This window comes from Ochotona curzoniae, unplaced genomic scaffold, assembly GCF_017591425.1.
Source record: "Ochotona curzoniae isolate NIBS_2020 unplaced genomic scaffold, NIBS_Ocur_1.0 contig_2754, whole genome shotgun sequence".
NCBI lineage: Eukaryota > Metazoa > Chordata > Mammalia > Lagomorpha > Ochotonidae > Ochotona > Ochotona curzoniae.
In genome coordinates, this window is record NW_024465582.1 from 141338 (window position 1) to 279584 (window position 138247).

Below are 138247 nucleotides of genomic sequence, written 5' to 3' on the forward strand. Positions count from 1 at the left end.
AGAGCCAGCAGGAGGGACCAGAAAGCATGAGGACAGCCTGCTGGAGCTGGATGCCAGGGCGCCGGGTCCAAGGACCAGCAGACCAACTGCAAAGTTTGGGCAGGAAGTGGAGCTTGCTCCACCAGGGACTTGGTGTGCTACGACTAGCTGCCCCTCCACCACCATCACCACAGTCACTCAGCACAAAAGTCTCAGTAAGGAGCTGGCTTTCCTGAGTAAAGAGCAGAGTGACTCCAGAACTCTAGTGGTGAAGTGGGAGGCGGCCCCAGGCAAACCCTCCAGAAAGCAGTTGAGGACAGCGAGCTGCCAGTTCTCTGTTGCAGGTCATGCTGCTGAGAGCCCAGAGAGGGTGGGAAGCGGGCATGGGTCCGGTGGCACAGCTCAGAACACTGCCACCATCCCAACCCCTGCTCCAGCCTGGGTGCGTCAGAGTACAGTTTGTCTGCTGGGCTCATTCAAGCACAGAAGTGACATGGGCTCCGGGGATGGGAAGGGTGGGTGGTCAGCTTAGGATGTGCCAAAGCCTGTTTGGTGCAGAATCCCTCCCAACCCAGAGTTAGGGTCCTCGGTACCCATTGTGTCGGGAATTGCTCCCTGGACGCTCTCACAGAGGCGTCTCCTCCTGCTCTAGCGTCAGTGGCGGCGATGGGCTTAGCGGCGGCAGCGATGCGAGCTTGAGCAGCGCAGGGCGGCGACGCGCGCGGGGCCGCTGGAAAGAGCGCCGGCTGTGCACGCGGCGCGCCGCCGCCGACCGTGCGTGCGCACCGGGCAGCGCCCTGCGTTCCGGCCCCGGCTCGCGGGTGGATGGAGCGGGGTCACCGGGCCCGGGCAGAGTCGGGCTCGCGGCCAGAGGGCGCGGCAGCTGCGCGGGCAGAGGGGGCTTCTCGGCATTGGGCTGCCAGCGGCGCGGGGATGAGTGTCCCGTCAGCGGCGTGTCGGAACCCGTGTCACCTATGGGGTGGGACCGGACGTGAGGCGCGGACCCCACTCCAGTCGCGTCCCTGTCCTTCGGATATCCAAGGGGCCGGCGCGTGGCAGCGGAGTGAGGGGATCCCAAGGCTGGAAGGGCCATGTGGTCCCCCCACCTGAATTCCCCCTGTCTAGCAAGACCCCCTCCAGCAGCCCCACTGGCATCCTTGCCCACTCCCCTTTCTGCCTCCTGCTCTCTTCTTGGCCATGTGCACCCCCACCACAGGGTGTGACCCAGGAGACACCACTGTGGTGCTGTGCCATGTGGCTGGCCAGTCCCGCTCCACCTGTGAGGGTCAGGAACTCAGGCTCCTCTCCTGGACTCCACAGGTCCCTCCTGACATCCCTACTAGCCCTGAGTGGGGCTCCCACCACCTGTGAGTGGAGTCTCCTAGGAAGTGTGCTCCACCTGTTAAGATAGTTCTAGAAGGAGGGAAGGCTGCTGGGGAAACAACTTTGTAAGAGCCAGAGGCAGAGAAAGCAACACGGAGCCAGCATCAGAGGAGAGCGACCTGAGAGATCTGAGGAGAGAGACTTGGGAGAGAGATTGAGAGAGACCTGGGAGAGAGACTGAGGAGAGAGACCTGGGAGAGAGACTGAGGAGAGAAACCCGAGTAGATAGCGCATTCATTAAGTGCCTTACATGTGTGTTACATGTGTGTGGACTGGCCCTGGCTGTCGGCCAGCAAGAAGGAGTCCACAGACTTGTTGCTGAGCCGGAAGGGTGCCAGGCGGCGGAAGTTGCCTGGAGAGTGGGGGATCTGCACACGGGCCCTCTGGGAGGGCACCACAGCCTCCTCGGGAGTCAGCCAAGGCGGCATTCTGGCCAGGAGGCTATGGGCCAGGTCCTCGTCCGGGGAGAACACAGGGTTATCAATTCCTAGGAGAGAGACGGGGACAGATGGGCGTGCAGGAACCACAGGGTGCAGGAGGTGCCACTGGCTCCAGGCAAGGTTGTGGCCTTCCGGGCTGCAGGCCTGCCCCAGCTATCCCTGTCCTGGTATTAGTTAGCTCCAGGACACAAGCCTGGTGGGGCAGTCCTGCTGCTCGGTGCAGGGCCACCCGGAGAGGGGTGAAGCTAGACAGGCATCATAAACCCCCCAGTGCTCACCTGTGGGGGAGTCAGAGGTCGTGTCCTTGGTGACACTGGCCAGGAACTTGATGCCCCCACTTATCCCCTCAGCTTTGTAGTCGGGGGTGTCCTCGGGGTCTGAAATTTCCAGCTCTAGAGGGGAGGGCAGGTTAGGTCATCAGCCCCGCCCAGAGGGACTGTCACTGGGACCACCAGGCAGCCAGTCATGAGCAAGCCAATCCACAGAGCACTACCTGCCTGCCCCACCATCCCTGGTCTACTGAGGAGTGCTGTGAGAGATAAGGGGGCTGGGACCCTCATACTAGCAGGGAAAGGGAGGGCAGGGGCAAAGAGGAGGCAATAAGTGGGCAGAAGGTGAGCAAGGGCCCCTGGGGATGCCCTTCCCCTTACCTCTCTCCTTAAAGGTGAGGCCGTGTGGAGGGCTATCCAGGGGCAGCTTCCCGTTGGGAATGCTGCTGCTTCTCTGAGGAGCAAACATAGAGCCTTGTAGAGCCAGCACAGTGCCCTAGACATCCATTCACTGCCCACTGGACCCACAGCTGCCCCATATAGCCCCAGTCCCTGTGACTGGGTACTTCTTGCATGACACGTTTCCTGCCCTGTGCCACCCTTCCCCAGATATCATGCCGCTCCCCACTGGACCCACAGCCCATGCAGTACCACCCAGTCCCACCCTGGCCAACCACTGCCTGTTGGACCCACCACTGCCCCATGGTAGCATACCCGCTTCTGTGCCCGCTCCCTCTTGTGCAGCTTGGCTGCCTTTTTGCCAGGGACAAGGCCCAACTTGGCTGACTTGAAGGACTCTAGCCGCTTGCGCATGGTGCGCTGGAAGATCTCTTTGTCCTGCCGTGTGTCCTCACTGGGGCTCAGCACGTGCCGGCTATACAGGTGCTTGTGCTGGGGACAGGAGGACTTCAAGCTCTGCCCCAGATGACTTACCCACACCCGCACCTCTACCCAGCCCCTGAAGGCTTCCTCCCACACTGCCACCCCCGAGCGCCACCTGCTGCCGAGGCTTGTACAGGTACTGCTGCAGCGTGTGGTGCGTGACCACGTCCTCAGCGTCCCGTACACTCCGGCGCCGCTGCTCCAGTGATTGCATGTCCAAGCACACGGTGCTGGCACTCTCTCTCCTGTGCAGGGAGACACTGAGCCCATAGCACAGAACCCTTGCCCTGGTTTGCCTCCCTCTCCCATGGACCCCCCAGCTGTGAGACCCCTAGCGGAAGTCCTATGCTACCCACTGCACCTCTCCAGTTGCCCTGGGCCAGCAGGAGGCTTCAGGACATGGGTAGATGTCCTGGCGTCTGCAGCCCCTTCCCCTACCCTGTCCCTGCTTCATGTCCCTGCTTGGACCCTTGCTCTCTTGCTGAGCCAGCCTCTGGCCAGTTGCAGGCCTAGAGGAGGGCCCTAGAGGAGCACCCCCACCCATTGGGGAAACCTGTGGACACGCACAGAAGGTAGGAGACGGAGGCCTCCACGGTGGATGGGCGTGGTGTGCTGAAGTCCACGTTGACCATGTTGTCTGTGCTTGGGGAGCGGATGAAGGCCAGGGAGCCGCGGCGCTCCCCCTGTGGGGGACACAGCCTTCTCAGCCACACCACCCTTCCCCGCCACACCTGGGACCTGGAGCCAGGAGGGAGTGGGATACAGAAACTGGGGGCACTTTGGGGACACCTGTGGACTGAGGAAAGGACACCTGAAGGCCAAAGGGCATAGCTGGCCATGAGGGCTGGTGTGGCAGAAGTTGAGGCCCTGAGCCAGCCTATGGGGCTCTAGGTCAGCAAGGGGCCCTGGGGAGTGCCAACCCAGCTCATGCTGCCCTCCACAGTGGTGAGGAACAGATGTGAGCTTGCTCTGCCCCGGTGCTCTGCTGGTCACTGGGCTGGGCCCAAGGCTCCTCTCCCCAACCCAGTGGGAGCTGCTCAAGGGACAGGGTCAGAGGTCATGAGCCAAGAGCAGGAGGGTACCATTGTTACAGGCCACACGTGTCTAGCTGAGGTGATGTGTGGTCTCAGGTTCCTGTACATGTGTGCATATGCATGTTGTACAGGTGGCCTGGAGGCTACTTCAAACTGTTCATAGAAAATGAAACTAGAGATTTTATTCTGGTGCAGTTTGGGAAGCCATGGACAACTTCGGATACGCATTTCTATGAACTTTTTGAATACCTCTTGTATGTTTGTGTGTGTGTGTGTGTGTGTGTGTGCATGCACACCCCAGCTTCCTGTCCCCTGCCATCTCAAAGAGCTGGGAGGGATGGGCAATTAACAGGAAACAGAGACAGCCTGCCCATGTGAATTCCTGGGGCCCTGCCACAGGAAGGAGACCCTGGCACCTCAGTCACATAGCTGATGGCGTCCTTCAGGTTCAGCTCGTGGAACACGTTCAGAATCCGATCCCGAGACTTCTGGGCTGACCGTCTCATGAGCAGCTTGCTGAGGAACCTCCTGTCGAAGTTGGACCACCTGGGAATGGGAAAGACACACTGAGGGAACATCTGCAGGCTGTCCTCTACCCCCACCCCACAAAACCCTTCCTCCCCTGGGTGGGTGACTGTCAGGATCCTGGAAGCGTCAGAGGCCACTTGACATGGGAGCCCTGGGCCTGACAGGCTCCCTGCAGACAGCAGTATTGGCTCAGTATTGGGTCCCTGTCTCCCACACCAGAGACCCGGGCTGAGCTCTCTGGTCAAACCACAGCTGCCACACACATGTGGGGTGAGCTAGCTCTCTGTCTCTCAGGTGGCCGGCAGACCACAGGGCCCTGACCTTAGGGCAGGGCAGGGGGCGTAGGAACTTTTCCCTTTTCCCAGTAAGAACTTTCCCTTTTTCAGGGCCAGGCTGACAATCCAGCCAGAGTGGAGGACTCTTCCTAAAGGTTTGTGAGGTTTGGTGACACCTGTGGGTGGGGGCCACCCAACAAGACAGATGCCCAGGGTTGTCCTCAGGCCAGGCTAGCGAGGGACAGCTCCAGACACTTACTTGTCTCTGAGGTAGTTGTGCCCGATCTGCCCGGATATGTCTTCAATGGCCGAGAGGATGTGATCAAAGGCCTTTTGGGGGACAGAGGTTAGGGTCAGCGTGGGAACAGCCCGACCTATGGGGGCCCTGGGACCCCGGCCCTCACCCGGCTGTGCAGCTTCTCATTCAGCTTGGGTTCCCGGTGCTCACTCCGCTTCACCTTCAGCCACTGCACCAGCGGCTTGATGGTCAGGCCCTGGGGGACAAAGGGGCCTTGCTGAGGCCTCCCCTGCCCATGTCCTGCCCCACAGGAGCCCTCCGCCCTGTCCACAGCCCCTCCCATGAGCTGGAAGGACTGTCTTTGCACAAATGGGGCCGTGTCCCCTGCGGCCACGCAGAGGCCCATATAACATTCCTGTTGCTAAAATTATAAATCTCAATTAGGCCGCAGCCTGGGCCCCGCACCTGGAAGATGACAGTGAAGAAGACAACAATAATGGTGGTACTGACGAACAGGTTCTTCTCCTTGACCTTGTCCCCATCCAGCAGTGCGACCAGAGCAAAGGCCACAGCCCCACGCAGGCCGCCATAGGACATGACCACTTGGTCGATGAGCTCCAACTGTACCATGCGGTAGCGGTTCAGCAGCCACGTCTGCAGTACCACACCTAGGGGTGGGTGGTGCTCAGACCCTGTAGGTGACAGCCCCAATTCCAGGCTCCCCACCCCAGGCCACGCAGCAGGGGCTCACCCAAGGCCCGAAACACCGACACAAACAGCAGCGTGAGCAGCACGAAGGCCGTGTTCCAGGTCCAGATCAGTGGGTCCACAGCAGAGATGCCCAGGAACATGAAGATGATGGTCTCAGCTCCACTGGCCAGCATCTTCATAGTATAGCGCACAGTAGTGGCTGACTGCTCTGAGATGTTGGCCTTCACGTACTTCTGACAGCAGATGCCACAGAAGGTGATGCTGCGGGGGGCCGGGGGAGGGAGCACTTAGGACCGGTGGGCAGGGAAGGGGTCTGTGTCCAGGCATACTGCCCTGTTGAGCCGACTGGCACACCAGACTGGGCCAATACCTACAGCTGGCTTGGAGGTTGTTCACAGCCACACCAGTTTCCCTCCCCCAACCTGCTAGTCTCCAGGATTTCCGGAAGCCTCCTCTGGAGACCTTGACCAGAGCCCCCTAGGGAACCAAGTCTCTGGGACTCTCCCCCGGGGCCAGGGGCTGAAAGGTCAGGGGCAGAGACTTGTGGATGCCCCTTTGGGGCCCAGGGGTCACTCACGCCAGGATGGACGACAGAGACAGCATCTCAGACGTGAGGTAGCTCAGGTAAGAGATGATGAAGACAAAGCCGGGCTCAATGACCCGCACATGCTTGGTGAAACGCGTCACCAGAGACAGCAGGAAGGCAAACACGACACCCACCAGCGTGCCCCCGAGGCTCACCACAAAGAAGGACACTGGGGGGACACAACCAGCAGAATGGGTGAGTTGCCAGTGCCCTCCCCATGGTGGGCCCAGGACTTTATTCTCTGTCCTCGGGGCCCGCCCACCCTGGGGACCACCCTGTGGGGTTGGGTGGTAGCAAGGATGCTCCAGGGGGCCAAGCTGCACTGTCCTCTCATTGCCCAAAGGAAGGCCCTGTACCCGGGGTTCACAAGAAACCCCAGCAGTGACGGGGCCTGGTAACTGAGGGGGTAGGGAGGAGCCACAGAGCCTTCGGGAGCTTCCTGTACTCTGAGGGAAACAGGCTGAGGCAGGACATGCCCCTCACTGCCCCCCACATACCGATGCCCTTCACGCAGTCCACGCCAGTCACTTTGTCACCACCCAGTGTCACAAAAGACTGGAACACATTGTACAGCACCTGGTGGTGGAGGAGGGCATCTGGTTAGCCCAGGGGACAGCTGGACAGGCTGATACCCCACAGCCTGTGAACCTGTGACAAAGCCACATCTTCTCCAGGACATAGATCCTTATTTGAGTCCAGTGGTCCAGACACCTGTTGCCCCACGTCAGGGCTCTGGGCTGCAGACTCAGCTCCAGCCCCCTGCTCCTGTACACCCTGGAAGGCGGCAGTGGTGGTTGGAGTGGTCAGGTCCTCCTGTACGCCCTGGAAGGCGGCAGTGGTGGTTGGAGTGGTCAGGTCCTGGAGAAGATGCCTGCCCATCAGTGGTGACGCCACATCAGACAGTTCCTCACAGGTCTTTGTGTGGATGACAAACCTCAGATGAGAAAGAGACCACCTGGGCAGGATTAGGTTTAGGCCACAGATCATTGAGAATAGGCAGTGAGGGAGCAGCTAAGATCACGGAGTTTCCTTAGCTGACCCCCAGGCTCCCCAGCTCACCACAGTGACACCCTCAGGCCCTCCAGTTCACCACAGTGACACCCCAGACTACCAGCTCACCACAGTGACACCCTCAGGCCTCCCAGCTCAACACAGTGACACCCTAGTTCACCACTGTGGACCTTAGAGTCTAGCTCATCACGGTGACAGCCCTAGTTCACCATGGTGACACCCCAGGCTCCCAGCTCATCATGGTGACACCCCTAGTTCACCATGGTGACACCCCAGACCCCCGACTTACCACAATGACACCCCAGCTCACCACGGTGACTCTCCAGATCCCCAGCTCACCACGATGATACCCCCAGTTCACCACAGTGACCCCCTAAACTCCCAGCTCACCATGGTGACACTCATAGGTCACCATGGCAACACTCCAGACCCCCAGCTCACCACAGTGATACCCCTAGTTCACCATGGTGACATCCCAGAACACCAGCTCACCACAGTGACACCCCCAGTTCACCACAATGACACCCCAGATCCCAGCTCACTACGGTGACACCCTCAGGCCTCCAATTCACCACAGTGACACCCTAGACCCCCAGCTCATCATGGTGATATCCCCAGTTCACCATGGTTTCACTGCAGACCCCCAGCTCACCACAGTGACGGCATCATTGAGTAGTGACTCCCCAAAGACGATGATAAACAGGACTTCGTTGACATGCACCTCCTCAAACACGGCCAGGACCGCCACGGGGTCCACGGCAGCGATAAGGCTGCCAAACAGCAGGAAGTCAAGGAGGCCAATCTTCAAGTCACCTGCAAGAAGAGGGGACGTGGGGGCTTCAAGTGTCACAGCCTTCCCTCTGGGGCTCCCAGGCAGGTCTGCACCCTACACCTCCCACTCCTCCTCCCCTGGCTCTGCCCACAGCCCCTCTGATCACCTTGTTGGCTGTAGTGGAAGTGAGCCCTGTGCCTGCCTCACAGGCCCAAAGGTGGCTCAGCTGCTTGGGCTCCTGCACCAACATGGGAGACCTGACAGAGCTCCAGGCTTCAGTTTGACCAAGCCCCGGATGTTGTGGTCACTTGGAGAGTAAGCCAGAGGATGATGATCTCTCTCTCTCTCTCTCTCTCTCTGTCCTTTTCCCCAAAGCGGACCACACCTCTGCCACACCCCCAGTGCATGGATCCCGGCCACTTCCGAGTTAACTCACAGGCAGGGTGCGAGCAGGCTCAGGGTCCCCCTTGGGGTCTGCTCCCAGCCCCAGTCCTGGCCCGGTCAGTGCCCAGCAGCAGACTCACCCATGATGCCACTGAGGAAGACACCGTAAAGTGACAGCCCAGTGGTGGCGGCATTCCACACAGTGCCAACCACGGCATACAACAGGATGCTGCCCAGGTTGCTGAAGAATAGCCGGTTGGGCATAAAGTAGCCAGCATCCAGCACAATGGGCGGCAGCAGGTAGAAGAAGAAGACGGTGGGCGTGAGTGTGAAGGAGGCGATGTGGTCAGCTGCCCAGACAATGCCGCCCAGCACCAGGCCCAGGACGATGAGCAGTGCGCTCTCAGGGATGATGCTGGTGACCTTGTGGGACAAGTGGAAAACTGGGGGGAAGAAGGCAAGTTAGGGCCGGCCTGTCCTTCAGATGTTAACCCAGAGGCCAAGTCAGTGGCTCAGACACTTCCCCACTCTTGCACAGGAGAAGAGAAATGGGGCCAGGGCTAGGGGAGGCCATCCCCAAGTCCCATTGCCTATACCCATTCCTGGGCACCCACCCCACAGTGTTTACACTGGGGGCCCAGGATATATGGCCCTAGGTGTTGCAGACCCCCTGGACTCAGCTGACCTGGGCCAGCCAAGAGACCCCGGTGGAAACTCAGGAACAACAGGTGAGGGGAGTGGGGGTGACAGGTGAGGGGAGTGGGGTGACAGGTGAGGGGGTGGGGGGCAGGTGAAGGGAGTGGGGTGACAAGTGAAGGGAGTGGGGTGACAGGTGAGGAGAGTGGGGTTAACAGGCAAGGGGAGTGGGGTGACAGGCGAGGGGGGTGGGGTGACAGGTGAGGGGAGTGGGGTGACAGGTGAGAAGAGTGGGGTGACAGGTGAGGGGTGTGGGGTGACAGGTGAGGGGAGTGGGGTAACAGGTGAGGGGAGTGGGGTGACAAGTGAGGGGAGTGGGGTGACAGGTGTGAAGAGTGGGGTGACAGGTGAGGGGAGTGGGGTGACAGGTGTGAAGAGTGGGGTGACAGGTGAGGGGAGTGGGGTGACAGGTGTGAAGAGTGGGGTGACAGGTGAGGGGAGTGGGGTGACAGGTGAGGGGAGTGGGGTGACAGGTGAGGGGAGTGGGAGTGACAGGTGAGGGGAGTGGGGTGACAGGTGAGGGGAGTGGGGTGACAAGTGAGGGGAGTGGGGTGACAGGTGAGGGGAGTGGGAGTGACAGGTGAGGGGAGTGGGGTGACAAGTGAAGGGAGTGGGGTGACAGGTGAGGAGAGTGGGGTGACAGGTGAGAAGAGTGGGGTGACAGGTGAGGGGAGTGGGGTGACAGGTGAGGGGAGTGGGAGTGACAGGTGAGGGGTGTGGGGTAACAGGTGAGGGGAGTGGGGGTGACAGGTGAGGGGAGTGGGAGTGACAGGTGTGAAGAGTGGGGTGACAGGTGAGGGGAGTGGGGGTGACAGGTGAGGGGAGTGGGAGTGACAGGTGAGGGGAGTGGGGTGACAGGTGAGGGGAGTGGGAGTGACAGGTGTGAAGAGTGAGGCCAACAGGCAGGGGGAGTGTTGTTTTGTGGTTCTTACTGTGGCACTGACAGGGCAAGGTGTCCCTGCTGCAGCCTCAGGAAGGACTCCCTGTGATAAATGGAAGGAACCAGCCAGCCCTGCCCTTGGCCCAGCTCTGGCCTCCCTGCCCAGGCCCTTCCAGGTTCTCCCCAAACTGGCCTCTGGCCCTGTGGGACGCGTCCTCCAGGGTGCAGCAGCAGCCATGTGCAGTGCATTTGACCCAACAGCCACAGGCCCAGGTCCTGGACCTTCTGTAGACCCCAGAGGTGGCAGGTCTGGGCTGGCCCAGGAATCTGCATTGAGGTAAATTCCTTGTTCAACATCTAGGGCTGGGCCAGTGGCTGATAATCCTCCATACAATGGCCATGGAGCTGGGCCTGTGTCAAGGGTCCCTAACCAGGCCTGCCAACCACTCCTCTCTAAGCTTCGTCCACAGTTTGCATGGCCTGTTCAAGGTTCTGCCATGTGGTCCCAGTCCTCCCCTCCTGGGCAGAATTGCCAGCTCAGCTGCAGCCCAGCCAGCCAGGATGGGAGGAGTTTATGCAGCTCAGCCATGGCCCCTGGTGTGAGGGCCAGGGCCCGGCATGCTCCAAGAACAAGAGGCCAGCAGCGAGGACTGGGCCGACCAGCACCCAGATTTGTGGCCACAGCCCAGAGGGTCACAGCTAATTAAGCACCGAATGGTGTGGCTTCGCGGAGTGAATGTAGGCACCGTTTAGTCCTCATTACAATCTCTGCCCCAGACAAAGGTTGCTGGGAGCTGCCTGCTTCCAGGCAGGCCTGAGGAGGCCTCCGCGCCAGGCCGGCGCCCGCTGACCCACGTCTCAGCCCCGGGGCCACGGTCAGACCAAGGAGCCCTCAAGGTGACTGCTTTCGCTGAATCTGCACATGGGCAGTGTACAGCCCCTGGTTTTACTTTAACGTGGATGCGGCTGGGAGAAACCAACCCTGCTTCATGGCGCCCAGGCTGCGGCAGAGACTGGGGAGCAGCCGAAGTACAGCGGGGTAGGGCCTCACATGGACAAACCAGTGGGTGGCTGTGCAGAGTCACACAGTATACGAGCACACATGCACACGTAGAGACACACACAGATACACATGCACACACAGATACATCTGTGGGCACACACATGTTTAGACACACATGGATACATTCATGAGCACACACATGTAGACACAGATACATGCATACACAGACACATCCATGGGCACATATGCATACACAGACACATCTGTGGGCACACACATGCATGGAGACACACATAGATACACTCATGAGTACACACATGCACATGTGTAGACACACACTCATAGACACACAGAGATACACAGCCACACATAGCTATATCTGTGGGCACACACACATACAAGCGTGCACACAGATGGCACATTTAAGAACACACACATGAGAGGCAGCAGAGCCTGTGGCTCTAAGTAGCTGGTGCAAGAGGGGCTTGGCTGCATCAGCCCTGGGCTTGGGTTCAGGTTTAGCAGAGCCCTCCAGGCCAACAGGATAGCAGCTTAGGGTGGAACATGCACTGTGCCCACCAGGCCACATGGAGAGTCACTGCCTGCATGCTGTGTTCTACTGGTCCCTTGGTCAGGCCTCAGTGCCCATCACAAGGCACAGTGGGAGCAGGTGGCCTAGTGGCCTCACCACTCACCCCTGCAGCTCCTGCCCACACCTCCTTGAATGCCAAGGCCAGGGGCTGGGAATGCCATCCAGGCCTCCCACATTTATGGGAGGACTCGGGAACCTGCTTCATCATGGCTGCCTCTGGGGTGTGCATTAGCTGAATCCAGGGCTGAAGGGGACACAGGCCCAGGGCACGTGTGTGTTAGCCAGAAGCTGGGTAGATGGGGACGAGGCTCCAGTCCATGCTAGGTCCAGTCCTAAGTGGGAACAGGTGCAGGAGCTACAAAGTTCCCACAGTTTTGAAGCCCCAAGGTTCTGGAGCATGGAGGAGCCAGGCTGGGTGTGCAGCTGACTCTCCCCTGACAGGAGTCTACTGATACCAGGCACTGACCCAGGGCCCAGCACAGGCTGTGAGTCCAGCCTACAAAGGTCCCCGCCATAGGCCACATGGGCCAAGGACTCCCCAAACAGCTCCAGAGTGCAAGGCCCAAGGACCCAGGTTCTCACCCAGCCCTGCTGAGGCCAGAGCAGGGGCCAACTTCCCTGAGGGTTGGGACAGGCCCAGACCCTGGTGACATCACTACCATTGAAAACTGGGGCCCAAGCTGTCAGTCAGAACAGCCAGTGCCAGGGGCTGGGCCTGCCTAGGGGTGGGGTGTCCAAGGGGTAGGCAAGCAGCCCAAGGACCAGGATGGTCCAGAGGGGGCAGGCAGTGCTGGTTTAGGCCTGAGGCCATGGGGACTCCTCAGGCTCTGTAGGGGGCAGGCCCAGCTGGGCTGTGAGAAAATTCCAGGGGAACATGGGCAGCATCCCAAGACTGCTCACAAGGCCATGGTCCCGTGAGCCCCACTGACCGAGCGAGTCACGAGCTGCTGCCCAGACGAGGAGTTCCGACGTCTACCGCCAGCCAAGGGCGCTGGAGGCAAAGGAGTCCCCACAGGGGAGGGTGGAGATGCCGGGAAAGGAGCCGGAGGCTCAGGACACCTCCCTGTGGGGCCACCCCCCGTGGCGCACAGTCACAAGTCCACGGTCCTCTTGTCCCCTCCAGTCTGTGTCCAGGGCCTGGCTTATCTTGGGCACACCTGGTTTCCAGGGTCCAAGATGAAAGTCACTGCCCCAGGCTTCTGAGATGCCAATCAGACCTGAGGCGCCAGTTCCCGGGAGGCGAGAGCAGCAGCAGGTGCAGGCACCTCCATCCCCTCCTGTGGTTACCCACACAGCCCTGATGGTCTCTGGTAGGAAGCCAGTGACCCAGTCACCAGGAGCAGCTCCACAGGGTTGACCTCAGAGGCCAAACACACATTAGAAGTAAGGGTCCCATGGCTCAGTGCAGGCCAAGAAGTATCCTCTGGAAAGAGACCCCAGTCATAGCCGACTGCTTGATAGGAGTGACAGCACAAGCATGTGGGGCATGAGCAGGCTCTCTCGCGCTCCTGTATGCACCCCTCCCACAAAAGTGAGGCCTTGGTCAAAAAAACCTATGTACCCAATGCATGTAAGCAAGACTGTGAACTACAGGAGATTCCTTGGACAATTGGAGCTGTGTGTCTCCCAGTGGCCAAGGCCAGGCTACAGGATGCCAGACGACTGCACCAGTGGCACCCTCTGCAGTATGGAGGCAGCAGCACACAGCATCTGATACTACATATACACAGATGGCACATGGACAGCACACAGATGGCACATGGACAGGACACAGCACACAGATGGTACATACATGGCCCATGGACAACACACAGATGGCTCACAGCACACGAATGACACACAATCACACATACAGCCACTTCCTTTAGCACAAACTATAAAAGAGATGGACACTAAGCCCTCAACATCCAGATATGTGCAGGAGCTACAACAGAATAGCAACACCTAATGACAGCAACGTCAGGGAAATGCACATCTCCTGGGCCCCAGCAACCTCTGCGACGTTGACAGCAGGAGTAGGCTGAATCCTGAGACACCACAGCACACAGGAGAGGGACGGAGCCCTGTCAATCCCATTCCCCTTGTGTCAGAGGAGTCACCTGGCACTCAGGCCCGGCCCGTGGCAGCTGCAGATGCCGCATTCCACTACATGCCCTGATGCTCCAGCAAACCCGCCTGCCAGGACCCACTGGGGAGCCAAGGCTATGGCTTTCTGGGGGAGGATTTAGCCCCTTCATGTGTCCTCTTCATGGTCTGTGGCATAGACCGGCAGTGCAGATCCCAAAAGTCCTCAGTTATAGATGGGAAAGTGACTTGGGAAAATTGGGACACAGTGAGGACACCAGGGTCCCAATGTTGGGCTCCCTCAGAACAGAATCCAAGGCAGATGTTTGTTCATGAGGTACTTGTCAGGAAACACATAAATGGCTCACTATGCACCACCACTGCAAGACCATGGAAAAACCCAAGTTTCTCACCAAAGAAGAGCATGCAGGCAGCACAGCCAGAAAGAAATGTCTGGGGAAGAGTACAAATCCAAATGCACCACGGTCTGGAGGACCAGCAGGAAAAAAAGCAAACCAGGACAGGGACAGACAGATGTCAGAAACACGGGTTGCAAGAGTGCTGGAGCCCAGCGGGTAGGTCCACCCTAGACCCGGCAAGGATGCCACTCCTGAGATACCACTCATCCCAAACAGGGGCAGACAGTGGGCATTTGGTGAATGAATACCAAACTCTAAGAGCTCTCCTTGGCCAGTCAAGCCACAGAGACCTGGGGGCCATGACCCCTCCTCCGGCCCATGAAGCAACAGGAGCTTAAGTGGGAAGGGAGCCCAGCTGAAAGGGCTTCAGGAGCTGGCCATGCACCCTTGGTGTGTGGAGGACGCAGGGAAAACCAGGTTGGAGTCGGCCACACCTAGTCCTCCAGCATCCATCCATCCTGTCACCTGTCCACACAGGTCCACAGGGGCTTAATTGAGGCCCACACAGTGTCCACATGGATCCATATAGGTCCACATGGGATCTACTCAGGTCCACATGGGGTCTACACAGAGTCAACACAGGGTTCACACGGGGCCCACATGAGATCCATATAGAACCACATGGGATCCACACAGGGTCCACTGGGGCCCCATGAATCCACTCATGAATCTACTTTAGTCCATATGGGCCCACACAGGGTCCAGACAAGTTCACACAGGGCCCACACAGGTTCACATGGAGCCCATGCATGTTCACATTGTGTTCACACAAGCTCATATGGGCCCACACAGAGTCCAGACAAGTCCACACGGGACCCAAACAGGGTTCACATTGGATCCACACAGGTCCATATGGGCATACAAGGACCCACATAGGTCTCCATGGATCCACATAGGGCCCACATGAATCAACACAGGTCCATACAAGTCCCACATGGGTCTACACAGGGCTCACATGAATCTGCACAAGTCTACAGGGCCCACATGGTGTCCACACAGGTATACACAAGGCCAACATGATGTCCACACAGGTCAACGTGAGTCCACACAGGGTCCACAGGGGCCCACACAGGATCCACATGGACCCATATGGGGTCATCATAGCCATAGGCCTATAGGGCCTCAAGGGCGGGAGAAGGATGACACCCAGCCCCTTGCCACATGGACCTGGCTGAGCTGGAAGAACCGGGTGTTGGGATGAGGGAGGGGCAGGAGAGATGCTGGGTGCTGGGTGTGGGCAGGGTGGGGGCTGCTGTGCATTGCCCCCTTTCCCTGCCCACTCCCATAGCCCTTAGGTCAGACGGGGTCCAATCCCTGAGTCACCTAACATGTGCCCACCCCCTACAGCTGGGATTCTAAGTGAGAAGTCAGCAGGAAGGGAAAGAGGAGGAAGTGGGGCTGGGCAGTTAACCAGGAGCTGAGAGGTCAGAGGTTCTGGGGACACTGACTGGTAGCTACCTGGGACAATAGACCAAGGGGCTTCCTGCTACCTCAGTGTGTCCCTAAGACCCAGCAGTCCGAGACTGTCACCCCAGAGTTGATGCTGACAGGGGTTGCTGGCAGTAGGCCATGGGTACATGGGTCACAGAGCAGGCCCATTCTCATGCCCAGGTGTGATAGAGCTGGGCACTGGGGGCCGCAGGCTCTCCCCAGCCATGCAGAGACCATGGGCTTGAGTTTAGCCCTAGAAAGCCAGCATTGCACCCTGATTCCAAGAGAGCCTGTGGCAAAGGCACAGGCAGCCTGGGTGCCCAGCAAGGCCAGCAGGAGCAGAGATGCACCCTGCCTAGGCCGTGTCCTCAGGTTCTCCTGGGCGAGGCTGATCATGGGCACTGAGGGTTGCTCTACAGACCAGTCCAGCCTCCCAGGAATTCTCTCGCCATGTTTCTACCCCACCCTGCTGCCACTGACCAACCCCACCCCCACCCTCCTGGGGGGAAGCAGCAGGAAGGGAGGGGTGGGGAGAGGAGCCCAGCAACCTAGGGGAAGGTGGGGCCCGGGTCCCCAAGGCAAACCTGGAGCACCTGGAAGCACCAGCCTCAGTCAGAGGCAAGCCAGCGCAGGGCTTGGCTGGGGTCACTCTTTCATCCCCACCCTCTTGCCTTGGTGGTAGCCCGTGTGTCAGCCCCTGCAGGAGCCCCATGGCCACCTCAGCCAGCAAGATGCAGTTGCTCTGGGCTGCAGGTACAACTGTGTACAGCTATGCCCAATCTGGGTGGGAGACCCTCACCACACCACTCTGTCCATTCTTTGCCCTCGGCCTGGACAGCCTCTGGGAGCCTAGAGCTAACTAAGTCCCGCCCTCCCAACAGCCCCAAGTAGGGGTCAAAGTCCTCCGAGGACTGTGGAGACCTGGCGCAGCTCAACCTGCCCCTGCCCTGGCCTCAACCTCCCCCAGCCCCAACCTCCCCCGGCCTAGCCTCCCTGGCCCAGTGCACATGGCAGGAAGCTCCCACCAAGCCTCCCATGTACCTCTCAGGCTCCTGGGCAGGTGAAGCAGGTAACTCCGGCCCTATGGCCTCTATCCCCAGCAGCCCAAAGCACAGAGAGCCGGAGCCAGACTGGGCTGCTAACAGCTCCTGAGCACTGGCTTATGTGTGTCAGTCAGGCCAGGAATAGGTACCAGTGTCTTGCAGCAGCCAGTAGAGCCACACAGCCTGTACTGCTGGCATCTCACATGAGCACCAGGTCAAGTCCCGGCTGCTCCATGTCCTGTCTAGCTCTGTTTATGGCCTGGGAGGGCAGGAGGGGATGATCCAAATCCTTGGACCCTTACGTCCACGTAGGAAACTAGAGGTCACTCCGTGCTCAGCATGGCTCAGGCCCAGCCTCTGCAGCCAGCTGAGGAGTGAACCAGCAAATGGATGGTCTTCTCTCTCTCCCTCCTCCTCTCTCTGACAGCGCTCTGACCTAGGGATACATCGAGGAGCTCCAGAGTCCAAGCCTTCCCTGGGTCCGGCTGTGCTGGGCAAGAGTGCTGGAGACCCTCTGGCTTCAGCAAGGAGTCCCCATGGGGCTGCAAGGAGCTGGATGGGCATGGGTTTTCTGGGAAAGCTGGTGGAGGGGCGGGGTGTGTGGGAGAGTAGTGGGTGTGGCTTGTTCTGTGCAGAGAGGAGGGTGGAAGCCACCTTAATGTGTGCAAGACGCCTCCTGGGCAGTGGTACCCCTGGATGACTGGGAGGACACACAGCCAGGTGGGGAGGGCAGACACAAATCAGAGAGGGAGGAACTGAGCCACAGAGAGTGAGGGTCCACCAACAGGGGCAGCCAGGGGCAGGGTCCTGGTTTACTCATTAGGGTGGCACAGACTTAGCCACAAGCCCCACTGCTTCATGAGGAGCACCAGACCGGGATCAGGGATGGACCTGAAGGACAGCGAGAGGATTGGGAACAAGCAGAGAAGCGGCAGGGGCTGCCAGACTCCACCTGGACTGCCCCGCCCGTCAGCTCCAAATCCAGGTGGGATCCTCCCAGGAGGCCAAGCTGGGGCCTCTCCGGCTCCACCCAGCGCAGCCGCCCAGCCCCAGTGCCTCCAGGAAGACCCTCCCCGCAAACTTTGATCTCAGGCCCTGAAGAAGACTGACCTTGCCGTCACCTTGCCCGGGGTCCCAGATCCCCAAGCCACTGAGGAGGGACGGTGTGTGTACAGGAATAAGAAGGAATGTGGGGACTCGCCTGTACGGGAGCCCAGCCTCTCAGTTCTGTCTGGAAACGCAAATTCACACTGGCCACACAGAGAGCCCCTAACGTTCCAGACCCTGTCGGAAACCCGGCGACAACAGCCCCGCGTGCCAGCGGGCAGATCTGACAGAGACGTACTCGGAGCCGGCTAACCCAGACTCTGGGACCCGCCGCTGCCCTCGCACCGGCCGCGGGCGCCTCTGGCGCTAACCCGGACGCTTCCCAACTGGGCACCACGGACCCGGCGGCAGCAGGCTTCGGCAGAGACCCTAGGGCGGGATCCAGAACCCGCTTACCGATCTTGGCCAGGCTGGCCACGAGGACCCAGAGCGCGATGATGTACGGGTCCTGGACGTGATGCCACTTGAAGGTGACCACTTGGAAGCCCTCAGTCTCGCCGTGCGCTTCGTGCTCCGCGCCCCACGCCCATGGCAGCGCGGTCATCACCATCGCCAGTGCCAGCAGGGGCCCCCAGCCGGGGCCAGAGCCCCCGCGCTCCTGCATCCCTGAAGTCGCTCAGCTCCGGGTCGCGATGCTCAGGTCGCGGGGATCCCTCCGTGCCCGGCCGGCGGGGCGCGCGTTCCACCGCGCTGAGCCCTGTGCGCTTCGGCGAGACCGCAATCCGGTCCGGGTGGCCTTTAATCCGGAGGCCCAGGGCGGGGCCTTCCACCCCCGCCGCGCACACGTGAGCACAGACACCACCGCCCGGCCCCGCGCGCGGGCCGCCCCTCCCAGCTTCGCGCGCTCTCCGACCCCGCCTTCTCCTGAGCCCAAGACCCGGACGCGAGGTCCCCGAGGTCGTGCGGCCAAGGGCGAGCGGGGGCCCGGGCCGACCGCCTCATTTGGGGGCGGAGTGCGACCCGGTGGACTCGCTGACTCCGTCACCCCCGCGTGGCCCCGGTGCTGCTTCTTGTACCCCGCCGGGCACAGGACCTAAATTCGTAGCGCGCCCGCCCCTGTGTCCCGCACCGCGGACCCGCCTCTCTCCGCTCCCTCGTGCGCCTCCACCTGCGTGCGGAAGGCGACGCCGCCAGGTCTGCTTTTGCTCACACAGTTTTCAGTCACCCAAAAACCCCGCTTCACCCTCAGCGCACACACACACAGAAGCCGCATTGGAGGCTCAGAACCTGCTGCTGTCCGGATGGATCTCTGCTGTCCCCGTGGGCTTGGCCTGTCGCCTTCTGTCCCGCCCCACGGGACACCTCCGTGAGCCAAGCTTTGGCCGCGGGGCCCAGGGTGCCTGGACGCTAGCTGGCTGGGTAGGTAGGTGCGGGGCTTGGTGGATGGAGGTGGGAACGAGGTCTGATCCCTAAAGCTAGGGCACCTAAGGGGCATCCGGGCCGGGATCTGCTTCGTGCACGTCTCTGAGCATAACACGTCAGGGACCTGGTGCCCCGGTGTTCCAGCCTGCAGGACTCCAGATCCTTACAGAGCCTGGCTGTGTTCTTCCTCGCCCCACCCAGTCCTTAGTGTGGGGTCGGCCACGCCGGCCGTAGGCTTCCCCACCTGTCTCAGGTGGCCCGAGCTCTGTGAACCCATAGGAGGAAGGAGAGGACCCTGGCAGAAGGTCCCGCACCACCACAAACGCACAACCCTGGGAGAGGTTTCTGATCATATATAATTCAGTGTAATCTGTCTTGGGCAGTCAGCACCAGCCATATCAGTTTGTCCCGCATCTGGCTGTGGTCCCTGTGGGTGAGCCCGGCCTGGCCTTGGGGACTTCACAAAGGCCCCAGAGGTGGAGAATCGGCCTCACCGCTCTCTGCTGCCCTGACTGCCCTTTCTGCCTTTCTCTAGCCCAGTCTCTCTGCTTCCTGAGCCTGGAGCTATAGGGACTCTGTGGGGCGTCCTTGGGCTCATCCACCGCCTGTGCCCCTCCCCTTTTCTGTGTGGTTGAAATTGGAGGTCTGTCTTTCCTTGTGCCTCCAGCCAACTGCACCTACAACTTTGACCTCTGATGGGTCCTTTCTCACCCACAATGCCCAGGTGAGCTGCCCAGGGCCCCCTCACTGACAGCGCAGGTGCTATCTGCCTGTCCATCTGGCTTGCTGAGACCCCAGACACAGCTACTGTTGGTCCCATTGCTTACTCAGAGAATGACTTGGGGCTTAGAGGCCTCACCCCAGGTGACCCCCAGCTCTTTCTGTCTCTCTGCTCCCTTCAAAAGACATCTGTTTGGATGGGGCTGGAATCTGCATATGGCACACACCTGCCCCCTGACCCCTGATCATCCCTGATCATCCCTGATGGGAAGGGGATCCCCCAGGTGTAACCACCTTCAGAGGAGACACTGCTGCAGCAGCAGCCTGCACAACCATGTTTCAAGTCCTTGTTGGCATGCAGTACAGTGACTGGCACTGTCCCCAAGTTTCTCATTACTGAGTACCACTGGGCCTTATCCTGGGCTTCCCCTCAAACTCCCTACCCACCCCCAAAGACTCCAGCCAGCATCCCTGGGCTTGTAAGCCTGGCTGCCCACAGTGAGGATAGGGTCACTGCCGTTTCCTCCCCCATGACCCTTGACCCCAGGCCCACCCTCTGTAAGGACCCATAGCAGCCACCTGCTCTGCACAGGGTGAGGTGGCCTGCAGTCCCCTGCCAGAGATGAGGTGGCCGTGGCACACAGTGCCAGCCTCTCTCCTGCACCTCAGACCTGCTGGCAACATCCAGGACTATTGGGCAGCAGCCAGGCCCCCTGGGCTGGACAGCGCCCCATCTCTGTAGCCAGGAGCCACGCCTCACCTTCACAGAAGATCAACGGGCTCAGAGGAGGGAGGACAATGGGTCCAGGAGGAGGGACAAAGGGGCCAGCAGGGGGTGGCAGCCTCTGGACTTTGTCTAAGGGCCTGGGAGATACAGTAGCTGGGAAGCAGCCTACACAAGGCTCCCAGGAGCCCAGCTTCTCCCCAGCCTGCAAGGACTCCCAGGACCCCAGCCCCATCCCTGAGTCCGCACAGGGCTCCTGGGACTCCAGCCCCTGGTTTGGGTAGGGCCTGGGGGTTGGTAGAGACCCTGTTCTTATTAGCAAAGTCACTCCAGTGACATTTCTTCCAAAGAAATCCAGAAAGATTTCCTGGAAGAATGGCAGTTCTGTTCTCATGGACAAGTTAGAACTCCTACCAGTGGGCTGTGGGAATTGACCACCGACCCCCGCAGGTCACTCCACACCCATTCCCGGTAGGCAGCACTGACCCCACCCCACAGGTCACTCCATACCCATTCCCGAGGAAGGGAGGGCTATTCCTGCCATTAAGCTGGGGCCAGGCTGGGCCTGCAGCTGTGGGCTGGGAGGGGGCCAGGCCACATACTCTCATTAACTTGTATGCCTCACTTGGGATTTGTGGGACCCCCCAATAACACTCACCCAGGAAGTCCAGAGCTGACATGGAGCTGGCTAGCTCATCCTTGGTGCTTCGGGGCATGGGAAGGCTACCCCCCCTGAGGGACAATGCAAACGCCCGTCGTAAGGGTTTCATATGGGGGCTGGGGCCCCTCACCTGCCCTGCGAGGTCAGCCGACAAGGAAGGAAGGCGTCATCCACACTAGACGGTGCTGGACCCTCGGTGTCCTGATGGTGGGAAATTTCCATGGAGAGGAATGCCTGGGCCTTGTGCACGGCTTGGGAATTCCCAGAAGGGACTGTACACGCTCGTTTGCACACATTAGCCTTTCAGATCAGAATGTCACTCATGCCAGACCAGGTCGGCACAGGACGGCTCTCGGGCAGGACTCAGTGTCCCAGCTCAGAGCCAAGGCCCTGGCCCAGGAGGGGCCTGTACCCTCCACCCCCACAGCCACTGGACCTGATGCTGACTCTCATCACACCCAGTGCATCCAGCTCTGTCCTGACCTGAGGCAGTCATGGGCCCAGGTCCTGGTCCACGGGGTCTCTGCCTCTCCCTACAGTGGCAGGCAGGAGTCCCTCTCAGCTTCTGATGAGGGGGCAGACTGGGTCCACAGCCCAGCAATGGCGAGGAGGGTCCCTGGAGCACATGCTCAGGCCTGGGCAGCAGGGACTCCATCCATTCTGAGTGCTGCTGTCCTCAAGCCCCACCCGTTCAGAGGCCTGGACACTCACCCCCAGTGGGTACAGGTGGGTACAGGTGGGAACAGGTGGGAACAGGCTGTCCTAGGCCAGCCCTGGCTGGGCTGAGGTCAATTGGGCTGTAAAGGAGCCATGGTCTCCTTGCCCAGGAGCTGCAACTTCTCTCCGGGGAAAACAGCACTAGGTTTATTGACTGCAATCCTGCATCAGGATTAGCAGCTGGCTGGGCCTGAGTCACTGTTTAGTGGCCCTGGAGAGCCATGGGCCATTCCCCACCCAGGCAGCCCCTAGACCTGGAGGCAGTACAGCCCGCGCCAGGCACAGGAGCCACAGGTGTCGGTTTCAGGAATAATATTTTCAGAGCTCAGCCTCACAGGTGCAGGTTGTGTTTTCCTTGGGCTTGGCTCCCCCCTGAAGTGCCTCCTCTGGCAGGGCCTCCCGCACGTGGGCCTGCATTTCCCACCATATACGCAGTGATCCCAGCTCCTGGCGCATGCCTTTGGAGCCAACTCAGGGCACACTGCAAAGGGGGCTTTCACAATCCCTTTGCTCCAACATGGATGCCCCATGAGCCCCCGTGCTCCCCAAGCATGAATATGCGTATTGTTCCCTCTCTAGACTTCCCTGTTCAGAGGCTGAGAATTAAACATACAGAGAACAACTCCTGCAGGCTTCACCTGATATCCCTGGGAACCACACAGTGTGGCCAGGTCTGCCCCTTCCATCCCTAATCCAGCGGCAAAATGAGCAAACAGATGCTGCCAGCCTAGCCACAGTCCCCCAACACAACCATGACTGCACTGCCCAGCTCCCTGCCCACATGTCACATCCAGTGGACAGGGCAGGCCAGCAGGCCCTGGGGGCTGTCAGGAGGATCATGTCTGACTGTCCTCTTGCCTGCCATGCCATGGGGGACATCCTAGAGGCCTGGTCAGCAGCTGACCGTGCCCACCACTCCCACTCCCCAGCAGCATCTGGGGAATAGTGCCCACACCTTCTTGAAGAGCCTGCAGGCCCACTCGCTTTGGGTGTGTCTGAGGGGGCCACGGGCTGCAGAGAGTAGCCAGGCCAGGTCAGCATCCGCCTTGCACTGGGCTGTGGTGGAGGCAGCCAACGCCCATCCACTGCCTTGCGGAGGACATTTGCTGGTCTGGCCCAGGGGCAGTCAGGACTCCTGGGGCTCCCAGACCCTGGCATCCGCATGCACAATCACAGGCGGAGGTGGTTGGAGGGTGCAGGAGTGTTTTTTTACTCTCCCCAAGTGTCCCTAGTGGTCAGCTGGGGTGCCCACAGGTTTTAGTCATCCCTGGGTCACCAGTGACTGGCCAGAGCAGAGACGCAGCAGGTGGCAGTGTGGGGAGGGGAAGCTGGCCCTTGGCCCCTCTTCAGAACCCTGGGACACCAGAGCACGTGAGGCTCTGAACCCAGTCCCATGCTCCTTGCCTGTCTCCATGGAGCTTGCCTCTCCTGGTTTGGCTCAGAGGCCCAGTGTGGCAGCCAGACGGCCTGGGCTGACCGGGCCTTCCTCACTCTCAGTTTCTCCTTTCCCCTCAGTTTCTCCTTTCCCCGAAGTGAAGTCCTCAGTGCCTTGGGGGGAAGGCCACGCCCGCCGCTGTCCTCCAGGCCCTGCACAGCCCACGCGCCACCCGTGCTGCCCGGCCGGTTTACAGGCACAGCATCCCGCCCGCGGGGAGCGCCTGCTGGGAGGCACTCTGTGGGCGGGGTGTGCCAATGTGGGTGAGCCCAGGGTCGGTGGACAAGGACACACAACCGGAACATGCCCCTTAATACCGGCCTTAGGGCCCTCACGCCGAAGCTCCCAGGTGCTGGGGGCACCTGCTACCTCTGCGCGACCTTGGCATGGTGCAGGGAGGGGAGCCCTTATCAGGTGCTTCCTCCCAGCTCATTAAGCCCTTATCAAACAGTGGCGCTGATCCCGCGGGTGTGCAATTATAGATTAACCCATGCTAATTAATGTTTACGTGGCCGTTTATGATGCAGGGCAGCTGCCCGCAGCAGCCAGGACAGTGGCCGGTGGCCTCCATTCCTAGACTGTTGTCCTGGGCACACTGTTCTGGGTGCCCAGAGCCCCCTCCCTTGGCTGTGCCCAGGATATCTGCCCCAAACCATAGCTCCTGGGTGCTGGGTTGCCCTGCCACCCCTCACACTGCCCCTGAAAATTCCCCGATGCTTAGTCCCCCAAGCCCCTCCATCCAGGACACAGCTCTCTCTGCTCCTTATACTGAAGGCTCCTATATTTGGCCACTGGACACAGGTCCTCTCACCCCTTAGGCTGCTGGTCCCTTGCTTCCTCCTGCCTGGTTGGTCAGCTGGCTCAATCTTCAGCGTCCTCCATCCTCCACCTCACCACAATTATCCCTCAGTGTCCTCCCCACCCAGCTCCCCTCTGAGAAGTTCTGATGGCTCTGCCATGGGCACCTCAGGTTGTTCCCTGGCTGCTGACCCAGGGCTGTCTGGAAGCCACACCCTTGTTGAAGTAGCCCCTGCAGATGAGGTGTGGAGACTAGTCAGGTGTCTCGCTGAGGGGCAGCTGGGACAAGGAAGTGAGTGGACAGGGGATGAAGAGGTGGGAGTCTCCTCTTATAAAGCAGCCACAGTCAACAGGGGAGCACCTCCTTCCAGGTCCCCTGCTGCCCCATGAGGCTTAGGCAGAATGCCCCTGGTCACCTGCATAGGGAAGCTTGGCATACCTGGAAAGGCTTAGTAGAGCAGGTTAGCAGGAATGGTCATGGCTGAGCAGTAATGAGTCTGAGCTGAGCTTGGGTGGACAGTGGGAGGCGCTGGGATAAACCTGTCCCATGTCCACTAGACAATGACCAGTTGTCACACACTGCCCCTACTCCCCCGAAAGATGGTAACTCTTAGGGAGGCCCAGGTAAGAAGGTCAAGGCCAACCCTGCCAGAGAATGGGGCTCTGCAGTGGCTACTTATGGACAGGGCTGGGCTGGCTCATGAGGACGGAAAGAGGGGCAGCCACCCACAGCCAGGTCTGAACCCTCCTGCTCCTAGACCAATGTTAGTGTCATGGGAGACACTGGGGGCTTGAGATGCAAGGCTGATGAGATGGACAGGAAGCCATCTTCTCTGAGGTGGTCCCTGCATCTCACAGCTATGGAGCCCTGGACAGGTGAGCCAGCCTGCGGATGGTGGCTGGCATCCTGGCCAACCCAACCTTGGAGAGAGAGGCACTCCCCTCAGACCTGCTCTGTGGGAGGGTGTGGGTCCAGCCTGGCTGCTGGCCAGTGGTTCCTGCCCTGGGATTCAGGCCCTGGCTAGTGCCAGGAGAGTCCAGGAGCTACTGCAGCAAGAATATGCCTCAAGCCAGATGGAGGCAATGTATTCACTGCTCCCTGCCCAGTGCTAGGCTCCAGCCAGGGTTCCCAAGGCCCCCCACAGGAGCACCCTCACACAGTTGCTGCCTGTTGGGGTCCGTGCCTCATCTACGCACCATTCACAAGTTCCGAACTCAACTGGAGCTGGACTCCGGCAGCTGCCCCTGATCAGGCTGGAGGTCTGGGGTGTCATGTGGTGAACAGAGTGCCCCCTGGCCCTTCTGCTTCCTCCTTCATGTGACTCAAGTGCCTGAGGTTGCACAGGCACTTGGAGCCGACTGGAGCCCACTGCCACAGGTACAAGTCAGCATCTCAGGAAGGGGTATGAGGTGGGGAAGAGGCCTACCACAAGCCACTTAATCTTCCCACAATTCCCGGGCCATGTAGCTCCCTCCAGGCCAAGGCTACCACTCCTGGGGCCCCAGGGTCCCTGTGGGCTGAGGGGCAGCTATGTGCGCTGGCTTCACTGTGGCTGAGGGGCTTCCTCTGCACACTGTCTATGAGTTCAACCCTGCCAGGCGATTGCTTGGGGCCCAACACAGACTAGTACCTAGCACTAACTAGGACCAAGTATTAATCCCTAGTACTAACCACTACCAAGCACTAACTAGTATCCAGGACTGACTAGTCCCCAGCACTAACTAGTCCCCAAGGCTAACTCATCTCCGGCACTAACTAGCCCCTCATTTCCTCTCGTAGGGCGAGGGGGTATCTTCTGCTCACCTCAGCCCTGGGCACCTGGACCTCTGGGCTAACAGGCAGGGGCCCAAGGCGACCCTCCAAGGGCCTGTGTTCTGGAGTGACACGCAGGCAGCTCCCAATGACACCTAGGTGAGATGACACCATGCTTTAGCCTGACTGTGCTGTGTGGCTCAGGGAATGGCACCAGAGCCCTGAGCCTGACTTACAGAATGGCATGCGTGTTTGGGCTTCTGTGACAGCAGCGTGCTGCTTCCCAGCTACCTCCTTCCTGGCCCATGGGACTGGGAGGGTTAGGTGCAACCCCAGGCTCCCCTCAGCATGCCATGTGCAGGGTCTGTCAGGGCCTGTTGGTCTGTTCCTGGGAACCCTGGTGCCTTATGGGACCATAGCAGTCTTGGCCCCCTCCTGACTGCCACGCCTGCTCCAGGGCCTGTAGGACAGGAGCTGAGTCCAGGCAGCAGCCATGGGTGCCTGTAGCTGGCCTAGAGTTAGTTCTGCCCCTCCTGCCAACCCAGCTGCAGTTCCTGGCCGCTGTTTGGGAAGGGACTGGGAAGGGGAGGTCATGGAATGTGACTTTGCCGTCCCTGCCAGGAATCGGAGCAGCAGCCGGCCTTATCAGGGAAGGCACAGCCTCTTTGGTGTGTGTGGCTTGGGTCCTGACATGGAGTGTGTTGGGGGGTGCTTGCTTGGGCCTCCGAGGGGCTTTCCCTGTCCCCTGCCCTTTCCCTCACAACAGAGTCAGGCCCGCCCTCAGGTGGCCTCAATTGCCACTCCGGGTGAGACAGAGTGTGCTGTGGCCACGGGGAGCAAACGGGAGGGCCCCTTCTGGCCAATAAAGTCAGCGTGGACTTTGTGACACCCAGACAGCCATGCCAATTTCCTGCTCCAGGGAGCCCAGACCCTACAGTGACTGGGGGGCGGGGGCTCCTGTTGGCCAGAGGCTGCCCCCACCAGGAGACAGATGAGGCCAAGAAGCTTCATGTCTTTGCCCAGGCGGGAGGGAGAGGTAGGCAGAGACCTCCGTGCCTGGCCTTGCTCTGAGATTCTGTCCTAGGCCCCAGAACCCAGCGCTGGAGAGGGGTGGCCAGTGTTGTTTATCCAATCATCCCAGTGGGGTCTCCTATACAGGGTCTGCCCAGGGCCAGACCACCCTTCCCATCAGCACCCTGGGCATTTCCCCTCACAGGCTTGGCCATGGAGGGGGTCTCCGTCAGTGACCTGTCCTCATGGCCAGCCCCCACACATCATGGGTAGTCTCTCAGTGCTGCCCATAGTCTCCCTCCTCATATGGCCTGTTTCTAGAACTTTCCTGCACTCGCCTGATCGATGCCCCCATCCCTATAGCCCAGCCCTTCACCTGCAATTCTGTTGGCCAGTGTGGTCAGCTGTGCCCAGACATACACGACAGTGTCTGTGATGGGATGGCAACACAGACACCCTGACCTGCACACATGTGTCATCACTGTGCCATGCTTGCATATGGACATGCACATGAAGACCACACTGATGGGCTCTTTTCTCAGGTCCAGCTGAGACGCGGGGACTGGGGCCTGATTTATTGTGGGGTCAGTGCCAGTAGAGGAGACTGCAGAGCACATGAGGCAGAGTTGGACTATCGACTGGCATGTCTGTGAGCTGTGGACGAGGTGGACTCGTGGGAAACTGCTAGATGCAGAACTGAGCAGAGAGAGGGGACTCCAAGCCCATGGCAAGCAGAAAGCCAGGGAGAGGACTGCTTGGCGATCATTTCGTGTGTGAAGTAGGGAGCAGGACCCTATGCCAAGCCCCTCACAAGATGCAAGGCAGCGGGGCACCCTCTGCTGATACCAGCACAGTAGGCCAGAGAGGCTGCACCTCAATGCAGTTATTGTAAGTGAAGCCATTGGCCAGGGTGCTCTGGCAGTTCCATGAAAGCGATGACTCACAGAGCAGGTGCAGCAGGCGGGCAGCCGTATACATGCTCTGTGTGGTTTACTGCATGTCAAGTGCACGGTCATAAAGCTGTTCCATAAAAAGCCCATGAGCTAGGAACTTTATGTCTGTTCCTGTAAATCGCGGCAACCTCTTAGCAGCCACCCCAGAACAAGGTCTGGTCTCCCCAAGGGCTTCCTCCTGGGCCTGGCACTCACCGATTTCGCAGGGAAGGTGAGAAGGGCTCTGGGACCCCATGGGCCAACAGCCCAGAGCCCAGGCCTGAGGGACCCCATCATGTCACAGAGCTACAGCCACGCGCACGGCAGGCAGAGGGACCCCCAGCTGTGCATACACAGGGCCTGGTACTGAGCCCAGAGCCCGTGGCAGGCGTGTCCTGTGGCCACAGCCACTGCTTATGACAGGGGCATAAATGTGTCACCTTTCACCATGTCTCCCTTTGTGCGTTCCTCCAGGATACACACCCCTGCCTGCTTCCCAGAGGAGTCTCAGGCAGGTTATACAGCTTTGGTCGACAGAGCCAAGAAGCTATAAATAGAAGCACACCGCTGGCCAATAAGCACTCAAGTGGGCATGAGATTGGGGTGGCATCTGGGCAGCAACCTTGAGACTGCCTCCCCAGGAAGCCTTAGCCACTGGGGCCAGCTTGCCACCTTCTTAGGGGCCACACCCTCCAGCCTGCAGCCGGGGGAAGCTGGGGGCCAATACCTCCCAGAAAGAGTTCCTGGGGCCTGGCCTCTCTCAACAAGGAGCAGCAACTGGCACTGCTGGCCACTGCGGGCACAGGCCCTGCTGGAGTTGCCTGCTGCCAAACTCCAGGTCACAGCACCCCCTAGTCTTGCACCAAATAAGTCTCTTGAGCTGTCCCCAAGTTTTCTGCCCCTGGATCACCCCTGGGACCTGTGAACACACCAGCAAGAAGTTAGTGGGTTCTCCCATGGCTTATTAGCTGGTTGTCAGACATGGACCCAGCAGAAGGGTTAGGGGTAGCTACACATGGAAAAGCACATGGAACCCATGTGCCAAACACACGTGGGATATGCACTGCCCTGTATGCTAATATAGTGTCTACATGAGTCCCAGATCATCTGTGAGGTCTATGACCGTCTCTGCTCCCAACACCTGGAAGAAAGGTGAGGCTGCTCTTGGCTGCTGTGAGGTCAAGCTGGGCAGGAAGGCAGCTGCTGCCAGGGAGGTTTCTGCTCCGTCCAGGCACTGTTGGAGCCCAACAGTGTGCGGCCAAGTTATGGATTAAGCAGGGGCCCATCTAGACTGGCCGCTGCAGCCAGGAGCTGCGGGGGACCCGTGCTTCTTGCCTCTCAGCCTCCAACATCCCCCAGGGTAGGCATGGTGGGACCCTCACCAGCTCTGATCGCACAGAACCCATGGGTGGAACCTTCTACAGTACAGACAGGGTGTGTGTGACCTGCCAGCCAGATCCGCGTCCCAGGCAGCACCTGGGAATGCGGGAGGGCCCGTCCCCATGACAGAAGCTCCCCCCAAAATAGGAGCCACTAGCCCTAGGGAAATCCTGGGGTGGCAGCAGACTTGCCCTCTGCCACCTGCCTAAGCCAGCGGAGGAGGAAGGCGGCGGGCAGCGCCCCCTGCTGTCTACGCGGGGGCGTTTGTCCTAGTCTCAACCAATATCACTGAACACCTCCCTGCTGCTTCCGAGTGCCTGGGGTCCAGGGGTTTGGAGATGGTGCAGGGGCTGGGCAGCTGTCGTCCCCAGGAGGGACTTACTTACCCTAGGAGAAGGCTGGGGGGTATTGGCAGTTTCTCTGGACCAGCGCCATAGCATAACGTGAAAAGCTGCCACCTTGGCCCCAGCATCCCATGTGGGCACCAAATGGTGCCTCCCTGGCCAAGCACACCTCAGATTCATCTGTTCGGCCCTGAAGGCCCAGTGGGTGCTTCTCAGGCTTTGAGTCTCGGGCACATAGGGTTCTCTGTGGTTCTGATTTCTGGTTTTTTAAATCATTTGAGAGGGCCCAGTGAAGTAGCCTAGTAACTAAAGTCCTCGCCTTGAATGCATGGGATCCCAAACAGCCGCTGGTTCTAATCCCGGCAGTCCCCCTTGCCCATCCATCTCCCTGCTTGTGGCCTGAGAAAGCAGTCAAGGACGGCCCAGGGCTTTGAGACCCAGCACCTGCGTGGGAGACCTGGAGGAGACCTGGCTTCAGATCGGTGTTGTTTCAGCCATTGCGGCCGCTTGGGTAGTGAATCATCAGACAGAAAATCTTCCACCCTGTCTCTCCTCCTATCTGTATATCTATCTTTCCAATAAAAATAAATACATCTTTTTTTTTTAAATTATTTGAAAAACAGAGAAGGACCCCTGTTCACAGTGTGCTCCTCATGAGTCTGGTCACTGCTGCCTTCCAGGACCACGGCAGTACAGCCAGACACAGAACCTGACCTACAACATAGACCCGATGAGCCTCCTCTTTGCTGGGGAACACCCCTCTTCCGGGCACTGGGGGGTGACTGACTCCGTGTTCACGACCCTGCCCCTGCCGGGTTGAAACCTTACAGCCTGGAGTGCTGAGAAGACAGCGTGGCCACGCAGGGAGGGGACAGCCCTGATCAGCTCCACGCAGGTCTGCAGACAGCAGCACAGCCTGAGCCTCAGCCCCTTGTGTGCCCCCAGGACACAGTGTGGTTGAACAAGACCCAGCAGCCTTGTTTATATGGGGTGTGGTCATCTCATGGCCAGGCGTTGCATGGTGACAGAAATGGCATGATAGCAGGGTGACATCTGTGTCGACGGGGCAACAAGGGGCCCATGGGGAGGCTACATGGTCCCAGCTTTGCACCCCAAGTGCTTCAGGTTGTTGTGAAGCTCAGTCTTCACTAGACACAGCCCCCTCAGGCTGCCCCGTCCACGAAGCCTCAGTCCCTGCAGTGCTGGGGCTCCCAGCCAGTCGCCGAGTCCCCCACATTGAGAATTCCATGTGAGCCCTGGCACTTCCACCAGTGAAGCCAGAGAGGGGTAGGGACAGGTTGGATACCCCAGAACAGCCCTGGCCCGGCCTGACCTCAGCCCCGAGCCTCCAGGGCGTGGGTGTAGAGTCTTTGCAGTCCCCCTTCCCTCTTCTGGGCTCTGAGTAGACAAGTTTGTCCAGGCCACCTGACACTTGTGCACTGGTTCAGACGCCATCTGCCTCCAGGCTGCCTGCACTAAGCCAGTGCCTGCGCAGCCAGGCAGGAGGCTCACACCTGACACTGTGTGCGCTGGCTCAGGAGCTCTCTGCTTCCTGGGCCCCGGCATTGTGTGGGAAGAGATTTCTCTGTGGAAGAGCTTGGCCGCAGCCCGAGGCCACCCCGGCACACTACAGGGACGCACGACGCAGGGGCTTACCCAGGATAGAGGAGGCAGCCACCAGTGTCCACAGCACAGCCAAGAACGGGGCGCGCACAGATGGCCACTGCAGGCTGACCACTGGGACTCCACTGCTGCTGTTCTGGGGAGTGGGGGACCCCAAGCCTTGGCTTGTGACCAAGTAGGGACACAGCCAGGACAGCAGGACCAGGGCCCCCAGGTTCAAACCCCAGGCTGGCATGCCAGGCACGGTCCTTGCGGCTCACCACATCCCCAGCTGTGTCTACTGCAGAATCTGGGCCAACTGGTCAAGATCGGGTGGTGACTGATGCCCGGCTCCTGCCCTCCCGTCCCTGCCCACACCAGTCCCAGATGACTCTGCGTTCAGACTTGTCCTGGGGCAGACACCCCCACTCCCCGAGTTCAAAGCCTTTGCCCCTCCCTGTGCCGGAAGGCCCCTCCCAGGCCTGACATTGCAAAGCAAAGCAGCTGATGGACGGGGGTTTAATTGGGGTTTTATCAGCCTCTGCTGGGCACAGGACCCTGGGGGATGAGCCTAGGGTTCTCCCAGTAATGCCACCGACAGGCCCAGCTGGGCAGTGCTGCCCCAAGCACCTGTGCCCAGGCCTCTTCATTGCAGGATTAGAGTCTTTGTGCTCAGCCCAGGGGGAAGAACAGTGCCTGGCCTTGCATGTGCCCCACAAGGACAGGGAGCAGTGCCCACAGGGAGACAATTGAGCATCTGGTCACGTGACTATGAGAAACTAAGGCAGGGCAAAGTGAGAAGGCGTGTACAGAGAGAAAGAGATGTAAATAATTATGTGTGCCCGTGTGTGCATATGCACATGTCTGTGTACATATGAATGTGTGTGCTTTCTGCATATCATGTTTGTGCACACATGGCTGCCCTACGTGCAGGTGTGTGTCTGCAGTATGTGTACATGTCTGTGTATTGTATGTCTTTGCGTGTCTGTGTGTACCTGTGTAGGCACAGGTGGCTACCCCTGTGTGCAGATACATGGGAGGAACCCACATCAGCAGAGTGCACCTTGTGAAGAACCTAGGCGTTTTCTGCCTTTTGTGATTCTGCCTTAATGGCTTGGCTGGGGGCTGTGTGAACCTCAGGCCTGATAGTCTACGTGACACCCGGCAGGACACCTGGCAGGTCACGTAGGCAGACCACTTCTCAGGAAGGAGGTACCCGGTATTTGATAAGATTCACAGCCCAATAGCTCGTCGATTTGTACTTTTTGAAAATTGCTTGTTTCAAACCCACCAATAGAAGCCTGCTAAGTCATGACTGTATAATTAATAGCCTAAGATGTATAAGAACTGGGGGGCTTGGGCTCTCGTCTCTTCCCTTGGCTTCTGGCTCGCGCTTCTTTTGTCCTCCTTGTGGATCCTTGCAGCCTCGGCTGCGGCTGTCCCTCTCCCGCTCAGCCATGCTGGGCTGGGGGAGGTGGCTGGGAGACCTAGGCTAACCTGAATAAACCACCTTTTTGCCTCAGCACGGACTTCAGACTTGATGATTATCTGGGGGTTTCAAAAACCGGCACAACACTTGCACCTTTCCACACCCAATGCAAGAGTCCCAAGAAAGGGCGGCTTGATGTGGGAGCAGGGAAGCCCTCGTCCGAGTCAGGTAAAACTCAGCACTGGGGCTATGTAGGGAACCAGGATCCCACTTCCCTGCCGGCCCAACAGCCAGATCACCAGTAGAAGGACGCATAGCTGACTGTAGTGGGGCCCACATCCTGAACCCAGTGCCCATTCAGGTCTCCACTGCTTCCTGCTAATGCGCAGGAGGCCATGGCCATGACAGTTTCAGCACTGGGGCCCCTGCTGCCCCTGAGGCAGATCCAGGTGGGGCTCCTGGAACCTGCCTTGGGGTGAAGCAGGGGCTGGGAGAGCCCTTTGTAACCCTCTACTGTTCAAACAAGCCAATGTGACTTTAAAGAAGAGATGACAGTCTTTGGGAACAATCTGACTATAATCCACACTCCCAGAGTGACAAAAACAGATGGAGGCCTTGGCACAAATTGTCCCAAGACCGCACCACAGTTTCACTAGAACACGGTGGACCTGGGAGGCATGGGAGGGCGTCTGCGGGGCCGCACCTGCACTTTTCCAGTCTGGGCTCGGGATCTCCTGCTTGCACAGCTGCCATGACCAGCAAAGGGGCCTGGACCCTGGCTGACAGAGGTGTGCAGGGACATGGCCTGGCCACGGGCCCTTGAGGAGACACTCCTGGATCCATCTGGGGAAGTTTCAGAAGAGAGCATTCACACAGGAACACACACTGAACTTCCCATCCCACCACAAGGCACACGGCAGGACAACCAGGGGAGCTGCATGTCCAAGGAGCTGGGTGGGAGTCGGCCCGTGCCTGGGAGAGTCCCTGCCCACCCATCCACCTCCTGCCTGACCTTCCTGTGTCCCTGCCTCGGGTTCTGGGGAGAGGGGAGGACTGCGGTCTGGAAGTGTGTGTCAGAGCATCAGGAGTATCCGGGGGCGGGGGCCAGGTGTGGCTGCCGGACCTGGACTTCAAAGGCCATTGTGCTGGTATCTGAACTGCAGCTGGCCCAAGGTGGTGTTTGCTCACCTGTGAAGCCCTAATCGGTTTTTAAAGGTTGTGACTTCCTGCCTTGGACATGCAGCAGGGCCTAGGAAAAGCCTAGAGCACCTGCAGACACTCCCAGCAGGCCACAGGGCTGCTCCCAGCCTTGGTACGCTGTCCTGAAAAGTGGACAGACACAACAGTCTCTCCCCGTGTGCCTATGGCACCCCTGGCCCTACGGCTGGGGAGTCTGCAGGTCGGATGAAGGACCGGGAGCCTCCCTGCAGGGTTCTAGAAAGCTGAGGGGAGCCCCTCCAGTGGGGATGTGGGCTTAGGCTCTAGATTGGGGCAAGGCAGGCACTGCACAACACCTGGGGAAGGGTGAACTAGAGGACTCCCAGGAAGGCGCAGATGTGGGGACATCCCAGGAGTTCTGAAAGAGGATAGGATGGCAGGCCAGGAGCCAGTGTAGTGCCACCCACCTATCTTCCCTACTGGGGCAGCCTGCTGCTGAGCTGCCCCACACCCAGGCGGAACTACTGGTGCCTTCACCAGCCATGAGTCAGCCTTTGCCCCAACATCCCCAGTCCCTGCTCTGAGTTCTGGGACATGACTAACAGGGCCCACTGGACCCCAAGGTCTGACTGTTTGAACATGCTGAGTGTTCAAAAGCTGTCACCACTGCCTAAGAGAAAGCCCGCAACATGGACAGCTACACTGTAGGTCCCTGGTGTGGGCAGAGAGGTGAGGGGGAGTGGGCCCTTGTGTGAACACAGAGGTGAGGGGGAGAGGACCTGGTGTGAACACAGAGGTGAGGGGGAGAGGACCTGGTGTGAACACAGAGGTGAGGGGGAAACAGGGTGCTGGGAAAACGTCCCTGATGTCCCCATGCTGAGCCAGGTGGTCCAAGTGGGAGTACACCCAGAGGGCTGGGGGCGACAAGCCAACCTATGCTAGAAGGGGACTCCACTGGGGTGGGGCCGAGAGGGGGAACCCAAGGGCGAGGTCTACAAGCAGGCAGCAGCGTCTCCCTGCGGTGTCCTGCTGCCCACCCGGAAGGGTTGGCTAATGGTGCGGCCCGGGCGCCGGCCTGGGCGCCCGCGACAGGCTCCAAAGGCGGCCGGCGGCCCCCGTCCATTGGCCCCGCCCCGCACTCTAGGCCCCGCCCCTCCGCTTGACCGCATGTTGCAAGCCCCGCCTCTTCTCCTTTTGCCCTCCCCCTGCGCCTTATTGGCTCCGCCCACCCCACTGCGCAGGCGTGGCGCGCGGCGTTCAGTTTGAAAACATGGCGTCGGTCCCGCGGCTGGTTCTGTGTGAGGAAAAGATCCGGGAGAAGAGCGGCCTGGCGCCTCACCGCGACTTGGGTGAGCGGGGAACGGGGCTGGGCTTCACCTGTGCGCTGCGATGCCTGTCCCCGGCCCGTGCGCCGGGGACTAGGTTAGGGTAGGGTCCGGATGCGGGGTGGGGTCGGTCCCGGGTTGGAGTTGGTTCCCGGTTAGGATTGGGATTGGTCCCGGATTAGGGTCGGGGTTGGAATCGGGGTCGGTCCTGGGTTAGGATCGGGGTTGAGGTGGGTTCGGTACCGGGTTAGGGTTGGGATTAGAGTTGGGGTCAGGGTCAGGGTCGGGTTGGGTTGGGGTCAGTCCCCTGTTAGGGTTGGTGTTGGGGTTAGTCCCGGGTTGGGGTTTGGGTTGGTTCTGGGTTAAGGTTAGGATCAGGGTCAGTCCTGGGATGGGGTTGGGGTTGGTTTCTGGTTAGGATTATAGGATCGGGATCGGTCCCGAGTTGGGATTGGTGTTAGTGTCGGGGTTGGGGCCAGGTCGGTTCCACCTGCGGGTGGAATTCACACCCACATCTGACTCGTTCCTGGAAGATTGTGCCAGGAACCTCCGGTCCTCAGTTTTATGTTTTGAAGCTTTAAGTTATTCAATTTTCCTTCTTAGAAAATATTTATTTATTATAAATGGCACAAGAAGCACTGTTGGATCTCCGCCCACTGGTTTACTGTCCACAGGCCTCCTCAAAGACCCCCATCCAGCTTGACCACTGGGGCTGAGCACCCTGAAATTCTCTGAGGTGCCAGTGCGGTTGAGGCTCACCCCCATATTCTGACACTTGCGTCTCAGTTGGAACTCGTTAGTTGTCTGCTGTTCTAGTGAGGTTAGGGGGCTTGGGGTGCAGGCCATGGAGGTTAGTGGGGACCCTGAGAGTCCACCTCTCATCTTGCTGGAGGTCTTGGCTTTATTTTTCTCCTGTGTATTTTTTGGTTTCAAATCTCACTTGTTTGTTATTTTTATTCTTTTCACTTCCCTTACACCCTCCCCATCATGTTTATTTATGAATCTAGAAGAGCTCCAGAGAGTGAGAGATAAGTCTGCTGTCTGGTGGCTCACTGCCCACAGGCCTGCAGTGCCTAGACTGCAGCTGGCGTAGCTGTGAGCTGGGTGCTGCAGCTTGGACTGTGAGCCAGGCACTCTAGTCCAAACCGCCTTGTGAGCTGGACACTACAGTCCAAGCTGCCCTGTGAGCTGGGTGCTGCAGTCTGAGTCCCGCTGTGAGCTGGGGTGCTGCAGTCCTGTGAGCCGGGTTCTCCAGTCGGAGCCATGCAGGCAGGCAAGTGGTCCAATTGTTTGAGCCATCCGTTGTGAGTTCAGTTTGTTATTTAGGTCTCTGGCACATCACTGATGTTAGGTTGCTGATGTGGGCAACGAATGCATTAATTTGCAGTCCAGGTTCTTGTCTCCCACACAAGAAATGTTGTGCCGGATTTTGAAATCCCCAGAAAATCATCAAGTCTGAAGTCGGTGCTGAGGCATAAAGGTGGTTTATTCAGGTTGACCTAGGTCTCCCAGCCACCTCCCCCAGCCCAGCATGGCTGGACTGGGGGAGGGGCAGCCGCAGCGGAGGCTGCTGCAGGATCCACAGGGAAGGCAAAAAAAAAAGCGCGCACGAGAGCCAGAGCCCCCCAGTTCTTATACATTTCAGGCTATTAATTATACAGTCATGATTTAGCACGCTTCTATTGGTGGATTTGAAACAAGCAACTTTCAAAAAGTACAAACTGATGAGCTATAGGGCGGTGGATCTTATCAAACACCAGGTACCTCCTTCCTGAGGAGTGGTCTGCCTACGTGTCCTGCCAGGTGTTACGTAGACTATCAGGCCTGGAGTTCACACAGCCCCCAGCCGAGCCATAAAGAAGGATCACAAAAGGCAGAAAACACCTAGGTTCTTCAGAAACACTAAGTGGAGGCTAGTGCTGTGTGAAAATAGGGGCAGTGTTTATGTACCTGAAGAAATACACATAGATTCATGCTCAACTGTGGACCTCTCCACCTAGAAGAACCTGGAGTGGTCAGTCCGATAGCGTCCACAGTGGGGCAAGGATACTCTGTCCTTCCACTCATTTGTGAAGAAAAGGGTGGCACGCATGTGAGAGCTGAGTGACAGCTGCTTTTTGGGATGGTTGGTGTGTCAAGCAGACAGTTAAAACAGCACTGGGCCCGGCACAATAGGCTCGTGGCTGAGTGCTCACCTCACAACTGCCAGGATCCCATTGGGCACTGGATCATGTCCTTGCTGTTCCACTTCCCATCCAGCTCCCTGCTAGTGGCCTGGGAAAGCAGTCGAGGAAGGCCCAACGCCTTGGGACCCTGCACCCACATGGGAGACCTGGAGGAACTTCCTGGCTCCTGGCTTTGGATCTGCGCAGCACCGGCTGTTTCGGTCACTTGGGGAGTGAGTCATCAGATGGAAGATCTTCCTCTGTTTCTCCTCCTCTCTGTATATATGACTTTGCAGTAAAAATAAATAAATCTTAAAGAAAAAAATAAAGAGACATTGTTGTTTTGCAGGGGTACAAGAATTCTAGTATACCTAAACTTGATCTAATTCCACCACTTCATTTTGAGTTCTCCTTCCTGTGTGGGTGTTGGTACTCATCCATGCTGCCCTTTGTGAGTTCTGTTTCCTGTTCAATTCTCTATCCTTGTTGCTAGTTTTGTTATTAATTTTCTTCCTTTTTAAAGATGAGTAATTATGCGGTGTCATGAGTTCTTATTTGAGTCTCCTGTCTACAGCCATTGTTGTGTTGCAAGTTGTCTGTGCTCATGCAGCGCCTGCTGGGTGCTGTTTCCGACAGTGCTGGCTGCTGATTTCTGCTGATGGGAGAAAGATGAGTACTACCTAGTCACAGCTAGGTGGGCCACAGGTCCATCCTGTAGTCTGTGCTGGCCATGGCAGGTTCAGGAAATCTGGGAGTGAGGGAAGTGCTGGCTCAGCTGACCTCACCATCTACTGGTGAGGCACATCAGTCTGATGGGGTAGCACCCAAGGGTGCAGAGGGTGAGGAGCCTGGTTAGGTACTGAAGGTCCGGGTTCAGGGTAGGGAGTTGGGGCTTCAGACCCACTCTAAGATTTTGAGCTTTTATTTATTTTCAATTTAAGAAATACTGAAGTGTCTGTTTTCTGTTTTTAGCTGAGCTTCAGTCATTGTCTGTTCCTGGAACTTACCAGGAAAAAATTACTCACCTGGGCACTTCTCTGATGAAGTTGAGAGGTTTGAGGTCTTTGGATCTCTCCCGCAACTCCTTGGTTAGTCTGGAGGTAAGTTTTAGGTTTGTTTCATGAAAGAAAATTTACCACTATCGAAATTGGCAGAGAATACATTTATGGTAAAGCCATCTTCGAGGTGAAGTACTTAACATGCATGCAAGCTGCACACTTCTGTGACAGCATTGTGTGTCACCTTTTGTCCTAGGCCTTTGATGGACGTGATTGAGTCCTCAGAGGAGTGAAATGAGAGGCCTGGGGCTGCACATCTCCTCACTCTCCACCCATACAAGTTGCCTAGCCACCACCCCCCTCCCCCCCTCCCCCCGCATCCTGCCTTGGCAGGTTTCTTGCTGTTAAATGGTGGGTGCTTGTTCTGTCATGGGGCGGTAGTCCATGTGACTTCACAGCTTGTAGAGAAATCCATACACTAGCCCCTGTGTGGGCTTTGCAGAGACCACACCTCACATGGGGCCCCAGTTCCCCGCCCCTCAGGATCACAGGCAGCTTCCCATCTGACTGGACTTGTCTGTACTCAGCTTCCTAGTCTTTAAATGCCCAGTGGGATTGTACACAGATTCAGGGATGTGCAAGTCACCTGCAAGCTGCCGTGCCGTGAGAACCAGTGCATGTGACGCCTCAGACTTGCCCTCGCAACTCACTGTGCAGCAGAGGGTGGCTGCTGGAGAGCAGTGTGCATTCCTTAAGGCTCTGTGTGCTTACCTGGATGGGACACTTCTTGCTTGTAAGATGGTACTGCGAAGTCAGAACTCCTTAGCACACAGGAGGCTAGGGAGTGGCCATTTCTGAGGAGACAGTAAAGTAAGGAAGAAGGACGAGGACAGGCACTGTGACCTCACAACCTCTGGTTGCTCATCTGTAACTGCCCTGGGCACACTTGCTGTTTAGACGCCATATATGGCAGATATGGTAGAAGAGTCTGGATTCGAACATCTCTCCTGGGTGGATAGATGGGGATGTTGTCCACATTGTTGATGGCTTGCTTTGCTGTGTTCGTCTTTAAAGTGTGAGCTCACCTGCTGTGTTTTCCTATGAACAGGGCATTCAGTACCTGACTGCACTGGAAAGCCTCAATCTCTACTACAATTCAATCTCCTCATTGTCTGAAGTCTTCCGGCTCCACTGCCTGACAGAGCTCCGGGACGTGGACTTTAGGTTGAACCCTGTGGTGAAGAGCGAGTCCGATTACCGCCTATTTGTGGTGCACATGCTGCCCCGACTGCAGCAGCTGGGTAGGGCAAGAGTGTCGGGCTTCTGTGCTGTAGGCAGCTGCCTTGGGGGACAGGGCCTGTGGGGCCTCGCCTGAGTGCTCATGTGTAGACATGGGCTGCAAGAGTGCCGTGCGTGCAGGTGGATGTGTGTCCCAGGATAGGTCCTGGCATGACCCCGGGAGCCTAGGTGGCTGCATACAAGTTCACAGCCAGGCCACCAGCAAAGGGTGAACACATTCATCTCCTATGCTAGGAATTCTCTGGCCAGTTCAGGTTCATAGGGACATTTTAAAGTGACATTTACATGTTGATTTTAGGCAAACAGCAGCAGCAGGAGATGAATGGGGCATGAGTAAGCTGGCCTATTTACGAAGCCACACTGATGTGGCTGAGATCGTCTGGCTGTGGCCCAGATCCTTCACCACATTGGGAAGGAATTCACAGAGCAGACATGAAGGTGCTCAGGAGTCAAAAGTTTAGGGTCAACGAAAAGGAATGTGGGAGAGGGGTACCCAGCATGCATGTGGGAGGTGTGGGCATCTTAGCTGAATATTCAGCAAGAGCAAGCTGGGGGCAGAGCTTCAGTCTTGGCAGTGTGTGTTCTCCCAGGGAATCTCGGCAGTGCTGTAGTGTCAGGTCCTGATGGTGGCGTGGGGAGAGCAGGCCACGGTGATTATTCAGGTGACCTATGGCTCAACCTGGGGACAGCCTGTAGCCATAGTGGGTGTTCCATGCTGAAGCTGGTGTGAAATTTGTACAGGAACTTGGTAACGTGGAGACAAAGGATTCAGAATGCTGCAGACTGGGCTGTGCACCTGCCGTACCTGCAGGATGGAACTAAGCCTAGATTCAACTCCCAAGAGGTCAGCACAGGGCCTAGGTTGTATGAAACCTGACCCTGGGGTTCTTCCATCCTAGCCAGTGGGCACTTCTGTGGGTACTGCTTGTGTAGAAGTGGCAGGTGAAGATGGTGTGAAGGACAGTTCAGGGCTATGTGAGAGAGAGGTCAGGGCTGTGTGTTAGGGACAATTCAGGGCTATGTGAGAGAGAGGTCAGGGCTGTGTGTTAGGGACAGTTCAGGGCTATGTGAGAGAGAGGTCAGGGCTGTGTGTTAGGGACAGTTCAGGGCTATGTGAGAGAGAGGTCAGGGCTGTGTGTTAGGGACAGTTCAGGGCTATGTGAGAGAGAGGTCAGGGCTGTGTGTTAGGGACAGGTCAAGGTTGTATGAGACGTCAGGGCTGTGTGAACGAGAGCTCATGTCTGTGTTAGGGACAGTTCAGGGCTGTGTGAGAGAGAGCTCATATCTGTGTTAGGGACAGGTCAGGGCTGTGTGAGAGAGAGCTCATGTCTGTGTGACGGACAGGTCAGGGCTGTGTGTGACTGATGTTTCCTTCCATCTTGGGTATGTCTGAGGAGGCTGGAAGAAAGATCTCAGCTTCTCGCCAAATTGCAGGAGTGGGTGGGGAGTGAATCCCTGAGGAAGACCTGGGAGAAGGCTCCTATGGCCCCAATTCACTTCCCAGGTGTCTGCAGGCTCCTCAGTATGATTGAAGGAAGTCCCAGGCAGTCCAAGCAGCAGGTCTGTGGTGGTGGGAGAGTCTGAATCAGGGTCAGTGGCCCCTTTCTCCCCCATCCCTGTCCAGTGGTGACCCCAGTTTCATTTCAGGTAAGCTGTCTACTTGGGCTCTCTTATGTGCTTGCCTCAGGACACCGTGTGCACCCATGTGATTGGTGTATTGCCAGGGTAGAGGCCGCACATTTGCAGTGTCTCCTGGGAGCATAGCCGTGGGCTTCAGTGTAGGGCTCCAGGATCACTGTCACGTGAAACCTGCTGAGAGCGGAGTGACTTATTGGGATCCATACTTGGATTCTATGTTGAGTTGTCAGCTTCAGCAGCTTCTAAGTGCTGAAGTTGGGCTTTTCCAGAAATGTTGCCATTCTTGTTGTGGGTAATTGGACAGTTGCTTTCCTCTTGGTGAGGTTTAGTCTCAATGTCTCAGGACGTTTTTCTAGAGCAGAGGTAGACAAGCCTTCCCACAAAGATTCTGTGTGCCCCCTGTTCCCCATGGTGCTGGTCAGAGGACCAGGGGGTACATACAGGGGGTGCAGAGGAACACTGGGGAAGCCAGGGGCTGTACCCAGGTGAACGACTGGGCCCTGTGGCCTTTCCCCTCAGATGATCGTCCTGTGAGAGACAGTGAGCGGAAGGCTTCAAAGCTGCATTTTGCTTCCGAGGATTCAGTGGACTCAAGGGAAAGCTTCTCAGCTGCCGTAAGAGCTCCAAGGTCAGAGGCACCCTCAGACGGGCTGTGGGCTGGACACCTGTGCATTGCCAACCCTGGAGAGCAGGGAGCACTGCTTCCACTGCCCCAGGCCTGAGCTGTATTTGAGGTCGCTGCTCTCCTGGTACAGTCCTGGTCCCCCACTTGGATGCTATAAGCAGAACTCACTTACCTAGATTAGGGGACACTCAGTGCCCCCTCCTGCCTTGCTCACCTGAGACAGGGCCTCCTGCCAGCAGTGGCTGCACACCGCTCCCCTCCGCTACACACACCTCAAGACTCTGATGCCTGTCCTGTCCTTTGCAGACCCCTCCCCTCCCAAGCCCGGTGCACAGATACCTCTGCCAAGAAGTGCTTGGTCATGGATGCTGATGATGAGGCCGTCCTGAACCTCATTGCTGAGTGCGAGTGGGACCTAAGCAATCCACCCCGGAGCAGCAGCTCCAGCCAGAGGGAGTGCGAGACCGACCTCCACAGCACCCCAGGTGTGTGCGGTGTGCACAGCCACCCTAGGCCCACTTTGGCAGACAGGGTCTTCTTCAGGCCCTCATGTTTTGGACTTCACCAGGACACCACTTGTTGAGCCCCGAGGCAGTGCGAAAGTGGAACACTTGGTGGGGTGGGCACAAAGGAAAAGAGAAAACCAAGCCCAGTGGGAGCCAGGGAAGAGGAGGGGTGTGGAGGTAGGAGGTAAAGCATCGGGTTGAAGGTGAATGCCAGGGCTGGGGTGGGTTCCCTACATGGGGAGTAGACCCATGAAGCTGATGAAAGCAGCCGAGAGTGCCCTCAGTGTGCCCAGGAGGCAGAATATCCAGCCATGGGGACTGGGGCTGCTTCCTCTTGAAGAGGAACTCCCTCCATGATTTCAAAACTTGGTCCCTGGTGGCCGTCAGCAGGTGCCACTCGGCTGGCCGGGGTTCTGTCCTTGGTTGGTGGGTGCAGTGTTGGAACAGGCTGCTCTTACAAGTCTCAGGTGACCAAGGAGGTAGTGGAAGAGAAGGTTCTGCCAGCCCACTCCATCTCTCTCTGCTTAGTCACTCTGTAGCCTGCAGGGCAGCCTTGCTGACCTGGACCTCTGTGGACCCTGGTAGGTGGGAGTATCCCCTGGGTTGTGCAAGACAGTTGCCCTCAGTATCATGTGCCTTTGTACAGTCCTAGGTGGGGTCTGTGAGATGTGACAATCCCCAGAGCCAGCTGCCAGGACCCTCCCTCGGTCCCTACGCTCCATCTTGTGCCAGTCAGCACTAAAAGTCCATAGGAGAAGACTTGGGGCTGTATCAGACTGGAGAGGAAGCCAGACCAGGCTAACTGTATCTGTGTCTCCTTGTGAGTGCTGCAGTTGGGACTAGAGTCTATTATTGATCTTCAATTTCCCCCAAATACCAGGGAGAGACTAGTGTCTGAGGTAGACTGGATGTCAGCCAGCAGGGGTCAAGAAGGCTGAGTTCAGGCTGTCCAGGAGGGCTGCTGCAAGATCTGGCTTGGTTTCTGCCGATGCCTTGAGGAGTTTCTGAGAGTTCTCAGTGCACGGCAGCAGGTACAGGCAGAGCGTGGACACCTGCCCTGCCCTCAGCCTGGTTTCTCCTGCAGACCCTGGGGGGAACTCCCTACAGGTTAGGTTTGCATTTTCCTGACAGCCAGAGTATGGTCTCCATCTGCATGCCTTCTTTCTGAGACAACTCAAGTCTGCCCCCTTTTTAATGTGATTCTACTCCTGCTGCTACTGAGCTGGCTTTTGAAGATAAGTCCCCTGTCTCAGGTATAATTGGCTTGCTGTGTCCTAACACAGGTGCACACATGTGTATTGCTGTGTCCAAGCACAGGTACACATGTGTGTTGCTGTGTCCCTACATAGGTATGCACACATGCGGCTTGCTATGTCCTAACACAGGTGCACGTGTGTGGTTTGCTGTCGCCTGATGCATTACACATAATCTCTGGATCACCCATCTGGCGACTCCTCTGTGCACTTTGATGTGTGGCTGCTCGGCTGTGTCCTGTGTCCTATGCTCTGTCTTCTGTGGAACTTCTTGACACCACTGTCCATGTCAGTCCTGGGCTGAGGGATAGTATGCTTAGTGGCAGTCAGTGACTGGAGGATATGTTCAGTGTAACATGTGATAATGTGTTTGTAATGAACAGAGTCAGACCCGTTGGCACAGCACCAGTGTGGGGATTCTGTGAAGAAGGGCCAGGAACCTTTCCAGAGGAAAGGCAGCTCCAGAGGGATCTGTGTGGGGAGACAGCCCCAGAACCACCACTGTGGGGAGCTCCCCGCACAGTTCGGCGCACTCCAGGCCTTCCATGTGTGTGGATCACACGGCCACTTCACCCCTCATCCAGGTAGTCCTGTGACCCCTGCTGCTGCCCTGTGAGCAGCAGATGGTGTCGTGTCTGTTGTCACTGTGTGTCCTTTGCTGTTTGGATTGCTGACTGGGGAAATGTGCTGAGATATCTCAGGGGAGGAGTGAGTACATGGAAGCTGGAGATCTGCTCGGAAGCCACATTTCTGCATGAGCACACACACAGGCAGACAGATGCGCATACATACACATGCCTGCTCTGCCTTTCCCCACCACTCTTTGCCCTCTCCTTCGCTTGCACTACAACATAGACGTGGGTTATGATGGCAGCTATACTTTTTAAATTAACATTGAGAGAAATTAAGCTTGGTATGAGGGCCAGCATCCCTTTTTGGAGCGTTGGTTCCAAGCCCAGTTGCTCCACTCCCACCCAGCTCCCCATTAATGTACCTGGGAAGGCAGCAGAGGATGGTCCAAATGCTTGGACCGCTGCCCCATAGGAGAGACCCAGATGGAGGTCTTGGCTTCAGCCAGCCCTGGCTCCTTTTGTGGCCATTTGGGAAGTGAGCCAGCAGGTGGAGGTATTTTCTGTCTCACTCTTGCTCTCTCTGCGTGCCTCAACCTTCCCAAAAAATAAGTAGATAAATCCTTTTTTGGAAAGGACATAACTAAATAGTCTTATAGGGGTCTGTTGCTCCAGTGACAGAGACTGCACTGGCAGCGTCTGGGTGTGGTTGTCAATTGATGGAGTGGACACATGTGGCGCACTATGGGGGGGATGGACACCTTGTACACTGCCCTCTATGTGCACACAAGCCTGACTGCTGGGCCCTGGAAGACCTGGTATGGCAGGGCCTTCTCTTGTTACAGACTCTGTGGATGTTGGGGACTTGGCCTCCTCTTCTCAGAAGTCGAGTCTGTTGGCACCAAAGGTCCCTGGTGTTCTGCCCGCTCCTGAGAAGTTCCGGAAGCGGCGGATGCCTGGGGGCAGGTTCCAGGCCCCTTTGGACCAGGAGAATCTGAGCTGCCTGGAGGAGGGGCTGAGCAGGCTGAGTGAGGCCTCGGAAGGCAGGGGCAGCAGGGCCTTTTCTCTTTCGGGGGCATCAGAGGAGGTGGAAGAGCCACGTGCCCAGAGCACCAATGATGCCAGAGAGGTGAGGGTGCCCCTTTATGGATGCCCAGTGACCTGTGTTGAAGTGCTCCCATGATTGGGCTCAGTGACCATGATTTCTATGTGCTTCAGTCTGCACCAAGGGAGGAGGGAAGGGTGGACCTGAAGACACTGTCCCTCACCTGGCTCAGGGCTGTGGTCCCCAGGCTGGAGGTGTGAGAGATGACCGGAAGGCCGTGTGGAGTGACCTCCACGTTGGTGATTGTCCCCTCAGCCGTCTCCCAGAGTACACTTGGCAACCGCCCCTGGCACAAGGACTGCATTGGAGGTAGCCTTCCTGGGAGCCATCCTTGACCTGGTGGACAGGTACTGGAGCGGCTGCAAGTCCCTACATGGCAACGAGGCATTTCTTGGTGAGTCGGGGCCCAGGGGCTCATGCTACCAGACCGCTTCCTTTTATGGGTGTGGTTGGTCAGCAGTTGGGTCCTCTGCATGGGTCCCCTGCACCCTCATAGACTCGTGTATGATGTCCTGGTGTCAGCATCTGGCCTGCCCTAGTGAGCAGTGCCTTACCCAGAGCCAGGTGCATAGCTGCGTGCAGGGCTCGAGAGGCTGTTGACAGGTTTGCTTCTGAGAGTGGTGGGTGCCAGGCCAGTTGCAGTCTCCTTCCATCTGGATTGTCCTTAAGTCCCTGGGGATACCTCCTTTGTCTTGGATCTGGGGGTGGCTCACAGTGTTCCTAGGGGAGCTGGGACTAGCCCATAGGCCTCTGACAGGATCTGGGGTGTGGTATACCAGGCTGCCCTGGGGCTCTCGCCCTCAGGGGTATCAGCCTCTGTGCCCCTGCTGAGTCAGAACACTACACCCCAGGAGCTCTTGTCCTCCTGACATCGCTTTGGAGGGCCCATGTTGAACAGAAGGGTCTTTCACTCGTCCTGCTGGTCAGGGGCAGTGGGATTGGGCTGGGTGCTGTGTATGTGGTGGATGTCATGTGGGGCTATGTGTGGCTACAGTGACCCACCCAGAGCTGTTCAGACACGGAGTCTGCTAAGGCTGCCTGTTCTCCAGGCCAATGGAGCTGACCCAGTGCCTTTGCCTTTCATGTCTGGCACACATGTGTGTCCCTCAAATATGTTGGGTGTGTTATGTTTCTGTTTCACCCTTACGTACAAGCACTGGTAACATTTCATTTTTACTTCTAGCTCAAGCAAGACACATCTTGTCATCTGTTCCAGAGCTGACAGTAGCTCAGGACACGTCAGCAGGTGTGAGTGAAGAAGTGAACTTCCTGACTCTTGAGAACAAATCTTTGCAAAACCACCTTGCCGACCAGCAGCAGCAGCATGCCCAGAAAATGAGCGAGGTGATGTCAGAACTCCATGAAGCACGGCAGGAGATGGTGAGCTAGGCCCCATGTTGGTCTCTCAATGGGGAGCTGTAGCATGGCCTACCCTTAACTGTCCTGAGCGCTGCGCACCCTGCTGCCCTGTAGGACTAAAACCCATCCTCCTAGGCCCATGCTACCTCTCTTACCACCTGCCCAGGACTGGACTTGAGTGGGGCCGCCTGTGTAGGGGCTGATGGCTGATTTCATAGCAGCTATGACAGGACAATGGGATGGACCCCATCCAAGCTAAGTCTTTGTGTCATCCCTAGACTTCTGTGGAATCACTGCAGGCTGGATGCTTGACACTGAGCTACCCACAGGCTAGCCCTGGCTGGCTGGAGCTATGTGATAGTTGATAGCCGTGGGTTGTGTCGTGAGTGAGAGGAGACTGTGAGGCTGCCAGCTGAACCTACAGGGCTCTGGGTTACTTGTCTGTGTCCTCCTAGCAGGTGACCACAAAGGAAGCCGTATGAAGTGGCATAAACTTGAACAGTGGGAGGGAAAAGAACAGCATAGATAAGCACATGGAGTTCTTCATGACCTTGACTGCAGAGTTTGTCACGATGGGATTTTCCTGATAATTGGAAGTCTTCCCTGTTATCTTGCTATTATGCAAGCCTGTGTGAAGGACTGTGTCTGACTCAGCAGCAGAGGAGGTTGCTGCCACCACATTGAACCCTGCCATGGCAGCCCTTTGTCCAGCAGCTCACAGGGGCTGCCTAAGCCCTCCTGAGTTGTCACATCATGGGACTGGTGATCTGAGACAGCCCGGGCTGACAGAGTCACTTGTGTATGTGAGAGAAAGGAGTGGAAGATGTTGGAGCCACAGTCACCTCATGTGAGAAGCAGGAGTAGAAAATTTTGACTAAGCTTTGAAAAATAGCTGGCATCTTTGCTTTTTATAATATGCTCTTGGAGATCCCCCACAGGCTTCATTTTTAATGCCCAAAACAGTGAAACACAGGTCCGGCACAGTAGCCTAGTAGCTAAATACCTCACCTGTGTAAACCAGGAACCCATATGGGTACCAGTTCGCATCCCAGCTGTTTCATTTCCCTTCCAGCTCTCTGCTTGTAGCTTAGGAAAGCAGTAGAGGATCGCCCAAAGCCTTCAGATGCTGCACCTATGTGGGAGACCCAGAAGAAACTCCTGGCTCCTGGTTTCAGCCATTGTGGCCACTTGGGGAGTGAACCAGTGGACAGAAGATGTTTCTATCTGTCTCTCCTTCTCTCTATAAATTTGACTTTCCAATAAAAATAAATCTTTTTTAAAAAGTGAAATGCTACTTGTACCTTCACTGAACACACATATTTTATGTGCACTTTGTACCTATTACTCCTGCATCTGGAAAAGCTTGGGGCCCTGGGAGCCTGTGCAGGGAGTGATGACCCTATGGTGAGTGCACAACGGTTGCACAAGGGAACAGCAGCTGGGACCTCTTCTGGCTTTTGCAGTAACCAACAGGGTCCAGCAGAGCCTGGCAGTTGCAGTAACCAACAGGGTCCAGCAGAGCCTCGCAGTTACAGTAACCAACAGGGTCCAGCAGAGCCTGGCAGTTGCTTTGTACTAGTGTCGTTTTATGTGGCCACATGAGCACCTGCCCCTTCCCCTGTTTGTGCAGCCTGACCTACTCTTTATAGAAGACAGTCTCGAGCCCCGTGTGAATGCAGCCAGAGCTTTCTGTTGGCCAATGTCTGGAGCGCTCAGCTGCCTCATCTCATCCTGCTTCTCCAGGGCCACCATGGCTGGTACCAGCACAGAGAAAGAGCCCGGGCCAGAGCTTGGAGGACTCTGCCACTTGAGGGCTGTGCTCCAGGGAGACACTAGCGTTTCCCACAGCTTCATCAGCAGCCCCGTTTGTTCCCTGGAGGGAAGGCGTCTCTCCAGAGTGCACTGTATAGGTGGAAGCCACTCCTAACCTCATGTCCAGAGTGCAGCCTGCTGGGCAGGTGCACCATGGTCAGTCCCCTGCTGCTCCTCCCACAGGGAGGGACTGTCCCAGGAGCCCAGAATGCAGCTCATGGACCAACAGCCCCCTCCCCTGGGGAGCACACCCAGCACAGATGTCCACCAAGAGGTTGTGCTTAGCCCAGGACAGGCAGGAGAGGGAGGTGGTGTGGAGGCCCTTGGAGGAAGATCTGAGAGGAATGATCCCAGGCATAGGGACCAACTTCTACCAGGAGACCGGACGTGTGCCTAGGGGGCCATCAAGGGAGGTACTTGCCAGAGGAGCTTTTCTGAACTTGAGTGCCTGTGGCACAGACTTCGATGCTTTCCTGGGAAAGTTTCCCATTTAGGCCACTTGGTCAGTGTGTGTGCTGGTACCTGGAAGGGAGTGGATGGGTGCCCCTGCAGTTGTGGGGCCACAGGTCCTGTTGTGGGCATGGCCTTTTCCGTGCATTTTGGAATAGCAGGGGCCTGAAGTGTCACTCTCACCTGTGAGGTGTGCCCAGTGGCATCCCCGGTATGCAGATTAAAACCCGAGCAGCACACCTCCACAGAGACCCTGGACCCCCAGTGACACTGCCCCACTGTCCTTCATCATTCAGTCTGGTCTCTATGACCAGGCTTTGCATGCTGGTTGCTCACCCCATCCCTGCAGGCCAGAGCAGTGTGGGCAGAAAAGCCTCCTGGTGGCCCCTGTGTTCCCAGGGAGGAGGCTGACATGAGCACTGCAGCGCTTGCCATGGCTGTGTCAGTTGTCTGTGTCCATAGGGCGACTTGAGGCAACATTTAGACAAGTCCCTGGAGGAGAACAGCAGCCTGAAGTCCCTCTTGTTCAGCATGAAGCAAGAAATGGAAAGTGCAGAGGCTTCTGCAGTGCTCAACTCACAGATCACTGGTGAGTCTGTGCAGGGGCAGTGTGGCTCCTCAGGAGTGAGGTGCCCACATTGGTGGACACATGAGGCCAGGCCGGAGGGTGCACCCTGCCCTGGCTGACCTCTGCTCAGCTGTGCCATCCAGGCAATGCCTGGCCTCTCCTTTCCTCTCCCCACTCCTCTGGGCTCTTGCCATTTGCTCAAATTTTGTTGGTGTTTTAGGTCCAGGTGCCTGTGCATGGCATAGTCCTCCCAAGAATGCTTTCCTGGCATTCTTGCTTTCTTGTTCAGAGCCTCTGCCCTTCGGCAGTACATAGTGGAGGGCCCTGTTGCCTCTGGCCACCTAATTGTAGCCCTGGTCTAAAAAGTGGCTATGCAAGGTGTAGACCCCAGCCCTGCCTGCTGGCACAAGCAGGCAGTGTACGGACAAGTCCCTGCCCCATGGCTTTGGGTGGGTGGTCCTGTCCTACCACCAGCTGCTGGGGCCAGCAGATTGTCCTTGCCTCTTGAATTGGGTACTAAGATGTTGATGGTGGTGGAGGGGGATGGTGATTGACTATTTTTTAATAAGGCATATTGTTATTTTTTTAAATAAACGTTTATTTTTATTTGAAAGAGTGACAGAGACTGGGTAGGTGGGGGGTTCTCCATATGCTCTTTGACTCCACAGATGTCTGTAACAGCCAGGGTTGGGCTGGATCAGGTCAAAACTAGAAACCAGGAATTCCATCTTGGTCTCCCATGTGGGTCACAGGGCCCTAAGTCTGTGAGGCATTGCTTGCCTCCCAGGCATATTGGAAGGAAGCTGGACTGGAAGCCAAGGATCAGGCACAATGATGTGGGAACAGGCATCCCAGGCCGCTACTGAACCCCCTGTGCCACTGCCCCCACCCTCTTGCTGTTTCATTAACAGGGACCTGGGGCATCCTCCCAGCCTAGAACCAGGAGACCACCGCCCAGTTCCCACAATCCCTTTCATGCCCTTGACCTGGGGTAGATGCGGAAGCAGACTAGACTTCAGGGGATACCATGTCACGTCATACTTTGCTGGGAGGGCTCTGTGGCCCACATGGCCTGTGACCGTCCTGCTCCACCCGATGACTGGCCTTAGCAGGATGCTTTTACAGTCAGCTGTGAATGTGGCTATGTTTGTGTCCGTTTCTGTTTGGGAAGCCAGTAAATCAGTAGATGTGCTTCCCTCCTTGGGTTGGGTGGGGGCAGCGCCAGGTGTTGTAACTACCTTGCGGGCCCTGCTGACAGGCCACACTCTCCTTTGTACCACAGGGCTTCAGACAAGTGTAAAGCGGTTATCAGAGGAGGTGGTGGAGCTGAAGCAGCACCTGGAGCGCTATGACCAGATCCAGGAGCTCACACGCATGCTGCAGGAGAGCCACAGGTCAGGCACGCTGTGGAAACGCTGTCCCAACCTGGGGACATGCAGGGTGGACCATATGATGTGGATGGTGTGAGGTCACTGCCATGTAGGCAGGGAAGAGAGGGAAGAGGGGCCGGGGGCGGTCCCTGTCCTCACTGCAGTGACTGCAAGCCCAGCTACGTTCCTGGATGCGTGCTGGGAAGGGAGAGGGGCCTGAGTGTGGAGTATCACAGCCGAGCTGCCTCATGGTTCAAAGCCAGCCGAAGCTAGGACAATGGGAGCTGCCTGGCTGCAGCACACAGGGAAAGCGGGCTTGTGGTCAGTGCTCCTGCTGCTGCCCTGGGTCCTCTGCCCAACTTCTGAGGCTGCCATGCTTACACATGGGTTTGGGTCGAGTCTAGTCCAAGTGCAGCCAGGCCCTGGCCTTCGGGAGTGAAGCCACAGGTGTCTGGAGCAGCATGGTGACAGTGGAATGGCCATAGGTCTCCAAAGTGGGCACGGATCTTAGAGTGGGTGAGGCATACAGAAGAAAGGAGATGGCAGTCCACAGCTCAGGGCAGGGCCAGGTCAGGCCAGGTGTCCAGCAGGCTAGGGTGGTCAGCAGCCCCACTGCAGGACATTGTGGGCTTGCTACACACATTTGCTCTGCAGCCCTAGGGCCTCTGCATGGCAGGTCTGTCAAGACAGGTGACCTGTGGTGAGTTTGGCTTTGCTTGGGCTGATGCCAGCTTATACAGACACAGGGACACGTGCTTCGATAATACCTGGGGACCCTGGGGACCTGGAGTGCTCAAGTTGGCTTGATGCCGCCATTTCTGAAACTGAACAATGGCATGAAGGCCCAGCAGGTGCTGCTGTGTGGCTGTGTCTTCCTGAGCATGGGAACGGTGTGCTGGTGGAGATGTTACTCATAGACCTTCGATTCCACAGCACGGGGCAATAAGGAGCTGGGCCTGAGAGGCCAGGGGCAGTTGGGTGATGGTCAGTGGGGAGGGGATGATTGGACCACAGGGATAGGTGGGTAGACCTGGACTTGGCAGAAAGACCTTGGCCTGTAGACTTGGGAACAGCCAACATGGCCAGGCAAGACACTGCTGCAGAGAGCAGCCATTGCCTCACTGTCGTTGTCCAGCTCCCTGGTCAGCACCAACGAGCACCTGCTGCAGGAGCTGAGCCAAGCACGGGCACAGCACAAGGCGGAGGTGGAGCAGATGCACTGGAGCTACCAGGAGCTCAAGAAGACCATGGCCCTGTTCCCGCAGTGCAGCGCCAGTCCCAGCGGCCGGCAGTCCTGCTGAGCCAGAGGCACGCACCCTCCTGTTCCTTCACCTTGTGAGCAGCCTCACCCCGTCGCAACTCAGGGTGCTTTCAGGGCCTAGAGCTCAGCTTTTTGTGCTTCCCTAAGATAACTCATTAGTGGCCTTTGCCTATTTCAATAAACAAGTACTTTGTTCTGAAAGTTAGCTGATTAGTGGCTTGTTATAAATTATAATGTGTTTCACATGGAGTTGTTGAATAAAGCAAGCTATATGTTGTGGTATGTGAACAGCAATAGAGACATCCCAAGACCTGATGGAAGCACTGATTGGAGTGGAAAGCTCACGGTGCTGTTTGTGGCAAGAGTGGAGCAGAACAGTATGTAGCCAAGCCTCCCCTCCTGCTGTATCGTGAAGGATTTGACGCTAGGTTCTCTGACTGGAAACCTCTCATCTTAGGTAATACTAGTTTGAGAGGAGAAACAAGTCAATTTTTAAAGCAGGGTTCAGGAAGAATGAACCTGAGGAGAAAGTGTGTGTGTGATACTGTGTATATGTGTGTGAGACTGGCTAAGTGTATATGTGAGTCTGGGGAGAGAGTGGACTAGGAGCAGGGCTGTGTTTTTGAGGGTGGGTGTGTATTTGAGACTAGACGTATGTGAGACCGAGGGTGTTGGTGTATGAGGGTGATGGTGTACGGATCTGAGGAATGTGTGTGGGTGTGTTGTGTGCGAGATTGGGGTGTGTGTGATAAGTGCGAGGGTGATGATGTTTGAACCTGAGAGGTATGACATGTGTGAACTAGGTGTGAGTGTGAGGGTGTATGAAGCTGAGGGAGTGTGTGTGAGAGACAGGGTATGCTGTGTGTGATACTGAGTGTGAATGTGAGAGTAATGTGTGTGAGCCTGGGTATGAGTGTGAGGGTGTATAAGGCTGAGGGAGTGTGTGTGTGAGAGACTGAAGGGTCTAGTATGTGTGTGTACAAGAGTAGACTGTAAGGACATATTGTGTGACTGAGGCTCTGTGTGATGAGTGTAAGGGTTTTGGTGCATGAGCCTAAGTGAGTATGTGTGAGTGACTGTGAGGGTGTGTATATGAGCCTGAGGGAGTGTGTGTGTGTGTGTGTGTGTGTGTGTGTGAGCCTGAGGGAGTGTGTGTGTGTGTGAGCCTGAGGGAGTGTGTGTGTGTGTGTGTGTGTGTGTGTGTGAGCCTGAGAGAATGTGTGTGTGTGTGTGTCTGGAAGTGTGTATGAGAGACTGAGGGAGTGTGTGTGAGCCTGAAGGAGTGTGTGACTGAGAGGGGGAGGGGGAGGGTGTATAAAGGTCACATCATAGATCAGAGATAGGAGTCATGGGGCAGCTGGGCCTGGTGGTAAAGACACTGGTTGAGGTGCCATGGCCCACGTTGGTGGGACTGCTTCCTGCTAATGCACTGGGAAGCAGCGGATGTACTCTGGCCACTGCCACCATGTGGGAGACATGGCTGGAGATCCAGGTCTGGGTGGCTGGTGTGGCTGTTGGAGAAGGAAACCAACAGGTGCGAGGTCTCTTACTGTGTGTCTCTTCCCATGTGAAGATGGGTCCCTCTGGTGGCCATGTTCAGCAGCTCCTGCATGTGTAACGTGGCTGGAAAATGGGTCATGCAGGGCGAGGGTGGCATCCTCTGGGCATCAGGTGACTGGTGTGGAGTCTAGGATTTTAGTGTTGATGCTTGCAGAAGAGGGGTGCCATCAGCCGGCTGCATCTTGTGCATCTTGTGTGTTGTTGAGCTTCTCAGACAGTCGTCTTCTATTTTTCATCAAATGTGGAACAGTTTCAGCTGCTGTCTTACCAGTCTTCCTTGCAGTGCTCAAGACATCACCCCAGAGTCTCTGGCCATCCATGGGCCTGGCCTTGGCACTCTACACAGTTCTGCCCACATCATGTCTGTGCCGTCCTGTGATAAGCATCCTCCTTCTATAGCCAGTGTTTTTTTTTTTTAAGGTTTATTTAATTTTTAGCGGAAAGGCAGATAAATTGACATAGAGAAGAAGAGACAGAAACATCAACATCTGTCTGCTGGTTCACTTGGGCAAGTGGCCACAACGGCCAGAACTGAACTGATCCAAAACCAGGAGCCAGGAGCCTCTTCCAGGTCTCCCACACAGGTGCAGGGTCCTGAGGCTTTGGGCCATCCTCAACTGCTTTCCCAGGCCACAAGCAGGCTAGGAAGTGACGCAGCCAGGACATGAACCAGCACCCAAATGGGATCCTGATGGTTGCAAGGCAAGGATTTAGCCACTGAGCCACCACACTAGGCCCCACAGCCAGTCTTGCTGTGTGCCTTGGAGCATGGGGCCACGTGTTCTGCAGTGTCTGCTCCCCCAGTGTTCTCCGAGAAAGCTGTCTCACCTTACCCGTTTGCAGCAGTTATGTATACAATGCTGATAGCAAGGGATTGGGGATTATGTGTGCAAATAGCTGTTGTTCCCTCTTCACTTGTAATGAAGAAAAGCTTTTAAGTTGAACATGGACCAGTTTCTGGTATCTTTGGCCACTGTGCTGTTGTGGAACTTGTTTGTCTGAGGCCATGGGGGGATACCCAGAGAGGATCAGGGAGCTCCCCCTCCCGCCTTGGCCAGCAAACTGGCCAATGGGAGTGTCTCTCCAAGAGCTGTGGGCCAGCCAGGCCTCTGGAGGTGAGGGTACAGCCCTGAAGCCTGAGGCCCGCCCTGAGGGTGCCTGTGTCAAGAGCACTGGCCCACTCCTGCCTGTGGTTGCTAAAGTGCTGCATGGTAACTTTTTTTTTCTTTTAAAGATTTATTTATTTTTATTGGAAAGGAAGATCAGATTTGTAGAGAGAAGAGCCAGCAGGATCTTCCATCCCCTGGTTCACTCCCCAAATGGCTGCAGTAGGCAAAGCTGAGCTAATTCAAAGCTGGGAGCCAGGAACCTCCTCTGGGTCTCCCATGCAGCTGCAGGATCCCAAGAACTTTCACCATCCTCTGCTGCTTTCCCAGGGCAAAAGCAGGGGGCTAGAAGGGAAGTGGAACTGCCAGGACACACCAGCACACATATGGGATCCCAGTGCATCAAGGGGAAGATTTAGCCAGCTGAGCCACCACACCAGGTCCTGCACTGTCAGTCTTATTCCTGTCAGACTCATGAGAACTTTTCGGTGTGTTACCCTACAGAAATTGTTATTTTGTTTGGGGTCTTTTGTGCATGTTGTAAGGATCAAGGTCATTGTGTGTAAATCCAGTTTCCCTGGCCCCTCCCTGGATGGGCCCTTTTCTGTGTTCCCACACATGTTGCCAGCCTGCCACCCGCCCCCCCCAAGAGGCCTTGAGCTAGTAAGCAATCCTGAACCAGCCATGGAGGAGTGGGGTAGGTGAGAGACATCTGCTGCCATGGGCCTGTTGGTAGCAGCCTTCCCTGGATGTTCTGGCCTGTTGGAGCCCTGTGGCTGAGAAAGCTGTGTCCAGTCAGAGTTTATGGGTTTTTTGCTGTAGCTGGCAGTGCTCCCACCCATCACAGGGCCATGCGGCTCCTCCTGTTATATGTCTCTGGGATTGGTCCCTAGTGTTGTGACCTTTCAGGGGAGGCTCCGGGATTAGTGTTGGATAGACAGTTTTGGGCAGAAACATTGTCACCTCATACTGTACTGCTCCATCTCCTGATACCCCGGCTCACTCCACACCATTCTGTCTGTCCTAGTCCACGATGGCTGAGTGCATTTCCTTCATTAGTGCGGTTCCCTATCCCTGAGAGGGTGCAGGCCCTCCCCTCCCCTGTTCTTCCCTCTCCCCATGCAAGGCTGTCCAGATCCAGACCCCAGTCTTGGCTTCAGGCCTGACAGATGCTGTTCCCTTCCCCAGCCAGGCAGTGACAGACTCCCTGAGGCCCAGGTGATGCCACACACAGTCCATCCTGACTGTGCACAGGAACACATTGGCCAGGTTGTGACACCTTTAATACATCACTTGACCAGTTGACACGATGCGCTAGCAGCAAACACAAGGAGCGATGTGCAGACACAAGCTGTTTCACTGAGGGCTGCAAGCGAGACCCGGGCACAAGTCCAACTGGTGGCACGACACCTCACACCCTGGGAGAGACCCTCAGTGCTACTGGAGGGTGTGTGCCTGACGCGGACAGGGCCTGCCACAAGGACCAAGTGACAGGCTCAGGGCTTTGCAGCGCTGACAGAACAGTGCAAAACTAGAGTGCATCTCTGCATGACCTGGCTTCCCTTTCTCAGAAAGAACCTGCTCCAGGCCGGCAGTGGTTGTCCCACTGGGAAAGGAGTGGGAGCACCCCCTGCATGGCAGAGCACCTGCCAGGGCTCCCCACAGTGTCGGGCTTCAGTAGTCGGTCGCTGTTGAAGTTGTCTGGAGGACACCTCAGCTCCGAGTTTCACAGTCTGCCTGTTCCCCTGCACTGTGTGGGCAGGCAACAGGCTGTCCATGTGGCACAGGCAGTGGAAGAAATGACCTCCCAGGACAGCAGGCTCTGGGGGCAGGGACAGCGGCAAATGCTTTAGGTATCAAGGGCCCTGACTTCTATGTCAGCCCTCTGCTCCAGTTGTGCATTTGAGGAACCTTAAACAGGTGCTGCAGAGGCCCTGGCCCAGGACGGGGGCCAGCAGGCATGCAGGGAGGTACCATACCACTTGCATTTGTTATGACTTAGGGATAGGGTCGTGGAGAGAGCAGAAGTACTCCAGTGTGTTTGAGGCCCTTGCTGTGGAGCAGGCATGGAGCCACCCTGCTGCGCATGAATCTACACCTGGCACAGAATCTACATGCTGTGAGCATAGAATCCACACACTCTGGTCACAGTATCCACAAACTCTGGCCACAGAATCCACACACTTCCATCATGGACTCCACACACTCTGACCATGGAATCCACATGCTCTGAGCACAGAATCCACGTGCCTCCTGCACTCCTGGAGAGCAGCATGGCCCCATCTCCCAGGCTGCAGTAGGGTTACTTGCTTATGCCTGTTGTGACCATGGTAGACATGCACACAGCACAAACGCCCCGCTGCATGATGGCAGCACTGAGGGACCTGCAGCAGGTGGTCAGAGCAGCCCTGGAAACCAATAGCTGCCTGCTCAGGTCTGTGCACTAAGAGACATGTGGGCATGTGTGGGGGTGGGCCACCAGGGGACTGACCACACATACTCTGCTCCCCTCAGAACCCTGGCACAGCTGCAGCCAGGAAAAGGCATTGTGGGGAAAGGGTGGGGTCTGGCCCAAGACGTGCACTCCAGCTGGACATGGTGAGCCTTCTGCTCAGGGCTGCTTCATCTGGGCCCGGGTCAGCTGCCTGGGGTGGGGCCTGCCTGTGGGCTGGGTTCTCTCGCCAAGACCCAGCATCCTCACGTGCCCCAGGGGTGGTTGGCTCCAGGAGGAACGCGGACAGGCAGAGAGGTGGGAATGAAAGAAAAGAAGTGACTTCAGGGTCCATTATGCCTGGGCCCTTCCCTGGGCCTAGGCTGTGGTTGGGTCACTAACACTGCATCGGCCAGGGAGGGGTCTTGAGGCATAGTCACCTGCTTGACCTGAGCTACCTGCAGGAGTCCGTGCAGAGGACTGCTCTGCTCAGGTGGTGGTGGCCAGGTGCCCACTCTCATAAGAGGACCAGGCAGTGTCACATGCAGTGGCAGTCTGCCCTGGACAGTCAGCAGTGGCCCAGCAGCTCATGGGAGGCATCCCTTGCACTGTCAGGGCACACATGAGGCTGTGGCTGTCTATATAAATGGACAGTTTCCACAGGAACCACCGTGGTGGGAAAACCTGCACTGCTGGCCCTGGGGTCCTGCCTGCTTCAGGTGTGGGGTGTCCTGCAGGATTCGGGGCGGGGTGAGTTCAGAGGAAAAGCCACCCAGGTGGGAACCGACCAAGACCCAGGGCAGGAGGAGCCAGGCCCAAGCAACTGGCTGCCCAGGACTCAGCCCTGGAGGGGCCTGGGGCAAGTCTTCCCACACAGACTGGCCTGCAGCTGTGCACATACATGTGCCTGCAGGCCCTACTGTCCATGGCTGCAGAACCTTTGCCTTAGGGGTCAGACACCACCCACGACCTTTTGTGCTGTTAGTGTGTTAGCTCCTGAAGGGTCAGGGTGGCCTTCATGCGGGTATATCCCTTACCCCACACCTGCCAGCTCACAATCACTGCCATTCTCTGCAGACAACGGACAGGGTGGCAGGGCCCGGGGACAACTTGGATGCACTGGACAAGGCAGGCAAGAGAGACAGGTGAGTCAGGGCACCAGCCCAGGGTATGAGGTGGGGTTTCTGGGGCTGCGCCCCACGGCACCCCAGCCTTAACCTCCGGGAAGCGTCTGAGTTCTGCCCAGACGAGCACAGGAATGTAACGAAGGTGACACGACGCGGCCAGCAATGGGACCCTGGGTGTGGGGCAGGGGGCGGCCGCTCTACTTGCCCCCCTGCACTTTCTGATCATAGGTGCCTGCATGCTTGTAGCCAGGCACATAGCCTGACTCGTCCACCAGGTCCACGCGGCCAGCCTTGCCCTTGCCCTTGCCCGATGGATCGAAGCGCTCCTTGTGGGAGCCAGTAAATTTGGTGGTATCGGTGAGTCGGGATACGGTGGGTGAGGAGACGGCTTTCTGCAGAGGAAAGGAGGGGACGAGGTGTGGGCAGGGGAGACACCGCTGTGCCCCCCCACCCAAAATCCACAGCCCACCTAGTCCTTACCGTGACCCCCGAGATGATGGGCGCACGGCCCTCCACCAGCCGGTGTACCTCACGTACAGCTTCCTCTGCACTCTTGTCCTTGAAGCGCTTGCGGGCCAACTCCTCAAGGGCCTCCTGGAACTGCTCAAAGGTGATGGTCCTGCAGCCTTTGCCCCTGCAGAGAAGGGCCATGAGGGCAAGCAAAGCAACCATGCAGCCTGGACTCACTCATGAAGGCCTCTGCCACTGTGCCCCATTGTTACCCTCCTGGGACTCTGAGAGCAGCCTATGGTAGGCAGAGCTGTGGGCTGGCAGCTTGCAGTGGGTGGGATTGTGGGCTGGGCAGCCTGCAGTGGGCAAGGCTAGGGGATGTGGACAAGGCAACCTGAAGTGAATGTGGCTGGGGCAGCCTGCACTGGGCAGGGCTGTGAGCTGGGCAGCCTGCAGTGGGCAAGGCTGTGTGTGGGGCAGCCTGAAGTGGGCATGGCTGGAACAGCCTGCTGCGGGCGGGGCAGCCTGCACTGGGTGGAGCTGAGAGCTGGGCAGCCTGCAGTGGGCGGGACAGCCTGAAGTAGGCATGGCTGGGGCAGCCTGTACTGGGTGGTGCTAGGGCTGGGCAACCCTTTGATGGCAACCAAAAACCAAGGCTTCCAGGAAGGAAGGGCTCATTCTCAAGACAAGAAGATGAAAGAGCAGGGCCAGATATGCCCTGGCACCCAGAGAACACAAATTACACATGCCTGTAGATGGTAGAGCGCTCTGACTGCTGCCAAAAAGGACTCAGCGGGACAGTCACCTCCTCCTTTCCACTGCTCACCTCACTGCCACCACCACCCTGTCCACTGTCCTACAGTCCTCCTACAGGACTCACCTGCACAGTCACCTCCACCCTGTCCATTGGTTCCTGCTGGGGGTCCTGCATGCACAGCAAGGTGCCAAGAGGAATGGGCACGGTCAGAGCACCTCGGGTACTTAGGAATGTGGACCTTGATCACCACGCTTGGTCATGCAATGGGGTTGTCCAGGGGCTCTCAAATTCTGTCCCATCTACTAGTCAAGTTCCTGCCCAGCCATCCCTTGGGTGCTTCAACTGGCAACACAGGCAACACCAGAGTGAATCATCCTGGGTAGGGCAGGGGCTGCTCAACTGTAGGTCACACCCATGAGGACTAGACAGCTGCCCTCCCTGCCCCCAGCCCTGCCAGGCCCTCACCTCCAAACAAGGTGGCTGATCCTAGCAGCAGATAATGTCACTCAGTTCCTGCCTCCCATTGGGCTATTGGGGTCCCCCAGATACCTCTGCAGACTGTCAAGGAGAACCCAGGGCATGAGAACCTAGATGCCCCATAGGGACCAGACCTGGAACCCCCACATTGTCCCCACAGGAGCTGGGGAAGGGCCTCTCCGGTTGCTTGGCTGAGGACATCATGGAGCTGCAGTGCAGGCTGGCCCCGTGGACCCCTCCACCCACCTTGGGTCCCACTCTGTCTCTGCTGCCCTGGGTGGCACTAGAGGGTCCAGGGATGGGACACTGGGTAGGTCAGGACCCAATGTGCCTCCCATGGAGATGGGGCCTGGGGCTGGGGTGACTCATTTGCCCTGGCAGCGGCCCTTAGCACATCAGCTCCAGCACATGGCTCCAAGCAGCCTACCCAGGTACTCCACACACCCCTTGCTGACAAAGCACATGCAGGCTCAGGATAAGCCAAGGCCCAAGGAGGCTCCACCCAGCCCCCTCCCCCTACAGGCCAGGGTGAGGTCACTGAACTTGTCCAGGATCTGGTGGTATAGGCGGGAAGCAGCAGGTACCCACAGGCAGACACACACACATGTGGTCTGAGTCCCCAGGCCCTGGCAGCCCTTCCCATGCATGTGGGCTCCCTGCAGCAGGGTCTCCGGTTTGACCTGGTGTGCAGCTGCCCGTGTGTTTGGGACTCGGCTCATGGTAACATCCAAACAAACAGCCGTGGCCATGGCGACCAGCCCCAACAAAGGCCGCAGATGCCCCAGCTGGCGCCCAGCCCATGCAGCCCCGGCAACGGCTGGAAAACAGACACGGCCGGCGGCCAGTGACTCCACAGTACCTGCGACCCTACTTCCTGCATGACCCACCCATCCCCCTCCCCCTCAGAATGCACACAGGCCTGGAGCCAGGCTGGATAAGGTCAGTGCCTGCAGGTAGACAGATCACAGCCCTTCCCAGCTAAGGTCACAACTGCTCCCTTGGGCCATGGCCACCCAGGTCCTGCAATGGAGACTGGGCCTCAGCTGGCACGTCCATGCCCCTGTAGCACTGTCCTCACAGTGGACCAGGAAAAACATGAGTCCCACGGGTTGGGAATAGGGAAAAGGTGTCCTATATGTGTGTGGGGGAAGGGACACATGTTCTGTGTGTGTGTGCAGGTATGTGTCCTGCATGCATGGATGCATATCCTATGTGTGTGGAAGGGACACAAGTCCTATATGTGGGGACATGGTAGCATCTGGACAGGCCTTGCATGAGCTGCCCCTGCCCCCTTCCTGCCCAGCCTGTGGCTGCCCTTGCATACAGGCAGTGCTGGGCACTGGGCTAGAGACTTCTGTCCACATTCCAGCTGACCACTTGCAATGTGGACCTGGACACCAAGACAGTGAGTGGCAACTAGGGCTGTCTGGTGGCCAGTCTCCTATCCCCAGTCAGCATTTGGGACCCACTTGGGATGGCTTGCCAGACACCACACAAGGGGCTGGACGAGGACCCACAAGTTCAAAGGTCACCCTGCACATCCCACAGCTCCCATCCTGGTGCCCAGTGGTACTTTGAAGACCTGGCCTTCTGCTGTGGTGACCAGAGAGTCCAGTGGCACCAGGCAGCCACAGCCATAAAACATAGAACGTGGGCCCGGCGTGGTGGTGCAGTGGTTAAGGTCCTCGCCTTGCACACCCGGGATCCCATATGGGCACCGGTTCTATCCCGGCAGCCCTGCTTCCCTTCCAGCTCCCTGCCTGTGGCCTGGGAAAGCAGTCGAGGACCACCCAAAGCTTTGGGACCCTGCGCCCACGTGGGAGACCCGGAAGTCTCCTGGCTTCGGATCGGCATAGCATCGGCCGTTGCGCTCACTTGGGGAGTGAATCATCAGACGGAAGATCTTCATCTCTATCTCCTCCTCTCTGTATATCTGACTTTGTAATAAAAAAAATAATAAAAATAAATCTTTTTAAAAAAACCATATAACGTGTGTGTGTACATGTCGCCCATGGACACAGCATACCTGCACAGCCACAGGTGTGTGTGTGTACCCATGGGCATGAACACAGCACACTTGCACATGTGTGTAGCCACAGGTGTCTGCATGTCCATGAATACAACACACCTGTACGTGTGTGGCCGTAGATGTGTGCATGTGTACCCGTGGGCAGGAACACAGCACACATGCATGTGTGTGTCCATGATCGCAGCACACAGCTACACACGTGTGTAACCATGGCTTGTGTATGTCCATGAACATTGCACACATGTGTGGCCACGGGTATGTGTGTCCATGAACATAGCACACTTATACATGTGTGTGAAACTACACCTGCACATGTGTATAGCCACCTATGTGTGCCAGGGGGCATGAACATGGTACACACCTGTGCTTAGGACAGAGAACCGGGCAAGAAGTGGGCAGGAATGGGTGCCCTCTGCCTGCCCTTGACACAGAGGCCCCTGCACCCACCTCCTCCCTACACAGAGCTGCCCTGAGGACCAACAACACTCACTTGATCTTGCTGAAGACGATGTCCACGTCAGTGACCGTTACATTCTTCCCGTCAATCACCTGGCAATCCCGGCACAGCTTGGACCAGTTCTTGCCATGCATCTCCTTCCCAGATGCCCTGGTATCTCCGTGTACTGCAAACCGCCGGAAGGCCTCCTCCAGGGCACTCAGTTCTGGGACTGCTGCGGCCACTCCCTCGGCACCACCCTCGGACTCCAGCGACAGCCTCTTGACTGCCCTGTCCTTATTGGGGTCCCCTGGGGATTTGGGGGGTGTCCTGTTGGCAGTCTTGGCAACCTTGGTCTTCCCATCAGCCATGATGCTAGGGAGGAAGAAGGGAGGAACCAGGATCACCGTGGGTCACAGCACAGAGGCCAGCTGACCACACTGCATCCCAGGGCCAGGCCCTCCTGGGAGCCACACAAGCCCCCTTCCCAGGAGCGAACAGGGCCATGCCCTCTGCTCCACCCCTCCCGCCCAGGGTATCCAGGCTGCCCCCAGCCTCATGCTGAGTCTCCCACTACAGAGGGGAACCCAGGGACGTGGGGTGGCTGGAAGCCCAGAGTAGCTCTACGCACTGGGAAGTAGCCATCCCCATGGAGCTGCTCCTGGCCAGGGCCTCAGGCTTGGGAGCTGGGTCCTGTCCAGGCACAAGGCGCATGGCCAGCACCACTTTCAGGCACAACCACAGTGTGGCCTCTCTGGAATGGGACCAGAAGCACAAGGGGTCGCCTCAAGAGCTCCCAGCAGAGTATGGCAGCAAATGTGTGGCTGTGTATACAGCTGGAGTGATTCACGGGGCAGGCAAGCAGTGTTGGAATGCGGGAGACCATCATACATGACTGTGTGGGCCCACCCTATGGCGCCTTGGACTAGCATCCAATCATGAGGACGACCCAAGGTGATGCTTGTCTGTAGGCCAGGGAGAGGGGCTTCCCATATGCTTCTGTGTCCCACAAGTGAGGGCGATGCAGAAGACCCTGTTGCAGCCCCAGTGAGCACAGCAGCTAACGGCCCAGATCCTGTACCCCCTGGGTGGTGCCTGGCCCTGCCCTAGCGCCACAAGTGTCCAGAGTGCTTGTTGGGCTCTATCTGTCTCAGAAGGAAGCTCTGTCCTCTGCCTGCAAACCACCCACGGCAGGTGGTGCTGTGGCGTGGGGACAGCAGGCTTCATATCCTTGGCCTATCAGTGACAGGGTGCAGAGAAGGCCAGTAGGCAGCCTTGTGGCAGACGAGGCCCAGTGTGTGTAGTGTGCACACATGCATGTGTGTGGACAGGAGAGTAGGTTTGGACAGATGCCAAGTGTCCAAACAGTTTCAAACGCCAAAGGTCCCCTTTCCCAACCCCTAGTTTTTGGGGGGCTGAATCTTAGCCTTGAGGAGTGGGAGAGACTGAGCCCCCAAGCAAGGAGGCAGGGCCACTTCCTCGGTGTGGGGTGTGTCATGAATGCCCAGGGGTGGGCTCTGTGCCCCACCCATGGCATGCCTTGCCCCATGCCCAGTTCAGAATGTGGCCACCGCCCAGGGCGAGGCCAGTCAACAGGAGGGGGTGGGGAAGCTGCTGAGGTAGGGACCTCTTAGTTACCTAAGCTGCATGTTGCAGGATAGGGGGAGAAGTTGAGCTTGCAGTGGAGTGGCGTGGGGGTGGGGAACAGGGAGGAGCTGGTGAGTGTCAAAACCAGAGTTGGGAGGGGGCACAGCCAGGGGGAGGAAGGCACAGCTGGCGAGGAGAAGCTGGTGAGTGGCACAGCCAGGGCTGGGAGGGGGCACAACTAGGACGGGGAGGGCTGGAGGGTGTACAGACGCCCCTGCATCAGTACTGGGAGTCTGGGCCAGCTGCTGTCAACAGCCAGTCTGGGTGCTCACTGCCCCCTGGCCTAAGCAGGATACCTCCCATGACCCTTTGTGGTGCCCACTCAGGCTGGGGTCCCCATTTTGTCCTGTAGGAATCCCTTCCCACAGTATAACCATCTTAAGCCTCTGCCTGCCCTGGAGCCCACATAGGAACCCTCTGGGACCCCACCCAGCAAGCTCCTCATCCCCTGCACAGATAACCAGCATACTAGCAAACGCTTATGTGCCAGAAGGAGGTGAGCACACCTGTCTGCCTCCTGCCCCGCTAGAGTTGGGGGCCTTGTTTGAGGTCAGTGGGGACCCAAGGTGGCCATGGCTGCAGGGCTTGACCCACCACTGCACCCCTGAAGACCCCAGCCAGGCCCCCAGGACTGGCAAGTGGACTAACTGGGCCCAGGGTTCCTTTCCCAAACTTCTGCCTCCTGAGGCAGAGCACCACCCTTGCTGGGTCTGGAGGGATGGGAACTAGGGGGACCCTGGACTTAGGGAGATATAGGGAGCTTGGGCAGGGAGAGACCAGGAGCTGGGGGTGCTGGGAGCCCAGTGCGGGGTGGCAGGTTGCAGCAGAAAGCAGTCTCCCAAGTTGCCAGTCCCTGTAGGTAGTGGGTCTTAGGCCCCCGACATGCAGGGTCCCCTGCAGAGGTCCAGCCTGGGTAGGTCTCCTTCTATGCTGGACCCTCCGGGGGTCATGATGTGGCTAAAGCGGTAGGTGCCCTGGCCAGGAGGCCCCACAGCTGCCCGGCAGAGGGCAGGGGAGTGGAGGGCCCGAGGACCACACAGGTAGCCATGGACACCGCTGACCCCAGGGTGCTGCTGCGGGGGCAGAAAGCCCAGGCGGGAACGGCCCCTGACCCACCTGAGAGCCGGGCACGCTGGAAGGATGAGGCTGAGGTGACACAGCCGCAGGTCGGCTACACCAAAGCCTTGGCTGGAGAGCGATGTCACCTCCACGCTGGCTGCCACCTCTTGCCTGGTCCTGGGTCCCCGAGACCCCCAGACCCTAGGAGGTTGGCCCTTCCACGTCAGGCTGAGGCGGGGCAGTGGCCCCTGGGAACAAAGGCCACCCACAGCCGGGAGCCCCCATCCACCAGCCATGCCCCCTCCTTTGCACTCGGGACGCCCCAGCCAGCACAAAGCAGGCATTTTCTGTGTCTGCAGAAGCCCCAGCCTCCGTGGGACGCAGTGCCGGCGCCCCAGGCACCTGCGCTGACATAATCGCAGAGGCCACGGCGCCAGGCCTCTTCCCCCACGTGGCCACCTCTGCGACCAAGGAGCTGGGGATGCCAGGACCTGCTAGGACTTGCGTCTGGGCCACTGCCAGTGACTTCAGGGTACCATCCCTCATCCTGAAATTGGAGAATGTGATCACTTTAAAGGTGGCCATGGGGCCTTAGACACACAGGTTTGGGGTCAGAAAGCAGCTGGTCTCCCAATGAGGCCCACTCCTTACAAGCTGGAGGAGGGGGGCAGAACTCTCCAGAAAACTCCCTACAGGTTCCCAGGATGACCAGGAACAGGAGGACTCACAGACCCCCTGTGGGGGACACTGCAACCTTGGGGTCCAGCTAAAAGGCGCAGCTGCCACAGGCACCCGTGGACAGACACCAATGCCACCAACACTCACAGGTACCAACGGACACCCACCAATACCCACAGGCACCCATCAACACCCACAGGTACCCATGGACACCCGCAGATCCCAATCTGTCTCTGAGACACCTGTTTGCCCTGCTGTACCCCTTGACCTACACAAGCCTGAGACAGTAAGGAGGTCCAGTTATCACCCAGACGCTGGGGTCTACAGGCATGGGGACCCCACATAGCTGCCTAGAACCCCCAAATCCCATGGAGCAGCAGGGCCTTGGGGTGGCCAATTCCTTTCTAGGGCTGTCATGGGTCACAGGGGGCAGTAGGGGCAATGGACTGGCTCCCAGGCAGGGTGACCTCAGCGAAGGGCCTGGGCAGAGGTGACAAAGGGACAGGCAGAGGAGAGACACACAGCCAGCCCAAGTTGGGTGGCAGAGGGGACACACAGTCCAGCTTAAGCCGGGTGCAGACTCACTCTAGGTCAAGGTGTATCCTCATGTCGAGGGAGGACAGCACAGGGGACAGTGCCCCTCATGGAGATAGTATGAGGACAGTGTGGAAGCCACGCCAGACAAAGTGGCTCCAGAGCCACTGGGCAATCAGCAAGTGCTCACAGGAGGGACAGAGCCACATAGGTGCCCACCCTGCCGGAGGCAGGGGATCTAAGAGGCCCTGGGGGCTCCCTGCCAGGGACAGGACAGCAGCTGAGGGAGTGAATGGCTGAACCCTGGGGCCATCCCCACCTGGCTCTGGGTGGGCCCCAGTCCTGCACCCTAGGGGCAGCTTCGCCAGCAGCAGGAAGCTCAGTGCAGAGGGGGCTGGCTCACCAAACAAGCCAGCTCCAAGGGACAGCACCTATGATGGCCGGAGGTGACAGTGTCACATGCATGTCAAGGCTGATGCACGTGAAGGTGCCAGGGCCTGCGGGCAGTGCAACTGCTGCTGCGTCTTCTGAGACCTCCCCCTTCCCTGGACCCCGCCCAGCTCCTGCAGCGGCACGGACCCTCAAGCACGCAGGCCCAGCCTCTCCTGGGCTCCAGTCAGCCCTGACTGCAGTGGGCAGTGGGAGTGAGGGGGAGCGACTCGCCCTCTCTCTGTCCCTCCCTGTGCCTGCCCAGCCAGGCCACCTGCACAAGCACCCCAGGAGCAGCAGGGCGTGGGAGGGGGTGCAGGGTCCAGAGTCTAGGTGGGGCCAGGCGAGGCTGAGGTCAGCGTTAGGGGTCAGGTGAAGGGTCCAGCCAGTGAACACGGGTTTGTGTGCAGGGTTGATGGAGGGAGGTTCCGCGTCTGTGCGGTCCCCAGGAGGGCCACCTGGCAGTGTCCCTTGCCCATCTAGGCCCCTGAACACGGACGATGGGGTCAGGTTGCAGGCACCACCGCTTATCTCACCCCGTGAAAATCTGAGACTCCCGCAGGGTTGCCCAGGGACTCACCGGGGGGTGGGGTTGCGAGGAGCTAAGCCTCAGGCTCACCGAATGGGTCAGGGGGCGCCCAGGGGCCAGAGGACTGGGCTCACAGCAGGCCACATGGGCCTCAAGTCCAGAAACAGAGCTGGTCTAGACCGCGAGGTTGGGGCCTCCAAAGAGGTCGCTGAGCCGGGGTGCAGCGCCAGGCTGCCCCAGAGGACGCCGAGTCTCGGGGATGGGTGTGGGCCGACCGCCCCTTACTCCCCAGGGGTGTGCTGGGTGTGCGTGGGTCTTCCTGCGCCACGGCCGCACCTGCCCGGGCGAGCGTGGCGGTCGGGCTGGTGGACGCGGTCCTGCGGGCTTCAGCCCAGGTCGGCGCGGGAGACAGCGCCGCAGCCCCGCCCGAGCCGGCGCCGCCTCCCAAAGGAAGCTTTCAATCGTCGGCCTCCGGGGCAGGCGCCGCGCGCAGGCCTCGGCGGGGGCAGCGACAGCAACGAGCTGCCCACGCACACGAGCGGCCTCGCACGGCGGCGAAGACACCTGCGTGCGGGCTCCGCAGAGACACCACCAGCCGGACCACAGCGAGCGACGGCCCCGGGCCGCACCTGCTCGCCCTGGGGTGCGCAGGGCTTCGCGCCGCACCCGCACCAGGCGGCCGCGCACCCGCACGCCTCGGGGCGCCGGGACAGGCGCTCGCGCCGCCCCCACCCCCGCTCCCCCGGCCCCGCCACCTCCCGGGCCCCTCCCCACCGCCCCCCCAAGACTTTCCCGGTTCCAGAGACCAGCAGGACCGGCGGCGCGAGAGCCCAAGCAGGCCTCGGGCGGCTATCCCGGTCCCTCCGTCGGACGCCTAAAACCGTTCCCGGACACGCCGGGTTCGCGTCACCTGCGAGGACCAGGTGACCCGGGGCCCAGGAGCATCGAGCGCTGAACCTGCGGGGGTCTGTGTCTCCAGCCCAGGAGAACGGTGCAGAGCGCACGCGCACTCGCGGGAGACCAGAGACACTGGGAGCCCACTGGCAGGCAGCTGACCCCGGCACTGGGGCGGCGTCCACGCACCTCGCTCACCTGCGTGCACCTGCGCGCTCCGGCGGGCGTTCCTGAAGATTCGGCTCCTCTTGGCCTGCCGCGGCCTGCACCTCCCGGAGCTCGGCACCTTCGCGCCCCCGCGCCCCCGCGCGCGGCCTGGGCAGCGCGCAGCCCGCAGCCGGGCGGCTCAGCTCGGGACGCGGTGACGGCAGCGGCGGCGCCTCCGCGACCCGCACGCGCGCGACCGCGCCCCCGCCCAGGCCCCGCCCCTCGCGCCCGCCCCCCGCATCTCTCCGGCCGGCTCCGCACCCCCGCCCCGCCCCGGGCCCGCCCACGAGCGCGCGGGCGCGGGGAGGCGCCGCCTCTGCCTTATAAGGCCGGCTCCAGAGGGCGGCGTGGGAACCGGGGCAGGAAGACTGCGCGCGTGCCTGGGGGGGCTCCCGGGTGCGGGTGCTGCGGATGGTGAAGGGCGTCCCGCAGGACAGTGTGGAGATCAGAGGAAGCTCCCGCGGCCGCGGCCTCCTGGATCGGGCAGGGCCACGCGGGACAACCCCCCCACTGAAGGTCCAGCGCCAGGGAACAGCAGTGGCAGACGTTCCAAAGCTCCCGCTTTCCGGCCCAGTTCCTCGTATCCCGCAGGCTCCAGCAGCCGGTCTAGCCCATGGCGCTCGCGTGGCTACAGGGGTCTCTGCTCCCCAGCCCTCAGCCTGAGGGGCCCCAGAAATTCAGGGCGGGGTGGGGGTTTGCAGAAGTGCACTGGGCAAGACCCGCAGTGGGGGGTGCTTGCTTTGGGTCCCTGGCAGCCCTGCTCTGTGGCTGTGGATGGGCACCCGCCACCAAGCAGGACACAGCTGGAAGCTGACTGGCTCCAGAACTTTTGCCCAAGGGGGCTGGTTGGCACTCTCCCCAACCCCGGGCTACCTCCCACCTGCTTTGGGCCCCAGCAGTCACTCCTTCTCTGCTCCCAGCTGCTCAGTGGATGTGAGCCAGGGAGGCTCTGCCATGTGCAGTGCTGGCCTTCACCCCCACAACTTTAGGACAGGAGTGTGTGGTCTGGGCACCATGTGGAGGCAGGGTCCGGGCCACAGGTGGCTCTGGGGGTGTCTGTGGGCCACATTCAGTGTCTCTCAGACTGTTGACCCACAGCAGGAAAAGGGGGCTTTAAGCAGCAGCTGCAGTGAGAACTGCGGGTAACCCTCCAAGATGGAAGCCAAGATCGCTCAGCCCTTGTCTGCACCCTGTGCCCTCTGGAGTACCCTGGTGTCTGCAGCCACACCCTGTGCACAGAAGAGACCCCAAACCCCACCAGTAGACAGCAACCACAGGGGCCAGGGCATGCACAGGGTGGACCAGCCACCCACTAGGCACATGGCTTGGAGCACCAGCCTTGCCAAGCAGGTGCTGTCAGGGGGCAGACGGGCCTGAGCTCAGGGAGGACAGGGTCCCCTGGGCCTGCAGAGCCTAGTTCTGGTTCCACTGCAGGCAACAGGAGTGTCACAGAGGCAAGGTGTGGGCATCTGGGGCCCGAGCTCCCTCAGGGGTTCTCAGCCAGGGTGAGGGGGTGTCTGAAGGATCCTTGGGGTTTGTAGCCTGGCCACCAGCTGGCAGCAGCATGGTGTCCTGGGCAAGCAGCCTGGGCAGCCAAGGTTGCAGCAAGGCATACACCAGGTGCAGGCTGCTGGGAATGTAAATGTACCCGTGTGCTCTGTCAACACGATCATGTGTCTGTGTGCCAACTTGGTACATTCCTGTCACTGTGGTTAGCTGTGCGCACTATGACTGCTGACTGATCTCACTGTGCATCCTTCAGCCTTGTGCCTGCCCCTCCTAGCTGTCCTTGGGGCAGTTAGGTCAGTGAGGTCAGCCTGGGGCAGCTAGGGCAGTTAGGACAGTTAACTACGTTTGGTTTTTTTTGCCAGTTAGGCTTGTAATCCCCGCCTTTTGATTAGCTGTTATTCTGTTTCCTCTCCCTGCCCCCGATTGGTTAAATCCAGGTTTGACTTCAGAGATGGACCAATCAAAGTGAGCCATTATGTGCCTGGCCACCAGGAAGCTGCTCCCCAGGAGGCTCTCACTGCTGTGTGGATACTCTGAGGCAAGAACCAAGACTGCCCTCATCCTCCCTCAACACCGCTAAGCATGAGCTGAAGCGCTCAACAGTGCCTCTGGGGTAGAGGGTGACAGGTGCAGGGCCTGGTGCAGGGGACCTGAGCTGGGCTATGGGGTGGGCACCAGGAGCTGAGCTGGGCAGTGGAGGGGGGAGGGGTGGCAGGGGTTGAGCCAGCCGGGCAGTGGGATGGGCAGGGCCAGGATGGGAGTTGAGCCAGGCTTACTTGGATTGTATAGTAAAGACCTGGGCCTGGTGCAGTGGCTTGGTGGCTAAAGTCTTGGGATCCTGCTTGGGATCCTTGAGCGCTCCAGGATCCCATGTGGGCTCCGGTTCTAATCCCAGCAGCCCCGCTTCCCATCCAGCTCCCTGCTTGTGGCCTGGGAAAGCAGTCGAGGAAGGCCCAAAGCCTTGGGACCCTGCACCCACGTGGGAGAGAAAGTTCCTGGCTTCTGGATCAGCATAGCTCCGGCGATTGCAGTCAACTTGGGGAGTGAATCATCGGACGGAAGATCTTCCTCTCTGTCTGTCCTCCTATCTGACTTTGCAATAAAATAAATCTTAAAAAAAAAAAAAACATGGCTTATGCCTGTAACTGTCACAAAATTCCAAATGGGAAACTTCGAGAATTCATGTTTTGTGATTTCTGTTCATGCCAGTTCTCACTCATACTTGTTCGCTTTTGTGGTGCTCTTTTGTGAGCCTATTCTAGCAATGTAGGCTGTGTGGTCAGGGTTGATTTCTGCCAGTACTCGAGGAAGCCCTTCCCCATGGGTGCACCACTGTTCCCTGTGGCCCCAGAGAGTTCCTCTGTCTGGTCCAGACACAAGAGTCACATTTGATTCCACAGCTGATGAAGATTCCCTGGTGGCCACCGCACCTCCACCTTCTGGACCCCGCTCTCTAGTCCCAGGATGTGCCCACGTGGCATCTGGAACTCTTCCAGCTGCAGCATTTAGACCCCCAGTTTCTGAACATGCCCCAACTTGGGGAGGCCTCTTGGTTTAGGAGTTCAAGGCGCAGGTCAAAGTGTTTGCCTTATCTTGAAGTTGTGCACAGCTGAGCAAGGTGCCCTATGGATTTTGCCATCTCCTACCATGAGGCTTGGGAGATGACTTTGGACACCCATGGGTGCTGTGCTATGGGGTGGAGCAGCTCACAGGAACACTTTGCCATGAGGAGTGTGGGGTGGAGCCAGCATGGTCGGCAGGGACTGCAGCAGCCAGGACTTGAGGCGGTGGCAAGCAGGAGCAGCCCCAGCCTTGCATGCAGAGGTGGCAAGAGCTGGGCCCCCAGTGCAGTGATCAGGGGCCTGGACCTCCTGGGCCAAGATAGAGGCCAGCAGGACAGAGCCTTAGATCAGGGCTGGCCTGACTAGGGAGGTCACCACTGGAACTCACAATGTCTTAGGGGCTGGAAAAGGGTCCAGTTCATCCAGTACTAGGCTCTCAGCTGTCACCCTGTGGTGGCCATGGCCCCAGGTGTTCCTTGGTGGGCGTATCCCCTAGTTGTCCTGTGATGGTCTGTTTTCGTACAGGTTGGCTGTTCCTGGCATACACGTGACAGGCCCAGCATTGGTGGTACCTCCCTGGCCAGCATGGCTCAGCTCCTGCAGGACCTTCTTCCCTGCCTAGAGGACAGGGCTGCCAGCAGTGGAGGACAGTGGACAAATGTGCTGCTCACACAGCCAAGCCAGTCCAGTGGTCAGACCATGGAGAGGTGCTGGGGGGCCAAGGCCTCAGGCACGACCCATAAGGTGGTGGGGGTTCTGAACTGCAGGGCACTGGTCCAGATGCTCTGCCCCTGCAAAGGAAGGGAAGCCCCAGGCTCAGCTCCAGCTGCAGTGGCCAAGGTGAGGGATCTTTGTCACTGCACCCCCACCCTCTGGCCAGCCTGGTGTTGCTGCTCCTGATGGATTCTGCTCCCAGCTGGGCCTGGGGCATCCTTCCACATAAAGCTGTACCCCATGCTTACCCCAAGCAAACTCAGATGGGATCACCTGTCAGCTTTCCCCATTCTTGTGGAACAGGTAGAGGAGTACAAACGGCACTTGTCAAAAATAATGAGCAAATGACTGGAGGCCACGAAGTGCAGGGTTGCCCCACCTACAACCACAGCCTCTCACCAGCTCCACGTCTGCTGCTGTGACAAGCCTGGCATGCACTTGCTGCTCTCTCCACGCGGGTCGTGGTCCCATCCTGAGCTGAGGGAGCCCAGCACACATCCAGGCAGTGGTCACAGGGGCACCAGCCTGCAGGGGGCAGCACCTGTGTGCTCAGCTAGCCAGCACTCACAGTCGGGGGGCTGCTCCCCCAGTGAGGGTGCCTGGGAGAACACCAGTCTGCTTTCCCGAAAGGGTTTTAACAGAGCTGGGTGTGCTGCCTGCTCACTAGCATTTTGTGTGGTTTTTAACCCAGTTTAGCCTGCGTACGTGCTCCTCTATGAGCGGTACTTTAGGAACCAATCTTCCAGGATTCTCTGATATGCCGAAGACATGCAGTTAGTGTCCAGTGTTCCCCACCACACATTCTGTGATTTTACATTGAAGTCACATTTCAGCCCAAGTGGGTTGAGCTTTGTGACTGGCACAGTGGCTCTGTCCCTCCTCTCCATCACCTCCTTCTCCACCACACTCCAGCAAAAACTAAGCATCTCAGGGCCGGGACTGTGTCTTAGTGGGCTAACCTGCCTGTACCACTGGGATCCCATGTAAGCACCGGTTCATGTCTTGGCCACCCCACTTCCCTTCCAGCTCCCTGCATACAGTCTGGGAAAGCAGCAGAGATGGCCCAAAGCCCTGGGGACTCCGCACCCACTGGAAGAAGATCCTGGCTCCTGACTTTGGATCAGTTCAGCTTCAGCTGTTGTGGCCACTTGGGGAGTGAACCAGTGGGTGGAAGATCTGTGTGTGTATATATATGTGTGTATACATATACATGTGTGTATATATATATAGTGTGTATACACACATACATACATATGTGTAATAAGTAAAGTAAGTCCTTTAAAAAATATTGGTGCCTCAGTGTTGGTGGATGGCAGCTCCTCCTGGCTTTTTCTTCTCAGCAGGGCCGGGGTGATTCAGGCGCAGCCTGCACTGACCTCTCTCCAGTGGCCTCTGGAATTCTGTGGTTGTCTCAGGCACACAAGTGTGGGAGACTTGCAGGTGCTTTGGCTGCTTTGAGGCAGCCCCAGTTGTGTAGGAAAACACCTTCATTGTAACTACTACATTCTGAACACCGTGTGTCTCTTAATTTAGGTCTAAAACATCTAAGTTTTGTAATCGTTACTTTAACACATCTTTTGTGAGGTTTGTTCCACTTTCCAGCACTTCTCACCATGTAGACACATCTATTCCAGTCTCATGTACCTGATAATGATCAAGTCTACAGGCCTGGCAGTGTCTTCAGCTGCAGACCCGCAGGATTTCCTCCCTGTGTTTCCTCTGTCTGCACCTCTGCTTGACGGGTAGGTAGATGGGACTGTGAATGCTGTCATTACACACTCGTGTGCACAATGCAAGCACATGCACAGACACAGGTACAAGCATGCACAAAGGCAGGGCATGGGCAGTGTGGGCAACATGGGCAGTGTGGGCAAAGAGTAGGCAAGGTGTGGGCAGTGTGGGCAGAGCATGGGCAGGGTGAACAGGTAGGTATGGGCAGGGTATGGACAGGGTGTGGGCAGTATGGGCAGTGTGGGCAGAGCGTGGGCAGAGTGAACAGGTAGGTATAGGCAGGGTATGGACAGGGTGTGGGCAGAGCGTGGGCAGGGTGAACAGGAAGGTATGGGCAGGATATGGACAGGGTGTGGGCAGTGTTGTCACAGCAACGGGCAGTCGGGTGGTGTTTCTGTAAGGATGAAGGAGAATTCCTGAAACAGCTTTTGACACAGAGTTTCTCCCACACACCACCTGAGTCCATCATCCCCTCAGTCTCTGCCCTTGGCTGCTGTGGCTCCTGAGACATCTCCTGAGACACAGGGCCTCCCCAAAGCCAGCCCCTGTGCACCCTGTCCCTGCCAGGGGCTGTGCAGTCATAAGCAGTTCTTTCTGAAAATGCTGCACCTCTGATAGCTCCCTGGTACTATGGGACTCCACAGAAGTTGTGTCTGGGATGGAGCACACTGGGCAGATGGGATGCCCACCAACAGTAAGTGACAGCCCACTGAGGATGTGCCTTAAGGGCCCTTTCCCGGTTCCACAGGCACAAAGGGCTCTGCAACCTGGGAAGGGCACAGGTGTCCCACCCAGCTAGGCGGAAGTGCAGTTGGCTTGGTGTTCCGGGAGTCAGGAGGCAGCTGATGTTGGATCATGGGGAGAGGCTTGTAAGGAAGGCTCAGACAGGTAACCCATGCCACAGGCCACAGGCCACAGACCACAGACCACATATAAGGACACACACTACGTCCTGGGGCCTTACACTCACTCAAGGCAGTGAAGTCAGCAGGTTGCAGTGGCTTGGCTTCCAGGACCTGGTAGCATGTCAGTGCCCAGGTGGGCCTTGCCAAGGATCTTGTACCTGTGTGGGCATCACATGCACAGTGTACCTCTTTCTGTCCCTCCTCTGTGTGCTTAGCTGGCGTTCTCCTGCCGGGTGCCACATCATGAAATCATAGGTGTTCATCTTTGTCTCTAGGATGAAAAGCAGAACTGGTCACCATGCCTGCTGCAACCTCCCCAGCGTAGGTCAACAACCTTGGCAGCAGGCGAGGGGGCCTGCCCCAGGCCCCGTGGCCCAAGGTGAGGCCCCACTGAGACGGTCCTCCCAGCAGTGGACAGCAGTGCATAGCGGGGGATGCTTCCCATGAGCCCAGGGCAGCATGGGGCACCAGGGAGTCCTCATGTGGGCACAGCAGCTGATGCTTGTACCCCTTGTCGGCCGTACCTCCAACAGGGGACAGGTTCCCCGTGTCAGGCACCATGCAGAGAGCACATGGTGGTACAGTTTCTGAAATGTTCTATGCCCAATGGCAGCCCTTAGGAGCTGAGGGGCTGGGAGGCCTCCCTCCCCAGAGGGAATCCGGGGGCTTGTTCAGCTCCCATTTCCATTCCCCACAAGTGCCTGAGGGTGAAGGAGCAAGTGAGCTAGCACTTGGTTCTGTCCCACGCTCTGCAGCCTGGTTTGTCTGAATGCTGTCTGAACATGACCAGCACGAGCCAAGCAGCTCTGGGCAGCCCTGCATGGCTGGCAAGCACTCCCCAAGGGTCTACGGACACTGTCAGGACACAGCACGAAGGACGTACTCTCGGGGTCACACACGCTCAATGGCCAAATGCCATGCCTTCTCTATCCCAGTCAGGGCCAGATGCCCAATTGGACCATAAGTGAGGCACCAGTTCTCCCCCTTGCTCGGCATATTCCTCCTCCAGGGCCTGGGAGCAAGGCTTCCCCAACCTCTAACCTCACCCCACCTCTGACCACTGGGCCTCCCCTGCCTCCCACCCTAAAGCCTCCCTATCCTCCTGTTCTGGGGTCTCTACCATCTGCCTCCACAGCCCCTCTGCTGGGGTGAATCCTGCCCCCATGACACCTTTCCCTCAACTGAGCCTGCCCTTGCACTGTGACCTGTGTTGCTAACATGACCTCTATCTTCGTGTCCCAAGGCAAGGCGAGGGCTGCTGATCACAAGCCCATTTGGGGCAGGCTCCATGGCATATCTGGCATCCCATGAGTGCGCGTCCCAGCTGCTCTCCTCTGACCCAGCTCTCTGCTGCTGCACCTTGGAAAGCAGTTAGCACAGCATGAGTACATGGCCCCCAAGTGGGGGCCCCAGATTGAGCTTCTGGTGTTGTCTTGGAGTGGACCAGGCTGCTTTACCCATCAGGGGATGAACCAGCCATGGGTGCTGCCCAACCCCTCACACAGGTCTGCCAGAGACCAGCTCTAGCGGAGTTTGGAGCTTGTAAAAGATGTGTGAACTCTACATTTTTTTAAGATAAAGAGAAAAGATGGGCCATTATAATTTCATGATCATAATGGACAATGCAAGAAAGCTGTCCCCTTTATTTATACAGAGAAACTCACTGGCTTTCACATAGACTTTTTACGTCATGGCCAAGTGGGTGTTTCCAAGGATAAGTCTGCAAGTTGCCTCACCTTAAAGCAGGGCATTATCTGATCTGCAGCCAGAAATTCCTCAGCTGACAGCGCATATTCATCAGTAATGCACTCCTACCACATTTCCCGTTCTACAGTTTATCAGTTAGAGGAGAAAACATCACAGAGGAAAAAACACAAAAGATCAGAAACAAAAAACATTAAACATAAATTCCCACTACAACCACAGGCTTAACAATCCCTTATTCAGCTGGAAAGCATGTTTGACACTGTTAGTACAAACATCCTTGAGCTCCTCTGGCCAAGGGGTCATGGGAGCAGCCAAGACAGCATACATTGTTAAAGGCCCACTCACCCAGACGTTGTTTATGACATTAGCTCCTAAGCTCACATCAGTTACAGAGACCATCTCACAAGGTCTGCCCTTGTGAGATGGATCAACACATCTCAGGGATAAATGAGTGTCCATGAAATTGCATGGAAGTAGCTGGAGGGATGTCTACCAGGCCTTGCCATATAGCTGGGGAGTCGTTCTCTTCGCACCATTGTGTGCCCCAGTGACACAAAAGCTGGGAGGCCTCGGCTCCCAGCATCGGTCTGTCTTCCAATAAATAAAATATTTAAAAGAAAAAGAAACAGGCCTATTAGATTGCAGAGTCTGGGCAGAGGGAGCACGGAGGGGGCAGGGCCAAGGGGGCTGGTCAGAGAAGGGTCTGCCCTTGGAGCCAAGAACAGCAATGCATACATCCAGGGTCAGGAGGCCAGCCAGTCCTCAGCTGTCCACTTCCTTTCCCTACCCAGCCAGCCACATGGAGGAGTGGGAGGGCAGTCTGCCAGGCGGGCGGGGCCTCCTCCCAGGAGGATTAACAGGCAGCCCTCTGGCAGAACTTGTCCTAGTGCCCAGAGCAGAGGTGAGGGTTGCTGGCCAGGGCAAGGGGCTCCTGTCAGTACTGACCAGATGCCCTTTCTGCTCATGATGACCCCATGGTGAATGCAGTCGGCGGCCTGGCTGCCCAGTTGAGCACTGGCTGCTCTGGCAAAGGCCCCGCACATGATATGCCAAGTGACGGGTGACAAGTGACAAGCCAGAGAGAGGCCGGCTCTGTCCAGACCCTGGCACAGGTGGCTGCACCTACAAAATGAGCCTGTTGCCCCTCCCCCTGATGAACAGGTGCTGATGACCCCACAGAGAACTGGGAGGGTAAGCCAGAGGCTGGGGAGCTGGGAGAAAGTGAGAATCGGGAGACAGCTAAGGGTCAGTGGCAGCGTGGGGACAAAAGTCCTCAGGAATGGAAGGGCATAGGGGACAGGTGCTAAAGTGCCCAGGGACTAATCGTGACCCTGGGTGCTGGGATGAGTCCTGTGTGACCCCCAGCCCACTGTGGAGCAGACATAAGGTGTAGGCACCATGGATGGGTCCCCGTGTGCCCCTGCGGAGAGCAGTGAGGTGCACCTTATTGTTTTGGTGGTTGCCAGGGTGATGCAAAGGGCAGGAAGCAGCTCAGGTGGCCCCTTCCCCTATGAACACAGCAGGTGGGCAGAGCAGCAGGTGGGCAGGCTGATCATCAGGACCCCTGGGCTCCAATAGGGAGGTGCTGGTGGCACTTGCCAGGCCCAAACTCTTGGGGGCTGGGCCCCCACACCTGTGGGTGTGGGCAAAAGGCTTCCCCTAACACCCTGAGGGCCTCTGAGAGTCCAGGAGCAATGGACATGGTGCCAACCCCCTGCACACATGCACCCTGCCTGGGTAGAAAATCTTGCTTTGGCAGTTGGATTGGTGCCAGGCGCACTCAGTACCCATGGGCAGATGCTTCTACACCAAGGCAGGCCCTGTCCTGTGCAACTGACAGCTGCCTGGTGTGGACAAGGAGGGCTGTCTACTTTCACACACAAAGCTGTCACCATAGGTCCCAGGGTCAAGCAAAGCAGCAAAGATAAGGGAAATGGCAGGCACTCACTGCGTGGGAAATGCCTGATGACAGGCGTTCCCTAGCAACACTGTGTCTTCTGCAAACAAACAGGGAGAGGTGTGGAGGCACACCCTAGGTCCACACTGAGAGCAGGAAAGAGGACAGGACAGCCCCCAGGAAGCAGGCTCACCCTAGACACGACTGGGTCCAGCCTGAAATCTCTCCACCTCATCAGGGCCACAGAGCCACCATGGAGAAAGTGACATCAGATCTCAGAGCTTGGCACACAGAGTGAGCTGCATGGAACAGGGGATGCCAATCACAGTGATGGACAGGAAGGGGGCCCTGGCAGCTGAGTTGGCCCCGCACTCCTCTTCCACAAGCCCTGGGGACCTCCAGCAGGTCCCCTGGCAGACCTGCCTAGACCCCTCCAGCAGCCAAAGCATAGTGTCTAGTGCTGCTGGCCTAAAGCTTAAGGATGTCAGGAAATGCAGAGCCAGCTTGGGCCCAGAGAGCAGAGAAATCCACCTGCCCCAACAACAGAATTCTGAGTCACGGAGGCAGACCGGGCAGGGTTGGGGTGCTGAGGCACTGTTAGCCAGATGCAGTGAGTCGCACAAGGGAGAGAGTGGCATGGAGAAGCAGGAGCAGACAGGAACGGAGGGAATGTGCTTTTAAGCATAGGGATGGACAGCGGGAGTAGGGGGCTGTGGGGATTGATAGACGTGGTTGGCAGGGCCAGGGATACGGGGCTACAAGGGGTTGGTGGATTAAAGCCTTCAGCTACGGTGCCATGAGGCCACAGAAGATTCGGTTGGTGGAGGGCAGATACAGCAGATTGGCGGAAAATGAAATGGGGCAGAGAACTAAGAAGCACAAGGCTTACAGAAATGAAAATCTAAGGAAACTGAAACCGAAACTTACCTAAGAGAAACAGCAGTACTGGGTTTCATGTTTCATCGGCCAATGTTCAACCCACTCCTCACATTCCTCCCTTTTTTATTGGAAAGTCAGATGTACAGAGAGAAAGAGAGACAGATAGGAAGATCTTCCATCTGCTGATTTACTCCCCAAGTGGCCACAATGGCCAGAGCTGAGCCAATCTGAAGTCAGGAGCCAGGAGCCTCTTCCGGGTCTCCCACACAGGTGCAGGTTCCTAATGCCTTGGGCTGACCTCAACTGCTTTCCCAGGCCACAAGCAGGGAGTTGGATTGGAAGTGGAGCTGCTGGGATTAGAATCGGTGCCCATATGCGATCCTGGTGCACAAGGTGAGGACTTTAGCTGCTAGGCTACCACACTGGGATCCACTTTGTCTTATCTGAAGGAAGTGGGGCATTGGTCTCTTCTGTAGCTTCTTCAAGCTGAGCCTGGGTGCAGTGTACCCTACAGTGGTCTCACAGTGGTTAGGGGAGGAATGGGAGGTCTGAAGGGGCTGGTATCCCTATAACAGAAGCTGGTTAAAGGTTTAGTTAGAAATTGCTTGCATTTGAGTGTGGATGAATTTTTGAATGAGACAGATAAGGCAAGGAGCAAAGAGGAAAGGAGAGTGAATAGTACAATGGGAAGTAGGCAATTCCGGTCATGACAGGGGACTGGAACCACCCAATCGGGGTTTCACTGCTCCTGGTGAACTGTACAAGACATTCCGTAAGGGAGGAACTACCCTGATTTGCTGACATATAGTGGCAACACTGTTCCCTGAGGAACAGGCAGGCGTCTTCCTTTTCTATGGTGAGAAGGGCGAGGGCTGTCTGGTTTTGGAGACTCACCTGAGCCAGGGTGGTTAGCTGGTGTTGGAGAGGCCAAAAATGCAGAGGTGGCCTCAAGGCGGTCTGTGAGTTCTTGAGCTGAGGACACTGAAAGGTCCAAGGGCCCTGCAGCCAAACCAGCTGCCGAAAGGAGGCAATCATGCCACGCTGACCGTGGTCAAGAGGAAGACTGCTCCTGGAGTGGGATGGCAGAAGCCAAGCGGGTTCTGCTTCACTGCAAAGGGTTAGCTGGGGGGGGGGGGGGTTAGTAATACAGGGAGACAAGGTCTGGGGGAATCTGGCTTAACAGAAAAGAAGATGGACCAAATGGTGTGGAGTAGAGCTTGAGACAGCATGATTGGACTGGCTGGAGAGGAATGTGGCATGGAACTGATTAGTAAAAAGGTAAGGTTCTTGAAGCTTGTTTTCCACGAGGGGATGGAGCTTACGAGCTATGACGGGCCAGGGGAAGTGCAGGGCCTGGAGATATTATCATGTAGGGACAGCAGCCAGTAAGCGTCCTTGGGGCAATGCACAAAGAAAGCAGTAGCACTGGGTAAAAGTTGGGTAGTGTTTACAAGTTGTAATACGGCCTCCTTTTCAATCCCTCCAGGTCCTGGCACTTCCCCAGCAGACTAAGATGATGTTGGGGCCCATGTTCAATACAAAATGGAAAGTCAAACTCCTAGGCCTACAGGTCAGAGTGTCCAGCTCTATAGGCACAGTGAGTAGGGAGAAGGGAGCAGCTAGGTAACCTGTGGCCTCAGCTACCACCCTTGTGCCTGGCCTTTGAGGGGTCATGGAGAGCCTGCTCATCAGATACCCCATTTGGCAGCACTGCTAGTGAACTGGCTCTTGAGTGGACAAGTGGGGACACTGCCTGCACCTATAATCCACAGTTGCTTGGGAGGACTTCCTGGGTGAAAGCAAATGGCCACTTGTGGGCTGTGCCATGTATAGCTATGGCTGGGATAGGATAGGACTCTAGGACGGAGGACGGGCCGCACAGCCAGGCAGTGCCGGGGTCTGCTTAAGTCTTCTCTCCAGTGACCAAGCACACTGCCAGAAAGGCTGGGGTAGCCACGGCCCATGTCCCCACTTCCCAAAGGGTCCTCACCGTGGCTATTGCTTCAGACCTGGCAGGTTCCCATCTACGGATGCAGACCCCTGGGGGTCAACACCCACCCTTCTCAGCAGGTCTTGGCCAGTGGCTACAGCAAGAAGGAGCAGTCATCGTGCATTGGCAGCTGGAGCAGAACCTGCTGTGCCCAGGATGCACAGGCAGAGCAGAGTCCCCACAGCTTGTGCTCCTGAAACGAGGTCCTGTGACAAGACAGCCTGGAGGCCTCATACCCCAGATAGGCAGGCTGTAACCTGCTCAGGGAAGGTGCACAGAGGGCGTGTCCTAGCCCCAGAGGGTCTCCCACCTGAGACAGTGATCCGTGGGAAGGATACACAGAGAGCCATGGGTGTGTCCTTCCAGCCACAGCCCCAGAGTCTCCCATCTGACACCAGGACCTGCAGGAAGGATTCATCGTGACAACGGGCTTCCAGCTGTGAGGCAGCCAAGGGATGAAAACACAAAAGCAGGCTGTGACTATGAGGATAAGGACGACCAGCTGAGTACCTGCAATGCATGCAAGGGCTCCTCTGACTCCCTGGGTGGCCTGTTGGGAGCTCCTGCCACACATGACATCCTGTGAGGCAGAGAAGGCATAAGGCTGTGTTCTGGCCAGGCCCACAGCTGTCTACACGCACACGCGGGGCACCTGATGGACATGCTTCCTCTCAGCTGTTGTCATGGCCATTGTGTCCATGTCTCTGGTTCTGTGTGCTTCTACAGTGAGCTGGGACCAGGGAGAGCAAGGGTGGAAATTAACCTGGGTGCAGGGGTCTGTCCCACAGGACCATCCTGGCTCTACCCACCCAGAGATGCGTGTCTCGTCTGGACAGGACCTAAAGAGCTGTGATTGAGGGAGGGTAGGACAGCAGCTGTGGCCCAGTTGGTGTCACTGGAGCTGAGCGGGGGTGGTGCTATACATGAGCACGCCTCTGTGCCTTGGTAACCCCTAGCCCTCGGCTAGTCATTTAGGGGTACACAGGGAGAGGACACAGTTCCATCCTCCCTTCGTGATGTCACAAGAACCCAGAGCGCAAGGAACCAACACTCGGCATCACAGCAAAGGCATCCCTGGCTTCTCCTTCCAGGGAGACCTGGGCACCATGAAGTGAGGCCCAGCAGGAGCAGGCACCCACGACTCCATCAGAGACTGAAGCTTCCTCTGCAGCCAGGCTGGGATAGCACCCGCAAGGGCGCTGCGCGGGTTTACTTGGTGAGCTGTCCATATCCATCTCAACACATCCACACACATATACATACACATTCACATGCTACCACACACACAACTGTATGTGCACAACACAGGTAACACACACTATAGATATTCATGCCTCACACTCATAAGCACACGTAACATACATACCAGATAGGAATGCACAGACTCCCGCTAGCAGCCTTGCCCCATCTCCCCCAGCTCAGCACCACACACACACACACACGCACCCTGTCTCCCCTGCCTGGGCTCCTGCAGCTCAGTAACACACACAAAGGCTCCTCAGTTGCATAACTCCCAGCTCTGCCTTGAGCTGTGATCTAGCCTGGTCTCTGACCACTGCCAGGCACACCAGGGCTCCTCCTTCCAGCTGGGAGGGGAAAAAGGAAGCCAGGGGCTTGTCCCTCACCTCAGGTGAGGTTGCTCTGGATGGCCTGGTTCAATGCTTGTTACTCAGTGCTGGATGGGAAGTGCACGGCAGATTCCAAAGAGCTGCAGGCATCTCACAGAGTCCAACCCAGAGTCAAGGAAACGCCTGAAGCGGGCTGGGCAGTGGCTTGCCCTGCTCAGGAAGGGTGGGCCTCATGGGATGGCTGGATGGTGGTCACCTGGACTCACAGAACTGGTTTGATAGAAAACTTGCCATTACCACCCTGAGAGGGAAAGCAACCAGCCTGTGCCTACACTGGTCAGCGTCCTCTGCTGGACAGCATCCTAGACACTGTTCCCCTCTGGATCCCAGCTTCCTGGTGATTTTCAGCTCCTGGCTTCAACCTGGTCCTCTGCCGGTTGTTCAAAAGCAGATGGGGCTCTACCATTCTCTCTCAAATGAGTAAAAATGTAAAAAGAATCTGATTCCTACATGTGGGTCCAAGGAGTCCTACCTGAATGCTCCCTAGGGAGGCCAATAGCTCATGTCGTAGACAGACTTGGTCCTCAGCAATGTTTCTTCTGCACTGTCCACTGCTCCATGTTAAGTATGGGAGCTTGAGCCACAGGGTGGGTATGGCCTGCTGCTCAGAGGCCATGGTGACAACATGTACAGGACACCAGCAAGCCCAAGGCGACTGGGCTGGACAGGCTCTACACTGGGGCACAGGGCAGGGAAGGCACATGTCTGCCCCTCTGGGACTCAGGGCAGTGTTCTGGTGGGAGGGGTTACACATGCTCACAGGCCTCCCAGGAGGAACAGCCACCCCTGCTGAGCCGAGGACAGCAGGCACCCTGCTGTGGGTACAGTCCTGGGCCCACATCTAAATCCTTAGTGAACACTCAGATTTTACCCTGCAGCTCTCTTCCTTTCCTTGAGAAATTCTGCACAAACATCCGCACACACACACCACACTGTATTAAAGTGAGGGCCAGTATGAACTGGAACAAGGGGGTCAGCACAATGGCTCAACTAGCTAATCCTCCAGTTTCAAGCGCCTACCTCCCATATGGGTGCTTGCTGGTTTGTGTCCCAACTGCGCCACTCGCTTTCCAGCTCCCGGCTTATGGACTAAGAAAGCAATAGAGAACAGTCCAGAGCATTGGGACCCTGCACTCATGTGGATCTGGAAGTTTCCAATCACCTCAGCTCAAGCTGTTGAGGCCACTTGGGGAGTGAACCAGTGGATGGAAGATCTGATCTCTAAATCTGGCTTTCCAACAGAAATAAAACTGTGCTCATGTTGGCAGCACATACACTAAAACAAACTGGAACGAGGCTTGGCTGAGGTATACAGACACTGTGACCAGCAGCCACCTGAGGGGCACAGCAGGTGAAGAGGGAGCTTACACACCAGACCGCAGCTTCCCACGTGCAGGATTTGCAGATTATGAGGTGGACAGGGGTGCTGACACAGATGTTACATCCCAGCAAGCCCCACCCATTTCTCATCTGTGACATAAGGGCTCACATACAATGGTACAAAGTGATCAGCCCCATGTTAGTCCCCAGCAAATAGGGCAGGGTTGCTGGCTGCCCCTATGGGCTGAGACAGCATGGTGTTCTGGAGGCCAGGGACAGCTGGGATGGCCCCTTAATCATGGTTGCCAGGATAGTGGCCACCTTGTGACCAAGGAAATGCCAGTGGACAGAGCACCAGGACCCCTAAGAGCTCCACTCTGAGTGGACTGTCTCACCCAGGCCCTGGGATCACAGCAGACTGGGAGGGAAGTCAGCTGGGTTTGGGAGTTTAGTTTCCATGGTAATGGGAAACCCTGGTCCTCCAGGCCACCTACCAGTAGACACAGGTGGTGCCTCCCGTGCACACCAGCATGCAGCATGGAGTCAGGCATGCCCCTCCCTCTTCCCATCACCCACTGGGCCACCCTGAGCTATGTCCAGGTTGAGGGGTCCCCTGAAGAGCAAGCTAGCTGCCTCTTGAGGCCCTGGGCTCTCACACTCCCTGAAGCAGGCCCAGCCACTCCTGAAATTATGGCATAACTAGATAGGAGCTAAGGAACAGCTGTCCACACCCATGCCAGCCTCACCTCCAAATCCATGGGGTGTGACACCAAGACTCAGGTTCTTGGGTACTGCTGCGGTGGTCTTGTGGCCTCAGCTGCCAGCAAGCAGTCTGCTCTCCTCCCAGTAACGACAGGTGCTGCCCAGCCAGGGGCTGAGAAGAGCAGCAGCCTTCACCCAGGCCTGCCTGAGGGCTTGTACTGGGAGCCATGACACTACAAGGTGTCTGGGGCCAAAGAGGACCAGGTGACACTGCCCGTGTAGTCATTTGGGAGCCCTGCTCAGCTCTGCTCCAGCCTGTCGGTTTGGCGACGTCTGCTCTGTGGGGGGCACGTGGAGCCCAGCTAATGGGGAGCAAGCAGTTTCATACACGTGGTGTACTTCACTCACTTCAAGAGCTCTGAGATGTCTTTTGCTCTCCAGCAGGTGGCCTGTTTCTCTTCCCATCCTCAAGGTATGAAGAGGCCCTGCTGGGCTGGCCTGTGGGTAACACTGGCAGCACCGCCAGGAGCCACCCCCTCTACCCCACTTTCTGTCCTCAGCCCTCAGGAGTGGCCACAGTCACATGGCTACACAGGAATGACCCATGAAGACACACTCAGCAACGCAGTCACAAAGAGGCACCTGCTGTCCACTGATGCCCATGCCCAAGACGCTGACCAGAGACTGGTACCTATCAGGTATTCCCAGGTGGGAGATGAGTGCCCAAGGGTCTCCCCTATCAGAGCGGATTGCTGAGGAACCTGAGAGGTGATGGCTGCACATGCCACTGCAAGTGGTGGTGAATTTATGCCATGTGACTTGATAGTTCCTCCCTTCCATTCCGAACAGCAGGCCAGGTTGGGAATCCAAGTCCTGGGCAGGGCTGCCCAAGGCCTGTGTGATCACTGCACACAGACGGGCCCCTAGCCAGGAGCTGTCCTGATAGGCTGTGCTTGGGAGCAAGGCATGGAACTCCAGGCCACTTCAACCCTGGAGATGTCCTGCCAGAGTGACATGGGGCCCACTGTCCACTTTCTGGCTACCTGGGGAGCCGACCTAGGCCAAGGAGCAAGCATGGGAGGCCAGGGACACCCCAGCAGACACAAGCCAGCTCCCCTCTGTGTGCCCCACCACTCTCTAACTGATACCTTTTCTTCTCTACGGGCAAGGCTGCTTCTGATCCTTCACCTACAGACCTTTCTGAGGATCCTCCCACAGCCCAGAGCTCTAGCTAGACGTGCCTGTTGCCCACTGAGCACCAACCTGCACCCACCCTGGGATGATGGATGCCCTGGGTGTCCCCACGCACAGGCGCCCGGGGGCACACCCCAAGTGCTCCTTGCATCTCTTTATTTGTGCTCACAGCACTGCACGGAGGGGCAGCAGGTATCAGCAACAACACAGGCCCGTGTGCACTCCTTTCGCAAGCTCATTCACCAAACGGCAACAGGGCCACAGCTCCACCTCAGACTGGCCCCGGGGACCCTGCCATGGCCTGCCAGGCAATGGGGGTGTGTGATGGGACATGCAAGGACAGCCTCCCAGGGCAATGTGGATGTGTGTGCAGACACTGCCTGCCCCAGGCAGCCCAAGGCACCAGTCACACCCAGAATCCATGATGAGGCCCAGTGGGTCACAGTTCACTCCAGGCGTTGAGTCCCACACACCAAGGTGGGCAAGTCTTTGTCTCACGACAGAAATGTGCGTGCAACTTAACTCTCCAATGAGACAGCTGGAGACTGCGATGAGGCTAATTCTTGGCGGAGGCTGCGGGCTCTGGTGACTGAAGAAACTCGTAAGGGTCATGTGTCCCATCGGGCTGCTCCCCGACGCTGAGGTGAGAAGGGCTTCCTGGAGTGTGGGGAAAGCAGGGCTGACACACACAGGATGAACTCGCAGTGCACAGCCCTGTACCCAAAGCTGTCTGTGCGTGACCCCAGGCCCAGGGCAGCTAAGGCTCCTGGACACAGGCCAGCTCACACTGTCCTCCTAGGACATAGGCCGGCTCACACGCTCTCTCCTCCTAGAACACAGACCAGCTCACATGCTCTCTCCTCCCACGACACAGGCTCTCTCTCTCCTCCTAGGAGACAGAGGCCTTTAGCACTGATCCCATGTATACCCAGGATGGACCCTGGCCAGGATGGCCACATGTCTCCCTGATATTTCACCCAACCTCACATGATGCTGGGACACATCTGCAATGGAAATAAGTATCCCCACGATCTGATCTGGAGCTCACAGCTGCATGAGCAGCTCTCCCTTGAGGTCCGCAGGAAGGGCCCTAGGAACAGAACAGCCAGCTACACTTGGCCCCCAGGGGCGGAGGCCTGGCCATGGTCACTCACCCAGGTGATGGGCATCCCGCTCGGAGGCATTGGACAAGGAGCTGAGGTTGGACGAGGGCCGGGAGCCCCCCCGCTCGGCCTGTGCTTCGTGCAGGTCCTGCAGGAGCTTCGTTGTCTCGTCCAGGCTAAGGTGGCCGTCCTCATGGTGCAGCTCCTTCTTTACTTTTCCTGGGGTCGGGAGGAGACAGTAGGTCAGGCCTGGCCCTCAGAGGACAGGGCTATCGCATGGGTACAGCCAAGGCCAGGGAGCCTCCAAGCAGTGGCAGCAAAAGCCAGGCCCCACGTGAGACTTGTTGCATTTACACAGCCCATAGCTCTGGCTCCTCCCACAAGGGGTTGGCCGAGCCCACTTCCTGTCACAGTGGACAGCCAGGATTTGCACCCACTCTCATGATAGCAGCTTCCCTAGCTGGGCTGAGAGGATGGCACCAGACATGCCAAGAGTTTCCATGACCAACCACTCCTGTCCTGCCAGAGGGGGTGCCAAGTCGGGTGCCCGAAGAGGGCAGACATGAGGGGGCTGCCTGTGTGGGACAGCAGCAAGGCTTTGGGTCCAGTCGAACAATGCCTGGAAAGGGTCCAGCAGACTCCAGATCCCCTAAGAGCCACAGTTGAAAGCCACCTGCCTTGAAGGGAGCAGCCCAAGGCAGTAGCTAGGGGGCAGACTCTGCCTGAGTCAGCAGAGAAGCTCTGGTGTGCAAAAAAGCCAGGGGCCCAGTTAAGGGTCTGAGAGGGCAGCAGACAGCCCTGTGCCTCAGTGCCAGGTGATGCGATGATGGGAAAAAAGCCAACCAGAGTCCATGCAGAGGAGCACCCAGGGGAGTTCAGGGTTCAGAGGGAAGGGTCTGTACATGGCGGAGCTGGAGCAGGAAGAGAGGGCTGCCTGCTGAAGCGGTCACAGTGCTCCTGGTAGGTCCAAGTGACAAACCCAGGCCAAACATCTGCACATCACCAACAGATGAGAAAAAGGCAAATCATGCAACACTACAACCAAAGTGTTGACACAGCACAATGGGGGAAGACCAAGGAAGTGCTAAGAAAATGAGAATGGGGATCAAGTGTTCCCACACTGTAGGAGCACTGGAACACTGCCAGCACTACCCTCGAAGGAACCCGAGTCCTTGGGTAAACTGTGCACTGTTCCTCTGGAGTCTGCACTGGGGGGGCAGTGCTGGGTGCCTAATCCTGAGTTTGAACCTGGGACCCAAACAGGAGACCCAGATTCCAGTCTCAGAGCCCTGGCTCTTGCGGAATAAATCAGTGACTGGGAGGGCTCCTTAGCAGAGGCAGAGTCCTACTGCACTCAGGACAGTGGAGGGGTTTGCCCACAGCAGGAAGCAGGGCACCCACATGCTCTACCAGATGTCCCAGAACGAGAAGAGGATCTGGGGAGTGGCTACCTCAAAGGGACATGAGGAAGGGGCACTGCAAAGACCTCACCACAGGAACTCATTGGCTCCTTAGTACCAGCAGAGGGTCTGCAACACACAGCCTCTGTGGAGGGTAACTCAAGAATTCATCTTCCTGGACAAGCTCACACTAACTCTGAGAACCTGTCCTTCCAGGCAAGTACACACTGGCCAGTAGAGCCTCTGTTGGACAGGTGCAGCTCATGTTCCACTGCAGACACAGGTAAGCCCAGCATGGGTGGTCCCAACAGTGCCCACCCATGCCCCAACCGCTAACAGCCTCAGCTCATGGAAGGCTCAAGAGCAGCAAAGCTTCTCCCTCCTCCACCACTGACACACTGGGCACCTGAGGTGAGGGTTTCTGCCCACAACCACACAGCTCTGCAGAACACCAGCCCAGAGCTGACCTGACTACCTAGGCGGTGCCTGCTCCTATGCCTGGCACAGCCTGGTGGCTCCCTTCTACTGGCTGGGGTGGCTCAGTGGAACCAGGTGCTTCTCTGAGCGCAAATGTCCCTCACATGACTCACCCAGGGTACCGATCATGGAGATATCCAGGGAGACCTCAGGGCATGGCCTCATGGAGGTGAAGTCCAGGGAGGAAGCACTGCTGTCTCCCAGCGTATCCCCAACCTGCAGACAACAGGACAGACATGAAGCTTTCATAAACACAGGGCGAGCAAGAAACAGGAGACGCCTTCCACGGGGGCTCCTGAAACCACATCCTGTCCATGCAACAGCTGAGGGGCTCTGGGGTGCAAACCCACACTGAGAAAAACCTGTTCAACCACCCTTCCGCACTCCTAAGTGGACGAGGCCACACAACAGTTCCAGGATCCCTGCAGCAATGCCCAACCTGGGCCCCTCTGCATAGCTACAGTTCCTGGAGGTGAGTCTACAGCAGTCATGGCACCCCCAGTCAGTGCTCAGAGTGTAATTTCTACCCTCAGGTTAGGCTGAGGGGTGAGGTCCCAGGAATCCACATCCATGTCCACACCTGCCAGGCTCCTGGCACAGGACTCATCATATGGTTGGCAGACAAGCTCGGCAGCCATGGTCACCCCATGTCCTGAGGACAGCACACCAGGGACATTGCAGGGAGACCTGGACCTTGAGTTGGGGTCGAAGTGGGCAAGTCACTTCACCTCACCCACTACGATGGACATGACACTGGCCCCCACACCACAGTGGGCACAATCTCAGCCTCCACACCAGATATAGGCAGCAGAGAAACTGCAGGCCAGCTTCCCTCGCACACTCACCTTCACGTCATCTGGAGGCTTCGTGCGGATGTTTCTCCTCTGCAAAGAAGCACAGGGAAAAGTGTTTCCAGATGGACAGCCCCTCAGATTTCTCACACATGAACATGCACATATGCAGGGGCTCCTTGTGGGTCAAGGTGAGGGTTGGCTGGGGGCTTCACAGCCAGGAAAAAGGCTGTCCTTGGCATAAATGCCAGCAGAAAGTCAGATGTTGCAGCCGAACCTGACAGCTCAGAACCACTCAGCTCTGATGGGCCAAGCTGGATCAAAGGCACCTGAGACCTGCTCAAGTCCCAGGAGGTAGGAGTGTGTGACCCCTCCTAAAACACATCAGGGTCTCCAGGGCTCTGGGGCCTTGGCTGTGCTGTCGGCTTCCAGAGGGCTACCCATTGAGCTGCTGGAGCAGCAAGGCCTTCAGCCGCCTCAGCCTGGGCTTGAGTATACACACCATGCAAGAGAGCCCACTCAGTCCGGGGTCTCTGTTCATAATGACATATCTATGAATCATTTATGATTTCTACTTTTTTTTTTCTTAAGAGGAAGAGGCAGATAAAGTATGGCTGGCTGGCTCACCTCCGAGAAGCCTGTAATGGCTAGGGATCAGCCTAGGCCAGGCTGGTAGCCTAAGACAGAAACCTGGCCTCCAGAATGGGTGGCAGGGATCACGTGCGGCCTCGCAGGGTTGGCCTGCACTGGCACTCCAGTGCGGAATGTGGTATCTTGACCAGTGGAACAAATGCATACCCATGACCTTCACACACAAAGTGCCATTATTTCAAAGTCTATTTCTTCGCCTGGGTTTTCTTCAGTTACATATTTTAGCACTAAGTACCAGCTGATGCTGTGCTAAATTCGACATTATTTAAATGTGACCCACGTTTGCATTCAGCAAAGCAGTTCAAGCAAAAGGTAGAGTGAACTGACAGCACCACCCCTCCGCAGGGCACTGGCTCAGCACCGACTCTTCCGAAGCATGGGGCAGTCCCTAGATGTCTTCGTGACCATGTATTCCTGCCTTAGACTGTGCTAAGGCCTGCAGCTGACCTGAAACCTTTAGCTAGCAGCATCAAATGGCAACCAGGTCAGGTGTCCCAGCTCCCCTAGACAGAGTCCTTCTCAGTAGAGAAAGGATGCCAAGCCTGGCGCTCAGGGCTGGGCTCACCTGCTTCAGCTGGAACAGCATCCTCGAGTGGTCTCCCCCAGTGATCTGGTCCAGCAGGTCATCCACCATCTTTTTACTGTAGCTCCCAGCATCCTTCACAAACTCCTGCAGGCTGGAGGGGACATTGGGGAAAAGGCGCTGCAAGGTGACTGTCAAGACCCACGGCATGCCCAACCACAGAAGCCTGTGGCTGCGGCGGCACCCTGACACTTTCCTGGACATTCCCGGACACGCTGTCTTTACAAGAGCAGGTGATGGCTCTTCTAAATGGATCTGAGATCCAAAATGAAGAGTACACAGCCATAGACATACAATACACTTCGCTGACTTGGATGAACAAAGACGTGACCCACCAGCTTTGAATTCTAGAACGTAAGCAGACTGATAAATGGGTTCCTACTGCCAGTGGGACAGAATGGGTGGAGAACTGATACCTTCTTCGTATTGCTTTGATTTTAAACAGACACACACGTCTTAATACACCTGGGAACACACCTCTGACTAAACACACACACAATCGCAATATACCCAGAAACAGAGCACTAGGCACACACACATGTGCACCCACACGCGTGAACTCATACAGTGCATTCACACACGTGCATTCACTCGCACTCATGCACGAGTATTCTCACACACAAGTACTCACCCATGTGCACTCACACGTGTACTCACAGTGCACTCACACACATGTACCCCACATGTGTATTTGCACATACACTCATACATGGGTACTCATGTGTACACTCATACACGTGCACTCACATGTGCACACTCACACACATGCACCATACATGTGTGCTCACGTGTACACTCATACATGGGTACTCATGTGTACACACGTGTACTCACAGTGCACTCACACACATATACTCACATTTACTCTTTTCTTCCCTAGCTGCCACCTGGGGCTCTGCCGTCTCAGAGATGACTGAGTCACTTGAAATCAAGACAAGTGGCAGCAGACAACAGATGACTGCAATGACCCCTGCACTGCCACCAGTGACTTTTCCCATGTGTTCCTAGATGGCCCTGGCCACTCGCATGCCACGTGCAGACATGTGACCAGCACTCACCTGAGTGCACACTGCACGCCCGTCTCATCCCCGTAGGCTGAATACAGCAGCTCAGTCTCATCCGATTTCAAGTCCCCAAACACCGAGTTATTCTGCATGGAGAGAGCAGTACTGGCACTGGAGAGAAACGTGACTGACAAGGAGAGCAAAGGGCACAGTGTCAAATGGTCACTCGGCACGCATGCACACTTAGCTTTGCTGCCCGCACCTGCCTGCATGGCTGGGTCCCGTCCCATTCTTTATGAAACTCTAGTTCTAAGTCTACTCCAACAAGGCAAAGCTTGCTGTGTGAACCTGCAGAATTCATATAACCCTGTCTTATATCTCCACAAAATGAAGACTACAGGGAAAGGCTCCATTTCTAGGGGTGAGCCCCAGCCTGCAGCAAAGCTGTGAGGTGATAGCCAGAAAGCACCTGACAGCAGCAAAGGTGGAAAACACACAACAAGTGACCACAGCTTGGAACAGGAAGTGACAGTGGAAACTGGGAGGAGAAACACTTTCAATCATTACAAAGATTTCTGTAAATGCCAAGGGGATGGAAAATAGGAAATACTGAACATAAAATGGGAGGCACAAAGCGCTTACTGTACATTTCTAGCCTCGGAATACACATGTGCACACATGCGCAGAGACATACTTATATTTCAATCAGAACACCTAGTACGAATGCACAGCAGCCAGAGCCAAATGTCCACCATCAGCAGGCTTTTCTCTGAGCCTCTAGGCAGCACCTAACCCTGGATAAACTGGGGTGGCATCCTGCTGGAGGAAATGGAACTCCTTCTGGATTACCACCAGGGGACCCTGAAGTGAGGACTGGCCCTGTGGGCAGCAAGAGCTTGTGGGAGAACTCTCCAGGCTCTGGCATGCGACACCCACCAGTACAGGAGCTCAGCTCAGCTCCGTTCCTGCTGTGTCAGCAACCTCCCTGGCAGCCTGTGAGGAGGACTGGTTGCCCTCTGCCTGTACCTTTGTTCCTTCTCTCGTCCTTGAAGCCCAACGTGGTGAAACCTGGGAGCAGCTTGCTGGAAAGGGAGCTCAGGTCCACAGGGTGCGTCTCCTCCTCTGCAACGGCAGACATGGCGAACCATGAGCAGCAGCCCCAGCCCTGGCCCTGCCACACACCCTTCTTAGCACAGCATGCAACAGCAGACATGGCAGGTTGTGAGCAGCGGCCCCAGCTCTGCCACATACCCTTCTACACAGCATGCAACAGCAGACATGGCAGGCCGTGAGTGGCAGCCTTGGCTCCAGCAAGGACATCTAAGATAAATTTGCAAAAGCAAACCACTGTCCTTATGATTAACTGCATTTCAAATCTGTCCAAAGTTGCCATAACGAAGTCACCTGACAATCATACCAACACTTTACATATTTTCAAATGCATCACTTGGCACTGTGACAGGAGCATGTACTCACACCTGTGACAGGAAGTCTGCTCTGCAAGCTCTGACAGCACCCGTGCCTCACCTCCCTGGCCTCTCCTGACGACACACCTGCTCTGCTCAGTTCCTCATGCACATACCCCTCATAGAATCTGGGTAGGGATTTCTCAATCCCCAGCAGAAACCTCAATATCAATGTCCTCTCTCACTTTAAGATTTAGTAATTTATTCTGAAAAATTTAAGAACAGATAAGAAGACAGATAAATTTCATTTAATGGTTCATGACCCAGATGCCTGGCTAGCCCAAAGCCAGGAGAGCTTCGTCTAGGTCTCCCATGTGAGAGCAGCAGCCCAAGCACCTAGGTCATCCTCAGCTGCTTTTCTAGGCCATCAGCAGGGAGCTGGATGGGAAACAGAGCTGCTAAGACACAGAGGCGCACCCATGTGGGATGCCAGCACTGCAAGCCAAGGTTTCAATCAATGCACAATGTTCTCTTTCTAAGCTAAATTATCAATCAACTCATAAAACACTGCCAATTTGTTTCAGCTAATAACCAAAACAATCAGTGTACATTCTGTGTGCAGTGAGCATCAAAGGAAACAAAACACACCTCTTCTCTAGGACTGCATGGACAAGGCCAGAACGCGCAGCCCAGGAGCAACAGAACACAGGCCTTCCTTGATGAGTCCGATCTCCTTACCTACCTATGAATACCTTTTAACTAGGTACGCTCACTGGGTTGCCAAAGACAAGCTTTTGGGTGATTTCTCTGGGAGATGGAGAAGTGGAAAGAACAGCTCCTACAGCCATGACATATCAATCATGAGAGTTTCTGTGCTGTGATTGCCAGCCCCCAGACGGTAGCTGGCTGGCTGACATCACACAGCAAATAGGACTGAGGACATAGCGGCAAGTTCAACTTGCAGGGCTCCTGGCAGCTTACTGGGAGGGTAACAGCAAGTCCCTGAGCAGCCTCTAACAGAGGTCTGACTGGTGCACAGAGAGTAGGAAGCTTCTCACGTTGCCACCTCCCTGGGGTGCAGGCATCTGAACACACAACACATGCTGTGTGTCCCTGAAAGTGACCAGAGGGCACAACGGTGTGTGAACACAGAAGGCGACCCTGCTGGGGCACCCACCATCAGCATCCGGCTCAGCCGCATTGACAACGCTGTAGAGCAGGCTTCCATCACAGAGCTTCTTCAGGTAGCCCATCTGGAAGAAATGAACAGAGTCTGACAAGACCCCATCAGCCAGAAATGCTGTTTCCCTGGGAGCAATGCCAGAGGCCTCATTGTGCTCCCTAGAACCTATTTGGGGCTCACCAGGACCCTAATCCAAGCAGTTACAGTGTTCATGAGCCTGAGCAAAATGAACAGCACAGATCCATAAGCACCATGTGGGCAGCTGCGGCCCAAGGCTGCACGTCCATTCAACAGATAGGAAACATGCCACAGGCTACAGCCCAGCCACAGATTTGGTAAGAAGATGAGGAGGAGGGCGACGTGGGGAGGGCTATCTACATGTCAGGGGCTGCGTGTGAGCAAGACCTTCTTCACAGCACGGTCACCGGCCTGCACACAGAGGTGAATGGAATGGGCATGATATTCATGTGCAGCCATCCTGATAGGAAGCCACACTCAAGACAGGATGAACAGGCACTGGGAGAGGTGGGAGATGAGGCACAACAGCACCCTGGCCAGGGAGCCCACCATGGCAGCAGAAGGAGAACCCAGGGTCTCAGTGTGAAAACGTGGCTTTGAGCAAATGGGAACACAGCCAAATAGAGCTTTCCTTCTAAGAGAAATGTGTGCACAGAATGCATGTACATGCCACTCTTGCAGTGTGGCGGCCCAGATCACACTCTCTAAACAAGGTTTCTCCATTGAAGGTACCCCTTGGAGAAATGCCCACTCCAGGGCCACAGGCGATGGGCAGGGGCCTGTGCCCAGGAGAATGAAGCAGACCACAGGCCCTTGTACAGCTCCCTGTAGGCTTGTTCAGGGAGCAGACATGCCAGCCAACACTGGCCTGACTCTAGCTTGCTTGACCTGACAAGTCCATCACATGTTCTCCAGCTTCCTCACATGCAACCTTATGTACTGTTCAAACACACCGCATATAAAACAACGCAGCTCTCTAATTAGGGTCTTCTATGACAAGAGCTTAGATGGATGAGGTTAAAAATAACTTGTCAGCGTACTTTTGCCCATGTGCTGTTACTATGCCAGCCTGACTGCCCTAAGTCTGCAGGCACAAAGGAGACTGGGACCACATCATGCGGACACAATGCCCTGGAGGCCTGAGAGAGGAATGCACTAAGGTGAAGGTGCAGTAGTCCAGTCCATGGGACCATGGCAATCCCTGATCACTGCAGGGAGGTGCAGGAAATAGGGAGGATGCTTAAACACAAGTGAGAGGGATGTGGATGAGTCTGAGGGGGTAGCAGGACCTCCATCAAGTGGAGGGTCACAGGTTGGTCACCTCCAGTATGGGTGTTGTGAGGAGACCTCCTGAGGAAAAACAATCAGCAAGGACGCAGGAGCTGCTCCAACTCTGCGACATCCTGCTTTCCCAGGATGTAGGGCAGCTCTGGGCCCACACAGGGTCCTGTCTAGATGCTGGCAGTATTCCAGCAGCAGGCCTCCTGATTTAAGATTTAATCAAGTCCACAGTCCCATCCCATGAGGAAATATTCACAAGGATTTGAGGCAAGAGGACCCTTCTGAGGACATGGACATTACCTTGCCACCAGGAAGGAAGCGGTTAATCCTATCGCGAGCCTCGTCCGCCGCATGCTCCACGAGCGCCAGCACATGTTCCTCGGCAGTACTGTCTGTCAGACTGCATGCATTGCCTTCAGGCTCAAACACGCAGCTGCAAGGAATGAAGACCAGCATGTCACAGGGGCGTACCCTGCTAGCGCACCCACCGTTCACAAAGACAAAACGAGATGGAACCCCCTACACACTCTCCAACAGGTAGACCTGGACTGGCTTCTCCCAGTGCTCTCCTTAGCACAGTCCTGCCACCCCTCACATGTCTTACTTCACTCACACCAACACACAGCACTGCACCCTCACACATCTCACCTTACTCTTACGAACACACAGCACTGCACTCTCATCTCACCTTACTCTCACACTGTACCCTTCACAGTTGTCACTCTCACATCAGCAGAGGACTGCACCCTCACACATTTCCCTTACTCTCATACCAACACACAACACTGTACCCCACAAGCCTAACCTCCTTTTCACAATATCACAGGGTTCTGCAACCTTCAGGTCTAACCTCACTCTCACACCCACAGAGCCCTGCTGCCCCACACATCTTACATCACTTCAAAACAAAGTAAAATGAAGAATGTAAGATGTAAGCCAAGTACTGTTCTCATATTCAACTGATAAAAAAGTTCATTTGTCTTTAAAAAAGAGGAAAATTTGGAGAAGTACATGCTTAGAATCATTCTAGGCACTTTTACAAAAGTGCGAAAAACTGCTGATGCGTTGAGAACCATACTTCAGCAACACTGGGAACACAAGTTTGGGGTGCTGTCAACAAGGAATGCCCCAGAGATTCAGTCTCACATTGCAGTGAGGTCCTAGCTCCCTGTGATGAAGTTCTCAACTCCAAAGGCTGACTTAGCTCCCATCTCCCGTGGAAAACTATAAAGTAGGCAGGTTATAGCTAAGCGGCCAAGGGCTCCTGTGGTCAGTTGTGTGGGGCCAGCACTGGGCCCAGCATGCCACAAGGGACGGCTCCTCCAGTGGTCGGTGTATGTGGGACCAGCACTGAGCCCAGAATGCCCCAAAGGACGGCAGCTCCTGTGGTTGGCGTGTGTGGGGCCAGCACTGAGCCCAGCATGCCCCAAGGGACAGCTCCTCCAGTGGTCAGTGTATGTGGGACCAGCACTGAGCCCGGTGTGCCCTAAGGGATGGCACCTCCTGTGGTTGGCGTGTGTGGGGCCAGCACTGAGCCCAGCATGCCCCAAGGGAACAGATATAGAAGCACAAGGCAAACAGGCTCTCTGTCTGAAGACACGAGTTAGGCACAGGCCAGCATCTTAGCACCAAATACCATGAACCAAGCTTCAGGCCAGCACAATGGCATGGTGGGACACGGCGGCACACAGCAATCGCAGAGTGTTGGCTGCTTTTCCACAAGGCACTCTTGTCCTCTCAGCTATGACTGAAGTGACCCAGAGTCATATGACCCTTTACTACAGAGAGTATTCAGTGCAAACATAGCGGGTCCTGCCCTTGGTCACCAACACAGCAGCCTAAATCCTACCCACGCAGGTCACACCAGAGTGGGCCACCTACTGGACACATATTTAAGAAGGAAACAAACAATGGAGGGACTGGACTTAGAATTCCCTCAAAGCTCATTAAAACCATTGCTAAAGGCTAGCATTGTGGCTCAGCAAGCCAAGTCAGCCACTGGGATCATAGCAACCTCTACTAGAGGGTGGGTGGGGTTCCAGCTACTCTGCTTCTCATTTAGCTCCCTGATAACACACCTGGGCAGGCAGCAGCAGATGGCTGACAGAACTGGACCTTCGCCACTGATGTGGAAGACCAGGATGAAGCTCTTGGTCTGGCTCACACATGGCCATCTGGGGAGTGAACCAGCAGATGGAAGATCTGTTTCTCCTCTACTCTTGTAAGTAAAAAATGAATTTTTGATAATAAAATCCACCACTGACGCAATCTGTAATTGAATCTCCATTTCAGCTGCTATGAGGGAGCAAAGGGTAGGAAATCCTGGAAGGCCCTCAGCTGCTGCCAGCGGGAATGGCACAAAGCTGTGGGAGCCCCTACACCTGAACAGCCACACCTCTCCAGGCACTGTGCACAGCAGATACCCAGAGTGTGGGGGCTTGTGAACGCTGCAGAAAGCTTGCACGGGCAGTGGCAGATAAGGTATGGGGCCAGCCATGTGAGCAGACCAGGCCACAGGGGGCTCAGCGGGTGTGTGGCAATAAGCAGGAGCCTGTGGCTTCCTCCAGCTGCAGGGTAGTGTTGGGAAAGTGTGTGAGATGTGGACTGTAAGGTGCAGGGTGACCACTGTGATATCACCTCTGCAACAGTCACCTCCCTCCTGAGGGGCAGGCAAGGGACAACTACCGCCCCTGAAGCACTGGGCCAGAAGGCTCAGCTGAATGCTGTCGAGTGTCCCTGACACCTGGACGCAGTCCTGGAGACTAATGAACCAGCAGCGGCACGAGTGTCCATAGCCACAAGATGGCCTCCCACCCTCACTCCCAGGCAAGTGCACTGGGCACACAGGAGTTACCTCATGACCTCTCTACTCGGCTTTCTGGCTCTCTTGGCCGTTTCTACTTGGACCGGTGCAACCTCGGGAGCAGGTTCCTCAACAGCGGCCTCTCCGCTGCCCAGAAGAGCTGCCTGCTGAGAGAAATCCATGTCCTGCATGAACGACATGCTGCGCCTCAGAGCTAGCAGCCGCTCCTAGAATCAGAAAGCACAGAGCAGGGCTTTACCTCTCCCTTGCAGCTGGCGCGCCGTGACGGTGGGGTGGGGTGGGTGGCCACAGCCTCGCCTTGCCCAGCTGCCAACAGACAGCGCAAAGCCAGGGCACGGCACGTCCTGCACCTCACCCACACAGGACGCAGGCAGCATGGCCCCAGCAGACAAGGGTGTACCATCTGCATTCAAGGAGGCAGCCCTGTACACAGACCCACAGGGTTGGCTGCAATCCAATGAGAGTGACACCCCAGCTTGAGACAACAGATCCAGAGCTGTCCACCAAGCCTAAATGAGATGGGACAGCTAGGTCAGGAGCAGGAGCACAGGGGAGAGGGCGGCCAGGGCCGTCTACTCCACGACGCAGGGGTGCCAGTTTCTGAGCTCAGCCCTCCCTGGGTGCTAACCTTGCTCATCATCTTGAAGCCGGCATGCAGGATCTTCTTGGCAAGCTTGTAGTACACAGTGTCTGGTCGGTTGTATGTCATCGCATTGTCACACATCAGTTTGAAATCTGCCTGGAGATAAAATGAGGACTTAATCAAGTCTCAAACACCACATGAATATCAGAGGTTGCAACTCTTGCCAGGAAGGCAAGAGGGAAAGGCAGAAACTGGGAGAAAGCAGACTGGCTCTCTGGCTTAAGCCACCATTTTTAAGATCTCTACTGGATGGAAAGGATCTCCCACGCGGCCTACATTCCCCGAGCTCTCCCTCCTTCCTGTTGGGAACAGAGACACACCTTGCAACAAGCAGCAGCAGCTAGTGCACCTCCAGGAGAAGCAGGAGGATGAAGTTGGGAGCAGAGGACGTCCTCCACCCCTTAACTCTTCACAGAACACAGCTTCATATTTTGTCCTCAAATGGCTTCCTTAAGAAAGATGTGGCCGGGCCCGGAGCAGAGGCGCAAGTGGTTAAGGTCCTCGCCTTGCACGCCTGGGATCCCATATGGGTGCCGGTTCTATCCCAGCAGCCCCGCTTCCCTTCCAGCTCCCTGCCTGTGGCCCGGGAAAGCAGTACAGGACAGCCCAAAGCCTTGGGACCCTGCACCCGCGTGGGAGACCCGGAAGAGGCTCCTGGCTTTGGATCGGCATAGCATCGGCCGTTGTGCTCATTTGGGGAGTGAATCATCAGACGGAAGTTCTTCCTCTCTGTCTTTCCTCTCTGTATATCTGCCTTTCCAATAAAAAAAAATAATAAAAATAAATCTTTAAAAAAAAAAAAAAAAGAAAGATGTGACCCCACACGAGGTCAGCCGCACTGCAAAACTGACAGGACAAACAGGTCCTCGGTACACACCTCCTGCAGTGAGCCCCCTCAGTGCCCCCAGGCCTGGGTCAGCCCCCAGAGGCATGTCTATCATGTGCTCCAACATGCCCTCAGTCAGGACCCATATGGGCTGGGCACTGCGCACCAGGGCCTATAAGGACACTGAGAGGACCAGGAGCATGGATCAGTGCTACAGACCTTACTCTGGCCTGGCAAGATTCCCTCCTACAAAGCTTTCTCACTTGGTCTCTATTTGGTCTGTCAGGCTGCAGAGAGTATGTACAGCAAACAAAAACAGGAGAGCCACTTTCCTGAAGTGGATGGAAACCATCAGAAAACCCAACATCTTTTTATTAATGGCACTGTTGTCATTCACTTTGCCCCAAAACATTTTTCTTAAAGAAGCAATTTCTAACTCTCACAGCCAGTACCAAGAAACAGTTAACAGCGAACCTTGAGCTACTCTAAGAATTATTTAAGATAATTTGGTGCCGGTTCTAATCCTGGCAGCCCCGTTTCCCATTCAGCTCTCTGCTTGTGGCCCGGGAAAGCAGTCAAGGATGGCCCAAAGCCTTGGGATCCTGCACCCACGTGGGAGACCCGGAGGAGGCTCCTGGCTCCTGATCGGCACAGCTCCGGCCATTGCAGCCACTTAGGGAGTGAATCAACAGATGGAAGACCTTCCTCTCTGTCTCTCCTCTCTGTATATCTGAATTTCTAAGAAAATAATTAAGTCTTAAAAAGAAAAAAGGAATTATGTTTGTAAAACTTTCCACTAGCTTGCCAGGACACACTGGTTCTACCAGAACCAACACTCCTGTTCATTTCAGCACATACTTGTCATGCAAGCCAGGCACAGCCAGGCTCCCAGAGCAAACCAGGAGCAGTGCTCACACTTCCTAGACTGTCTCAGTAAAGCACCCTCAAGCTCAGAGAACACGAAGCTGCAGAAGGAGCAAGAGGAATCAAGTGTGTACTGGAAACAGACACAGAACTCTGCAAAGTAATTCCAGAAAGTGAATGAATTTACCTTGAATTCTGTGACTGACTTGTACTCATTTGCCACAATCTTGTCCCTCATTGTGCCAAAGTCCATCGGGTGTTTGATGATCATGGAGTACCCAGGAGCGATTGCATCCGTGACAGGGAAGGCAAAGAACCCATGAGGGTCCTTCCTGAAAGCCAAGACAGCTTGACTCAACACAGGGGAAGCCTCAGTCCCCAAAACTGGATGCACTGGCCAGTCGGCCTCCACCATCCCGACAGAGCAGACAAGGCTGGCTTCATCACCCTGCACCACAGCGGCTCCCCTTCCACCAGTCTCAAGTGCAGGTAGCTCAGGCGCTGTGCCCGTCCCTATGTGGGACACAGGGCAGGGCCTGGGGCTCCTACTCTCACCTGGCCCAGGCATGGCTACGACAGCCATTTAGGGAATGACAGAGTGGATGGAAGACACCTCTCTCTGTGCTGTCTGCTTCTCACTCTGTCACGCTGCCTTTCCAGCAAACAACCCTTTTTTAAAAATGAAACACTACACTACATGCCTTCTAAGTGTGTGACAGCATGCTGGCCACAGCAGATGTGACTAAGCTCTGGCCCTAGCCCTGGCATGCATATCTGAAGCACCTGCCACTGCCAGGTGAATGTCCAATGGGTCGGAAGTCCCCTGCTCTGTCCTTGACAGCCCACAATGCCGGGCCACCCCAGCTGGAACAGAGGACCGCTTACACCTCGCCTGTCCCCCACACTCACCTCTGGAGCTGCCGGAGGAAGTGCTCCAGTAGCTGCTGGATTGGAGTGCTCTCGTTCTCAGCTGACAAGTGAAAGATGAGTAAAAATTAAAAGCGAATAATGAATGTTTGGCTGCAGTGTTTACTATTTGCTATTTGTCAGAACTGGGGATACCCCAAAAGTATCAGAACTAGCCTTGACTCCCACAAAACTCAGTTGGGTAAAAAAGGGCACCAGAACGGGGCTCCCCTTGGGGCCTATGTGTCCCAGACCAACTCCTGAAGTAACTCGCAGAACAGACACCAATGTATCTGGGGTGATGACTGCAGGTGCCAGGGACCTCAAAGGGAAGGATCCCCAGCAGTGACTCCCGTGAGCGACCATTCACAAGGAACAGGGTAGCCGCAAGAATCCCAAATAGGTAGTTACGGGGACTGAACCAGCCACTACCAGCAACGGCACCAAGTTTTCAGACACATCCATCGGTTGACGACATGCCTGAAACATCTACCCAACAGGCTCTGGCAAGACCTTAAGCATATCAGGGAGCGATGTGCCAGAAAGCAGGCCCCTCAGGTGGCCAAACCCAAGGTTAAGATGTGTTGGGTGTCACAAAGGACTCAGGGAAGCCAAGCACCCCACAGGCTGCTCCAGCCAGGCCCTGTCCTGACGCTCACAGGCCTGCTTCCCTGTCCTTGGGAACTATAAGTTGTGGGCACTAGGAAGATAACCCTTGCCCACAGCCAATCACAGCCACAAGACTGCTGGCTCAGAACAAGCCACATGCGACCCTGGCAGACAATGCTCAGCCAACGACCCAAGTTGCCAAGATCTCTCACTTCCTTCTATCACAGCATGTAGCCACTTCAGACCCCTATTTTGGCCTCTAGACAAAATTGTTGCTACTTTTCTAGAGTGGGTGTCCCTCACAAGCTACACCAACCCAGCCACCCTCCGATGCGCTCTGATCCTGGCCTTCAAGCGGTCAGCCAGCCAAGGCCCTGCCAGCTGCCACCTGTTGTTCAGTTCATTCTCACAAGTCTTCCAAAGAAGGCAAACTGCTCCCTGCAGGTGGAGGGAAACACTTTTGAAGAATCAACCAAGCTCTGCTCCAGGTACCAAAGGCAAAAGGGAGAGTCCCTGAACGAGAACATGTTCACTCCCTTTCTCTCCCCAACAAGCGGTGGGTTGTTTGAGTTATTCCTACTTCACAAGCACCAACACTCCAGAGCCTCGGCGAAGGTGGACACTCACCTGGCTGTGTCCGGCAGGCTCTCACGGGCCGATCAGGGGGCGCTTCCACCTCCACCTTCTTGCCTGGGTCAAAGTCGTCGGCTTCCCCCTCGGTGTCACAGTGTTCTTTTTCTCGTTTCCGTTTTTTCTCCTCCTGGGAGTTGAAGAAGCGGGGTCATTGTCATCCCACAGCAGTGTCAGGGCTTTGCTGTACCTGCCCCACCAGCCCCTCAGTGCCTGAGGGAAACAGGAGGCTGCCCAACGCCTCTGTGGGCCCTTCTGGCTGACTCTCCCTCCTCAGAACCCGCCGTCAGCCCAGAGTGATGCCCCAGCACAGAACTACAGGAAACAACTAGACGGCCTGGCACAGGTGCAGGCTCAGGCCCCCAGCCGGGCTAGCGGGAGGACCTGGCCCGCTGGCCCTTACCTTCCGCTTCCTCCTTTCTTCATCATCAAGACGCTTTTCCTTCTCTGACTTCTTCTTCTTTTTCTTCTTCTTTTCTTTGTGTCTCTCTCGCTCGTGGTCGGACCTGTCGTCGTAGTAACTGGAGTCGTGGCCAGATCCCGAGAGTTCAGTCACTTCACTCCCCCCAACCTTAAGGACCAGCTTCAAAGGCTTCTCCAGGGGCTGGTCTGCATAATCTGCACAGACATGGACAAAGGCTTCACCGAGGCCACGGCAAGCAAACAGGGGAGCCAAACCCACCACCATGGGGCGCTCCTCCTGTCCTTCCTCTGCATGAGCTTTTGGGGTAGCTGAGCCTCCAGCACCAGTTGGCTGGGACAGAAAAACAAGACCTGGAGGTCCCCAGAGGTCCCATGTCCCAAGCCCCTGCTGCCACAGGACCCCAGGGAGAGAGGGAATAAGCCGATCTCCCCAGGCGCAGCCAAGCACAAGGGGGGCAGTAGCCAGGAATCCTCGCTAGCCAGGAATCCTCCCTAGCCAGGATGGCACCTCATCCAAAGGTCCAGGACCCCCCACCCGCACCCCAGACGCAGTCCACCTTCCAAGGACCACACCAACCCCTGGGCCTGGACCCCCGCCCACCACAGATCCAGTCCATTTCCAAGGACCACACCCACCCCTGGGCCTGGATAGCTGGAGACACCCTCATTCCCTGTGTCCAGAATCCCCCGTCCACCCACGATCCTTGGATCCATTCAGCCCCAGTGCCAGCGGCTCCGCTCACCAGCCAGAAACCCGCTCAGCCACAGCCCAGATCCAACCCACGCCCTTGTGACCTGTCCACGCCCCTGAGGTGTGTGCGGGGAGGGGGGTGTCCGTTTCAGGACCCTCTTGAGGAACGTGCTGGGGAGCCCCTGAAGAGCGTGCGAGGCGGGGAGAACCCTCGGTCCGGGCCAGGACCTTCCTGAGGCGCGAGCCGGGGACCCCTCGGACGGCGCCGGGACCCGCGCTCCGAACGTGCCCGGGCGCGTCACAAAGCGCTGCCGCCTCACCCTCGTACGAAGAGCGCCACTCAGTCTTGTGCTTCTTGTGCTTCTTGCCCATGGCGGCGGCGGCCCCGGGCGCGGGAAGGCGGAGGCCGAGCACCACAGACAACCCGGGAACCAGCGCTAGGTTCCGCGCCGGAAGCCGCCCGCCCCGTCCCGCTCTGCCGCTGGCCCGCCGCGGGCACCGAGCGCTTCCGGGTCAGGGGGCGGTGCTACGTGCGCGGCAGATTCGAAGTGCGGGTGGGGTCACGGTTTGAGGCGGGGGTGAAGACGGTGGGGTCAGCGCAGCTCCCGGAGGGATCCCCACCTCACCCGGAGGGTCCCCGCTGCTCCCGGAGGGGTATCCTCTCTTCCTGTCGGGGTCCCCACTGCTCCTGGCCTTGTACTCTGTGCTCTGGGCCGCGTCCTCACTGCTCCCGGCGGGGAGCCACCGGCCAGGTACCCTCTGCTCCGGCACACCATGGATGAGGCCGTGGGCGACCTGAAGCAGGCATTGCCCTGCGTGACGGAAGTGCCCACGGTCCATGTGGAGGTGCTCCAGCGTGGCGGCAGGTGAGATGTCTGGCCAAAGCAGGCCTTACCCTGTGGGAGGACCCGGCCCCCACTCCAGGTGACCCCTGAGGGAGGACCCCCACCCCAGGTGACCCCTGAGGGAATCGCCCCCACCCCAGGTGACCCCTGAGGGACTCGCCCCCACCCCAGGTGACCCCTGAGGGACTCGCCCCCACCCCAGGTGACCCCTGAGGGACTCGCCCCCACCCCAGGTGATCTGAGGATCCTGGGCCCACCTGATCCAAGTGGACCCCCAGTTTGGCCCTCGCTGGAAGTCCCTCCGTCTGCCATGACTGGAGGCACATTGGGTGCAGGAAGGCCCAGAATTGGGCCGAGCGTGAGGCTGCTTTGGTTGCTGATCCCTAGGAACTTCACCTTTTAAAGTCAGCAGCCTTCTCCCAGTCTATGAGCTGGGGCTGGGAAGTGACAAGGCAGAGGTGCCAGCAGATCAGGCAGGCCTTCTCTGAGCATTTACAGAGGGACAAGCAGCCAGACCACATGGAGGAAGACGCCTCGTTGCGCACTGGACAGTTGGTTTCTGCATGCAGTTGTGTGTGCATGGTCTGTCAGCTGCGCACAGCTGTACCAAACCACCGCACTGGGGAGCCCCAGAGGGCCCCGGAGGGATGGCTGTGGTCGCTCAGTCTGCTGGAACTGCACAGAGTTGTCATGACAGATACAGTCAGGAAGCAAAAGGAAGGTGATGACACCCTGAATGCCAAGCTCTGTATTAGGCGCACAGGGGCAGACCCTTGTCACCCTCCCTCACTGCAGAGTGAGAGTGCTGGCTAGGTACTGCACTAACCACTTGGAACACCTTGCCTCCTCTTCATAGTGACCCCACTGGACAGGAGGCCTTGGGGTGATGGAGCAGCTTCCCAGGGCCACAGCAGAGGTGGCTGCACGTGGCTCCCCAGCTGGCCCTCTTGACTGCAGCACTTTCTTTGGTGTGTTCTCAAGTTTGGAAAACATGTAACTTAAAAAAATCTTATTTTTCAATATAAATGTTGACATGTGTTTGTGTTTTCTTAGTACGGCAAAGAAAGAAGACATAAAGCTGAGTGTCAGAAAATTACTCAACAGACATAATATTGTGTTTGGTGATTACAAGTGGACTGAGTTCGATGATCCCTTTCTGAGCAGAAATGTACAATCTGTGGCTATTGTTGACACAGACTTGAAGGGCAAAGACTCCCAGGTAACCCAGTAACTCAGCCTTTGGGAACAGGTGCCCTTAGCTGAGTGCACATTCAGCAGCATCCTGGATCACCACTCCCTTCTGATGCAGGACAGACTGGGGTGGGCATCTGCATCCTGCAGTGGGGGGGTGGCTGAGCACGAGGCATTGGGCCCTCCTGACAGATGGTCATGGTCTCTCGGGCTATAGATGATGCTGTTAAGTTTGTACTAGCAGATGATCCTGCAGTACTGTTACTGTGTGTGAACAGAGATTTGTTAGGTAGTGCCAGCAGTAGGCGATAACTTGGCACCCATCAGATATTGCTTAAGTGCTTGTGACACAGCCACTAAAAGGCATGCTAATGAGAAGATGTCTCCAAGCTGTAGGAAGAGGGCCAAGGCCCAGGTCAGCCGCACCCCTGTGGTGGAGCTGACATGGGAAGAAAGGAATAGGCTGGTCTCAGCAGCTGGAAACACATGTTGACATTCCATAGAATCACTTTCAGTCTGAAATAAACAGTACGCTTCAGCATACACAGGCTTGTCTGATTTCTCCCCTTCTCTACAGCCCATTGATTTGAGTGTGTGTACTGTTGCACTCCACATCTTCCAGCTAAATGAGGATGGCCCCAGCAATGAAAATTTAGAAGAAGAGACAGAAAATATCATCGCAGCAAACCACTGGGTTCTGCCTGCAGGTATGGGGTGCCAAAGGATTGCCGTATCAGGCCACTGATCCCATCTATTCTCTAGGGTTCTAGAAGGTGTATGATTTTTCCTGAAGGGAAAGGTGTATGGAGAAGTGGAACATAGGAATTTCCTGTGTAGGATGGCATTGTTCCTTACAGAAGGTGGCTGGCAGACACTGTCAAAACATCTGTGCCCAGTTGCACCCCTCCTCTTGGTGCCACCCCAAGGGCTCTGCCAGTGTTCCAGCAGATGGAGGCTGGAGGTTGATAAGACCTCATGTCCCAGGAGCTAGACATGGATAGGCTGACAGAGTCCATCTGCTGGCCCTCAGCGTGACTCCTGAGGACTCTGCTTGATGGCGAGGTGTAGAAGCCATCTTCTTTATTTCATTATCATTGGCCAGAAGTCAGATGTTGCCACACGTGTTTTATCCCCTAAATTTCGAGAAGAGCTAATATCTGAAGAAGGGGGCAGTGTGCCTTTCTCTGTAATGAGGTTCTCAGCCCACCATAAGCAGTGTGGGCAAGCGGCTCAGGGAAGAACCAGGGCATGGTCACAGCCACTTTCCTCAAGTGCAGTCTGTTTCTCTCACAGCTGAATTCCATGGGCTCTGGGACAGCCTGGTCTATGATGTGGAGGTCAAGTCACATGTGAGTCCTGCTTTTCCCCAGATGCGTGACCCACGGAGTATGGGAATCCTGGACGTGTGTCCTGTGGGATGGCCTAGAGTAGACCTGCTCGCAGAGCTCCCAGAGAGCACTGCAAAGACTCTCGCTCTTCACAGCGGCAGAAGGAGCTAAGTGGGTGGGGTCAGGAGGGGTCGGCGGGCCTTCCGCCTTGTCCTCTTCACACCAGGGGCCATGATGCTGGACACGGAACCCTTGCTGTTGTCCAAGACGAGGTCACAAGCCTGCCCCAAGTGCTCCCACTTAGAAGAGAGCATCCCTGTTCCCTCGTGGTCCCAATGATCATGGGCGTTTGAATGGAAGTGATGGTTTTGTTCTCTTATATCTGAAGTAGTCCTAGCCCAGATGGCCCTGTCCTTCCAGGTGCCTCAGCAGTAGGGCCTGTGTAGGTGTCTGCGCCTTCTCCCTGAGGGGCCCCAGCTGCTACATTGACCTGCGCCTGCTTTCCTTCTGTCAGCTCCTGGATTACGTGACGACAACCTTACTCTTCTCAGACAAGAATGTGGACAGCAACCTGATCTCCTGGAACCGGGTGGTGCTGCTGCATGGTAATGCCTGCAGGCTTCCTCGGACACAGGCAGTGCTGAGTTGGGGCTTTTGCAGGGCTGCCCGTCTGGGAGACCTGTCCAGCCTGTGACACCTGAGTGTGCCTGTAGACTTCCTTGGCCGCTAACGGTGGTTGTAACTCTACATTATCCAACTTTTCCAAATGCTTTTCCTCATTTGTCTGGTGCTTCTCTGTAATATCCTCAGCACTTCACCTTCTGAGTAGTAAATTGCAAAATCCACATTTTAGAAAAAATTCTATCTTGCTCGTCTCAAAATAAAATGCCGGTGAGCTTTTCTCCCTGTCACTGTGTGGGAAGCTCACGAGGAAGTGCCCCCGAGGTTGGCACTCAGAGCAATCTGCTTCTGTGCCACTGAAGAGTGTGTGAGCAGCAGGGAGTCAGGCTGCCGACTGGGGTCACAGATCCCATGTCAGCACACCTGTTGCAAGTCCCAGTTACTTGGCTTTCCATTCGGCTTCTGGCTGCCGTGCCTGGGAGGCTGCAATGGTCGTCCAAGTTGCCTTCTGTGTGAGTGACCCAGATAGATTTCTTGGTTGCTGCTCTCTGTCTGGCCTAGCCTGGCGCAGTGAGTGGGGAAGTACATGGGTGGATGCAAGATGGAACTCTCTCCATGTGCATCACTCTATTCAAAAAAGAAACAGGCAGCTCTCAGAGAAAAGCTTAAATAGCAGATATCCCCTATTAGCAGGACGAGTATGGATCAGCAGGGGTTTTTTTTTTTTGTTTGTTTGTTTGTTTGTTTGTTTAAGATTTTTTTTTTAATTGGAAAGGTCGATCAGATTTACAGAGAAAAGGAGAGGAAGATCTTCCATCCACTCCCCACGTGGCCACAGTAGCTGGAGCCAAGCTGATCTAAAGCCAGGAACCAGAAGCTTCTTCTGGGTCTCCCATGTGGGTGCAGGGTCCCAAGGCTTTGGGCCATCCTTGACTGCTTTTGTAGGTCATAGGCAGGGAGTTGGACAGGAAGTGGAACAGCCAGCACATGAACTGGTGCCCATATGGGATCCCAATGATCGCAGAGTGAGGCTTTAATCCCTGAGCCATTGTGCCAGGCCCAGCAGTTGTTTTAATTAATAAGATGTGTGACTGTGGGGTGGACATTGGGCCCAGCAGTTTGGATACTTACCTCTATTGGAGCACCTTGGTTGAGATCCTAGCTCCAGCTTCCTGCTGTTGGGCACCCTGGGAGACAGCAGAGGACAGCTCGGATACCTGGCTGTGCTGCACCAAGGAAATCTGCATGTGAGTTCTGAGATCTTGGCTTCAACCTGACTACCCTTGGCTGTTGCAGGCGTTTAGGAAGTAAACCAGCTGGTGGAGGCCTCCTGCTTCTCTTTCTGTCTCTGCCTCATATATAGTTTTTTAAAATTGAATATTTGTTTGCATGTATCAGCTTTTCTTTTTTTTTTTTTAATTTTTAGCCCAGCGCAGTGGCCTAGCGGCTAAAGTCCTCACCTTGCATGCACCAGGATCCCATAGGTGCTGGTTCTAATCCCAGCAGAGCCACTTCCCATCCAGCTCCCTGCTTGTGGCCTGGGAAAGCAGTCGAGGAAGGCTCAAAGCCTTGGGACCCTGCAAGCGCGTGGGAGACCTGGAAGAAGCTCCTGGCTCCTGGCTTCGGATCAGCACTGGCCGTTGTGGTCACTTGGGGAGTGAATCATCGGATGGAAGATATTCCTCTCTGTCTCTCCTCCTCTCTGTGTATCTGACTTTCTAATAGAAATAGATAATTAATTTTTAAATTTTAATACTTATTTATTTTGAAAGAGGGAGATTTTCCATCCACTGGCTCACTCCCTAAGTGGCTGCAATGGCTGGGACTGGGTAAGGATGAAGCCAGGAGCCAGGAGCTTCGTGCAGGTATCCCATGTGGATGGCAGGCCCATGGACATTTAGGCCTCCATCTGTGCCTGTCTGAGGCCAGTAGGAGGGACTGGATCAAAAGTGAAGCAGCTGGGACGTGAACCAGTTCCCAGATGGGATGCCAGCAATGTAGGTGGCAGCTTGGCTTGCTAATGCCACAACTCAGGCCCCTCATGAATTTTTTTTTTTTAGATTGATTTTATTTTTATTGGAAAGGTGGGTATACAGAGAGGAGAGACAGAGAGGAAAATCTTCCATCCAATGAGTCACTCCCCAAGTGAGCGCAACAGCCAATGCTATGCTGATCCCGAAGCCAGAAGCCTCCTCCGGGCCTCCCACGCGGGTGCAGGGTTCCAAAGCTTTGGGCTGTCCTCGACTGCTTTCCCGGGCCACAGGCAGGGAGCTGGATGGGAAGTGGGTCTGCAGGGATTAGAACCAGCGCCCATATGGGATCCCGGGCGTGCAAAGCGAGGACCTTAACCACTACGCCATTGTGCCGGGCCCCACTTCATGAATTTTTAAAATAACAAGTTTGTATTTAGAATCAGTTACATGTTCCTTCTTCAACTATTGGAAACACTTGCAGAAAATCAGAGTTGAACCTGTCTTATGTTTTCTGCTAAGTTGCACTCACTTTCCCATGGTCACGTCAGTTCTATGGGCATTGCCCTTCTGTAGGACATGGGACAGGGACAAGTCCAGGAGGAACTCTCCTGAGTCATCAGTGAGCACTGAACAGGGCTGGGAGCAGCTGTGCTGTGCCAGGGCCAAGACCAGAAGCAAGCCAAGTGGAGCCCAGGCTTGTTGGAGGAGGAGAGGACCTGACGTATGTCCCTGATGGCTCCAGCTGCCAACAGACTGTGGATGAGCAGGCTGTCATTTATATTTGGCAGATAATGCAAACATGTTAGGAAATTGCTGCCGTGCTGACTTGGAAACATGTTCACTGCGTCTCATTGCAGGCCCTCCGGGAACTGGAAAAACCTCCTTGTGCAAAGCCTTAGCCCAGAAATTGACCATTCGACTGTCAAGCAGGTGACTTGCCATGTGCTGCTGCAGGGATGGGACTTGTAGTGCAGAAAACCACTTAAAACCATCTTCCATGGATACAGGGCTCCCACCCATCTGGGTCAGCCTGAAGCTCGGCATATAGTGTCGTCCTAAGCTGCTTTGGGACTCATCTTCTCGCCCCATGTAGTCCGGCCCAGAGAATGGTCTGTGCATACTTGAGAAGATGCCCAGCTTCCCTGCTGGCTCTGGGCCAGTGAGGTCTGTCCCAGGGTCGTCTGTCTCTTGGGGTTTAGTTTGCATCACGTTTGGAACGTTGTTGGTCGTTGTCCCTATGACTCATCTCCTTGTTCTTCCTTTTCCCAGAGCATCTGTCTCCAGGTTGGACTGCCTGGTACCATCCCATGGCCAGGTCGCTGTGTTCCCCGCTGGGTAGGGTTATTATCTGCAGGGTCTGCTGAGTTCTGCCCCAGGAGGTCTCAAGATTGCTGGTGCACGGTCCTTCCTTGTGTGCCTTGGGAGCAGCTGCTCTGCCATTCCCATCAGCCAGCTACTTTGTTGGCTTTCTGAGTCTCTGGTGGGCTGCCGGACCCTGGTATCTACCCTCATATTTCCGCATGCCTGGATGCTGAGCCTTGTAGTTCGAGCTTTCTCATGTGCCTTAGACAGTTGGTTCTGGTTGTGCTTCAGTCCTGCCATGTGGTGGGCCTTCTCAAGGTTTGTTTAGCAAAGTGTCTGGGTGCCCTCGGCCATGAGCCCACAGCTGAGCTCTTCCCGGGTGCCCACTCCTAATGCAGTCGCCAACATGGGCTCTGTGTGTTCTTCCCCTCTCAGACTGCTCCAGCATCTCCAGCCACCCCAAGGCTGCAGGCCTCCCCTCACTTCTACAACTCATGGTCCCCATCTGCCATGCTGTCCACCAGCTCACTAAGGGCTATTTCCCTGTTAGAGATAGAAAGCCAGTCTGATACATGCCGTTCCAGTAGCTCTGTGTCCCTTCCCTTCCTTGGACTCTATCTGGTTTTACACAGGGCACTGCTGGTTTCCAGTCCTTCAGTTAGTAGCCCTTATCTTGACAAAACGAATCTGTTTTAAAGATGTCCAAAGGCAATTCCTAAACCTGTAATGGGAGAGATGGCCTTTTGAGAGAGAGAATTATCTCCAATACAGGAACCAATTCTTCCTGTTAGGGCACCACCTTGACTATCAACCCTTGTTCAGGTTGTCTTCCTGCCCCTGCCCTGGCTCAGTGGGTTGGCAGGCGGTCTTTGTCTCCTTTGTACATGGGGTGTCTGGGTGTGTAGGAAGCCCTCTGGCAGACTCAGTCTCCCTGCTAGTGCCTCATTGCTGTTTGACTTTGGCCTGAAGTGAGCAACCCACTGCCTGCGCTGGACCGAAGTCGTATGCCAAGTCCTGAGCGTCCCAGGCCCCAGGCTCTGGGCTGGACATGTATGCTTCAGGGTCTTGTCCATTCCTGCATTTTGTTTTGCTTGCTGTGTTAGTCCTGTAATGATTGGTAAATGTGGAAATAGAAAATAAAAGCAGGTTAAAATGGAGGTTTTTACTCTAATTCAAGTACGATTATGGAAGAACTTAGTCTGCTATGATCTGGGCCTATTTTATTGTGTCCTGTTAGCTTTTCACCATTATAGAGCTAATGTGTGAGGTCCCTTGGCCATCAGTGACTATGGTTCCAGCATGCTGGGCAGTGATTGTCTGTGCTGGGTGGTGGTCAGCGTGCTGGGCAATGGTCAGTGTGCTGGGCAATTTGGTGTGTTGCGTGGTCATCAGTGTACTGGTCAGTTGCTAGTGTGCTAGGCAGTTGTTACTGTGCTGTGTGGTGGTTAGCATGCTACATTGTGGTCAGTGTGCTGTGGTACCAGTGTGCTGCATGGTGGTCATGATGCTGGGCAGTGTTCAGTACATTGTGGTGCAAGCGTGCTGTGTGGTGGTCAGCATGCTGAGTGGTGGTCAGCGGTCAGCATGCTGTGTGGTTGTCAGCGTGCTGGGCAGTGGTTAGTGTATTGTGATACCAGTGTGCTGGGTGCTGGCCAGTGTACTGAGCAGTCGTCAGCCTGCTGGGTGATCTTGAGTGTTCTGGTGGTCAAACAGTGCTGTATTCAAGCAGCTCAGGGGCTGCCTCTTGGGATGCACAGCAATGGTTGTGAAGTAATTTTCTTGGCTTGTTTTGTTTTCTAGGTACCGGTATGGTCAGTTAATTGAAATAAATAGCCACAGCCTCTTTTCCAAGTGGTTTTCTGAAGTAAGTATTAAATGTTAATTCTGATCATCTCAATTGCCAGCTATGTAGTTGAAAACATGATTGTCAGACAGAAAAATGTGGTATGTGTAAGACAGACAGATGCCGGTACATATAAGACGGACAAACATGCGTGTAAGACAGACAAACATGCATGTCAGGTGGATACACATGCATGTCAGATGTGTGTCAGACGGACAAATACATGTGTCAGGCGGGCAGACACTTCCCAGAAGCTGCAGGAGAGGAAGATGGAGCTACCTGTGAGTTACTGAGGGACTCCTGACTGGGCCTGAGTGCAGCCTCCCTAGGTCCTATCCCTCATCCTCGGCAGACCAAGACACTGCAACCCTTAGCCTCCACACGTCCACGCTACTGTGCTCAGGAGACTGAGGGCATGGGACAGGGTTTCATCGCAGTGCCCCTTGCCTCCAAAGGAATCTGCCCAGGACCTGACATCTGTGAGCCTACTAGTGAGTGTGCACAAGCACATGTGGACAGGAGCCCTGGGAGGCCGACACGTGGCCAGTTCACACCATGGGTGTCCATCAGTCCATTGATGAGTATGGACAGGAGCCGTGGGAGGACGGCACGCTGCCATTTTGCACTGTGACTCATCTTGTGCTAGTCAATGAGGTCAGCCACAGGGTGGATTTGAGGAGGGTAGGCACTGGCCCAATCCTAGGACTGGCTAATGAAGTGAAGAGGGGAGTTGGAACTGGCCTCTGGGCTCTCCCACCCCCTCCTCAGGTCTGGGGTGTCCCCATCAGACGGTGGGCTTGGGGACTCGGGATGCATGTGTTTATTGTGAGTCTATGCTGATGGGTCATTCCAGAGTGGCAAACTGGTCACAAGGATGTTCCAGAAGATCCAGGACTTGATTGATGACAAAGAAGCTCTGGTGTTCGTGCTGATTGATGAGGTGGGTGCTGGCTGAGCCACCTCCTGTTAGTGACACTGCAGAACCAACCCCTCATGCTTTCTGGGCATGCCTGGTGCCTGCTGACACATCCATTTGGTTTCCCCCAGTGTCTCCTGGCATTGAACTCTGGGTGACAGGTTTGCAGTCTTCATTCACTACTCATGGGGGGGTTGCTGCCCATGGTGGGTCACTGCGCACAGCAGAGTCACTGCCCATGGTTGGGGGTGACTCACTGCTCATGGGCGAGGGTCGCTCACTGCCCACAGTGGAGATCACAGCCCATGAGGGTGTTACTGCCCACAGTGGCATCACTCACTGCCTATGAGGGGGTCACTCCCCATAGGGGGGTCACTCACTGCCCACGGGAGCTCCACTCACTGCCCAGAGGGCTCACTCACTGTCCATGGGGCCTGATGCTGTCCTCCCTGGCCATGACTATCCCGCAGGTGGAGAGCCTTACCGCTGCCCGCAATGCCTGTAGGGCAGGTACTGAGCCCTCAGATGCCATCCGCGTGGTCAACGCTGTCCTAACCCAGATTGATCAGATTAAAAGGTAACGCTGACGTGCAGGTCTTCATGTGTGGGTGAAAGAGAACTTCTAAATGACATGAGAGGTGACAGGCCTGGGTTTTACCTCCCATCCCTTTAAGAGTTAGAAAGATCTTCCAGCTGCTGGTTCACTCCCAAATGGCCAAGTTGAAGCCAGAAACCAGGAACTTCTAGGTTTTCCACGTGAGTGCAGAGGCCCAGGGACCTGGCCATCCTCCACTGCTTTTTCAGGCCATAACTAGGGAGTTGGATGAGAAGTAGACCAACAAGGACACAAACCAACACTCATGTGGGACAGTAGGGCCACAAACAGCAACTTTACCCACTGTGCCAGCCTCCTTCCTAGCTTCTGTTGCTTTCCCTACCCCCTGCTTTGCATGAGCGCTCAGGTTGGTCTGCGTGGAACTTTCCATAGAATGTCACCCCAGCCCTGTCCCCCACCTTGCCCCTGGCCTCTCTGTGTGCCCTTCCTTGTGGCACTGCTTGCTGTGGTTGTGGGGGTCCCCATCACAGGCGTACACATGCATCTGTGACTGCACGCAGGATGTACTGGGCTGCTTGTTTTGCAGGTTCCCTGTCCCCTCCCATTGCCTCACCACCCACCAGCTGTTATGTCACAGGATGGACACTGACTTCCTCCTTCTCATGAGGCTGATGTGGGTTGATACGAGCAGGGAGGGGCAGCTGCCTCTCTCACCTTTTCTGCCTCCCATGTCCAGGCACAGGACGACCTGCCTTCCCCACTGGCCTGTCCAGCCTGTACCATATGGAGTGACTCACAAAGTCAGCCCCTGGGTCGTGGGTCCCAGCTCTGCTGCCCTGTGCTACCCCTTCCCCCTCCCCATGTGTCAGTGCTGGACTAAGAGCCTGTAGCTCACCTACCCGCCTCCCCCTGCCACCCTCTCCTGGACTAAGAGCCTGTAGCTCACCTACCCGCCTCCCCCTGCCACCCTCTCCTGGACTAAGAGCCTGTAGCTCACTGACCTGCCTCCCCCGCCACCCTCTCCTGGACTAAGAGCCTGTAGCTCACTGACCTGCCTCCCCCGCCACCCTCTCCTGGACTAAGAGCCTGTAGCTCACTGACCTACCTCCCCCTGCCACCCTCTCCTGGACTAGGAGCCTGTAGCTCACTGAACTGCCAACTCTGCTGCCCCTGCCAAGAGCCCCAGACTCACCTGCCACTACCACCTGTGTGGCTCACCCCTGTTCCACAAAGGGGCTCCTGGCATTTGCCAGAGTTTAGTGGCAGCTGATTCTACATGGAGCTCCCGGCTACAGAGCTGTGCCTCCACCCAGGCCCTGCCAGCTGGCATTGCTGCACCCAGCTAGAGCCCTACTCCTACTCTGTACTGCTCCCATGGGTCCAGGCATAGTGAACAGACCAGGCACTGGAGAGAGAGGCACACAGCAAATATGAGCTGAGAAAGCAGCAGAGCAGCCCAGACCTGAGAAGAGCCTGCTTGGGCCAGTCATGTTGAATTAGGAGGGTCAGTGGGAATTCAGAGGCCACTACCTGTAGGCCCACATCAGGACATGGTGGCTGGCTTGGTGACATGGGCTGCCTCCTGCTACCCCACTCGTCATAGAGGCACTGGGTGATGGGGGGCTTGCTTCCTGGTCCCACAGGCACTCCAACGTGGTGATCCTGACCACTTCCAACATCACTGAGAAGATCGACGTGGCCTTTGTGGACAGGGCCGACATCAAGCAGTACATCGGGCCCCCCTCGGCAGCTGCCATCTTTAAAATCTACCTCTCCTGCTTGGAAGAGCTTATGAAGGTACCTTCCTCACTGTGGCTCTTTGGCATGAAAGTTAGAATAAGCTCATCGGGTCATAGTCTGGGCATTGGCCCAGTTTCCTGAAAAGTATAGGCTGAGCTGAAAGCTGACCTTGACCCCACTGGCTTGTTATCTTGGCTCTTGCATCCTTACTAGAGACCCCGAGGTGTGAGAGGTGTGGGAGGTAAGGAAGGTGAGTGGATCATGGACATTTCACCTGCCAGGGAGATCATGTTCCTGACTGAGCATGGCCTTTGGGAATGACTGTCCACTCTAGCTAGATTTCCTGAGGGAGGAAGCAGTGGAGACCTGGCTCCCAGGAAATATCCACTGTTGTCTCGGGGTTCCGAGCTGGGATCCAGCCCACCCAGGCTGTCCTCAATGGAAGGCTATAGTTCATGGGCCTGTCCTCTAGCTTAGTGTCATGGCCATGACCATCAGACTGTTGTCTGAAGGTGACAGCTCCCTGGCCAGCGCGGTCCAGAGCCATCTGCCAGGCAAGGTGTTCCCGACTCCTGTTCATGGTACTGTAAGCAGCTAATACCCACGGGGCCAGACCCACCATGTACTCCTTGCTGAAGACCAACCACTACAAGTGTTGAGCTGTTGAACCTGGTGTCACGGGGACTTGGGCAGTGTCCAAGCCCTCCAGTGTCATAGTAAACGCAGTGGCTGCTAAGATGGCTTTGTCCCCTCCATGGCTCTGCCTGATCCCACGGGGCATGATCACGGGGTCATCATGCTGGGACAGTATCTGTGGTTCCACTGAGGCCTTCCAAGGGTCAACACTGGGCTGGGTTGCCCATCCAAGGGTGGCTGTGTGTGTGGCCTGCCTGGTGTGTGTGTGCACAGCATGCTGGGATGGCGTGTGTGAATACCAGCATGTAGCAGAGAACAGCTAAGCATGTGGCTTGCCTTGTGTCTGCGTGTAAGATGGTCCGTGCCCAAACTGTGTACTGTGTGTCCCTTTTGCTGACAAGCCCTGTCACCTGACCCGTTCTGACTGCCACCCTGTGTCTCCCCAGTGTCAGATCATATACCCGCGCCAGCAGCTCCTGACGCTCCGAGAGCTGGAGATGATCGGCTTCATTGAAAACAACGTGTCCAAGCTCAGCCTGCTTCTGAGTGAAATTTCAAGGTACCCAGAGCCTCATTTTTGTGAGCGGCGGTGTCCTTCACTGAGGACAGGCAGGGCTGTGGATACAGCAGAGAGCTGAGCACACATGTACACATGCCTCCCCCAGGACAGGTGACAAGCATGCTGGGCCTTCTGTGAAAGCAAGAGATACAACCTAGCCATTCAAGGAAGGTAGAGCCATGACAAAAGTTGGGTTAGACTGGCAGAGAGCTCATCTGGAGGTGGACACCGTAGGGCACGTGACACAGGCCTCACCACGTGTGGCTCAGCTGGAGGTGGGTACTGCAGGACACATGACAGAGGGCTTACCACATGTGTCAAATGCAGCAGAGGGCAGAGCCCTGAACCTGTTCAGAAATGTGTGTGTTCTGAAGGAAGGGATGACATAAAGAATTAAATATGTTTTTGTGCTCTCTTCAGAAGCACATATACTAAGAATTAAGTACATTTTCCTCTTTTTTAAAAAATCTTTGAGAAAGCAGGTGAGCCAGCTCCCATCTTCTTGTTGACCGCACCCCAAATGCCCACAGGGCCAGTTCTGGGGTAGAGCAGGTCCCATGTGGGTATCCCAAACAGTCACTGAGGCCAGGTGATGTGCTGGGGTCAGAGGACAAAGAGGAGGAAACAGCAGGCGCTGCAAGGGAGGGAGAAGCTGTGGGCCAGGTGGGGCTGGGTGCCGAGGGGCATTTCCGAAGCTGATGTCCCCGTCCTGCTGTCTCATCCAGAAAGAGCGAGGGCCTCAGTGGCCGGGTCCTGAGGAAGCTGCCCTTCCTGGCTCATGCACTGTACGTCCAGGTGAGTCCAGCCTGGCTGCTGGCCTGCGGTTCCCACCCTCACCCCCAAGCCACAGATCTTGTCCTTGCATTGAGTCTGGGCACTTGTATTGCCATGGGCCCTGCTGGGGATGTGGCTCTTGGGGTCGTTGGATAGCAGAACCAGGCTGTGTCCACTGTGGCTTCTCTGCAGCCTCTTCAGCAGATATGGCTACAAGGACACAGTCTGGGATCATATCCTCTCCTGCTCCTTACCCTGCCTGATGGTCCCCGGGAGCTGGGTGGGGGGTCTATGAGAGACAAAATGCATCTTGCATAGTTTGTTCCCACAGTGATAGGCTGTGCTGTACAACGCTGGTGACGCGGGTGCTGGGACTGAGTGGAAGTTGTGGGGATGCAGAACCTGGGGTGGGTCATTGGGAAGACTGGGTGGGCTGATTGAGAGGTCTGAGTCTGTCCTCGGCATGTCTTCCCCCACTCACATGCTCCCTCTCAGCAGGGGTCAGGGAGCCCATCCCTCAGACAACTGGTCACCTTCTGTCTGCAGAGCTGATAGAGTCCATCCCTTGGGTGGTAGTTTTGCCTTCTGTGAAGCACAGGACACATCTGTGCCTGTGTGGGTGGAGCTGCATCAGGCTCGTAGGGCCTCCTGGTGCTGTCCACTGCTACACAGTCATGCCATGAGCCGGGCACCCCTAGTGATGGCATGTGCTCTACAGGCCCCTACTGTCACCATCGAGGGCTTCCTGCAGGCTCTGTCTCTAGCAGTGGACAAGCAATTTGAAGAGAGAAAGAAGCTTTCGGCATACGTGTAAGCTAGGATCCTACTGGCAGCTTCAGTGGAGCAACACACCTTGGAGAGACATGGCTTTGCTGCCCAGTGTCCCTTCAGGGTCATGGCCTTGCTACCACCACTGCCCACCCCCACACCTCCGGAACCTGCCCTCCCCTGTAGAGGTTGGACTGGCAGGTGGTGTTTACGATTACACACCACAAGACCACCAACCCGTCACTTTCACTCATCAGGACTCATCCTGATTCCATTTGTCTCTGGAAAGAAGCAACGGAATGCTAGATAACAAGATCGGTTTTTGTTAATGAAGCTTAATATAGGTATTATGGACAAGAGAGAAGCATGATTCTGCCCAAAGTCCACGAGAAATCGTGGCATTTTCAGATCAGACATTTGTCAAACCAGAAGCCAAAGCTGCTTTGTGCCGGTGTCGAGTGTGCAGATGTCCTGGGTACCGTGTTGCCATGCCTCAGGACGGTCAACGAGTGGGTGTGTATGCAGAATGTGCTATATCCTTGAGGCCAGGAGAGCTCATTGCCACTGATGTTTCCACAGCATCATGACAGGCCCCACCTTAGCACAGTAAGACATGCGTGTCAGCTCTGGTTTTGGGTGTTAAAACTGCTGTGTTTTGCTGAAATAAATTCATATTAATGTTTTGTACACAAAGTCCACTTTTTAAATAGTGTATTACTGCTTTTGTAGAACTGCTTAAATATTAGAATGTTTTTAGAACTTATTTTGATTCTAAGTTTCTCTTTCAAATTTATTTGCTGGAAATTTCCTTCTGTCACTTGATTCACATCTGTCTTGTGCTCTGCCGGCTCCACAGGGCATGGCACAGCCATGGCTGGTGGCCTTGGTGGGAGGGACAAGTGCCCAGCTAGGCCATCTGCTCCTGGCTTAGCTGTTCCCATGAACAATGCAGCCAGCCTTGGATTTCCTGGAGACCTGTGTGGGGAGTCCACCAAAGGACAGGGATCCAGTTCCTCCCGGTCAGAGCTGTTCAAGGATTTTCCATCATATACGTGTCCCTAGTGGGAGTCCGTCCCCTACACACCTGTCCCTAGGAGCAGCCCATTCCCTCACACACCTGTCCCCAGGAATAGCCCTGTCCCCCACATGCAGCAGCCTCATTCCCCACATGATGTTCGCAGGGACAGCCCTGTCCCCCTCATCCGTCCCCACAAGTAGCCGCACCCCCCCACATGCCTGTTCCCAGGAGCAGCCCCATACCTCACACGCCTGCCCCTGGGGGTAGCCCCTTCTCCCACATGCCTGTTCCCAAGGGGAGCATCCGCATTTAAAAAGCCAGCAGGACCTTGTTGATATCTGGCAAGGCCATTGCACAGTGGTTATAGAAGCAATCTTTGTCATTATTTTGGGCCTGGATATTCTTAATGATCAGAGGGAGGTGAGGGAACCAGGATGGCTTGCAGCATGGTTGACCAGCTGACTGAAGAGCAGATTGCAGAATTCATAGGAGCTTTTTCACTTTTTGTCAAGGATTGGGATGGCATCCTAACAAAGCAACTGGTATGGGGTCCCTTGGGCAGAACCCCGCAGAAGCAGAGTTGCAGGACGTGGTTAATGAAGTGGATGCTCTTGGTAATGGCAGTTGACTTTCCTGGATTTCTGACAATGATGGCAAGAAAAGTGAAAGACACAGACAGTGAGGAAGGAATCAGAGCAGCTAAGGGCAATAATGGCTTTATTAGTGCTACAGAGCTTTGCCATGTGAGGACAAACTTGGGAGAGAAGTTGGCAAATGAGGAGGTTGATGAAATTACCAGGGAAGCAGATAGCAATGGTGATGCTCGTGTAAACAAGGAAGTTTGTACAAATGATAACAGCAAAGTAAAGGCACTGAACAGGTGTTAAATGTCTTGTACAAAATTGTTTATTTGCCTTTTCTTTGTAACTTATCTGTAAAAGGTTTCCCCATGCTGTCAAAAAATGTATGCATTATACTGATTAGGACTTCATTCCTCCATGTTTTCTTTCCTTATCTTGCTGTCATTGTCCTGAAACCTTATTTTAGAAATTGATCATGTTGGGCCCAGCACAATAGCCTAGTGGCTAAAGTCCTCGCCTTGCACATGCCAGGATCCCATATGGGCATTGCTTTGTGTCCCAGCAGCCCCACTTCCCATCCAGCTCCCTGCTTGTGGCCTGGGAAAGCAGTTGAGGACAGCCCAGAGCCTCAGGACCCTGCACCCGTGTGGGAGACCTGGAAGAAGCTCCTGGCTTCAGATCAGCTCAGCCCTGGCCATTACAGCCACTTGGGGAATGAACCAGCCAACAGAAGATCTTCCTCTCTGTTTCTCCTCCCTGTATATCTGACTTTCCAATAAAAAAATAAAGACATTAATCGTGTTGCATGTGGCTTACTCTGGATATATCTAAGCCCTTCTGCACATCTGAACTTTGATGGAGTTGATCAAATGAGGGAACATCTGAGTTATGCATTAAGTGGTTTTCTTGAGGAACTGTTAGCTTATTGTTGAAGTGTGGAGTTGTAACTGTGTGGACTATGGGCAGTCAACAGAATATATTTACAAGTTACACTGTTGCAAAACGGGTGTATTGTGCAGGTACTCTTACATTATGTTCCTGTTCCAGAAGCATTTTCTTTTATTGTTAACTTGTTTTTTTTAAACTTTGTTTAGCCACTGAAGGAAAATCTGCTTATGGCACAATTTGCCTCAAATCCATAGCAAGTTGCAGATTTGTCTTCCAATAAAAAAAATTACATTCGGGCCCGGCGCGGTGGCGCAAGTGGTTAAAGGTCCTCACCTTGCCGCCCGGGATCCCATATGGGCGCCGGTTCTAATCCCGGCAGCCCCGCTTCCCTTCCAGCTCCCTGCCTGTGGCCCGGGAAAGCAGTCGAGGACGGCCCAAAGCTTTGGGAACCTGCACCCGCGTGGGAGACCCGGAAGAGGCTCCTGGCTTCGGATCGGCATAGTATCGGCCCGTTGCGCTTACTTGGGGAGTGAATCATCGGACGGAAGATCTTCCTCTCTGTCTCTCCTCTCTGTATATCTGCCTTTCCAATGAAAAAATAATAAAAATAAATCTTTAAAAAAAAAAAAAAATTACATTCACCAGGCCCGGCTATAGCCTAGAGACTAAAGTCCTCACCTTGAATGCACGGGGATCCCATATGGGCACCGGTTCTAATCCTAGCAGCTCCATTTCCCATCCAGCTCCCTGCTAGTGGCATGGGGAAGCAGTCGAGGAAGGCCCAAAGCCTTGGGACCCTGCACCCGTGTGGGAGACCTGAAAGAGCTCCGGGATCCTGGCTTCGGATCGGCACAGCACCGGCCGTTGTGCTCACTTAGGGAGTGAATCATCAGACGGAAGATCTTCCTCTATGTCTCTCCTCCTCTCTGTATATCTGACTTTATAATGAAAATAAAAAATAAATCTTTAAAACAAAATTACATTCGCCCATCCAAAAAAATGGGGGCAGTGCCACGGTATACAAGGCTAGCCCTGTGCCTATAGTGTTGGCATCATATATGGGTACCACTTCTAGTCTCAGCTGCTCCATTTCCAATCCAACTCCATGTTTATGGTCTGGGAAAGGATCCTTGGGCCCTGTATCCACAATGGAAGCTCAGAAAGACTCCTGGGTTCCAATCACCTCAGCTCCAGCCCTTTTGGCCATTTGGGGAGTGAACCAGCAAACGAAAGATCTCTCTCTCTGTAGGTGTGTGTCTTCTCTCTGCAACTCTGCCTTTTAAATAGAAATAAATCTTTGAAAAAAAATCACTTTTGATAAAAGAATCCTGAAAAAGGAAAGCAAGAACATGACCCGTGACTGTGAGGGATGGTCCACATGCAGCACTGGAGAGGCCGAGCACTGAGGGGCAGAGGCGGGACTCACTCGGCTCAGCCCTCCTGCCACAACACAGGTCCAGACCTTGTTCCAGACCAGCCTTCCTGCTGTTAGAGATGTTCCTCCCTGTCCACTGCCACCCAAAGTGACCTCCCACCACTGCTGGCAGCATGTCGTGTGCGAGCACTACCATCACCTGAGAGTAATGCCTGCTCACTGGCGCTCAGTGCACCACAGGAATACAAAGAAGTCAGCACAAACATGGCACACCACTGGGCTGCCAACAGTCACCCTGAAACAGAAAGGAGAGCTCCAGAGCCAAGCTGACCTTCCGGATGGGATAGGGAAGAGGTGGTGCCCAGGCTGCCAAGGTGCTGGGGGGAGCCCCAGGACCATGGGGCTGGTGATGATTACCATGGTAACTGGAGAAGGGCGGAGTTTGACTCCAACCAAATCTGGAACAGATGGCAGAATTCTGGCCGGCCCCTCAGGCAGTGAGACCACCATTACACCAATGAGGGGCACAGACCCATAGCCCCTCACCAATAAGGGCCAAGGTGACCCCCATCTCGGCTTCCGTGTCAAGGAGAGTTTGAAAAGCCCCTTTCCTGTCCCTTCCCTGCTCTTCTTCCTCTGCAGCCCACTCCTTCACGTCTGTTTTTCTGCTGCCTGGGGAAGGGAAGCCCGTGACCGTGGTTCCCTGAAATAAAGGCCATCTAAGTTGTTTTCATATATTTGGCTGAGTTACTCCTCCCCTGGTGGTGGGTGAATCTAACAGCTGGCAGCTCAGCAGGCAGGTTTCCAAGGGCCATGGCTTGTGGAGGTAAGCAGCAGTGCGTGCCTGGCAGTTCAGAAGTCTTCACATTAGAAAGCAAGACCTGTTCAAACTGTCCCAAACTAAGAAAGGTGGCACCTCACTTTAGAAAAGCTCAAAGCCATGCATGCTCATGGTGGAAAACCTAGGAACCATAGGAGACCATGGAGAAAATCTGCTGCTGTCCGTACCTGGCGGTTGGTCTCAGCCTGGCTCACTTGAGTAACCTAAGGAACCTCTGTGTTGACGAGTCAGAGAGAGAGCACCTCGGCTAGTTCACCCTCAGATGCCCACAGTGGCAAGGGCAGGGCCGGGCTGCAGCTCCATCCAGTCTCCACAGGGTCAGCAGGACCCAACCACTGCATCTCCCCAGTGTGTTTTGGCAGGGAGCTGAGTCCTGCCTGGCGGAGACCAGAACTCACCCCGCATCCCTCATGAACATCCCTACCACATTATCCTGGGTCTGGCCCTGTCCATCTCTGTGGCAACCCCAACAATAGAAAATGGCAGTAGTCAAGCTGGACCCCCTAACACATTCTGACGTGTCCCTAACTTGACCCTTGTCACAACCTCAAGTCTAGGGGAGTCCCTTGCAAGGGTGAGAATATATCTCAAGAAAACATTCCAGGGTGGGGATGAGATCCTGCTTTTGTCTGGCAGAGCCTCGGATAGTCACACTGACACAGGCCTCCCGGAGAACCAGAGGATGATGGAGATACAGAAACACAGTCAACACTTTGGTTTCCCCTGGTGGCGCCTGGCAGTTGAGTTGCAGGTGGTAGACCTTCCCCTTCCCCTTATTAGCATGCAGCTTCAAAGTTTCCCCTGACAACCCAGGCCAAAACACAGCTCTCTGGTGCAGTTATCATCTTTGCGGTTCAGACCTTGTGAGTTCTCTTGCATCCAGTAAGACTCCAAGAGTGACTCTGGGAGGAAAGAGTGCCCAAACTTGAGAAGACAGTTCCCCTTTTGTCACACTGTGCCAGTGTTAGCCTCATTGATTGGATAGCCTTTGGGCCCAACTTCAATGGCAACTTAGTTGATTGGATAGTTTTTCATGCCAGTGTGAGCTTGGAGCCTTCTGACAGCGGTACCTGCTCAGGTAGCTCCCCTCTTCCACTTGCAGTGGTATAGGACAGTCTGCCGGCCGGTGAAAAAAGCCTCCTGAACTTCTATGAGTCTGCATCTGACTCATTTTGGGGATAGAAATGATCAACTCAAAACGGGCTCAAGTTCAGCCCTGCTTGGGAACTGAACAGCTCCACTGTGTTCCACAGGGACAGCCTGACCGGTACCCTCTACCACAGAAAATATGGAGATACCCAGGGCCAGCCCGGCACCCGAGGCAGGCGTGGCAGAAGGGGCATCACCAGGAAGAGCTGACCAAGAGGCTGAGTGTCTGTGGTCCCTGGATGGTCCCAGTGGCAAGGCTCCCCACCATCTCACGAGGAGAAGCCAGGCTCCGGGCCTTATATGAGGGTTCCTGGCCCAGCTGGCACCTCAGGTGGTCAGGATTCACCCAGCCTGCAAGACCCTAGGGTCTCATTTTTGGTCATCTGCTGATTCCAAAGTCCCAAACAAAACAAGCACCTGCTCGGAACCCTGGGCAAGGGCACCCTTGCCACCCCCACAGGTGTGGCCAAGTCAGGTGACAGCAGCATGGTGCTTGGTGTCCCCCACATTCCTTTATCCTCACAGCCCATCTGGTAGCAGCCATGATTATGCCCATTACCAGGATGAAAGGGGCAGGGCCTGCCCAGTACCTCCAGACTGACCAGCCTGGGTGGGGCCTGCACTGCTATGCCAGGAGCAGCCTGGGAACTGGGAGCCCTGTCTTCCAGGCCCCCTGGGCCTGAAAGATGGCCCCACACTCCAGGACCTTCGATTCCCCTGCCTGGCGTCCCCCAAGAGGGAATGGGGCCCTCCTAGGACTGGCCACATCAGGCCCAGCTGTTACTTTGCTGAGTCAGGGGACCCTCTTGGCTCCAGGGCCGTCCAGACAGGGTGGACCTTCCCTCTCATGGCTTCCTGGGATGCCCTGGGGTGGACACGCCCACATGCTCAATTGTGCATATACCTGCATTTCTCCATACGCCTTGTGCCCTACTGAGTGGGCATCTGGGGCTATACCCCACCTGGCTACCTGGGTCCAGCATCACTAGCCTCTGGGTTTGCTCACGCCATGGCTGGGGCTGTCTAATTCTGTGCAAGGCAGGAAGCCAGCACTTAGCCGTGGCCCTGAGGACAAAGTGAGGATAGCAACACAGAGCCTACCGGGCAGTCACTCGAACCTGAACTTGGTCAGGAGGCCTGAGGCAGGGCTGGGTCCAGGGTCCAGTGCTCCAGGCATTCTGCCACTTTGGGAACACCTTTTCTGACCCTGGTTCCCCATGAGAGACAGAGAATAGTATGTTCAGAGCCACGGGTGAAGGTCAGTGGGAGAAAAGGACTCTTGGCCCTGAAGCCCAGCCTGGCAGCTGATCACAGCTGGGCAATGCCAAGCTGTCTCACCCTCACCCTGGGCATCGGCCAAGTGCTCCCCCATTGTGACTGTTAGAGAAGTGAGGGGAAGAGGCCAGAGCGCAGCCTTTCAACCTCCTCATGTCAGCCCTAACATTGGGCCATGTGACTAGGAGCCAGGAGCCCCACGTGGGGCCAGTGCTGTCAAAACCATGGCACACTATCTGGTCACTGTTTGGATGTCAGGACCCAGGTCCAGAAGGGCTTTGTGGAGACTTGGCAGTAGGATCGGGATCCCCAGACCCAGGCCCAGCACCTGAGACTCCAGCTTCCGTGTCTGGTGGTCTCAAGTGTTAAGCCTTCTCAACACCCCTGGGGATAACCCCAAATAGTCCTCTCCCACAATCTGCTTGCTCAACAATCAAACTGCTCCCACATCTGGGAGGGGCTCAGCCAGTGCCAAACGTGGGGTGCAGGAGGTTGGAGAGCAGTCACTCGTCCCCCTGCCCTACCCTGCTGGGGGCATGTAGAGGGTGACCGAGGTTGGCTCAGATGTGTCACCACCTGCTTCTTGGCAGGAAGACCCTTCACAGGTCACAGCGGGGACCCTTGGGTCTCAGGGGCTAGAGACGGGTGGCTTCCTTGACAGGGGATGTCACTGGTTTTGTTGGGCTTCACCATGGTGGGGGCATGAACAGTAGAAGAGAACCCAGCTGGGGTGCACAGGTGCTGGGAGCAGGTCTTCCTAGAGTTACCTCATCCTGCATGAGTGCTGGACAGCTGGTACACGCAGGCAGGTGGGGCTCTGTCCTGCAAAGCTCACCTAACATTAACATCATACACAGATGAGACCTACCGGGTTGGTGGGAGCCAGGAGAGGCCTACTAGAGGCAGCAAAAGTGGGCCCAGCTTGAGGCTGGGTGCCAGGAGGTAGGTGTTCACACCTGAGCAGGCATCAGCCAGGCAGAGTCTGTTCTGTATAGTGCTCTGCCTCTCAGCCCCATGGCCACCTGAGGTCCATCAGGACCGGTAGTACGAATGGCCTGTAGGCTTCAGGCAACTGGGTCCCCCATGTGGGCCTCTGCTAGCGTCAGGAGCCAGGGGTGGATCACTGGCCTGGGTAGGCCCTAGGCCTGGCAGCGCCTGGCCAAGCTGTGGCCTAGGGCTAGAGTTAGGTGTGGTCACCATGTATGTGTGGAGGGATAGAGGGACATCAAAGGACAGGAGCCCAGAGGAGGGTTCTTAGGGAGCAGTCACAGACCTGGGGTACCTGAAGGTTTCTAGGAGCGGTGGCAGTTGGATGAGACCTGGATGCCCCCACTCCTGGAGGAGGGCATGCGACCCAAAGGTCCCTGACTGTGACCCCTGCCCGGGGAATGGGGTGCCTCTGAGGATGTGGGCATGGATATCAGGGTGATCTGGGTGGCCCTGCCCAGTGGGGTCTTGGCTTCCATCTGGCTGTTTGCCTACAGCTACCAAGTGCATGATAACTCCCAGAGATGAGCTGGGGCTGGGAATGAGGCTCCCTGTGCCTTTGAAAGGGTGCACTCCTTCCACCTGTGGGGCAGTGGCCCTGAGCTGCTCCAGGAGGTGGCAGCTCTGACGTGGCCTGATGGGAGTGGGAGTTGGGGGTTGCCCCCAGGCACTGCCTCTAGCTGCTGCTGCGGCCCTTGCTTTGCCAGCTGTTGTTTCCCAGGGTGCCCTGGCTGCCCAGTGGCCTTTGCTTCTTGTAGGGCAGTGATGGCCCCTGGGTGGCACCTGCCTGTGGCTGTGGGTAGTCTAGGTGTTGGCCTGTCCAGAGTGCTGTGGAAAACACATTGTACCTGTGGTCCAGACCTGGGGGGCGGACAAGCTGGGCAAAGTAACTCCAACAGCTGGCCAATGTGTAAACTGATAATGGAATGAGGTGTACCAAACAGGACTGAGCAAACCCTAGCCCATAAGCAAAATTAGAAACCTGGATGGGACCCAGCGGCGTGGCCTAGTGGCTAAAGTCCTCGCCTTGAACGCATTGGGATCCCTTATGGGTGCCAGTTCTGGTCCCGGCAGCTCCACTTCCCATCCAGCTCCCTGCTTGTGGCCTGGGAAAGCAGTCAAGGATGGCCCAAAGCCTTGGGACCCTGCACCCGCGTGGGAGATCTGGAAGAAGTTCCTGGATCCTGGCTTCAGATTGGCCATTGTGCTCACTTGGGGAGTGAATCATTGGACCAAAGAGCTTCCTCTTTGTCTCTCCTCCTCTCTGTATATCTGACTTTCCAATAAATGAATAAATCTTAAAAAAAAAAAAAAAGAAAGAAATGAACCAGGATGGAGCACAGGTCATGCCAAGCTAGGCTCTTGCACCTGCTGGTCTGCGTGAGCCAGGGACACTAAGCCACAGTGTTTAAGGCAGGGGTCGGGACAGGTGAAGGGTTGTGCCAAGCTGAGTCAGAGCAACCACTGGCATGCGTGCGATCTATGGCTGGGAACAGGCCTGGTTGGGGAGCTAAGGGGACGCCCTAGCTGGGTTGAGGTTCCCACCAAGGGGTGTGTGGGCTGGAATGGGGGCTGCGTTGTGATCTGGATATGGTTGTAGTCTCCCTTGGCACAAGTGTGGACTGGGACTGGATGCACCAAGCTGGGCCAGACTCCAACACCGTCTGGTGTTCTGGAGGACCAGGGTATACGTGGGAAGGACTAGGCTAGGTCTCAACCCCTACTGAGCCATGTGTGAGCTGTATGTGGGCATGGACAAGATATGGCTGGGCTGAAACATCCAACAGCAAGAACCAGATTGGGTTGAAGGCCAGTCAAGAAAAGTCACTGTTCCTGCTAAGACAGGAGGTGAACTGAGTAGGGCTGGCTCATGGACCCCCTGGTATGCACAAAATCTGGTATTGGGAGGGATTCTGATGGAGGAGCCTGGGCAACTTCTCTGGCAGGACACAGACCCTGCAGGTAAGCGCAAGAAGCATGATAGGAAACAGCCCAGAAAAGGCCATGGAAAGTGTCCCACTGGCATACATTTGGCATGGGTCGGGGACAAACCAGGTTGAATCAGTTCACGTCACCCACTGGCAAATCTGAGCACTGGTACAGAGTGTGGGTCGAGCCAGGTTCAGTCACGACAAAAAACCAGTGCACATTACGGAATGCCAAGGTGAGGTTGCCTGTACCGGATGTGTCCGCAGTGCCCAACAGCACACGTGAGAACCACGTGAGGAAGGGAGGGGGCGGAGCCAGGGGAATATGGGGGGGTTCCCTTTGCTGGCCAGCTACTCCCACTGGAGAGCGTGAGCTGGGATGGGGACAGACCAGACTAGGCAGGGCTACAACACCTGTGTACCTCATATGGACCAGATCAGGGAAAAAACAGGCTGGGCTGATTGTTCCTACTGGTACAAACTACAATTAGAGTGGGTGAGTGTTGGTTTGGGCTTAGCCACAGTATCAGCTGGAGAAGCTGGCACTGGGGGCTAATTCTGTCAAGTTAAATCACAGAACCACCTGGAGAATGCATAATGTGGGAGCGGCCTAGAAGGGAAATAGTGGGCTCCTCCCTCTTGGGTTACCATTCCCACTGGAGGGCACGAAAACCATAACGGGCTGGGGTGACTAGACAAAAAGGCACCAACGGCATGTATATGGTCTGGATAGTTGGGCTGCTTGAGTTAAAGTAGGCTTCAATGCCTATTGACATGTATGAGAACTGAATGGGGTGTGGGACAGACTGGAGTAGTCTGCTACACATACTGGCAAATCAGGGTAGGGGGCGGGCCTGGTGGGGGTTATTGTAGGTTACTCCGACTTAGGCTGCAGCTCCCATTGGTTTATGTGAGGGCCGGGTGTGTGCTGGGCAGAATCATGCTGGACTGTAACACCCACTGGTTCCAGTGGAAGACAGGGCTAGAAACAGAACCAACCCAGCCATTGCAACCACCAGCTGATTGCGACGATGGACTGTGGTGGGCCCTGTATTTGCTAGTACATACAAGAATCGGGTCTGGGAACACTTCAAAGTTTCTTTGGGGATCCCCCCAATTGAATTGCCGAACTCAGAACCCTAACCATGAAAAGACAGAGGACAGAACAAGTCAATCACCTCAGCTATATGTTGGCAGTGAAAAATTGGGCAAAGGGAGACTCTATGATGGACCATGTCAATCAGTGGATTCTTCAACAACCTCATCGACCTCATCGCGCTTGGAGTGGCGAGATCAGCAACAATTCAGGACTGTTGAACTATCAAAACCGCTTGAGCAATAATACCCTCGGAACATGCCCCACGTCAGGGACCTGGGGTGCGTGGGAGACAGGGTGGGGCTTCTCCCTTTACCTCCCCTTTCACCTCAGGTAGATGAAGGAAACCATATGGAACTAATAGTCTTACCCATTTTCCTGTAGCCCTTGAGCCTTTTTACCCTAATTAACTATGTTAAGACTGTCAGAAATAGAATAAAAAATGAAAAAAACAAAAAAGAAAACATATTGTACCAGATCCAGATGGACCCTCCTCCTACCCCAACCTCCTCCCTCACCAGTCCCCCACCTGCCTCGAAGCTGCCATGGTCTCGCTGGGCACAGGGTCCTGCCATTCCCCACCTGCCGCCTGTGCTAAGCATAGGTGAAACTGGCTTTGCTTGCGCGTTTTCCCGCCAGGCCTGCAAGCGTTTGGCGCGGTCAGAGCACCCAAACCTGGGAACGCCAAACAGCCCAGGGGCTCCAAGGGGCCTGGTCTCCAGGATTGGAAGTTCACAGTCACCCAACGGAGCCTCAGAACCCGCGAGGTGGGACGGGAACTCAGGTATGAACGTGTGCAGTTCCCGTCAGGCTCCAGAGGGAGCTGCTGGGGCGTCACAGTGACACGCAAGGCTCACGGAGCGCATTAGCAGGACATTCTGGGACCACGTGAAGTGCGTGTGATCCCCTTGGCTCCCGCCCAAGCGCTGTTAGCAGGAGCCCGCCCACTCCCAGCGCCCCGCCCATCCCACGAGCCCCGCCCTCTCGGAGTCCCGCCCACCCCGAGTTCCGCCCTCTCGGAGCCCCGCCCATTCCCCAGCCCCACCCCTCAGAGCCCCTCCCAGTCCCCGCGCTCCGCCCCCGGCCTCGCCCTCTCGGAGTCCCGCCCAGGCTTGAGACACGCCTCAGGACGCTCGGCCCAACCAGGCTGCCCCGGCCACGCCGGCTTGTGCCGCTTTCACCTGCCTCCCTGTGGACGAAGGACGGAGGGCTGACTCCATGAAAGGATTTTCCTGCCAGCGCCAAGCAGATGGGTTCCATTTGCTGCAGGGAGCTGGAATTCTCTCCCAGTGCGGACCAAGACCAGGGTGGTTTCCTCAAGGAGGCGGTAATGGATTGCCAACGCGGGGGGCGGGGGGAAGCCGGGACAGGTGTTCACTGACGTGAGGGGAGCTGGGAGGGGCCAACCGTGTGGGGATGAGGGGAGCCGTGGGCTGAGGGGTCTGTACCACTTGGGGCTGAGGGGAGCCGGGAGTAGAGGTGTCTGTACCATGTGGGCTGATGCTCCCAGGAACTGTGGCCAGGGGCAGGTGTACTCTGCCTGGGTCCCAGCACTTGCCCTCCAGCCCTGCTGCCTGGCCTGACCCTGGGATGTCCAGCTTTCTTGCCCACTCCCCCCATGCTCCCTCCCACCTCAGCTGTCTGTCCACTGAGAGGGTCCTCCTGGATCTGATATGTCCACCTTGGCCTGGTCAGGGCTGAATTCCAGATCTTCCCTCCCACTCCCCTCCCGACCCATGAGAACCTCTTCCCAGCAGGGCCTGGTGTGGCTGCTCCTGCCCTGCTACCCCTGGGACCCTCCGTGACCCCAGACTTTGCCAGGAGTGCCAGGCCTGGCCTAGCCTCCCTGTCTTGGGGGGCTGGGGCAGGACTCAGGCTAAGCGTGAATAACCGAATGTGGCAAGGAGGGATGTGTGTGGGCAGAACTGGATTCCCAGGGCACACGCTGCAAAGCCTGGAGGGGGTGATGCAGCCTCCCTTCCCTCCTCCCCCCATGTTGGATGGTGCTGTGTCCCAGGCACATTCTCATTTCATGGTGTTGGTCTCCAGTTCAGCCCAGATTGTCTGGGGCTCCAGAACATACCAGAATATCCCAGCTGCATCTGGTGGCCACTGCCTTGGAGTGCCCTTTGCTGGCTCCAGAGTCTGTGTGTCGGTAGCTAGCAAGGTTGGGGGTGTCTCCTCTATGCCTTATGGGATGTCCTGTGGGTGCTCTGCAGGGCCGACTTGAGGATGGAGCAGCTGAGACAACTGCAGTTAAGCCTGTTCTATAGTGGATGGGGGTGCCTGGCCGCTCCCTGGTGTGGATACTCTCAGAAATCCCCTGTACTGACTTGTGGGTGGATGTGGCATGGCCCGGACCCTTGCCATGGTGCTCCCAGGCTGAGGGCCAAAGAGCCTACCCTAGCCAGATACAGCCCTGGTCCTGGCCCTTGTGTGACTGGTCATTGCCCTGCAGCTGAGATTGAGCTGGAAGCATTCTGGGGGACTGGGACGGGTGGGGGTTGGTGCCGGGAACCCTCACTGAGGCCACAAAGTGGTTCCATGTATAACTCTGCAGATAGGAGCAGAGAGTATGCAAAAGTCCCAGTGTGGGCCACTGCGAATCTCAGACCCCAGGTTGTCCCACATGTCCAGTGGGTGGACATGGTCAGTGTCCACACTGCCCTGTACATCACGGGTGGCCATGCTGAGCACTTGGGATGTGGCAGAGGCATCACATCTTGGATGTGGTGACTTTCTTTTTTCTAAATATTTTTTATTATTGCTAGGCAAAGTGACAAGGGGCTTCAGGTGGGAGAGGACTTACCACCTGCTATTTACTCTCCAGTTGATTGGGCCAGGTCAAAGCCAGGAACTTGATTTAGTCTGGGTCTCACACGTGAGTGCAGGGGCCTAAGGACCTGGGCCAAATTCCGCTGCCTTCCCAGACCACCAGCAGGGAGCTGGATGGGAAATGGAGTAGCTGGGACTCAAAGTGGTGCTTCAGGCATTACAAGCCACTGTCAAGTGCTGGCTTTGACATCCTCTTAGTAACAGTCAGACTCCTTGGATGGCCCTGATGAACTCGATACATTTTCTCACCCTGAGACTGAACTGGAAATGGTAGGAGGGGCTGCTGACCTTGGCCATGTTTGCATCTTCTGAGGTGTTGTCCATTCACAGAACTCAGTGGGAGCACCCCGAGTGGGCACCCATGTTATCCTTTGAGTGTGTCAACAACTCTGCTATAATAACTGGTGGACATCGGGCAGATGTGAGGACACTTGTGTGACAGTGCCTGATGGGCAGCAGAAGGACCCAAGACTGGGTCAGCTGATGCTCTGACCTTCCCTGGAGAGTCCTGGGCCTCTTCTTGTGGTTCTCACCTGTTAGGGGCCAATGTGGTCCAGGGGCAGATACAGGGTGCGGGAGAGGGACAGAGGGATGTGTCCCTGCCTTGAGTCTTCTGTGCAGTCAGTGAGGGCAGCAAGGGCTCAGAGCCCTGGACCACACTGCAGTACCCACCTTCCCTCTGGGCTTCTGTGGCTGTAGCTGCCCAGTCTCTCCTGTATTTCCATGTCTGGAGTGACCACAAGTCAGCTCTTGTGGGTGGCATTATCAGGACTCCTTTATGCCCAGGCAGCAGCTGCTCCAAGCTCATGGTGCATGTGTCTGGGTGGCCACTGCTTGGGGCCCCCTTGGTGTCCCCAAGCCTCTGGGAAGCTCCAGGCTGTGCTATGCAGGGTATCTCCATGGCTTTCTTGGGGTGGGGACACCCTTGTCTCAACCTCACATGCTGTGCTGCCCACCAAAGGGCTTCTGAGGGAAAATAACGGAAGCTATGCACATTTCTGTGGCTCTGTTGGGAGATTGAGAAGACAGGAGGACTCCAGTGGCTCCCTGGGTGGGCATGTTGAAGGTGCCCTGGCTGTGCTGTGAGCTTCATGACCCTTGGGGTGGGCACACGCAGAGTGGTCCAAAGGCATGAGGTGCTTTCCTGTGGTTTGTCTTACTGTGGAGGGCCAGGTCAGAGGGATACACAGTAGGTCTGCACTAGCTGTGGACTGAACACAGGACCCAAAACTGAGAAGCGGTGTGTGTGTAAGCAACCATGTTCAGTGCACGCAAATGCTGGGGTACAGGTATGCAGGTTATACATGTGCCTGTGGCACAGAGGTGCAGGATATACACGTGCTGTGGGAAGACATGTGCAGTATATACACATGCCTTGGGGTACACATGTGCAGGTTACATAAGTGCCTGTGGCACAGGTGTGCAGGACATATACATGCTGTGGGCACAGGTATGGAGGATATATACATGCTGAGGGCACAGGTGAGCAGGACATACACATGCTGAGGGCACACAGGTTGTACAGTACAAGCACGTGTTGGGGCACACAGGTGTAGTATGGCCACATGCTGAGAGTCCATACATGGACACAGATTTCATGCCGTCTGAAATTCATTTCTGGTACCCTCTTACATCCTCTAACCCAGCATCCCTGTGCCCTGTGCCCTCAAGGTCTCAGGTAATGCAGACCTCACAAGAGTCGAACACACACGCCAACAGAACCCAGATACTGGATGTGCAGCCCCCACCAGAGAAGTTACTTCTCAAGTCTCCCAAAGATCTGGGTGGGTGAGGCCTAGTTGCTACCTGCCAATCCCAAGGATGGCACCCACCCTCTTCAGCCCCCACCACTGTCCTGTGGCTACAAGTGGCACCAGCAGTAGGGCAGGGAGGGCCACTTGTCACTCAAGGCTGTACACAGGGCGGCCACCATAGGCCATAAAGTGGCACAGGAGTTGACCCCTAATGCTGATGGGCAAGGGCTACACACTGCCCATGATCCTCCACCACCACCAGCATCACCAGCACCTATCCAAGCAGCTGGGCTCCAGCCAAGCAGGCAGCATCATTGGGACACAGGGCACAGGTAGAAAGGACTGTGCCCGCTTGTTGAAGCTATGTGCACATAAGCTTGTGCACAAGTGGCTGTGTGACCTCCCAGTGACCGCCATGTGGGAATATCACCTATGTCTGCGTTGTTCCTGGCTCCAGTGAGTTCTAGCTGGAGAAGGGGCCTGAGAGTTCTGGTCCCTGGTGACTGATTTGTCACCATGTTGGGGGCAGGTGGGCAGCTTTCCTTGGTGCTGGGTTGTCTTCCTAGGGACAGCGCTGACCACAGCAGGATGTGGAATGTGGGGCAGAGTTCTGGGGAACACAGGTGGGACCAGGCCAGGGGCCTGCCTGACTCTGGTCAGCTGCAAGACAGACTTGGGTGAGCTGGATCCCAGTGGGTATCTTGTGGAAGGTCCATTGGTCACTGAGGGTCTTCTCTAGGCACAGCACATGTGAGCAGTCAGGCACAAGTCAGCCAAGCCATGTGGTCAGCACCCCCTCCCCAGTGTGGGACAGAGGGGGTGTCAGGTCTGTACTATCTCAGGAGGCCAGTGTGTGTGGTAGGTCCCCTGCCTTGCTTCAGGGACCCCCAAACCACCCTGCATCCAATTGGGATCCTACAGGCAGTGCCATGTTCCCCCTTTCTTGGCAGTGCATCTGCTCATCACTGTGTTCCTAGGGGCAGAGGGACTAGGGTGTTACATTCAGTTGAAGGTGTTGCCTTGGGCCTGGCCCCATACGTGGCTGTGGCATCCGTGGCTGGGCCTCTTTCCATGTCCCATCCAGGTCAAGTGTAGTAGGGATGATCTATATGGAGGATTTGTCCCAAGGACATGGTCCAGCCCCAGAACCATTGTGGAAATGCATCCCCCAGGGCAGGACCATGGAGTAGCATGGCAGGAAGGGGGATTTGAAGGGATTACCCTTGGTGCCTGGTGTGGGGACAAACAAGTGTGGAGCTAGTGTGGTACCCCACAAGCCTGTAGGGAGGGACGCCCACAGGGGTGTCTACAGCAGGTGGCTGCTGAGTGACCATGAGCCTGGGCAGCTCCATCTGCCTGCCCAGAAAGGCCCTCAGGTGGGTTCCAGGAAAAACTGACCTCAGGCCCTGTCCATGCAGCTGAGCTGATCATGACCTTGGCCACCAAGTTTCCTGATGACAGGCCCAGCCCTGTGACCGGAAGGGGAGACACAATCCAAGGGTCCTGGCTGCAAAGGTCAAGTTGGTGTCGTGGCCCTGCCCATACAGCCAGCCTTGCAGAAGCCTCTCAGGTCCCACTGTCCTTGGCAGAGAGCTGGATAGAAATAGCCCAGCCAGATGTCTCCCCAGGCCTCTGGGGGCTACCTCTGCCTTCCCTCATTGGTCACAGCTATGTTCTTTGCACTTGGGCTGGTCCATCTGAGGGCCACTGCTCCCATGGGTTCATGGGGTAGACAGGTCCCAGGAACCACAGAAGGGCCTAGGCCAGGTGCATCATCACTACAGGAGGCAGACACCCTTCCCGGACTCCGCAGAGCAGTCTCAAGGCTGGGGGGACAGCACTTGGAGTTGAGGTTATAGAATAGGGTGGCCACCTCAGGCCTCTGCCCATCCTGGTGTCCAGACTTGGATGACCAGCTTCTGTGACCTTATGGTCATTTCCTGTGGCCAAGCCAGTGGTTACAAGCTAGGCAGCATGGCCCTGGCCCACACTACATTCCATTGTCTCAGGGATGTGTGTCTGCTGTCATCATTGACAGAGCTCCTAGTACTGCCAGAAGCTTTCCATGGCTGAGGCATTCAGCCAAGGAGGGGTAAGGTAGGGCTTGTCCATGGCAGCATGCTGAATCCAGGCTGCCCCTCAGTACCCCACAGGCCTCCTTAGTACAGGATGGTGCTCTCAGACCAATAGGTGCTTTTGACAATGATTCTTCAGCCTTAGGTGATTTGGCTGAAGGGTCTGAACCAAAGCTCTCCAGATGTGGGAGAGGGGGTGAGTCTATCTTGTGCCTATGCCTGCTGACCACTGACCAAGACACACAACTCTTCAAGATACCAAGTGCCCTGGACTTTATTTCTCTAACAAAACCTACAAAGATGAGGCATTGTGAAAGGAAGCAACCAGCAGCTGGATGGAGCCCAGCTAACTTCTGGAAGCACAGCTGCCCAGATGGATGCCCTTAGGGCCTGTGGACACCAAGGGCTTAAATAAATAAATACGTCATTCAGCAAGTGCGGCCCCATGTCCTGTCATGCCATTCCATGCCTGCATGTCATGGGGACCTTGGCACGCAGACACCTGATAGTGGGGCCTGGTGGTGTCTGTGGAACTGTGGACACCAAAGACAACTGGGCAAACTGTTTACATTCAGGACAGCTGGATGGACTAAGAGGTCCTGCCCTAGGTAGTGAAGGTTGACACCTGTGACAGGCTGAGCTCCTGCACACACATGCTTACAGCTGCCGTGAGTCATGCATACTTCATAGGCTGAGCTGTACAGGTGTGCTCATGGCTGCCATGGATGGCCCTGAAGACTCTCCTTAAGCACATGGCTTGCCAGGTGCCCCATGGCTCCAGCACACACATCTGCATGAGGCCTCACGTGGTCCTGGACTGGGGCACACCAGAGGTGGTGGGCACAGCCCCACATACCCACCCAACAGTGGATGTGAAAAGCCAGGCTCCCTGCCCACTGACTCCAGGCTGTGGCATGTAGATGGGGTGGTGTGGAT

At 56.4% G+C, this 138247-nt stretch overlaps 6 protein-coding genes, 1 long non-coding RNA gene and 1 pseudogene across 28 annotated transcripts in view; 4 read left to right on the top strand and 4 right to left on the bottom strand.

Annotated features, from left to right (window-relative positions):
* Positions 1 to 604: 604 nt before the first annotated feature.
* SLC9A3 (solute carrier family 9 member A3) lies at positions 605 to 18331 on the bottom strand. Its single transcript, XM_040977316.1, has 17 exons — positions 18124 to 18331; positions 8633 to 8935; positions 7989 to 8149; positions 6823 to 6901; positions 6317 to 6494; positions 5780 to 6000; positions 5494 to 5696; positions 5195 to 5284; positions 5050 to 5120; positions 4404 to 4533; positions 3521 to 3636; positions 3069 to 3198; positions 2786 to 2962; positions 2453 to 2525; positions 2081 to 2194; positions 1640 to 1849; positions 605 to 951 (listed from the first exon to the last, which is right to left on the bottom strand). The coding sequence occupies exons 1-17, from the start codon at positions 18329 to 18331 to the stop codon at positions 605 to 607; spliced, it is 2811 nt and encodes a 936-aa protein (XP_040833250.1).
* A 16677-nt stretch (positions 18332 to 35008) lies between these two features.
* Positions 35009 to 52261, top strand: CEP72 (centrosomal protein 72). 10 transcript variants are annotated; one of them, XM_040977351.1, is made up of 12 exons: positions 35009 to 35102; positions 38216 to 38343; positions 39350 to 39542; positions 41698 to 41806; positions 42110 to 42288; positions 43946 to 44146; positions 44944 to 45260; positions 45492 to 45630; positions 46420 to 46616; positions 49320 to 49446; positions 50708 to 50819; positions 51931 to 52261. In XM_040977351.1, the coding sequence occupies exons 1-12, from the start codon at positions 35024 to 35026 to the stop codon at positions 52094 to 52096; spliced, it is 1947 nt and encodes a 648-aa protein (XP_040833285.1). In that variant the 5' UTR covers positions 35009 to 35023; the 3' UTR covers positions 52097 to 52261. The 10 variants fall into 10 exon arrangements, with proteins under 10 accessions (XP_040833285.1, XP_040833287.1, XP_040833286.1 ...); XM_040977353.1 differs by having other exon boundaries at positions 52061 to 52261; XM_040977352.1 differs by having other exon boundaries at positions 44959 to 45260.
* A 4366-nt stretch (positions 52262 to 56627) lies between these two features.
* LOC121154410 lies at positions 56628 to 63234 on the top strand. The gene is made up of 3 exons (XR_005883510.1): positions 56628 to 56968; positions 61367 to 61369; positions 63223 to 63234. It is a non-coding gene; the product is annotated as an uncharacterized LOC121154410 (long non-coding RNA).
* On the bottom strand, positions 58422 to 68476 carry LOC121154409 (tubulin polymerization promoting protein). Its single transcript, XM_040977361.1, has 4 exons — positions 68398 to 68476; positions 62484 to 62804; positions 58761 to 58914; positions 58422 to 58672 (listed from the first exon to the last, which is right to left on the bottom strand). The coding sequence occupies exons 2-4, from the start codon at positions 62798 to 62800 to the stop codon at positions 58478 to 58480; spliced, it is 666 nt and encodes a 221-aa protein (XP_040833295.1). The 5' UTR covers positions 62801 to 62804; positions 68398 to 68476; the 3' UTR covers positions 58422 to 58477.
* Positions 68477 to 85510: 17034 nt separating this feature from the next.
* BRD9 (bromodomain containing 9) lies at positions 85511 to 104882 on the bottom strand. 12 transcript variants are annotated; one of them, XM_040977373.1, is made up of 16 exons: positions 104778 to 104882; positions 103747 to 103961; positions 103360 to 103473; positions 102108 to 102163; positions 101386 to 101530; positions 99494 to 99604; positions 98896 to 99011; positions 96342 to 96474; positions 94737 to 94812; positions 93180 to 93275; positions 92208 to 92340; positions 91132 to 91243; positions 89970 to 90008; positions 89238 to 89340; positions 87305 to 87466; positions 85511 to 86807 (listed from the first exon to the last, which is right to left on the bottom strand). In XM_040977373.1, the coding sequence occupies exons 1-16, from the start codon at positions 104827 to 104829 to the stop codon at positions 86701 to 86703; spliced, it is 1770 nt and encodes a 589-aa protein (XP_040833307.1). In that variant the 5' UTR covers positions 104830 to 104882; the 3' UTR covers positions 85511 to 86700. The 12 variants fall into 12 exon arrangements, with proteins under 12 accessions (XP_040833307.1, XP_040833306.1, XP_040833303.1 ...); XM_040977372.1 differs by having other exon boundaries at positions 98896 to 99008; positions 102108 to 102168; positions 103341 to 103473; XM_040977369.1 differs by having other exon boundaries at positions 85511 to 86801; positions 87299 to 87466; positions 98896 to 99008; positions 102108 to 102168; positions 103341 to 103473.
* Positions 104883 to 105071: 189 nt separating this feature from the next.
* On the top strand, positions 105072 to 120165 carry TRIP13 (thyroid hormone receptor interactor 13). The gene is made up of 13 exons (XM_040977634.1): positions 105072 to 105323; positions 106356 to 106521; positions 107071 to 107200; positions 107787 to 107842; positions 108336 to 108426; positions 111273 to 111345; positions 113518 to 113581; positions 114414 to 114500; positions 114947 to 115053; positions 116676 to 116829; positions 117855 to 117967; positions 118693 to 118762; positions 119460 to 120165. The coding sequence occupies exons 1-13, from the start codon at positions 105232 to 105234 to the stop codon at positions 119553 to 119555; spliced, it is 1299 nt and encodes a 432-aa protein (XP_040833568.1). The 5' UTR covers positions 105072 to 105231; the 3' UTR covers positions 119556 to 120165.
* An 805-nt stretch (positions 120166 to 120970) lies between these two features.
* On the top strand, positions 120971 to 121394 carry LOC121154605 (annotated as a pseudogene).
* Positions 121395 to 134403: 13009 nt separating this feature from the next.
* SLC12A7 (solute carrier family 12 member 7) overlaps positions 134404 to 138247 on the bottom strand; it is a 25711-nt gene continuing 21867 nt past the window's right edge. For both annotated transcript variants that reach the window (XM_040977374.1, XM_040977375.1), the window contains one exon: positions 134404 to 138247. This exon is cut by the window's right edge and continues 785 nt beyond it. The gene's annotated coding sequence lies outside the window, so the exon portion shown is untranslated.

What these genes read in the sequence shown, in the direction of transcription:
- SLC9A3 (XM_040977316.1), bottom strand. Translation starts at nt 18,331, where the DNA reads ATGCAGGAGCGCGGGGGCTCTGGCCCCGGCTGGGGGCCCCTGCTGGCA. An exon ending in CTTCCTCAGTGGCATCATGG is followed by an intron (nt 8,150 to 8,632) that starts GTGAGTCTGCTG and finishes CTCTTCTTGCAG; the next exon opens with GTGACTTGAAGATTGGCCTC. An exon ending in CCTCACCTTTAAGGAGAGAG is followed by an intron (nt 2,195 to 2,452) that starts GTAAGGGGAAGG and finishes CCTCCCCTCTAG; the next exon opens with AGCTGGAAATTTCAGACCCC.
- CEP72 (XM_040977351.1), top strand. Translation starts at nt 35,024, where the DNA reads ATGGCGTCGGTCCCGCGGCTGGTTCTGTGTGAGGAAAAGATCCGGGAG. An exon ending in GCCCCGACTGCAGCAGCTGG is followed by an intron (nt 39,543 to 41,697) that starts GTAGGGCAAGAG and finishes CTTTCCCCTCAG; the next exon opens with ATGATCGTCCTGTGAGAGAC. An exon ending in ATGAAGCACGGCAGGAGATG is followed by an intron (nt 46,617 to 49,319) that starts GTGAGCTAGGCC and finishes CTGTGTCCATAG; the next exon opens with GGCGACTTGAGGCAACATTT.
- LOC121154409 (XM_040977361.1), bottom strand. Translation starts at nt 62,800, where the DNA reads ATGGCTGATGGGAAGACCAAGGTTGCCAAGACTGCCAACAGGACACCC. An exon ending in ATCGTCTTCAGCAAGATCAA is followed by an intron (nt 58,915 to 62,483) that starts GTGAGTGTTGTT and finishes CCTTCTCTGCAG; the next exon opens with GGGCAAAGGCTGCAGGACCA. An exon ending in CCATCATCTCGGGGGTCACG is followed by an intron (nt 58,673 to 58,760) that starts GTAAGGACTAGG and finishes TTTCCTCTGCAG; the next exon opens with AAAGCCGTCTCCTCACCCAC.
- BRD9 (XM_040977362.1), bottom strand. Translation starts at nt 104,031, where the DNA reads ATGGTGGTGGGTTTGGCTCCCCTGTTTGCTTGCCGTGGCCTCGGTGAA. An exon ending in TGCTGTTCCAGCTGAAGCAG is followed by an intron (nt 90,009 to 91,131) that starts GTGAGCCCAGCC and finishes GCTTCTTTGCAG; the next exon opens with AGGAGAAACATCCGCACGAA. An exon ending in CTCCATGATCGGTACCCTGG is followed by an intron (nt 87,467 to 89,237) that starts GTGAGTCATGTG and finishes TCCCGACCCCAG; the next exon opens with GAAAAGTAAAGAAGGAGCTG.
- TRIP13 (XM_040977634.1), top strand. Translation starts at nt 105,232, where the DNA reads ATGGATGAGGCCGTGGGCGACCTGAAGCAGGCATTGCCCTGCGTGACG. An exon ending in CCACTGGGTTCTGCCTGCAG is followed by an intron (nt 107,201 to 107,786) that starts GTATGGGGTGCC and finishes TTTCTCTCACAG; the next exon opens with CTGAATTCCATGGGCTCTGG. An exon ending in CCGGGTGGTGCTGCTGCATG is followed by an intron (nt 108,427 to 111,272) that starts GTAATGCCTGCA and finishes GTCTCATTGCAG; the next exon opens with GCCCTCCGGGAACTGGAAAA.